The sequence below is a fragment of the Xenopus laevis genome, chromosome 5S (genome assembly GCF_017654675.1).
Source record: "Xenopus laevis strain J_2021 chromosome 5S, Xenopus_laevis_v10.1, whole genome shotgun sequence".
NCBI lineage: Eukaryota > Metazoa > Chordata > Amphibia > Anura > Pipidae > Xenopus > Xenopus laevis.
In genome coordinates this window covers 68,901,702-69,045,880 of record NC_054380.1, presented here as the reverse complement: position 1 = coordinate 69,045,880, position 144,179 = coordinate 68,901,702, and the positions used below count along the sequence as shown (strand labels likewise).

Sequence of the window (144,179 nt, the reverse complement as noted above, 5' to 3'; positions counted from 1 at the left end):
CAAGCCCCTTACATTGATCAACCTATACATGCCCCCACCGTATTCTGGGGCGCTGTTAGATCACATCGCTAGCCAGTTAGCAAAGTTACCCCCCGGCCCTATGTGCATAATAGGGGACTTCAACTCCACAATGGACCCTCAGCTAGACCGTCTTAAGTCTCAAGACGTTGGTCCTACCAAACTTGCTCAATGGGCAAGTGCATTTCAGTTACTCGATGCTTGGAGATGGAAACACCCCGATCTTAAGGAGTATTCATGCCACTCAACTACTTATCAGTCCTTCTCTAGGATCGATTTGGCACTAGTTACTACTGATATACTCCCCCTCATTGATAAAGTTCAATTTCTCCCTAGAATACTCTCTGATCACTCCCCATTCCTTTTATCCTTGAGATGGATATCCCCAACGAACTCTAGGTTATGGAGACTAAGTCCTCTCTGGTTAAATAACAATACGGTCCAAATAGCTAACTCCGAGGGTTATGTCAACTACTGGGAAACCAATGCTGAAACGGCCTCCCAGGAGGTCTTGTGGGACGCCTCCAAGGCAGTGATGCGGGGGGTTCTAGCCAGGGCGATACGACAAGCCCGCAACCAAGTGCAAAATAGTGTTGAGCAAGCGGAAGCTGAGGTCTTGCAGGCAGAGAAAGATCACGTTTCTAACTCTTCACCGGAGTCATATGCACTCTTAGTAGACAAACGCAACGCTCTAGAGCGACAGTACACACTGGTGACAAAGAAAGCTCTCCTATATCAATCACAACGATACTTTGAAATGGGTGACAAAAACGGGAAATTGTTAGCATACTTTGCCAAAACAATGAACCCCTCAACAGCAATACCAGTCATAACGGGAGCGGGTAATGCAACGGTCACAGACCCGAAACTAATAGTAGAAGAGTTTGCTTCATATTACCATGACCTATACGACACAACATTGACCCACTCTAATGATCTTCATACACCCTTCTTAGACAGTATTTCCATCCCGTCCCTCTGCCCGGAAGACAAGACGGTATTGAATCAACCTATAACAATAGAAGAGGTTAGAGATGCTATTGCCTCTCTCCCACCTCACAAAACCCCAGGCACTGACGGCCTCCCTTCGTCTTGGTATAAGTCTCTACAGGAGCAACTAGCTCCCCACTTACTCAACACCCTACAGGCCTCCTTCGTGTCAGGCTCACTACCCCCCTCATTCAGTGAAGCCCTCATTGTAGTGATCCTCAAACCCGGCAAAGACCCCTCGCAGTGCAGTTCGTACCGACCCATTTCCCTTATAAATACGGATGCTAAAATCCTTGCAAAAATCCTTGCTAAGAGACTTCAACGATACATCATAGACCTCACTCATCCAGACCAATCGGGGTTTATGCCAGGTAGATCCACTAACATCAATTTGAGACGATTATATACCAATGTCGAGGTAATGCACGACAAGACGGGTACTAGAGCTGTGGCCTCCCTTGATTCGGCCAAAGCATTTGATTCCATTGAGTGGTCCTATCTTTGGGAAACTTTACGCAGATTTAATTTGGGTGACCAATTCATTCGATGGATTCAATTGCTATACCAACGACCGACGGCTAGGGTGAGGGTCAATGGTCTCATATCTGCCCCATTTCAATTACATCGAGGTACTAGGCAGGGCTGCCCCCTGTCGCCATTTTTATTTGCTTTAGCCATTGAACCCCTGGCTATAGCCATCCGGGAGTCTCCTCAAATCGCTGGCTTAACTCTTGGCCCAATTACGGAAAAAATTTCCCTATATGCAGACGACATGCTAATATATCTTGCCGACACTCAGGACTCCCTCACTGCCCTGCTCACGGTGGTAGGACAATTTGGTGTATTCTCAGGTCTTAAGGTTAACTGGAACAAATCCATCCTTTTTCCAATCGACAAACAGCCTACTCCCCCTCTCCCCCCCGACGCACAGCTTATGTGGGCACAGGAATTTAAGTACTTGGGTCTAAATATACAAGTGGACTTGTCCACCTTCATACAGATCAATCTCGCTCCAATACTTACTAAACTCGAGGCAGACCTCCGACACTGGGCTAACCTCCCTCTTACGCTGTGGGGGAGAATAAATCTTATCAAGATGATTTACCTCCCTAAGATCCTATACCACCTACACAACGCTCCTACACATATCCCTAGCTCGGTGTTTAAAAAGATTAATCATCTTATTCTCCCCTTCATATGGAACCAAAGAGTACCACGACTGGCCTGGGAAAAGTTGACAGCTGATAAAGGAGAGGGAGGTCTAGCCCTGCCCAATTTCCATTTATACTATCTAGCATCCCAGATCTACTACCTACACTGGTGGTTTCACCCGGACCCATACAACCCCAATATGGCTTTGCAAGCCAACATAGCAGGGTCATTAGAAAGTCTCAAGAATCTACCGTATCGCAAACTTACAGATATGGGTAACTTACCTTCCTCCATCACCACACCCCATAGGGCATGGTGTCAAGGGTTGAAACGGCTTAAAAAAAAACCCCTGAGACTAATCTCCTCCCTCCCGCTATGGGGCAATGCCAATCTTCCACATTTTCGAAACCTAGATGACTTTCTCTACTGGCCACGAAGGGGAATCAAATTTCTTGGAGACCTTCTAATAAATAACACATTCCTCTCGTTCCAGGAGCTCCAAATTAAGTGTGCTCAGCTTAGTGTACCCCTGTTTAGAGTGTCCCCCCTCCATTCCACACAGCACAAACTAAATGGCAACTACTTGTACCTGAGTTCTCTCAAGAAGACTGGGAGGAAGCCACAGAGTCAATGTATACCAACTTAATATCCGTGAGGGATAAACTGATTCAATACAAAACATTCCATCAAATATATACCACTCCGTTAAAACTCAAGGCCATGGGTAAAAGAAACGATGACAGCTGCCCTAGATGCGGTGAGATGGCTGCGAACTTTCTCCACATGATCTGGGCATGCCCCATGATAAACGCATATTGGTCCCAAGTGATGGCTGTCCTAGCTAATACCCTAGATTTTCCTCGGGTGAACTCACCCCAAGTGTGTCTACTGGGGATAGTGGAACACTTAATACCCATTGCTCATGTAAGAGCTAGGTTTCGAGCCTTGCTATACTATGCTAAGAAATGTGTTATTATGCATTGGATGGGACCCAACCCTCCCACCAGGGGCTCCTGGATAAAATTAGTGAACAAGGCCATTCCCTTGATTAAGCTTACGCATGAAACTAGAGGTACAGCACGTACATTTGATAAAATATGGAGCCCCTGGTGGGAGTCGGGCCCGGGTCTGCAATCAAGGAATAACTGGAATACGGATTAGGATGCCCCTCAGATGATTCATGTAGACTGCATAGTAGGTTGTTATGCAAAGAGAGAACTAGCATGTACCATGCATGATATTGTAATTGTGATGACACAGTATTGTTTAACACTGTTTAATGTTATGAATGTTTTATGTGTTTAACTGAATAAAGCATTACCTTTAAAAAAAAAAAAAACAACTTTAAATGAATGTTATCCCTGTGGATGTTACATTCAATGTGTACATAAAGCTTTGAGGAATTCCTTCAGTAATATAAAGCCAGTCATCTCTTTGGATACTGAATTCAAGTGTTTTTTGTTTTTAAAAAGTTAATAGCTATGTGTGTTGTATCAATTGAGTCCATCTTTACAGTCAAGGCCACAAGTGTTGCTGTCTCCTTGCCAGATTGGGGGGGGGGGGGGGTAGGGGTCATAGAACAGGCCTTTACTGATTGCAGAATTTGCAGACATATATTTTACACTGGTTGCCTTTATTTAAAGGGGACATATAGAATACATTTTCACAATGCATTAAACCATGTAAAATAAGGTAAAATAGAAGAAATAGTTTTTATTTTAATACCCTTTTGGTAAAAAATATCTGTATTAACTTGAAAATTGTGTTCAGTCCTCCCCTTTTACAAGCTTCCTGTCCAGCAGTCTCCCATATCAGGTTCTAGAGGCGCCAGCCCCTTCTGCCTAAGTTACAGAGCAGCAGCCAATGAGAGAGGAGTGGGCGTGTTTGTGATGTCACACTCAGTCCTTCTCTGCAGACGTCAGATCACTAATTCCTTTCCCTGAATTGCTCCTTTCTGTCCCTCTCAGTCCTGTTTTTTTCCCCTCCCCTCCCTGCACTATTAATTTCCCTGTTTAATTTCTCTCCCTCCCTGCCCTGTTCATTTAACCCCCTCCCTGCACTGTTCATTTCTCTTCCTTTCTGCCCTGTTCATTTAACCCCTCCCTGCAGTGTTTGTTTCTCTCCCTCCATGCCCTGTTCATTTAACCCTCTCTCTGCCTTGTTTGTTGTCTATCCTCCTCCCCCCTCCCTTCAATGCTTGAAAAGCAAACTGCTGTATAAATAAAACATAATCTGCTACTAAAAGTATTTTATTCTTTCTGGGGGCAATGTGTATCAGCAGTTAGTATAAATACAATAGCCATTTTCTACACAGTATTATGTTGTATACAAAAGCAGTCAACATCTTTTGTGTTTTCTTTTGTAACTCCACGCATCTGTTATTATATGTTATACAATCAAGAACATCAGCTGCATTTATTCCCTTGCAAATCCCTGCACCTCCATGCACCTGATCATACAGTATATTGTTTCAGAACAGCTGCATTTATTCCCTTGCAACTCCCTGCACCTGACCATAACTGTTCCACAACAGCTGCATTTTCCCTTGCAACTCTCTGCACCTGATATAAATTCTTCCAAAACAGCTGTATTTATTACCTTGCAACTCCCTGTACCTAAGCATAAATTGTCCCATAAAAGCTGCATATTTACCTTGCAACCCCCTGCACCTGATATAAATTGTTCCTGGACAGCTGTATTTATTCCCTTGCAACTCCCTCACCTGTACATAAAATGTTCCAGACAGCTGCATTTTTCCCTTGCAACTCCCTGTGCCTGACCATAAACTGCTCTACAACAACAGCTGCATTTATTCCCTTGCAACTCCCTGCACCTGATCATTAATAATACAGAACTGCTGCATTTATTCTGTTGCAACTCTCTGCAACTGATCATATATCAATATGCAGGAAAACAAACCTACAGCTGCTGTTCTGGAATATCATAACAGTAAATACTTATGTACACTGTTTGTATAACTTTTATAATGTAATAGAGGTAGAGAGTTACATAGTGTATAACAATATATTATGGACTATAGATTATGTCCAGTTGGGCAGGTACATTTGTGAATAATGTCTATTTGCTGTGGACCACAGGAGCATACTGTTGTACTTTAAATAAAAGAAAATATTGCTATTACATTTTTTACAGTTTGTATTAAACCACATCTATTGCTTAATATTGAGCATTAAGGTATGTTGTTATAAATGTATGATCAGGCAGCAGCATAAGACAGTTATGTGCAGGCTGGGAACAAACGGGACAGATCGTGGGAGGGGTAGGGTTTCCCTGCAGAGTTTAACCTGTCTGTCAGTGCTGTGACCACTTCCTGTGGGAGATTGAAGAGACACTCCTACTCGTCATATTAGCCTAGCTTCTGACCTGTAAAGATCTCTCAGCAGCTCTAATATAATGACAGTTTTTGGAGCTAAAATGCTTTCAAAACATTTTTCTTTCTTCATCATTACATGTTTTAAGGAAGGATGAGTAATATATCAGAATATGAAGGTTATATGAAATGTCTCCTTTAAATAGAGCACAAGACTGCTGATGGAATTGGGTGAAAAGCTTGCAGACCATCTATAAAACTCTTCCATTTACACAGCATAGCTCACCAACATAGTTTGCTCAAACTTAAACACACATGCAAGAGGCCATTCTAATAATAATCATTCCCAATGCTATGTCAGTCATCTTGCTGTTATGAAACATATTAAGATTATCCAATGTTACATTGTAATCAAACATCAGTATAGTGGATTTAGTTCTGACTAGTTGTTCTGAGCTAGTAACAAATATGTTTTTGCCTTTAGGAATAACTGCTTGAAAGGTCCCCGGTGTTTTTTAGGTTGCAGCTGGGCCGAGCGGGGCTGCCAGAATGCATCATCCCTTGATAACATGTAAACATGATCTGAAAGTTAAGCACATTTGGGTTCTTTTCTTTGATACCTAAAATCTCTTGTTTAAAATGTAATGCTCATGGACTTATTTATCAAAATTTGTATAATGTTAGAGTTTTGTTCTACTTCTAAAAAATCGAATGCCTGCTTATTTATTAAAAAAAAAGAATATAAATAATAGAGATAGAAAACAATCCAGCGAAAAAACTCAAATAGCTTAAGTCTAGAAAATCCAATAGTCTAGAATTTGAAAAACTTGCATTGAAAAATGCCTTAGACTTGTGCAATTGATATATAGAACTATTGCATTGTAACTGTGACATTTTTTCTTATTCTTTGCACTGTATTTCTTATTCTTTGCACTGTATTATAAAATTTCAATAAAAATTATAATTTAAAAAATGCCTTAAAATATTAGCTTTAAATGATAACATTTTACATTTCAGCTTTGCAAATTTTTTGTGCTTAGTAAATATTGTAAATATTGTTCAGAGCATTATTTGAATTCATGTATTTTAGCGCAAAAAAATTGAAAATGTTTTTAATTTCGAACATTGATATATCATCCCCTTAGTATTCACTAAAATTCAAACGCATTATTGAAATTATATGTTCTTTGCATAATTTAGCTAATAATGTAACGAAAAAAATAATCGCAGGTTAGCAGTTTTTTTTTTCATTTGCCCATTTGAAATCCTCATTTTGATCTTGACTGCTATTATTAGGTCATCTAATAAACCTTCCAAATATTACCCTGAGAATTACTGGTGATCTAAACCCCAGCTGAATCACGCAAGTCTATTGAAAAACAAACACAAAGTCCAAAGATCTCAGGTGCTGCTTTGGAAAAATGATCAAATACAGGGTAAACATGCAAAAGAATACACAATAGAGAGAGAAGGATAATTTAATTGAATCTTAAGATTCTAAAAAAAGGCAACAAAAAGGAATTATGCCCTTATGTTGCAGACTTGTTCTTGGATTGAAGATACATATTGCTGTTGAGGCTGACTAAAGTTCAAGCCTTCACTTAGTTCTTCTTTACTTTATAGTTATTGCTGATTCATAGAAAGTCAACAGACAAACAAAAACAGCAGTATACAAAAAACATCTGAGACCTTTTCATTATTGCCTGACATGAATTAATTAGTCCTTTCTTGTTTTCCAAAATAGCTGTTGGAACAGCCCTGGGACCAAGCTACAATCTGTATTAATACATGAGTTGATAAAAAAACATCCAGTCCTTCCAATCCTATATGTACCAATCATGTGCATGTACTGTCCCTACCATTGTGACATTTGTGCATTTTTTCAGTAAAAAATATATTTTTTTATTTAAAAGACATCTAGAGGGGTTTTTCAACCTTGACTGACATGCAAAAAAAGAATGACTGTCTACTTATTTACTAAAAGATCTGAATAAAAAATGCTAATTTTCACAAGTATTTTTTTGCAACTTTTTTTGTTGGGATTTCAGAAATCAAATAAATCATGGGAATTTTCTTTTGACTTTTCCAGGATTTATTACACAACAAAACTGTTCCAAAACTGTCAGTTCCTAAAATACTCATGCTAAAATCTGTCTAAATCATGTTACAACTGTAAGATCTTTCGTGAAGTTTTCAGCTGTTTTTGACATTGACTTTTCTGTGAAAAAGTAGCAGCGACAAGTTGAAAACATCTGCAACTTTTGCTATTTGTGCTTTTTAAAATCAAATCTTGTAATAAATGTCATGACATTTGTGGTTTTAGAGAAAGTGAGTTTAGTTGTTGTTTCAAAAACCTCTAAAACCACTAAGATTAGACTGTTGATAACAGAATCGGTTTAGAGTAATTACTTAAATACATGATTTTTAGAGTCAAAATGGAATTAGGGGAAACAAAAAAAATATGTACGTTAGTAAATTGCCCACCTTAGAGGCTTACTAATTAAAGGTCCGATTTTTGTGGTTTTAGAGGTTTTTGAAACCACGACAAAACTCACAAACTCTAAAACCACGATTGTCAGTGAATTTAATAAAAAATGCGAACATAAAAAGTGCAAACAAAAAAAAAGTGCTGAACGATGTGCTAAAAAATATGAATACCTCAAAAACCTCTAAAAACTGGAGATTTTTGGGTAAATCTTAACAGGAAAAAAAAACTGAACACCTAAAAGTCCAAATTAAGCGGTGCAATCAGATCAGTGCCGTTTCCATTAACTTCTATATCACCTTGATAACTTTTACTTGACAAAGCTTTGTCTTAGAGGTTTTCATGGTTTTTATACTTAGGGGGTCTATTTCGTAAATATTAAATTTTTCTGTCAAGTTTTAAAGGGGAAAAACTAATTTTTAGAGGAAAAAATAAACTCAAATTTTTCAAGTTTTATTAAAGTACAATCCAAAAATACTCCAGCTAAAACTTGTCAAAATCATGTAGAGATTAATGGCAGAAGGTCCCTTTAACAGTTGGAACATTTTGTGTTTTCAGGACTCTCAATAGTTTCAGCTTTTTGCCCTTACTGTTTTATTGTATGGCCATGTAATATATTGAACATCCTCCTTATGCACCTCTTCACCAAATGTATACAACAATCACAACTTCATAACTCTAATCTTGCAATCTTTCTAAATGTTTCTTTTTATGTACTCCCTCTAGTTACAAAATGCTCTTCTTGAATGAATACAATTCATTCTAATATATGTTCCATTGCTGCTGTTGAATATGGATATGCATGATGGTTATTGTTATTGGCTGTGCATTCTGTTATCCTGCAGAAATACATGTGGGGATGTGTACAATATTTAACTAGTAGGAGCAAGTGTAAAAACAAACAAAAAAAGTTCTCTCAATAATTTGGGTCTTCTTAAATCACCTTTTGCAGAAAGTACAGAATAACCAGATACATATTGAACCTGTGGTTAAGAAAAAATGGGTATACTTTGTCACAAAAATTCTAAGGTGAATATTGAGATGCTGCCACTTCGCTACATTCACACAGTTTTCAATTCTTACTTTTTAAGTAGTTTACTGTATAATGGCTTAGGCTTATCATAAACAGCATTTGATATTAATGTACTTGTTATAGTACAGAAAGAAAGATATTGTGGACAAATGAGGATAGATACAGTCATATGAAAAAGGTTGGGATAACAGTGGTATATCTTTCATTTCCCAGAAACACCTGAGTACTGGGGTGTTTTCTGAACAAAGATTTTTAATGAAGCAGTATTCAGTTGCATGAAATTAAATCAAATGTGAAAAACTGGCTGTGCACAAATGTGGGTAATTTTGCTAATTGTAATGCATGTAACTGCTCAATACTGATTACTGGCAACATCAAATTGGTTGGATTAGCTCGTTAAGTCTTGAACTTCATAGGCAGGTGTGTCCAATCATGAGAAAAGGTATTTAAGATGTGCTTCTGTTTGACTCTCCTCTGAAGAGTGACAACATAGTATCCTCAAAGCAACTCTCAAAAGATCTGAAAACAAAGATTGTTCAGTATTATGGTTTAGACTTTAGAGGAAGGCTACAAAAAGCTATATCAGAGGTTTAAACTGTTCATTTCAACTGTAAGGAATGAAATCCGGAAATGAAAGGCCACAGGCACAGTTGCTGTAAAACCCAGTTCTGTAGAAGGATCACCGGCACGCAGGAGTTTAGTAAGCAGGGAAAGCCCCGAAACATTGCACTGCATTAATAAAATTGCAAGGGCTTGCCCTGCTAACTAAACTCCTGTGTGCCGAAGACCCTTCTACGTACCTTGGTTGGGTGGTTGCCGATTCCCCTACCACCTAGCACCAGGACACACTGCTTGGGTTTTGTGAGGTGTGCGGTTTCTCCAAATTGGCTTGGTAAAACCGAAGGTCTGACATGCCAAGAAAAATACAGGAGTAGCATATGCGGAGGGTTGTGCGAATGGTTACAGACAACCCAAAGATCACCTCCAAAGACCTGCAAGAACATCTTGCTGCAGATGGTGTATCTGTACATCGTTCTACAATTCAGAGCAATTTGCACAAAGAACATCTGTATGGCAGGGTGATGAGAAAGAAGCCCTTTCTGCACTCACGCCACAAACAGAGTCACTTATGTATACAAAAGCTCATTTAGACAAGGCACAGTCATTTTGGAACAAAGTGCTTTGGGCTGATGAGAAAAAAAATTTAGTTATTTGGTCATAACAAAAATCGCCATGCATTCCAAAAAAAACACCTGCTACCTACTGTTAAATTTGGTGGAGGTTCCATCATGCTGTGGGGCTGTGTGGCTGTGTGGCTAGTTAAAGTTGAGGGTCGGATGAATTCAACCCAATATCAAGAAATTCTTCAGGATAATGTTTAAGCATCAGTCACAAAGTTGAAGTAACGCAGGGGTTGGATGTTCCAACAAGACAATGACCCTAAACACACTTCGAAATCTACAAAGGCATTTATGCAGAGGGAGAAGTACAATATTCTGGAATGGCTGTCACAGTCCCCTGACTTGAATATCATCGAAAATCTATGGGATGATTTGAAGCAGGTTGTCCATGCGCGGCAGCTATTAAATTTAACTGTACTGGCTAAAGGATCCAATAAACTTTATGTCACTGCTGAAATACTACTGTTTCCTTAAGGCATGCATGTTATATATTAAAATGAAGTTGCTACTTTGAAAGCTCAGCCAATGATAAACAAAAAAAAGAATTTTGGAAGAGGGGTTCCCAAACTTTTTCATATGACTGTATATACTGTAAATGTTAATATATCATATATAGACAGAGAAGCATCTTAATTGAATATATAGATACAGTGTTTACAATTATAGCAGTGTGTTTTAAAGAGTGATTTTTTTTATTGGATTAAGGCTCGGGAATTTGGCTATCCACTCCATAGCGTCAATCTTTTTGGTCTGGAACCAAGATGTTGCTCGTTTACTGGTGTGTTTGTGGTTGTTGTCTTGTTGAAACACCCATTTCAAGGGCATTTTCTCTTCGGCATAAGGCAACATGACATCTTCAAGTATTTTTATGTATTGAAATTGCTCCATGATCCATAGTATGTGATTAATAATCCCAAGTATGAGAAATATCCCCATATCATGATGCTTACAACACCATATGTTGTTATATGTTTCCCCTCTTCAATTAACTTTTTAATCATAATATGCTGTTCTTCTGAACAACGTCTGGAACAAGCCATTCTACTCAGATTTTCAGAGAGAAATGCACTATTGCTTCCTTAATTAAGGTCTGTAAATGAAACCTGTTTTTTTCCAGAATGAAGGACCTCACTAACTCCACACAGCTATTATTGGAACAAGCTGTTATTATTTTGAACAAGCTTCAATCAATGATTCATCAGTAGTGTGCATGGCATGACTGTTGGGTCTGTTGGCTTTCTATTACTCTACTACACCTACTAAGAAATTATTTGCCATGTAGAAATATAATTTCTTGTTTGTGTCATAGACACTTTCCAAAATGGTGGCCCCCTGTGACAAGTTGGGAGACCTGGATCATTGCTGCTATTGAGATACTGACACTTTAGGCTGGTGCAATAAGTTTAGTATATAAAATATTTAATTTTTAGCCTTTAAGATGATATCAAGCATAGTGGATTTACAGCTGGTGTAAAAAATAACATCCCCAACTACCTCTTGTCAACAAATATACCAGCATTGGAATGATTGCATCCCTGCTAGTGCACTAACTTGGTGCAGCCATTTAGCTATAAGAAATTCCAAGTGAGAAAGTGAGTGCAATGGCATGGCTACAATGATTCTAAGGCTATGGGCACACAAACTGAAGACTCTGGATGTTGTCAGTCTGTGTATCTTTGCAGGCTGAGAGAAGCAAATTTGCTCATTCCCTTGCTCCATTGATTTGAATCCAATCAGCCTATGTTAGCTTAAACACAGTGGAGCAGAAGCTAAGGTCAGCCAGGAGCTTCCTTTCATGTATTTGGGTAAATAATATTTTCATCCCTGGCCAAAAAGTACACTTTATCTTGTATGAATCAATGGTGAGCCATTACACACTGCTACACAAATATTTTCACAAGTAATTGTGTATATTCCCAATTCACAAGTGTTACTAGAATTTTATATAATTTTGTATGTTTTTTTTTATATCTGTCTTCTTCTACCTCACAAAAAACAATTGCTCTGTGAGATTACAGTTTTGTTGTTATTGTTACTTTTTATTATTTATATTTCTGTTCGGGCCCTCTCCTACTGATCTTCCAGTCTCTCATTTAAATCACTTCCTGGTTGCTAGGGTAAGCTAGACCAAACAACAAGATTGCTGCTGAAATTACACACTGGAAAAAATAGCAAGAAAAATTAAAACCAATTGCAAACAATCTTTATAAACTAAATCTACATGATACTAAAAGTTAGGTAAAAGATTAACCACCGCTTTAAGAAATATACTTTATATTGCCAAAGACATAATAGATACCTCTTCAAAACACCTTTGGGGCAACAAGATTCAATTTGGACTTTTTTGTTGTGTTTAGCCCAAGCATACTCAAACACTAGTTGATACTGTAAGTGACTTTAAAGTACTGCATAACGGAAAGGTAGCACTTTTGTTGATCCTTTATTTTTTTATTGGAGAAGATTAGATTGTAAGCCCCAGTGTGGCACGGACTGATATGACTGATGTTTTTGTGGAATTAGTGGAATATGTTGGTACTACATTAATGAATTAAAATAACAACCAAATGTGTCTCTTCTTAAATAACACATTTCTAAATTTGTTTGTGTGAGCAGATTCATATAAGACCCCTTTTTTTGTTGGGCTTCCTGCAGACAGTGTGTCTGCTCCCCCATTGTTATGACACTGTCTTAATCTAACTTTGTGAACCAAAAGCTTGATAGTGCCAGTCTAATAATATTAGAGAAATACTCCCCAAAAGCTTGTATTTAGGCTCTTTATTGAAGTGGCTGCCATCTTGTTGCCTAGTACATGTGGAAAGGTTTTGTGCATTCAAAAAAATTCTTGACCATTGTGCACAAAGGAGAAATTGAAATATGAATGCATTTTGCAGAATGAAAACTCTTATATGACATTTTCTTTTCATGAAGCATTACCAGCTGAAATTCCAAGTTATGGAAGGTATACCCAATTTAATTACTTTTGTTGATTCCTCCCTGAAGTATTAATCATAGTGTCATTTTGTGCAGTGAAGTAGTGGATTAACCAATGCACATAGGGGGGAATTCACAAAAGTGTCGGTAAAATAAGTAACCCAGAAGTGGCGGTTGACAAAATTGTAAAATGTCGTACGAATGGCAAATTCACAATGGCTGATGTTACCGTCTCTTAATGTCTTGTAACTCTGACAATTTTCTAAAATGTCGTATATCTTTTCATCGTACAAACGACATTTACCAAGACTTTTCAAAAGACAATTTGACTGACATTTTCATTTTGGAGAGCCTAAAGTGTCTGAAAAATTGTTGGTAAAAAAAAATGAGTTTACGAGTAATTCATAAAAATGTCGGGAAAAGTGGCGCCGAAAAAACCACACCCACTTTTAACGACACTAATTCAAAAGTGTCGTACATGTCGGGAAATTGGCTGAGAAATGCTCTGTGAATTTGTCGGATGTTGCTACGACACTTTCTACGACATTTTAAAGACATTTTTTCGTTCCCGACACTTTTGTGAATTCCCCCCATACAGTACTTTGGTCCCCCATTTCATTAGTTATTTAGTATCTGTGCAAGTGCATATATTTTCAAAAACAAGGGTGGTTCTAACTATTTACCTCCAGTCTTATTCATAAACTGGCACTTCCCTGCATGGTAGCATTTGTCTCGTGACCTGGGCATTACTTTCAGTCACAGGTTGATCCTCCCACAACATTTGCTTTTAAAGGCAAGAAATTGCCAAGAGCAAAGTATGAGCTCAATGCTTGTGATTTATATATATGTATACATATAATGATCATTTTACTAGCATTGAATAAACAGCATACAGTTCCACAAGATTCATTAGTGAGTCCGGTTTTATCCCAAAAGCTTGCAGTAACCTAATTTTAAGTAACCTGTTTAAATAAAAACCTTTGTAGTGTCATTATCTCTTATACACATATCACTAACAATTAAATTATTAGTGGTTGTTTTTGCTTTTATGTATAAACAGAGAAAAATACGTTTTCAGAGCTTTTATTACCTCTTGCAATACACATATAAGTTTATAAAAAATAAGTTTTCATAGCTTTTATTACCTCTTGTAATAAACATATTCTTCAACTGAAAATGCAGTGCAATTTAGTTTATTTTAGGACCGGAATAGCAAGTTTGTTGTTTTCCATTTAATCTAATGTAAAGTCTTTTGTAGCCAATAGTTCCCTTGGACTAACATCTTTAAAACCACTTCTTTCTATTGTTTTCACACAGAAAAACATAAAGAAACATTTCTAATTTACATTGTACCATACAATTGCTTTATGGAGCAATAATCTCTAGGTTCATGAACAACTGCTGATGTAACACACTGTTCTAGCACTAAAAATGCAGACGCAGCAAGTTGCAAACTGCCAAAAGAATCAAGTGTTCCATGAATTGTCACAATGTGATAACATCACCTCTGTTGTCATTAGTTTAGTTTTTCAGGGTATTGGATGTTGGTAATGAGCAGTTAGATTTACAAACACTATGTCACATGAAAACAACAGAGGTTGCAAGTAAAGTGATATACATGCCTATTCCTATTACTGCTCTGTCATATGTTTCTCTCGTATGGGAATGTGACCATTGCTGGTGCCATATTTAATGGTGGATGTTGTGGATAAACCTCCATCAGGAGGAACTGTCCTTCTCAATCCCCCCACGGCAATCACTTTAAAGATAGGTGATAACAATGATTTTAAACTCATATGAAGTACAAGCCAAAAAGATAAAGTAGACAACTGAAAAGGATTGCCACCCTAGACTAAGTAAAGAAAGAATCCTGTTAGTATTTAGCTTTTACTAGTGTCTTGTCAGAAAAAATTAATTATGTCTCAACAATAGTCAGTTCATGGTTCAATGATTCTATTTTCATACTAGGTCAGCAAAACAATAGCTGATTATGAAACCATTCTTTTGAGAAGGCCAAGTGCTCTAAACTAGACATCACACTGTACACTGCCAAAGGGGCTCAAACTACTTATCAGCATTACACTCCTTTAACTGGAATAAAATGCATCTTGTTTTCTTTATTATGTGTAGATTATGTATATGCATGTATATATATAATATTTGTTATTTTTCTTGATTATGTATAGGTTATCCATATGAACATCATAGTTTCAGGAGGCGCACTTGTATGTGATTCATCAAAGCAGACTGGGTGAGCGGGAGAAGTGTATTTAGACGCAAGTACCTGGGGGTCAATACAGGCAGCATTTACTATTTTTGTGTAATTGCAGTTTTCACCCAAGTAAATGCATGAATAAAATGAACCCATACACATATTTTACCAAATATAATGTTACCTTATTGCTTTGATACTATCCAAAGATATAAAACATTTTTTCTTTAACAATAAAAAAGATAACGTGTAATTTTTTTTACACATTAAGGGGTCGATTCACTAACTTAGAGTGAAGGATTCGAAGGTAAAAAACTTCGAATTTCGAAGTTTTTTTTGGGCTACTTCGACCATCGAATGGGCTACTTCGACCTTCGACTACGACTACGACTTCGAATCGAAGGATTCATAGTAAAAATCGTTCGACTATTCGACCATTCTATAGTCGAAGTACTGTCTCTTTAAAAAAAACGTCGACCCCCTAGTTCGCCATCTAAAAGCTACCGAAGTCAATGTTAGCCTATGAGTCCCCATAGGCTTGCCTAACTTTTTTTGATCGTTGGATTAAAATCCTTCGAATCGTTCGATTCGAAGGATTTAATCGTTTGATTCGAAGGATTTAATCGTTTGATTCGAAGGATTTAATCATTCGGTCGAAGGAATTATCCTTCGATCGTTCGATCGAACTATCTGCGCTAAATCCTCCGACTTCGATATTCGAAGTCGGAGGATTTTAATTCCTAGTCGAATATCGAGGGTTAATTAACCCTCGATATTCGACCCTTAGTGAATCAGCCCCTGAGTAATGTGTCTGAGGAAGGTGACTTTATGAACCAAAAAAAAAAAAACAGACACACAGCTCTTTAGGGTAGAATATTCAATATTATTATAAAATGTTATTTAAAAGGGGGTCTGAGCACAGCACTGCTCAGTGCTCAATCACATTTTACTCAGTTGTAGGTGGATTTCTAATGATTAAAAGGCAAAGACTACTTTAACATATTATGAAAGGTTAATATATATGGGGACAGGGCTGATTTATAGTCCTGCAACATTAGGGTTGTATTCTTAAAGGAGAAGGAAAGCTCCAGTCCAAGGGGGGTGCCAAATGTAAGGAAATCCCCCAATAAAGAAGGAAGGAAGAGTATTGCTCACTCGCAAGTGCCCTTGGCTGGTGCAATTTTCTGGTAACTGGAGCACTGACCCTGGGTACCAGCTAAGTCAGCAAAGTCAATACAATCCCCCTGCCCCCATCAATTGGAGCTTTCATTCTCCTTTTAAGAAATATTGCTCAATAAAACTTTTCCTAGTTCTCCAGGCCTTGTTACCTCATTAAGATATAATATTCCGCCCACTTGATCTGTGTAAATCTGACCCATGTGCTTTATTCCTTCAACTGGCACTGAACAAGTCTGTCCTTTATCCCCACGCCTGATTACACTGTAATATAATGAAGAGAAAATTACACGTATATAAGATATAACAGCAAGATACCTGACATAGTGCAGGTAGTCGGCATTCTCACTCATGAATTCTCTTGCATCTATTATTACGTTTTTGATCAGTGGAATTATCTTTGCTGAATTTTCTTGCATATGTAATTAGGTTTCATGCCAGCTGGACTACAACTACGAGCATGCCATCATCTTGATAATATGTTAGTATTGCTGCATTTTGTAGTCCAGCAACAACCAAGTAAAGTGTGGTTAAGCTGTTCAGCTATAGGATCTGTTAACTTGAAACCCATTATACAGAAAGCTCCGATCTATTGGAAGGCCACCTCCTTTAGATGCCATGTTAGTTAAATAGTTAAAAATTTTAGAACATATTTCCTTTTTCTCTGAACAGAGAACAGAACAATACTTGATCCCAGTTATGACATATGTAATCTGTATTGGTGGCAGAACAATCCTATTGGGTTTGGTTAATGATCCAAAGTCCCCTTATGTAGAAATCCCCAGTCCCAAAACATTCTGTATAATAGGTCTCATGCCTGTACACTGCAACAGTGTATCGTGTCCCATTAACTTTTACTTTATTTTCTATTTTTTTCTGATACTAAGATTAATATGTTTCATTTCATGCTGCTTATGGTGAATCAGTAAGATTGCAATGCTTCCTGATACATTTACTGCATATATGAATGCATAGTATTTACATTTTTACCATGATGATAACATAGCACAATATTGTGTTCCGTGAGAGTGTTTGCACCTCTCTATAAAAATAACATGTTGTTTCTTTTTTACATTTAGCTATAAACATTTTAGCAGTTTAATATATCACACTTCTAGTAAGACAATTTTTTAAAGATGGCATCTTCATGCACAATTTCATTAACACTGGGATGCTGTCATGCATTGCATGAACATAGTCTGATGCAAAGTGTTTCATATGCAAGGGCAATTATGGTCAGTGCTAAAAATGTTTGAGTCTGAACACTGCATTGAGGTGTCAGGATATTTATATAGACCCTGTGGCCATGTTGTCATTAATGATCAGCTGCCGACAATTAAATGATAATTGCAAATCGAACCACAGTACTTCTATTGTACAAAGAGAATGTACAGCATGAAAAATAATTATTTTGTTTTTCAAAATCGTATGTTTTAAATTAAACCTCTTTACATCTGAAATGTACATTACAATATTAGGTATTAGAATATTAGAAAATAAGAATAATTTTTATTTTATTATGCAGTAAAATAATCTTCCTAAGAACAATACTTCTTTGGTTGTTAGATACACAGCAGGAAAACCTGACCTTAAAAAAATACGAAACAGACCTTCAATATGATTGTGCTTTAATATATTCTAATTGCTCCAATGATTTGTCTGATCAGCCATTGTTATCCCTTTGACAAATAGAAATCTATTAGTGGATAGGCTATTACAGAGAAATCTGTCACTTCCTATAAATACTATTACTTGTAAATGATCAAGCGCATGTATAATACTCTGTTGACTTTCTTTGCATTATGTGAAATAATTTCTGGTTCCTCCTGAAGAAATTGCATGTAGTAGATAATGAGAAAATTATCTGGCCTGTGCTTATTTTCTTGGCACTTGCAGTTTGGTTCAATGTGAGATAGATGAAACATTTGCATCTCCTATCTGCATAATGAGTTCTACACAGAGTGATTGCAACGCATGCAAAAGACAGGGTGGCATGTTTTCAGTTTTAATGGGGACATTCAGAAAACTTCCAATCCTTCTTGACATTTCTTATAGCTAAATAAATGTGGTCTTGGTTGGAGTGTCTATTATGAAAATAAGAAAAGACCAAGTCAATTATATTTCAATGACTGAATAGCCAGGGGTCCTCATTAAAATGATCAGAAAAGGCTTCAATGTTTCTTTCCCATATGTAGTCACTGTATACGTTATAGAATTACATGGATTTTTGGAGAAGTACATACTAATATTTGACTACCCAACATTTTGACACTTTAAAGGGTGTAAGACTCAAGAAGAAGATTGAAGTGGCTACTTAAAGGGTCACGAATTGTAATGATTACAGCAATAGTTAAATCTGTTTCACAGGAAACAGTTACAGTAAGGATTTTACTAAGGCTTAGGCAAAACAAAAATGGGTTCAGTTAAAATGCCTGCGGTAAATCAGATCGCTGACATGACATGTTATTCTTTCTGCTAGGATTCCTAAAAAACATTTTGCAGAATATGGCTAAGACAAATACTATCATATTGTTTCCACTTCTGGATATTCAGATTATATTAGTGCTGATATACACATCAATGTATTTTTAAGGAGTTATGCCATGGGCGGTTAATCTTGGTGCTGATAATCAAATAAATCTGTTCCTATGATTCTTGATTTGAGTTTTGTTTTCACATTCTTTGGTGTTATCATCTTGTTGCTTGCTTTTTTTATGGTTCTTACTAGTAAACTGCTTCCTCCTACAAGTTAACTCAGAACCGCTGTTCTGCTTTAGCTAATTACAAATGGCAGTTTTTCTAGTCAAAGATGACATAATACTAGGCGTCAGATACAGAAATGTAAATACTTCTGATGGTAAAGTTTAGAGGCCTATTTATATTATTATATTAAAATTCAAGCCTGAGTCTTAGGGGTTATTTTCTACTACAAATAAATTAAGAACAATTTTAAAAAAACTCACATTTTTACCAATTTATTTTAAAAAATATAAAAACCCATTTTAATAAAATTGTGGAAAAAAACCCCTGAATTCCTCGAATTTGAGACTTTACAAAGTAAAAAATATTTTAAAAATGCTAATCAAATCAATAGTTTTAATTTCCAATAATCAAATAAATAGTTTTAATTTGGTCAAACTATTACATTCAAGTTTTTAGAGTTTTTTTTTAGCTAATAAATACTTTATTTGAAGTTACAATTAGAGTTTGTTATTTTTAGGGGAAAAAGCTTGAATGCGGATAAATCAGCCCCTTGCACTTGCTATGCTGTACAGTAAATAAAGGTTAAGAATCAGTAACAACAAATATATTTTTTTATACGGTATATACTTATGTACTGTGTATGTATATATGTATATATAATATATATATATATATATATATATATATATATATACACATATATACATACATAGAATATATTATTCTTTCATCATCTCTTCTTGTCTTTTGATGTATCATAAGCATAAACATACATAACTAAACTATACATATATATACTTGTGAAGGATCTTTATGCCCACAGCAAATTCAAAACTATTTTACTACAGATATTTATCTGGAAAACCCTTATCCAGAAACTCCAAATTACAGGAAGGCCATCTCCCATAGACTCCATTCAAATAATTCACTTGCTCCTAACCAATATATAATTAATCCTTATTGGAAGAAACACAACACTATTGGGTTGATCTAATGTTTAAATGATTTTAAGTAGATTTTATGTATGGTGATCCAAATTAGGGAAATATCCCTTATCAGGAAAACCCCAGGTCCCAAGCATTCTGGATAAGATATCCCATAATCGTACTAATTAGGTTCTATATTACTTTTATATTCCAAAACTTATTCCAACACTTAGGGGGTTATTTATTAAAATCCCAAAATATTGGATCGTAGTATTTTCTGAAAACGACTACGACCAAATCCGCACAGATTTTTCCCCCCTTATTTATCAATACATTTTTCATGTAAAAAATACAAATTTTTACAAATTTTCTGCCCAAAAACTCAGATATATTTGAATTTTTGCCCGAAAACCAAGAAATCTTTTAATTATTGCATGAAACCCGATTTAGATCATCAAGATATCTTTTGGACTTCTCCCATTAAATTCTGCATTAACCTGCCAGGTCTGAGTTGGAGTACTTTTTTATTCGGACTTTTAACATACTTGGGGGGTATTTTATAGTAAAAAAAGTGACAAAAATAGTATAAAACTTTTTTTTTTGGCATTCAGACTTTAATAAATAACTCCCTTAAACAAATGTGTAGTTAATGTTATCTGACTGTGAATATAACTAAACCAGTTTGCTCCTGAAATGATTAAAATTCCTATATATGTCTCATAATTCAGATTTTAAACTACTCAAATATTTTAATATACAAATGCTAGTGTGTTAGCAGCCTGTTTTCTGTGGTATGAACACATTTATTAAAAATTATTAACAAATAATATGAATTTTATATTCACCCCCAGAATATCATAGAATTAACTTTTATTTCATGGCTGCAGAATGTAATTTATAATAATGCATTGAAATGTTACTACCTTGCAAATTAATTAATTGTTCTGAAATACACAAATTTGTGGGCAAATAATGTTATTTAATTTGAAAAACGTAGAAAATCTTTATTTTATAATTTTACACCATCAGTCTTTTGTTTGCTGATCCTGTGCAGAATGAATTAGTGTACAGTGACGTGAAGCTAATGTCTGTAGACTTTCCCAGCCACTTAATGGCGCCATAATGAAAATGCAAAGTATTCCTCTGCGTAGATTGATAGATAAGATATATAAAGCAGATAATCATGTAAATCTATATGCAAATACATTGGTAATTATAATAATTGATTTAAAAATAAGTCCTAGCAATCCAATCCAGTAGGAATGACCTAATATCTACTGTGAGCTATTTAAACCAGCCTTTCAACCTGTGTCTTATCACAATAATTGGCCTTTTACTTGATTTGACTAACTGACATCAAGGCCACTAATAATTACCTATGGCAGCTTTATATATTTTGTTTTATATTAGAATATGCCACTAATGAGTTCTTTATATACTACAAAATAAAAGGAGTGGCGAGTGCTGAGATTACCATTTAAATAATTTCCATTGGATTTGTGATCTCATATGTATGATCAAAACACAGACATTTAATTAAATCAAACAAGAGTATATGCACACCAATGTTAAATAAGCTCATTACAACTAGTATTAATTTAGCTGATTTGCTGCAGTATCCCTTTAATCCAATGACATGCTTTCATCTGTATTTAGCGATAAATCCATGACAAAGATTATAGAGCAGAATCAAATATAACAGTGTACAGAAATACAGTATGTCCAGACCCCAGCTGGCAACAGGCGTAGCCTCCACTTTCACTGTATGTAATTTTACTTTATTTTTATTTCTGTTGAGTGTCTTTGTTGTATAAATGAACGTGAAGCCATAGTGAAGAGAGGTCAGGACCTTTTAATAAAGGTGAACATGTGAACATCATTTTATAAGGTAAGTTCCAGTTACATTTTTTGAAACAATAATGGTCTCATAATAATGTTTAATGTTCCATTATTTATGTATATACAGTATGTACAATTTGTGTATGCATGTGTATAGTTACTCAAGAACCAACTCAGATACATACAGTATTGACAGTTTTAGCTAGTTAATACAATCCAGTGTTTGGTAGCCACGGAAAAAAATATTAGTACATGTATGGGATCTAATAAAAGCTTTGAGCTTGAGGTGAAGGAGTGGGGTTCTGGACAAGGGTCACTTATAATGTGAAAGACCATGCTTTCTGGCTTCTTAAAACATTAAACCTTGATTAAATTTCATCAGTTTTTTTTTGCCTAAAACTGGCATAAACTGTTTTAACTTATGGCTAACAGGTGGTAAGTTTTGCAACATTTCTTCTTATTATTTTTGGAATACATATACCTACAATGAACATCTCAGGACAGATTCTATTTTTGTGCATTTTTGTGTAGGAGAAAATATTCACCAGTTATAAATAATAGAACATTAAATGACCATTTCAACAGCAAAAAAATTAGAAAATGCGTTTCCAGATTTAGAAATTAGGCCTGTTTAAGCTGCAATTGCAATTTAGAATGCATGACATATTCTGTGCAGTTTGTCTTACTCAACCCTTCTCTCTTAGGTGCAAAAAAGTATTTCTCATATAAGTACTAACTAATTAATGAATTAACTTTATTATTTAGCACAAAAATGTGCTAAATGAGACAAATGATGCTGTAGTCTGTATATGTTACTGTATAATATATTTATAAGCTTCAAGCTGAAAGACATGCTATAATTTCTACCATTAATGTGAATGCTTTATTGTTTTATTAATACCCTAGTGCACACAGACATTTTGAGATTAAAAAAAAATTGCCTGGTGGGGCGGGGGGTCTTGCTTATTTCAGGTTAAAATTTTGACCCTCACTGAGGGAATTTGCAGAGATACAGATATGGGGCATTTGAAATATTCAGCTTACAGTGTGGTATGATTGTGGCAGTATCATGCTGAGAGTTGTTAAAAGGGACTGAGCATAAAAAAATATGGGCTTTGCTAAATCCAAGAAAATGCTGCGGGGAAACTGATAAAAATACTAAAGCTTGGACATAAGTTAATTTTTCAGCAGGGGAATAAAAACGGCACTGGCTCTAGAACAAAAAGCTAAGGGGTTTATTTATCAAAGTCTGAATTTATCTCAATATTTTCTGCTACAAACGCCGATCAAATCCGCTCAGGTTTTTTACACTTATTTATTATTACGTTTTCCCGAAAATTTGCTTTGCGGGAAAAAAATCTGATTTTCAAATGAACAAACTTTCACTCTAGGATTTGTTATTCAGTAAACTGAAACATTTGGTAAAGGGTCAGTTTTATTCTATTATTTAGTCAAATACAGATATATTTACATATTTGAACATATGATTTAGCCACATCACTGCATTTAATTGTAATGGCACATGCTTTACATTATAATTTCACAAATCTGCAGTCTGAACTGTCAGGCTACTACTTATTTTAATAGCCATTTGTTATCAGGCCTCATTAAAAAAATAGAGAACAAAAGAGAAAACCTAGGAGTAGGATATATAAGTATTAATATCTTAGCATGTATAATATATAACATATAATATTATATATATTATTATACAGGTAATATAATATTATGTATAATAGCACAACCTGGTAATATTTATATTTGTTTTTTTTTTGCTCTAGAATGCCTGCTTTTACACACTCACTGTCTATCTCTATTTTATATTACATAAATATATCATATTTTGCAAGTTATTCTACCTAAACACTTTTTTAATATCTTGAAAGAGCTTAAGCCTGAAAGGACATAATAGTATATATAAAGAATTAATACAAAGACATGTTAACATAAAGTATGTCATTGATATAAAGTTATTGCTGCAGTAACATTGTTTCTGTTTTCTTAATAAACATGTCATATTTCTTTTCTCAGTAACTACAACCTGTATTAATGTATGCAGTGCATAGATCTGGATATTTTCTATTTTTGTTTTCATGTTGAAGGGGGTTAAACCTTAAATGTTTTTTAAAGTGAACCATGCCAACAAAATTTATTAATACTTCATCTCCCAAGATACAATTTGATTTGGACTGTGCCAGCCCTTTTTGGAATATTAGCTGGCGAGCACTAAAGTATAAGGGGCACATTTACATAGGGTCAAATATTGAAGGTTAATTAACCCTCGATATTCGACTGCCAAATGTAAATCCTTCGACTTTGAATATCGAAGTCGAAGGATTTACTGCAAATAGAAGGATTTACTGCAAATAGAAAAATCGTTCGTCCATCGATTGAACGATTTTTCTTCGACCTAAAAATTGCTAGAAAGCCTATGGGGACGTTCCAGGATTCGGCCTTTTTCAGCGGGATTTGTATTCAGGCAAATCCTTATGCCAGGCTGAACCGAATCCGAATTTATATGCAAATTAGGGGCGGGGAGGGAAACCGCGAGACTTTATGTCACAAAACAAGGAAGCAAAAAATGTTGTCCCTTCCCACCCCTAATTTGCATATGCAAATTCGGATTTGGTTCAGTATTCGGCTGAACCCAAAATAGTGTATTCGGTGCATCCCTAATCCAAAGCAGTATGAAATATCAGAATCATTACATATAATCGATATGTGCAGAAAACGGGGGAGAAAGGAGATAAATCCCATGCATCACCTGACCCTCCAGATTTGGCAGAAAAGGATCTTGTGAAGGTATGTCAGAGCCTAGAGTGACATGCAGCTAAATGTATAAAGTCAATTACTTTTTATTTTCTTCTCGGTTCAGAATATGGACCAGGTCCATAATCAACATACAGGTATGGGATCCTTTATCCAGAATCCTGTTATCCAGAAAGCATGGGAAGGCCATCTTCATTTTAATCAAATAATTCAAAATTTGAAATATGATTTCCTTTTTCTCTGTGATAATAAACCAGTAGTAATTAGTGCCAGTTAAGATATAATTAATCCTTATTGGAGGCATAGCAATCCCATTCGGTTTAATTAATTAGAGGTGCAATACAGCTGCTATGGCATCCTCAAAAAAACTGTTTGACCTGTATGCAAACTGTATTGGATCTACAGTCATATGAAAAAGTTTGGGAACCCCTCTCAGCCTCTTAGCCTGTATAATAATTTACTCCACTTTCAACAAAAAGATAATAGTGGTAGCCTTTTATTTCCCAAGAACATCTGCATTCTGGGGTGTTTTCTGAAAAAAGATTTTTAGTGAGGCAGTATTTAGTTGTATGAAATTAAATCAAATGTGAAAAACCGGCTGTGCAAAAATATGGGTACCCTTGTAATTTTCGAACTTCATAGGCAGGTGTGTCCAATCATGAGAAAATTTATTTAAGGTGGCCAATTGCAAGTTGTGCTTCTTTTTGACTCTCCTCTGAAGAGTGACAGCATGGGATCCTCAAAGCAACTCTCAAAAGATCTGGAAATGAAGACTTTTCAGTATCATGGTTTAGGGGAAGGCTACAAAAAGCTATCTCAGAGTTTTAAACTGTCAGTTTCAACTGTAAGGAATGGAATCAGGAAATGAAAGGCCACAGGAACAGTTGCTGTAAAACCCAGGTCTGGCAGAAAAATTGCAGAAGCGACAAGAAGATTTTGCTGTAGATTGTGTATTTGTACATAATTCTACAATTCAGCGCAATACATCAGTATAGCACGGTGATGAGAAGAAAGGCCTTTCTGCACTAACTGAACTGGAGGAATTTTGTATGGACAAATGGTCAAAAATATATCCATTCAGAATCCAGACACTCATCAAAGGCTATAGGAGGTGTCTAGAGGCTGTTACATTTGCAACTAGGCTCAACTAAGTATTGATGTAATATCTCTGTTGGGGTGCCAACATTTATGCACCTGTCTTATTTTTTTATGATGTATATTGCATATTTTCTGTTAATCCAATAAACTTTTGTCACTGCTGAAATACTACTGTTTCCATAAGGCATATTATATATTAAAAGGAAGTTGCTACTTTGAAAGCTCAGCCAATGATAAACCAAACTCCAAAGAATTAAAAGGGGTTCCCAATTTTTTTATATGACTGCACACTCATGCAGGGGTTTATGGGGTAAGTAATAAAAGAGTCTTCAGATTTTTTCTTTACTGTATGTATGGTTGTAAGTTTTTCCTATACCCCAGGAAATGTATAAGCCAGCTAGGCTGGGTCCTTTTTCCAATAGGGGAGGGGGAGTAGTTCCCCAGAGATTATAAAAAGGGATGTTGCCATGTGTTCTACCTCTTTCTATTGCACCCACTCGCTGGAGGAGGTGGTGTGTAGCTTGGAGGGCCTGAGGTGGAGGTATGCGTTAGTATAGGAGCAAGCCAGTGTCAGGTCAGCAACTGTAATAGGTCACCATAGGAGTGACAGATAAGTTCAGGAAAGTTAGTGAGCAGCCAAGGTTCCAACGAGGTTCCAACGAGGAGTTAGTAAAGGGTTAGCACCCTGTGGTGACATTGCTGCCAGGTTAGGGACTCAAGTGTTTAAGCTCAGGGATAGAGAGATTCTTAGAGTGTAAAACCAACTGTGAGGTCGCCTTAAATGGGGATTGCACACCAAAGGCAGAAAAGGCAGCTCAATTCACAAAGCTGACTAACAAGGGATCAGACAGTATCTGTGAGTAATATATTGTATGTAAATTACCTGCTGCCACTACTTGCTTCATGGAGTGTACCACCCGAGCACACATCTTGAATATTGAGTATTGAGAAATATACCAAAAGTTCAATAAATGTTCTGTTGTTTTAAAGAACCACTGTCGCCCAAAGTGTATTTGATCAAGAGTGAATACTGTGTGTGCTTATACCAAGTGGTCATCCCTTCCTCCATACAATAAGTGGGGGCTCCACCTGAAGATAAAGAGTCTAATTATATTGTGCCTACCTGGAGTTGCTGGGAGTTGGACCCCTTGCCCGGGTATTGAAACCAGTGGATAGTAACCCAAGGGAAGGTTTAGGAAGAACCTGACCCATCCACCTGTTCATGTAGATGATGGGTTTTGGTTGCTTTGCATAAGACAGACAGCAAGCAAACAAAGCAAATGGCCTGCTACAAGCTTTAAAGAACACAATGTGCAAAAAAAAAAAAAATATGGCCAATTGCTGCCCTTTTTTGCACTTTGCACATTGTATTCTTAAATGTAAATTACCCCTATCACTTACCTAATTAGCAATCACATTAAAATTAATCTTAATGTATAATAATATGAATAGAGTATGCCATATTTGGATAATGGAGTTTTGTAAAAAAAAAAAAAAAAAAACTTTATGGACTCCATATCTCCTTGGAAGAAGATAAACACATCATTAATCTTGCTTAAGGAAAATACAGTTCTGTAAAAACTGTAAATGTATATGGAAATGACTTACATTTCAAGTTCCTTGTGAGTGTTACAAAACCAGCATGTTAGGTTTAGACTGTATCTTGTTCCCATTTTAGTATAAATAACGTGGTAATCTATGCGGACTATGTGGCAATAACAGATCTGTTACTTACGCACAATTATTATATGAGCTGTTCACCCAGTACTACATGAACCTGGGTTTATGAGGGTGCTTGACAGTGAAACAAGTAGGTCTAGTTTAACATACATCACTAAAACTGTGAACTCTTTCACCCTACCGCTTGTATGATTTCACATTATTTCTGAAATGTCATCATACATCATTATCTCTAATTAGGTAAAACAGCAAATTCTAATTGAATGTCAGAATTCATCTTGGCAAAAGTGTTAATGAAACACTGTAATATTTGAGGAATGACTGTGAAATAAGAAAGGCAGCATTAAAAAGGGTTGGAAAGTGATGTATAGAAATCTATATATTTCTGAAATAATTTTCAATATCATTTTATATACATAAATATAAATATATATACATATATAAATAATTTTATGTACAGTTTCACATCACAATGTATACCTAATTCTGGCTGATAAAAATAAAAAAACATGCTGTAACACTGGCTGGAAGTATATCCAGTGGATAGTGGAACTGAAAACTACAAGTTACAAGGTATATGGAGAGAACACAATATAAAATATGAAATTACCATCCAATTCAATGTCTACTCAATATGTACTGAAAAAAAAGAGGTTTGCACATAATATTAGTCTAATCAGATGTTATAGAGTACTTACTGTGTACTGTCATCTAACTGCCCCCATCTAAGCACTGAAAAAGCCCAATGCATTTATTCTACTGAAACCCTACAAAGCAATGGTGGCATTTGGATTTGAGAATGTAGGATAACACATTGAATTGAAGTTTCCTTACAGGATTAAGTAAACAGATGGTTTTCAAAGATAATAAATGTAAGCTTATGACTGCGGTAGGCAAATCATTAATGGAGACGGACCTTTTAGGTCCTTTTAGATAATAAACTTGGCTGCTGCAAGCAATGCCAGTACAAAACACTGGTAAGACTCCATCTGTAGTATATTATTGAATTAGAAAGAGAAGAGTCCAAAGAATTAAGCTGGTTAAAGGTTATTCATTAGCACATTATCCTGAAACTGCTATATATAGTTATAATAAGATAGTGTGTCTCTATATAGACCTTTGTAGACATTACAAATGTTTAATATTGTATTTATTTGAATTTATTTATGACAAATTAGATCAAAGGCCCCAAATTTGTTACCAACAGTTTAGTAGACCTCAGCTACAGGTAGGGTTGCCACCAGGCCGGTATTTTACCAGGAAAACACCTGCCAGGGCCGGGGCGGTATTATAACGTTTCAGGCAATGTAGTTGCTGGTAAATTTGGAATAGCACATAATGCAGCCCTTGCCCCCCCCTCGATCTGCCCCCTTAAGTGCCTCATCCAGTAAAAACTTACCTGTATCTTACTCTTCATCCTACTTAAAGACTCTCTTGGATGTCTGGTGATGTCATTGCCCTGCCCCTCACCATCATCATCCCACCCCTTTACATCATCATCCTGCCTCCTGGTGTGTTACCACCGCCATTGGCCGGTAAGAATTCTTTAAAAAGTTGGCAACCCTAGCTACAGGTCACTAGTTAAACAACTAATTTAGAGCCTAGTGGATAAAGGAATACAGGTATAGGGCTTGATCTGCAGAATGCTTGGTCCCTAGGGCTTTCTGGATTAGGGGTCTTTCTGTAATTTGGATCAAAATACTTTGTCTTTGCATTAAATAAAACATAAACCCATTAGGATTGTTTTGCCTGCAGTAAAGACTATTATTATATTTTAGGATCAAGCACAAGGTACTTTTTTATTAATAAACAGAAAAAGGAAATTATTTTTAAAAATGTGAGATTGCACCAATCCCCATTGCTCCGGTCCCAATGATGAAAATTTGAGTGAATAAAATTGAGGGGATGGGGTGGCGAACGACATCGGGCCTAGGGGTGCCTGCTATGTAAATCTAGCCCTGGATGGCCGTCCCATAATTTGGAGCTTTCTGGGTAATGGCTTTCCAGATAACGGATCCCACACCTGTATTATGTATAAATAATATTTCATATTTTGGGATACAGTCCAAAAAATTCAGGATTTGTATATTTTTGCATAAAAGCAGTTTATATATACATATATGTTTGTCATTTATGAAGATAAAACCTACATTTTTTTTTAGCCAGGTCCAGTCCATTATTATGAAATGTTATGCTGACAAATTAATTGAGCGTAATTGTCAAAATTGCAGGTCATTAATTTGTTTTCAGATTTTCTCTGTGAAAATCTAAACCTGCAAATGTGCCATAGTCAATTATGTTGCATCTGAAGTGATCTAATTAGGAATGCACAATGAACAATACATAAGAAACAGAGGGGGCGCATGTTTCACCAAATCAGTTTGGACCTGACATGTCTGGTAATATTGATGGTTATGTTTCATATTAAGTAAGTGTTACTAACTAGAAAATATAATTCAATGTTAATTTTTAAAATGTAAACAAAACTAAAGAGAAACATTTCAATTATTAATTGGGTTGTTTATTAGTACTGTTCCTTTATGAACCAAAATCCATGTGTTGCCCGATTAATTACAGAATATTAAGGATCAGACATCCCCGTCTGTCCCTGTTTGGTTTGTTTTATGCACTAAATAAACGATGTCCCTGCTCAAGTCTGCACTATCCTCAGTTGCACACGTTGTGAATTAAAAAGTGTGCTAGTGTGTGCTTCAGTGTACACCATGACGCAAGAGTTTACCTCCTTCAAGGCCTATTAGGATGCTGAACTAAACAGCCTTTGCACAGTTATAAACCTAGCACCAGTTTCTGTCACGTGTGTTTTCTGAAGCCTTGGATTCAGCTTGACTTTAACTCCGATTGAACTCTGCCCTTCCCAACCTTTGCTTGGCATTCAATTATTTGCTCTCCTGCTTCTTCCCCCACTGCTCATCCTCAGACCCTTTTGCGTTCATGATAAGGTTCATGAGTCCTACCCTATCTGCTCTGTGCTTCACATACATTCCTGACACTTTCTGATTTCTACTCCATATGACTCCTTTATGAAGGTAAGTGCAATGTACTGATAAAATCTATTGTTTCAAGTACACTGATCCATCAAGTATAACAAATCCATTAGGTTTTGGTAAGAACTAAAATGCTTTTGGTGACCCTAACACGAAATAACTGTTGTGTGCAAGAGAGTATGGCTTTTACCCTTACTAAGGAGAAACCTTTCAAGCGTTATCACCAGCTATGGTCTCATTTTGTTCACAGTTGGAGGGGTGATTACGTCCTCATCTATACATGCTCTAGGTTTTATAGCCTTTAAAAGCTGAAGGGTCCCAAGGTTCCTTTTTGGACCCTACTTCCTGGAAGGGGGTGGATGGTGCTTAAAGCGGACCTGTCATCTACACATAAAAAGCCGCAGAATGAAAGTCCTTTGCAAATGAAACATGGAACATAATTTTTTTTTTTTTCGTTAAAACAGTCATTCTTGTTATAAAGGTGTTTAAATATCAATGACATATTATTTTCCACGCCTCCCTGCCTGAGGCATAGAGGTGGGGCAGTCAATTACTTTCATTGTCCATTTAGCAATTCCTACATGTCACGGCTCTCCTCACATTCCCCCTTCCCCTTTCTCTCCTCACACTCTGTAATTGTGTAAGGCACTGTGCATGGATATTACGTTCCCCATTCTGGTGCATGCACTAGATTTTGGGGGTATTACACAATTTGTCTTAAGAACAGAGTCCACAAAATGGCAGCTGCTAGCAGTTTAAGTTTATCAGGTTAGGATATTCAGTAATTTAGTCAGGGTAGGTAGCAGAGCAGCTACAAGCTCAGCTGGGGAACAATGATTATTACCCTAGTGTCAGCTGCCAGCATAGGGAATTGGATAGGTTTAGGAATAGGAAAATCCAATGAGAAGCACCATTGTGTGGGGGGGGGGGGGGCTTGTACTGGACTTTTAGTGAGTGTCACACAGATTCACATGGTTGGCTCATACATGTGTCTTATTATGTACATATCATTTTGACATTTACTGGTACCTAGGACTAGCTAAAGCCTTTCTATATCTCTAAAGCTGCCACTTTCCAGATTTGCCTGACTTGACCCTGCTATTCTCTGGATAGTAACATTTGTTGCTTGCCTTTTACCTTCTGCTGTATGGATTCTGAAACCTGTATCCTGTTTTACGATTGCCATAGACGCAGAAATCCGCTCGTTTGGCACTAAACGAGTGGATCTCTCCCCGATATGCCCACATTGAAGTGGGCGATATCGGGCTGATCCAATTGTGGGTCCTAGGGCCCAACGATCGGATCACAATGCACCCAAAATGGGAGGTTGGATAGCGGGACCGCTTACACGCACAGATACGGCCACAATCCGACGGGATTTTTTAACCTGCCTGATCGAGATCTGCCCATATTTAGAAAAACTTCCAAATAGGATAGGGACCTCTCCCATTGACTCATATGAAACCTTGGCAGGTCTGAGATGGTGGATTTTCAGATTCTGACTTTTTCCATCCTTGACTACTAGAATTTTTCGAGTTTTTTTGCATTTGGACTTTAATAAATAACCCCCTTAAACGTTATACATGACTTGACCTTGACTTATTCTTTCTCTAGTCTTGACCTTATTTTCTACAGTATCTCCTGTATGTTGCAAAATGTAGCTGTTCTTTTCAGTAAAGCAGGAACCCTGGGACTGATAACTGGCACCTCATTTTAGTGAAGCAAGATACCCCTACCAACACTGTTCTTCACCAAAGCCCTTTTTGGGTCACTGTAACTTTCTGCTTCAGCAAAAACAGGGGAGCTGAACATAGCAGAGTGATAACCAAGTACACCCAAAGGTCAGGCAAAAGCTTAGTCAAAAACAGGACAAGGTCAGGACAGGCAGTGAGGATCAAGGTTAGGTACAGACATAATGGTCAAAACCCAAATTCTTTAAGCGAATTCAGAAATCTGAGTGTGCAGCATGTGTAAGTTAAAGTATCTATATAAAAATTACCTTTTGACTTGAGTATAACCGTTTTTTTCCTCATATTTCATTTGCAATTTTATAAATAATAACTATTGTTTATTAAAGTGATCTGACGTGCAATCTTACAATTAAGCAAAGTACAAAAGCATAAAATATAACGTATTAGCTCAAGTTTCTGTGCATTCTGTATTTTTAACTTTAACAGTTGTATCATTTTTAGGTGCAGTGTGAAGGTACTGCTGCTAAAAGCTGAATAAAAAATCTGACATCTGTATGGTTTTAAAATGAATGCTGAGAGGTGTTCCTTAAATACAAGGTGAACATGCCATTGTCAATTTAATGTAAAGCCTTATGTTGATGCTTTTTTAAAAGTAGCTAAAACACATTCATATTTCCAAACATTTTTGCTAAGAGTGAAAATAGTCAAGTTTTAATTTATGCTCTCGTTATATCTGTCACCAAATGTGTTGCTTTCTTTCAGATAAGTAATTAGAGCATAAGTAGGGTGGTGTACAGAATGGTTTGAATGAGAATAGGCAGAATAATTCAATACTTATTTACAGTAGTGGAGGCTAGCTCACATGTTCATCTGATGATGATGGTGGTAGCAGGGAACTGCATCCAACTAACAATACACATCCAGCAATAAATGACATTTTATCCTGTTATTCATTAGTTATTCTGTCACACAAATGTCCTACAGATTTGGTCTATTTTCAGTTATTCTAGCCACTTACTTACAGGTATTGTGTGAAGCTGTTATGCACATACGCCAGGCCCTCTGCACTATTGTAGTTGTCAACAAAAGACAATGATTACATTCTACAAAGCTTTAAAAGAGATGTCAGCACAATGGGCAAAGGCAATGAGTGGCATAATCACTTGCTATTAGATATCTGCTACAATAACATGAACAGGGACACATTGCCGTCTTTGAAGTTCATTTTCATTCTAACATCAAATGTGCTGCAAGGTTTATAATTCTCAGTTTTGAAGTGTAAATTTACACCAAACCCAGGTCAACAGATAATTTAACAGATGCTTGGGAAATAATATATTTCTTTTTCTTTGTAATGGGTTATTATAAACTAGGCTGTAAATACTGTAATATTAGTTCTGTCTTGGGCGGGTATTTTACATTAGATGTATATGACAGTGGGCGTGTTGGTTTACTTTCCTGCTTCTGATTTTCCTGTTCATTTTTTGCCACTATACAGTTTGCTCGTTGTTTTTTTCTTTTTGCATGAATAGTTTATTACACCATCCTTCCAAGTTTGCTAAAAAAAATTTAAATTGAAAAAGACATTTTATTACTAGATTTACATGGAATATAAAAGCAGTCCATAGTTACAGGCAAACATTTTCTTGTTTTAAGTAATCTATACAATATGTTGTTAGATTACTCTCGTGCTATTAGAACAATGAAATGGTAAAAGGTCAATTAATGGCTTTGGGTGAATAGACAACTGGACATAAACTGCATTTTCCCCAACTTCTTTATGTTGCCATAGTTTTAACCAAGCAGAAATACAAATATTGCATCCAGTAAAAGCTGCTTGTAACTATAATGGAACAGATTGTCCTTCTATACATAATGCCGCAGTTTATCTCTGGTCACCCCAAGCAATTTAAGATGATCTAAAGTTCTAGATATGAAATTCAGAGATGTGCCATTAGTTCTAGCTTATCTTGTGCAATTTGAACTAGGCATGAATTTATTAGTGAATCATGGTGAAACCCAAAGTACACAGAATAAAGCTGACCATAGACTCAAAGTTCCACTCGTTTGGCGACATTGCCAAACGAGCGGATCTTTTCCTGATATGCCACTGACGGCATGGCTATATCGGGGGTAATCCGAACGTTTGGCCGTATGGTCGAACGATCGGATTATGATACGCCAAGGAGCTCTGACCGGTTGGTTGAGTTAAAATCAAACCTTCCCGATCTATATCGTGGCCAGATATCGATCGGGAAGCCCCCATACATGGGCAGATAAGCTGTCAAATTGGACTAACTGACCGACATCGGCAGCTTTATCTGCCTGTGTATGGCCACCTTAACTGTTTGAGAATTTGCCCGCTACAAAGAGGTACAGGTATGGGACCTGTTATCCAGAATGCTCGGGACCTGGTGTTTTCCGGAAAACGGATCTTTCCGTAATATGGGTCTTCATGCCTTATGTCTACTAGAAATTCACTTAAACATTAAATAAACCCAATAGGCTGGTTTTGCTTCCAATAAGGATTAATTATATCTTAGTTGGGATCAAGTACAAACTACTGTTTTATTATTACAGAGAAAAAGGAAATCATTTTTAATAATTTGGATTATTTGGATATAATGGAGTCTATGCCATTCCGTAATTCGGAGCTTTCTGGATATCGGGTTTCCGGATAAGGGATCCTATACCTGTACCTTGCATAGCAACAGATTTTATATGGTAGTAAGGGCAAATTATTAGGGCAAAGTATCCCTTGCCCATGTTAGATGAATGGCAGGAGTTTTGTGAGAAGAGACTGTTCATTTGAGTTGAGTTCAAAGTTATTTGACAGACTTTTGAAATACTTTTCAGAGAGCTAAAAATCCAAATAAAAAAGTTCATAGATGTTTCACGTGTGGCAAAATTGTTCATATACAGTACCACCCTTTACAGCTGTTTGGTAAAATTCGTTTTTGCAATTGGCAAACATTTTGGCAGTTCTGTTGTAGTATTTTGCCATGGGTTTTGTATCGCTGAATAAAAATGTTTTTTCTCATGTTGTAAAAAACATAAGAAAAAACACTGCACTAGGCCTAAGACTTCAATGAATATGTAATAAGAAAAATGCCCAATGACTTCAGTGCATTTAGAGTAAGAAAAAGCTCCAATTGACTTCAGTGCATTTGGCGTGAAAAAAAAAAACGCTTATTGACTATAAAACAGGAAAAAAAACACTGACACCAATGCATTTGGCAAAATGTCATGAAATGTTGCTATTTTTCAACATTTTCTGCGGTTTCAGAAAATGTTCTGGGAAACAGGGCAGTTGTGCTCATCACTGCTCATGAGCTCCTGATTAATTTTCTGGTATAAGTTTTCCCTAGTTGTACTTGCTGTTGAAAGCACTTCTATTGCCAAGAGTAACAACTAATGATGGGCGAATTTGTTTTACTTTGCCAAAAAATTCACGGAAACTCGGAAAACCGGCTGGAAATTTGCAAAACGCTAAATTTGACACATGCCTATTTTGTCCAATTGCTTTAAAGTCAATAGCCGCATGTTAAATTGTTGCTGGCGTCAAAATTTTCGTGGCAGTTTTGAGTATTCATTGGTTCTACAACTGTAAGCATTTAGAAAGAGAAACAAAGGCTCAATCGGTATTCCAAGAGAAGGAGTCCAATTACAAATATGTGAATTTGCGCTAGGCAGAAATGAGCGCTAGAGCATCTTTGCTTTGAATTGCTTGCATTTCCGAAGTAATGCTAGCGAACAGTTGCCAGCATTGGCACCCACAACGAAAATCCGCATTTTAGTGGATAAGCGTTGTCTGAGAGAATATTCGCCTGTCAAAGTGTAGTGATGGGTGCAAAGCGGTCCCTGACGACTTTTCGACCAGTTAGTGAATCAGGCCCCTAAGAGAGGTCTGAGATCATGACACAAAGGAACCTATGTGTCTGTGCACAGTCACAAAGTGTGGAGTTCTGTACATATGTTGCCTTCATGTTGTTATCGAATGCTTATTGGTGCCATTTTTTGTTGTTTCAACTGTTTTTGGAAGAAAACTGACTTTATTTTCCAACCTGCTTACTTCAGGATGAAATAAAATCCAATATTCTTTAAAAGACTTTTACTATTCTGACACTTACTCTGTGGGAACCTGTCATATAAAATATCTATTTGTTAAATAAGACATATTCACAGAAATCCTAAATAGGCCATTGAATAATTGTCATTACAAATCACTGTTAATCATTTCCCTTTAAATGGATCCAACTAATCCACTGTGTAAATGATTAAAACATTTCCAATTGTTTGCATGTGACTGCAAAATGAATGTACAAAACTCACTTTCAGTAGTGTTTTTACTACTCGGATCGGACAGTGTTAATGCTAGATTTTGCCATGGCAAACAGGCCTATAAAAACTCTTCATTCCTTGTCTTGTTGCCATGCATCATGGAGTTTTTTACAGATCCTATGCAGATTCCATGTGGCTCAGAGGTGTATGCGAGAGTGAGACAAGAAAACAATTTAGAAGAGCAAGGAGAGAACGATTAAGATTTCAGGTTACAAGGGGCGTTGGTTCCACTGCTGCATGACAGTAGAGGATCCACTATGATTTGCTGTAGCATCTCTGTTTGTGACCCCTCCAAGGCTTTCCAAGGTTTTACAGAGAAATGTTGTTACTGGTTGGCTTAGGGAAGGCTGAAGTCATTGATAGATTTTGACTTAATACCCAGTGTCTCATGGATCTCTATGAGCTTATCAAAAATTATATTGATCCTCTGGCACCTACAAATGGGGCAATTCCAGGCTCCACAAAGTTGTTGGCAACCTGTCATGTTCTGGCTTCTGGCTTCTTTCAGTCATCAGTAGATCTTGTCATTGGCATGTGTCAATCCACTTTCTCTCAGTCACTACAAGCTCTGAAAAAAATTATGTCATCTATTTTTAACTTTGCAAAGACTAGACAAGATTGGTTGAAAATGGTTGCAACCGATTGTACCTATGTGGCATTATTGCCCCCTCAGGGTGAGGAGCAAATTTACGAAACATTTTATTCAAGCAATTTTATTACATTTTATTCAATCAACACTCAATCATTGGTGATGCAAATACTGTATGCTCTTGCTGAATGGTTTTGCGGTCTTTCCTGGTAGCACATGCAATTCTTATATTCTTCGCAATTCTTCAGTGTACAGGCATTTTTAACCTGATCATTTGAATGGTGGTTGGCTTGTAGTTAAAGAGATACTGACACCGGAAATTCAACTTTTTTTTACATCTATTATAATATTGGCTTTGCAAGCTACTTCTAACTTTGCCATGCAGTATTTGCATGATGCTTTTACATTACCTGTCTGATCCCCCATGTTCCTGTATCACGGGGCTGCCATATTTGTGCAGCAGGAGTCCGTTAGCTTTAGAAACTGTAACTAACAGGCTGAGATGGGACAGTCAGGTTGGCAAAGTCAGAGTGTAATAGGGTCAGAGAGTCAGGCTTAGGAACTTCAACTAACAATTATATACAAAAAGAAACCTCTCAGCAAAAAATTATCAAGATGACCTATAGGTAACATTTAATGTACATGCATATGCTAAAATTCATTTTTTAGTGTCAGTATCACTTTAAGTATATTAAAGATTTCATATATTTTGCTAAATTATGTTGTCGTAGTAATGTCAAATTTTTTAAAAATGTATTAGATACTAATGTTGTGTAAAGATTGCCAAATAACTGTTAATTTAGAATAACTATTAATGCAAATTAATGCAAAAATGAGACAAAAATGAGACACTGGGTATTAAGTCAAAATCTATCCTTAGAGGCCCATTTATCAAAGTCCGAATTTATCTCAATGTTTTCTGAAAAATACTTTTTTCCCCCTTATTTATCAATACATTTTCCTGAAAATATTCTGTGCAGGAAAAAAAACAGAAAAAATGGTGACTAAAGCGAATCATATTATTTTTTTCAGATTTTCCACCAGATTTTTTTTCAGATTTTTGCCCAAAAACCACAAAATCTTCAAATTTATTACACAAAACCCAGCACAGATCAAGATATCTTCGGGACTTCTCCCATTGACTTTTATGCAACCTTGGCAGTTCTGAGATGCCAGATTTTCTGATTCAGACTTTTTCTATCTTCAGGGTATAATAAATCCCGAAAAAATTTGTTTTTTTCCACAAAAAAATCAGATTTTATGGTAAAAAAAACCTAAATTTTTTCTGTTTTTTGCCATTCAGAGTTTAATAAATAACCCCCTTAGCGTGTACTCGTATTGTTTGTATGATGTTTCAGAGATGTCTTACTAGAAAACACTGATACAAGGCCTGTTTATAAAGGGATAAAATATGAATCTTTGAAAATGTGTTAATTTTGGATCAAATTATTAACTTTTGTTTGTTAAACTAATTAGCTAGTTGCTTTAGAAAAAAAGCTTTTGCTCTTCACTCTATTTGAACCTCCCATAAAAAATTACAATGAAATTGTAGACAGAAGTGAAGATGCCAAAAGAACAATGTAAAATGAAACATTTGTAGAAAGGCTGATATATGTAGAATTTGTAAAACTCACTATTTTTATTTCACCATATATATTGAATATTTTACAGGAGAAGCTGGTTATGGGTGTCGACCCTGGCTGCTTACTCCAATTGCTAATCCAGCCACACCTCCTGTTCTTGCAGATACAGCCAATGTGGGAACCAGGTCTGCCTGCAAGTAATTTGCAGGCACTTTTCTTGTAAGATCATTTAAAATCTTAAAGTTATAAATCTCACCTTTCTGCTAGCGCACCTATGGACGTGCAGATTTTTTAGAATGTAGTTTATCTGACACTGTACACTGTTTATTTTTACAAGCAGGCTCATGTTTTTTAATGATGTTGTTTGGTCCTGTCTATTTTTTGGACAAATGTAATTTGCCTCTTTCATGCTTAAAAACATTTCTTACTGTCCCCACCACCCAAACTAGATTGGTATGTGAGGCTAAACTTTGTTGTTTACTATGACATTATAAAAATCTATATTGTATACCACCATCTCTAATCGCAGACAACAGGATGGTTGCTATAATAAAATGTATCCTAGCAACCAGATGGCTCATTAGGATATTAATAGTGTAACTGTTACAATAAAAGCTATGTTTAATTTAAAAATTTTCATCTACACTGTACAAGTGTGTGAATCTCATTTTACCTTAATGTCAAAAGTTTTAACTTATTTTAAGTCAACTGGAACTCAATGTAACTAACACATGTATCGATCATTTAAGCTAGGATTTAAGTAAATGCCTTTGGATTTATGTATTAGTTAAAACTGCCCTTACTAAATGATGTGACTTATTTGTTATTTGAAATGAAAACTAAACATGATTTTAAAAATCTTTCTTAAAACAAAAAATTGCTGATAACAGGATTCTTGCTGTTATTGCTTGTGTGACAAAAAGGAACATTATGGGACAGATTTATTAAAAAATTAATACACCCAAACTCATATATACTCACATATATTTTCGTAGACTTCAATAAGGAAAACAAACATTTAAAAAATTTGAATGTAAAAATTTGCCATCTAAAAGCAGGCGAGGTCATGTAGAAATCAATGGTAATGGTAATAGTCCTAGGCAAAGCTTAAGTTTTTGGATGATTTGAGAATTTCTATCCGAAAACTTAAACAATTTGAGTTTCCAGGACATAAACCCGATCAATTTGATCGATTTGAGTTTTTTTGGGACATGAACTTGATCAATAGTGTTTTTTCCCAATCGTTTTTCATTCATGCTTTTTTACGTTTGGATTTTTTTATAAATACCGCAACATTTGAATTGCGAGTTTATCCAAGTTAGAAAAACCCTAACACAACTTAAAAATTAGAGTCTTGATAAATATAGTATGATCCTATATGTGCTTTAAAAAACCTGACCATTGGTGTCATGTAAAAAAAGAACTTTGTAACTAATGTTACAGAACCAAAATACAGATATACACTTATATTACATCATGACAATAAGAATTTAGCGCTCACTAGCAGGATCACCCCCATCACCGCTTCTACGTGCTCACAGGTGCGCAAACAAGCGCAGCCGGACGGACTTTCGCAGATCGGACTGGGGTAGGCAGCAGTGAAAGGTACGTGCCTTTTGCCCCTTAAGTTTTGCGCCCTAGGCACTTGCCTACTCTGCCTACCCCTAGTTCCGGCCCTGCCCCCCATCCCTTTTTTGGAATATTTGAAGTGTGACATGCTATAGCACTTTCTTGTCTTAGCCAGTTGCTTAATGCAGGCAATCTTGTTGACACAGTCTCATTGTGTCAAATAATTTATCACAAGTGGTTGCTGTGTTGAGTGTTTTCTACAAGCTTACACATTGATGAAGCAATATCTGCCAATGAACGACTGATGTCAAACATGTGGGAGCAAATTTATTAAATGGAACCTATCACAGCCAAAATCAAACACATTTTAACAATCTGACCAGTACAACCTAAACACGTTTAATCAAACTACATATATAGTTTTTTGAAAAAACTGCAGGTTTTAAAAAATCCCTTACTTTGTCAAATGGGTTCTTTCACAGAGGGAGTCCATACTGAGACTATAACACAGACTATAACATGCAAATTTCAGGAGCATGCTCAGATTGTGGCACTGCCTTGAGTATTCTACCCTGAATGCCTTGTTTTAGTAAACTCCTCCACTAGAAGTATCATGAGATTTCCCCCTGCTGGTGATGTTATTATGCAAATGAAGGGCACACACTAACTTCCAGAAGGTGGCACAGAGGTTTGGCTGATTTGAAAATAGCTTAGAAGGGTTGATAAGTAACCAAGGAATTTCATGTGTGAGATTTCAGAGCTACAGTTGGCTGGGAAGATACAGGTAGGAGGAGCCAGTGAAATCCAAGATGCCTGCCTCAGCTAGAACTGCAGTGGAGATAGGGGAGATCTTGCAGAAGGTATAGTGAGCTTTACATTATACAAACAATTCTAATTGTTTTAAAAATCGGATTTCTTGAACTTTCGCGAAGTGTATTTACTTAGTAAATGATTTTAGTTATGATTGGTGCCCTTTTAAGGTTTGAATGGTAAATCCATAGAATAGAATTTTTGGTCAAAACTCACAAATTTGAGTTGGGAAAAATCCAAACTCGAATTCGAGATTTAGCATACCTCAACCAGCCAAAACCGTTGAAGATCATGAAGGCAAGAAACATTGCTAAAGGGGCATCTGTCATTGACTTTTACATGATTTCTACAGGTTTTAGCCGCAGTATTTTCAATTTTTCAATTTCTAGCAGTTTTGGAGAATTACAGACCTCAAAAAATTTACGTTTTTTCCCCCTCTAAAAACTTGACCAGAAAAAATTGAGGTTTAATAAATAGGCCCCTAAGGGGCACATTTACTTAGGGTTGAATATCGAGGGTTAATTGAGGATTTTAATCCATCGATCAAACGATTTTCCTTTGATCGAAAAAAGCTAGGGAAGCCTATGGGGACCTTCCCCATAGGCTGATATTGATGCTCGGTAGGTTTTAGGTGGCGAAGTAGGTGGTCAAAGTATTTTTTAAAGAGACAGTACTTCGACTATCGAATGGTCGAATAGTCAAATGATTTTTAGTTCGAATCATTTGATTCGAAGTCGAAGTCGAAGGTCGAAGTAGCCAATTCGATGGTTGAAGTAGCCAAAAAATACTTCAAATGTGCCCCTAAGTGTTGGAACATCAGAAAGTTTTGGCGGGGGTGATGGGTTACTTCCAACATATATGTTGGGTTATTGTGGCACTCAAACATTAAACACGACTTTGAAATCATAATTGCATTTTTTGGATTAAATTCGGCAAACAAATAAAAGAAAACGAACACTTGCAGAAAATGAAAGATAGATGATGGGTCAGATTTATTAAGGGTCGAATTGAAAATTCAAATTCGAAATTTCGAATATTTTTTTACGTTCAAAACTCTTAAATTCGAATTGGGAATTATCCAAACTCGATTTGAATTTCTAGATATATCAAACTCTGACGCTTTAAAAATCCAAATTCGACTATTCACCAACTAAAACTTGCCGAGTTCATGAATAAGTCAATGGGAGAGATCCAGGGACCAATTTGGACATGTCTCTAGCCTTCCTGACATTGAAGATTTTTTCAAACAAAAAACTCTAATCCAGTTTAATCAAATTCGATTCAAATTCGAGTTTTCGAATGGGTAAAATTAGTGGGAGTATTAGATATTCAATTTTTTTATTAAATAGGCAGCCAATCGAATTTCAATTATATTCGGATTTAAAGGAGTTAAAAAAAAACCTCACATGAATTTGAAATTCTACCTTTGAAAAATTTGCCTCCCTGTGTTTGTAAGGCTGGCGATGGTCCTTTTTGGCTTGCCTAGAGTACACTATAAGATGATATCATCCATAAAAAGTGAAGTTTTTGTATTTTTTTTTTACAGAATTATGCTAAAATAGTTGTCACATTGGTTGATTGAATGTACATGGTTGTATGTTTTGCAGGGACAACACAGCATTTGGAGCACACAAGCGCCTGCAGCATGGAGTGCAAAGAAGTCCCAAGAATTTTCTAACATCTTTTTATATCATTGCTATGTCTGGGTGTGGTGTTTAACAAATGACCTTTAATTGGTTTGGATCATCCAATTTGTTCATAGAAAATAGTTGTGACCTTTAGAGGGTAACTTGAAGTTATGTTCCGCAAAAAATGTATGAAAGTGATTAACTTCATGTACTGTATGTTGGATTTAATTTATTCTAGACATAGGAAGAATTTCATGTGTTAAAACATGCTGTCATGTGCAAAAAACCCCCCCAGATAGTTAATGCAAAAAACAGTAGGGAGGTATTTACTAAACTCTGAATGCAAAAATCACGAAAAATTCATGATTTATTTTTATAAAATCAGACTTTTAAAAGATTTATATAAAAAAATTTTTTGAAATGTATTAAACCTAGATGATGGAAAAGTCAGAATCAGAAAATCCAGCATCTCAGACCTGTCGAGGTTGCAGGGAGAAGTCCCAATGATTTTTTGATGTGCGCTGGGTTTCGTGCAATATCCCAAAGTTTTCGGGCAAAAATCTGAGTTTTCGGGTGAGAAAAAAAACGTGAAAATTGGATGAAAAACTGAAAAAATCATGAAAATCAGATTTTTTACCGCAAAGCAAATTGTTGGGAAAATTTAATAATAAATAAGTGTAAAAAACCCAAGTGGATTTGATCTGAGTTTGTAGCAGAAAATATTGAGATAAATTCGGACTTTGATAAATATTCCCCTAGGTGAAACCAGAAACGGTGATAACGCAGTTATGCAACTGTACTGTTTTTCAGATTTCCTAAATTCTTTATTTCAATGACTTGAATTCGGAAAGATTGCCTCAGGGGCACTGTGCCAATGATGGGAGTTGAGAAACTAGTTACCAGGTATGGCAAAAATGAGAAACTACTAAATACCAGGGACGTCAAAAACCTTATTGGCCTGGTAACTTTAATACACCAATTTCTGTGTTTCAAACTAGAAATTCGACTCTTCTAGCACAGGGAGCACAATTGCAGCATAATTGACCCCCTATGGCCAATAAGGTGAGGGGTGGGGGGAAGGGGGTGGCCGCAGCGGGGCCAGGATCACCCCTGCTATTACTTTATAGAGGTAAAGACATTTTTACTTTATTGCACATTTATCACATTAAATTGAATCTGGTCCTGAGTGTGAAAATTCATAATTTATTACTTTTTCAGAACCACCTTCATCCCTATGCACACAGTTTTCAGAAATGTCCAGTTCTTTTTCTATGCTATTTTTATGCTATTTCTAGCACATAACAATTAAAGGAGGAACATAATAGAACAGAATGTAATTATAAAGAAAATAATACAATAATAAAAACATTAATAAAAATGTTATTTTAAAGTTATTTGTTTATGCTTTTCTGTGGATTCTGACTCCTGAATAATAACAGAAATCAATTCTATTCAAGGTATATTTACAGTCAAGTGGTATCTGTTACATTGTTTCAGTATTATTATTTACAGGTATATAGCTGCATCATTTCCCTCAACACATTACTGAGTAATGGGATACAAATACAAGACCAAACAGTTTATATACAGACAACAGAAGCATTTCACCAGAATTTGTAACAGTTACAACTGGATATTGTTAGAGACCATGGGGCAGAGCCCTGCTTGCAAGCACTTACATTCTAAAAGGGAGGGGAAGTGATTAGGGTAACCTATATGATTGTAGAGTTCCTGTTGGTTTGGATGGTTAGGATAGTAAGGGTGAATACATAGTAAAAAATGGAAACCAGTTGTAACTGTGTGCATGAGCAAATAGAAAGGGTTTTGGGTATTTGGCCAAGTTACAGAGAGCATAGGTTGAAAGCTTGAATAAAAAGCTAGGTCTTAACTTACTCAACTAGGTGATCGTTTGAAAGTATGGAGGCTCTGAGTCTAAAGGGTGGGGAAGAGCATTCCAGATAATGGGTGCAGCTGGCGATTAGTCCTGAATGCTGGAGTGAGAGTAGGAGATCATTCACAGACCAAAGGATTCATCTGGGGGATGTACTCGGTAACACAAGTCACAGGTTGGAGCTGCTGTCAGTCAAAGAGTTAAAAGTTTGACTGATGTGCCAAGAAATTTGTTTCTGCCAGGACAAATTTAGATATTACATGCAGTTTTGAAAATTATGTATTTAGTGAGTTCAGTGCATTTCTTTTTTTGTTACAGAGTTGTCTTTAAATATATTGTGCACTTTTGTTTGACAATTTTTGTGACTATAGTATATGTATTAAGAAAAAAGAAGTCACTTAAAGAGAAAATCTTCCACAGAGCTTTCTAATGTAATTACATAAGCAATATGTGTCAGCGATACCTGGGCCATTCTGCTAACAGATTTACATTACTATGAATATTGGTTTTCTCTCTGGTCATATATCCAAAGGGTGTACATATTGCTGTTTAAATGTGCAAGTGATACTGTAGGAATATGCTTAAAATCATGGTTCTTATGCTTTCACTAATAAATCCTTACATTACATGGTTAATTGCTTGTAACTCAAATTACAAGGCTCAGTGATACTTCAGGCTGCAGGGCAACAACCATTGCTCAATATTATCTGTACACCTTGTAAAAACTGCATAGCGTTACTGAAATATATGTAACTACAGCTGTTGCACTTTAGTTATTACTGTAACTTTGACATCTTGCTTCCCCCACCCTATGTAACTTGTTTGCTTCTCCTAAATGTAGTACATGTTCTATTTCTGTGATTCTGCAAACTGTGCTGTATGTTTGTCTCTCTCCTTATATGCTGTTACAGGGGGGGGGGGTTACAGGAGGGCGCGCAAAGAGTATAAGATCTCTGGATCCTAAGTGAGGAGCTCCAAGGGCGTGGTAGCTGAAGGGCGGTCAAGGACCCAAACCCAACAGATACTGAAAGCAGTTTCTATCTGTCTGTATCTGTTATAGGCTAGCCATAATGAAAGAACAAAGTAATTCTTTGACTACCAGCAAAGTAGAATTAACTTCACTGGCAGCAACATAGTTATACAGTGCCAGTGACTCAGATTTTACATTTCTGCATTCCATTAAAAAAAATGTAGAAGATGCTTTGATAGGCAGCAAAATAACAATAGTAATTTTTGATTTAGTACATTTATTACATTTCCATATCTTTAAATGGTCATACTTTAAAAACATGTCTCTTTCTCTGTATATATAATTGTTATTTAATGATTTCATTAATTTACAAACATAAAATACATGTTTTCAGTACAAAAAAAACCCCAAATAGGTATGTTATCTTTGTATGTATGTCATATTCAATTAGAACTGGTGTCTTTCAAATTCATGTTAAATATGTGTAACACTTTCAAGAGTGTGTTCATCACAAGTGGCTTTGTCAGGGTCTCTAATTTTCAGGCATCTCTTTCAGCAAGTGTCAAATCCACCTGTTTTTATTTGTATATTCAAAAGGTTTGCCTTGTGATACAGAACATGTGAATTGCCTGTCTATCTCTGTGTGACTAGAATTACAATATTACTGGAGAAACAGTGAACACTTTTTTAAAATACACAAGGAAGCCTAAATAAGAAAAAAAGTTCGCGAACATATTCGCGAACTTGCGTCAAAAATGCGAACGGTTCGCGAACGTCGCAAACCTGATAGACTTCAATGGGAAGGCGAATTTTAAAAGCTAGAAAAGACATTTCTGGCCAGAAAAATGATTTTAAAGTTATTTAAAGGGTGCAACGACCTGGACAGTGCCATGCCAGAGGGGGATCAAGGGCAAAAATGTTTCTAAAAAATCCATTGTTGACACAGCGCTGCGTTTTGTGCTGTAAAGGGCAGAAATCACACTACATTTCTAAACCTGTGTAATAAAATGCTTTAAAACGTCCGGCGTCTACATGCCAATCAAGTCGTGTAAAAGTTACAGCCTGTTCACACGCAAAGACGAAACGCGGTGCTTACTGCAACGCAAAAAGACGCAAAGAGCTTTAATGAATGATACCGTCAAGTGAGCAAATAATAGTTTTTAATTACTAGTTGCTTGTCACCTCCAGGATGTTCGTCCTGTTGGTGGCAATATTTCTGTAGTGGTGTGTTTAGCAGTCACCGTGCTTGTGCGCACGTGCACGGTCAGGCAGAGGTAATTCAATGTACAGTGAAGCGAACCAAAAAACACTGATTCTGCAGTGTGGGCCCAGTTTTGGTCTACTTTATTGATCACCTGCGGTGACCATAAAAGATGCGATTTTGCCACTGTTGCAGAACCCTGAAAAATTAGGCATGTGTACTTTCCTGAAAAATTATGTTTTTTTTGTCGCAGCCACTGAACCAGAAGTCCAGAAACAATATGCCATATAAATGCAAACAATATTAATTTTTTTTTTGTCGCAGCCACTGCAGCACAGAGGCCAGGAAAAATATGCCATATAAATGCTAACAATATAAAATTTTTTGGTCGCAGCCACTGAAGCACAGAGGCCAGGAAAAATATGCCATATAAATGCTGAAAATATTCTGTTTTTTTGGTCACAGCCACTGAAGCACAGAGGCCAGGAAAAATATGCCATATAAATGCTGAAAATATTCTGTTTTTTTTAGTCGCAGCCACTGAAGCACAGAAGCCAGAAAAAATATGCCATATAAATGCTGAAAATATTCATTTATTTTTGTCGCAGCCACTGAAGCACAGAGGCCAGAAAAAATATGCCATATAAATGCTGAAAATATTCAATTTTTTTGGTCGCAGCCACTGAAGCACAGAGGCCAGGAAAAATATGCCATATAAATGCTGAAAATATTCTGTTTTTTTTGGTCGCAGCCACTGAAGCACAGAGGCCAGAAAAAATATGCCATATAAATGCTGAAAATATTCTGTTTTTTTTGGTCGCAGCCACTGAAGCACAGAGGCCAGAAAACCTCAGGATTTACCTGGATTCAAATTAAACCAGTAGGGTTTGCACCCTAGTTTGTAACGGTGGTGGAGGGAGGAGGACGCTAAAGGACAGCTGTATGTGGAGTCATGAGGCGTGCAGAGAAGGACAGCTGCATGGGGAGTCAGAATCAGAAACTCAGAACAAGTCTTCCGGCGTGCAGTAACCCTCCGAGATCCACCCCTCATTCATTTTAATAAAGGTCAGGTAATCCACACTTTTGTGACCTAGGCGAGTTCTCTTCTCAGTTACAATCCCTCCTGCTGCACTGAAGGTCCTTTCTGAGAGGACACTTGAGGCGGGGCAAGACAAGAGGTTCATGGCAAATTGTGACAGCTCTGGCCACAGATCAAGCCTGCGCACCCAGTAGTCCAGGGGTTCATCGCTCCTCAGAGTGTCGATATCTGCAGTTAATGCCAGGTAGTCCGCTACCTGCCGGTCGAGGCGTTCTTTGAGGGTGGATCCCGAAGGGTTCTGCCGCTGCCTTGGGTTGAAAAACATTTGCATGTCTGACGTTACAGAGTGGCCAAAGTGCTTTGTCCTTGCAGGTGCGCTCGTGGCAGGATTACTGGCACCTCTGCCCCTGGAATGTTGATGAGTTCCTGAAGTGACATCACCCTTAAAACAACATGTTTTGCAGGCTGGTTTGTAAATGCAGCATCCTTTCAGACTTGTGGTATGTTGGTAACATTTCTGCCACTTTATGCTTGTACCGAGGGTCTAGTAGAGTCGCGACCCAGTACAGGTCCTTCTCCTTAAGCCTCTTGATACGGGGGTCCTTCAACAGGCATGACAGCATGAAAGACCCCATTCTCACAAGGTTGGATGCAGAGGTATCCATCTCCGCTTCCTCGTTATCAAGGACTGCATCATCCACGGTCTCCTCCCCCCAGCCACGTACAAGACCAGGGGTCCCCAAAAGGTCACCACCAGCCCCCTGGGAAGCCTGCTCCTGTTGGTCCTCCTCCTCCACAAAGCCACCTTCCTCCTCTGACTCCACTTCTGACACCTCTCCCTGCGTTGCAGCAGGTGCCTGGGTTCGTTCTGGTGATTCCGACCAGAAATCGTGCGCTTCCTGCTCCTCGTCACGCTGGTCTACAGCCTCATCTGTCACTCGTCGCACGGCACGCTCCAGGAAGAAAGCAAAGGGTATTAGGTCGCTGATGGTGCCTTCGGTGCGACTGACCATATTTGTAACCTCTTCAAAAGGGCGCATGAGCCTGCAGGCATCGCGCATAAGCACCCAGTAACGGGGGAAAAAAATCCCCAGCTCTGCAGATCCAGTCCTACCACCCAGTTCAAACAGGTATTCGTTGACGGCTCTTTGTTGTTGCAGCAGACGTTCCAACATGAGGAGCGTTGAATTCCAGCGAGTCTGGCTGTCGCAAATCAAACGCCTGACTGGCATGTTGTACCGCTGCTGAATGTCAGCAAGGCGTGCCATGGCTGTATAGGAACGTCTGAAATGGGCCGACACCTTCCTGGACTGCCTGAGAACGTCCTGGAATCCTGGGTACTTTGAGACAAAACGTTGTACTATTAAATTCAGAACATGTGCCATGCAGGGCACATGTGTTAAATTGCCCAGTCTCAGTGCTGCCAACAGATTGCTTCCATTGTCACACACCACTTTTCCGATCTTCAGTTGGTGTGGGGTCAGCCACCGATCGGCCTGTGACTGCAGAGATGACAGGAGTACAGATCCGGTATGGTTTTTGCTTTCCAGGCACGTCATCCCCAAGACAGCATGACAATGGCGTACCTGGCACGTCGAATAGCCTAGGGCGAGCTGGGGGTGCACAGGTGTGGAGGAGGAGGAGGACCCAGCAGCAGAGGACGAAGAAGAGGAAGAAGACGAGGTAGAGAGCGAAGGAGGAGTAGAGGTGGTGGCAGAACCGCGTGCAATCCGTGGCGGTGACACCAACTCCACTGTTGTTGTTGAGCCACACATTTCCTGCTTCCCAGCCATGACCAAGTTCACCCAGTGGGCAGTGTAGGTGACATACCTGCCCTGACCATGCTTGGAGGACCATGCGTCAGTAGTCATATGGACCTTTGGCCCAACACTAAGTGACAGAGATGCGGTGACTTGGCTCTGCACATGGTGGTACAGGTGTGGTATTCCCTTTTTTGAAAAAAAATTGCGGCTGGGTACCTTCCACTGCGGTGTCCCAATTGCTACAAATTTGCGGAAGGCCTCAGAGTCCACCAGCTGGTATGGTAAAAGCTGGCGGGCTAAGAGTGCAGACAAGCCAGCTGTCAGACGCCGGGCAAGGGGGTGACTCGCAGACATTGGCTTCTTACGCTCAAACATGGCCCTCACAGAAACTTGGCTGGGGGCAGATGACTGGGAATGGGAACTGGTGGTCAAGGTGGAAGGCGGAGTGGAGGGTGGTTCAGACGGGTCAAGGACAGCAGAGGTAGAGCAGTAAGATGCTGGACCAGAAGGAGGGTGGCTTTTAGTTTGCCTGTTGCCTTTGAGGTGTTGCTCCCAAAGTGCTTTGTGCTTGCCGTTCATGTGCCTTCGCATAGAAGTTGTACCTATGTGGCTGTTGGGCTTCCCAAGACTCAGTTTCTGACTGCACTCATTGCAAATTACAACGCTTTTGTCAGAGGCACACACATTAAAAAAATCCCACACTGCTGACCTTTTTGAGGCTGGCAATCTGGGGGTAAAAGTAGAAGTCGGCGGCGTTGGCGGCAATGGCGGGTGCGTTGGCCGGCTGACCACAGGTGCCGATACATGTTGTTGCCCTACTGTTCCCTGCGAGCTGTCCTCCCTGCTTCTTCTAAGTCTTATTCTCCTCCTGCCTCTCTGACTCTCCGTCTCTCCATCTGAACTATCCTCCTCTTGCTCTCTTCTACTGGGCACCCACAAAACATCAATCTCCTCATCATCATTCTCCTCAGATGCATCAATTTCTTCTAACAGCTCACAGAAGGAAGCAGCAGCGGGGACCTCCTCGTCATCACTCATTATGTCCATCTCTGTTGTGTTCTCTGCCAGAATTAAATCTGGTGTAACGTCCTCATCTCCTTCATCTTCTTCTGCCAATAATGGTTGCGCATCACTCAGTTCAAGAAACTCATGTGAAAATAACTCCTCTGACTCCAGTGAAGAAGGGGCGCCGGTGGTGGAGGAAGTGTTACGTGGGGTGCCCATAGCAGTGGAGGATGAGGATGTTGTGGTAAAGTTAGAAACGGTAGAGGATGGGGTGTGCTGTGTAAGCCAGTCAACTACCTCTTCAGCATTTTGGGAGTTCAGGGTCATTGCCTTTTTAAAACTGGGGCAATTTCCTAGGGCCACAGGATAGCATAGCAGCACGGCCCCTAGTGCCTCTGCGTGGCGGCCTGCCTTTGCCTGGCATTATTTTTAAAACAAAAACAACAACAACTCAGGTGGTGTTTCTGGAGACGGTATTATTATTGATATTTAGACAGAATGTGAACAAGCTCACACAGCTAGATGGGAGTTGTTTGAAAATGAAGAAGAAGAAGAACACACTGGGCAAACAAGGCCTACAAGGTCAACGTATACACTACAGCAGTGGTGGATACGGAATATATTATTGCTGCTTGAAAAACGTCACTCGGGTGGTGTTTCTAGAGACGGTATTATTATTGATATTTAGACAAAATGTGAACAAGCTCACACAGCTAGATGGGAGTTGTTTGAAAATGAAGAAGAAGAAGAACACACTGGGCAAACAAGGCCTACAAGGTCAACGTATACACTACTACAGCAGTGGATACGGAATATATTATTGCTGCCTGAAAAACGTCACTCGGGTGGTGTTTCTGGAGACGGTATTATTATTGATATTTAGACAGAATGTGAACAAGCTCACAGAGCTAGATGGCAGTGGTTTGAAAATGAAGAACACACTGGGCAAATAATGCCTACAAGGTCAACGTATACACTACAGCAGTGGTGGATACGGAATATATTATTGCTGCTTGAAAAACGTCACTCAGGTGGTGTTTCTGGAGACGGTATTATTATTGATATTTAGACAGAATGTGAAAAAGCTCACACAGCTAAGTGGCAGTGGTTTGAAAATGAAGAACACACTGGGCAAATAATGCCTACAAGGTCAACGTATACACTACAGCAGTGGTGGATACGGAATATATTATTGCTGCTTGAAAAAACGTCACTCAGGTGGTGTTTCTGGAGACGGTATTATTATTGATATTTAGACAGAATGTGAACAAGCTCACACAGCTAAGTGGCAGTGGTTTGAAAATGAAGAACACACTGGGCAAATAATGCCTACAAGGTCAACGTATACACTACAGCAGTGGTGGATACGGAATATATTATTGCTGCTTGAAAAACGTCACTCAGGTGGTGTTTCTGGAGACGGTATTATTATTGATATTTAGACAGAATGTGAAAAAGCTCACACAGCTAAGTGGCAGTGGTTTGAAAATGAAGAACACACTGGGCAAATAATGCCTACAAGGTCAACGTATACACTACAGCAGTGGTGGATACGGAATATATTATTGCTGCTTGAAAAACGTCACTCAGGTGGTGTTTCTGGAGACGGTATTATTATTGATATTTAGACAGAATGTGAAAAAGCTCACACAGCTAAGTGGCAGTGGTTTGAAAATGAAGAACACACTGGGCAAATAATGCCTACAAGGTCAACGTATACACTACTACAGCGGTGGATACGGAATATATTATTGCTGCCTGAAAAAACGTCACTCGGGTGGTGTTTCTGGAGACGGTATTATTATTGATATTTAGACAGAATGTGAACAAGCTCACAGAGCTAGATGGCAGTGGTTTGAAAATGAAGAACACACTGGGCAAATAATGCCTACAAGGTCAACGTATACACTACAGCAGTGGTGGATACGGAATATATTATTGCTGCTTGAAAAACGTCACTCAGGTGGTGTTTCTGGAGACGGTATTATTATTGATATTTAGACAGAATGTGAAAAAGCTCACACAGCTAAGTGGCAGTGGTTTGAAAATGAAGAACACACTGGGCAAATAATGCCTACAAGGTCAACGTATACACTACAGCAGTGGTGGATACGGAATATATTATTGCTGCTTGAAAAACGTCACTCAGGTGGTGTTTCTGGAGACGGTATTATTATTGATATTTAGACAGAATGTGAACAAGCTCACACAGCTTGATGGCCACTGGGCAAATAATGCCTGCAAGTGCACTACTATTGGTGCACTACTATGAAGAACAGCAAACAGCACTGGACACCTTAAAGAACAGTAAGATAAGTAAAATAAAAAAAAAATTATATGTATATTAAAAAAAAAAATATTCTCGGGTTGGTGCTGCTGAACTACTAGGAGCAGCACAGTAGCACACCAGTCCCACTCCCCAACACTGCTAGACTAATAGCACTTGGCTGTTAAAGTAGCAAAGTAAAACAACAAAAAAGAAAATAAAAGCAGTCCTTACAAGGACTATTGGGTTATTACAGCAGTCAGCAGATGAGATCAGAAGAGATCAGTGCCCACAGCAGGCAGCTACATACAGAGCACTGCAGTAGAAGGTAGATTACTAGCCAGCAAAGCTACCCTAAAATGTCCCTCAAATCCCTGCAGACTTCTGTCCCTCCAATACAGAGCAGTATCAAGTAGATTACTAGCCAGCAAACTTACTATCAACTGTCCCTCAAAGAAATCAGTGAAATCAGTAACAGCTCTCTCCCTACACTAGCTCTTGCAAGCACACACAGGCAGAATGAAAAAACGCTGCAGGGCTTCAGTTTATATATGGAAGGGGAGTGGTCCAGGGGGTGTGGGGGTGGTCCAGGAGGGAGAGCTTCCTGATTGGCTGCCATGTATCTGCTGGTCTGGGGTGAGAGGTCAAAAAAAAGCGCCAGGTAAGGCGAACCCAAAATGGCGAACGTCGCGCGACGTTCGCGAACTTGCGGCGGACGCGAACAGCCGATGTTCGCGCGAACAAGTTCGCCGGCGAACAGTCCGCGACATCCCTACTGGTCATACTTAGGGACAGTCTTACATCATTCAAAAATGCAGATCCATGCTTTTTCAAGACACTAGTGTTGACACTCTGTCACTAAGCTGAACAATGCATGATCATGGCATTTCCAATTCTCTGAATGAGGGGGATAGTTGCATTATATCCCACCCTTGAAGCCATAAATGTAAGCTCAGGGTGGTGACCAAGTGCAGACCCATCTAGCCCCTTTTACTGCAGTCAGCAATGTATCCATGGGAAATGGACAGTTCTGTACAATCTATTCTGAAAGGCAAAGAAATGCACTTACGGCACAACCCACCTGTTTTGGTCTGCTTCTCAGTTTACAACTGGTAAACCATTCTTTCCTGGATTGTCCATGACAACCAAAAAAGAGAGGATGAAGCAAACATTTAAATTGCTTTTCCTAAGCCATTAAGATCAGAGCTTGTTTGATCAAGATCGTCCTTGATTTTGTTGAGGACATTGGGGGACAGATTTACTAAGTTTGAGTGAATAGTTAGAATCCATAAATATTCGAATTTTTAAGTATTTTTTTGGGTACTTCGACCATCGAATTGGTCAAATTCGATCGAATCAAATGATTTGAAAAATCGTTCGACCATTCGATAATCGAAGTACTGTCTCTTTAAAAAATCCTTCGACTCACTACTTCACCAAATAAAAGCTACCAAATTGAATGTAGCCTATGGGGACATTGTAGATAGGTTTTGGGCACTTTTTATGATTGAATAAAAATCATTCGATCGATTAAAATCGTTCGAATCGATTCGCTAAAATCCTTGAATTCGATATTTGAATTCAAGGATTTTACTTCGAGGGTCGAATTCAAAGGTTTTTTAACCCTCGAAATTCGACCCTTGATAAATCTGCCCCTGGGTGTTATAGAAATCAACTGAAATGCATACACCAGTTTGAGCTTTTTAAACCAAAACTCAACCCATTCTTTAGATAGCAGTTACAAAAATACTTCAACTGAAGTATGAGTACTGTTGCTATATGTTGTATTTTGTATTGGTGTACTCTAATACTCTAATCCAGGGATCCCCAACCTTTTTAACCCGTGAGCAACATTCAGAAGTAAAAGGAGTTGGGGAGCAACACATGCATGAAAAATGTTCTTGGGGTGCCAAATAAGGGCTGTGATTGGCCATTTGATAGGCCCTATGTGGATTGTCAACCTATATTGAGGTTCTATTTGGCAGTACACCTGGGTTTTATACAACCAAAACTTGCCTTCAAGCTGGTTGGGGATCACTGCTCTAATCTTATAGAAATATCAGTTCAACTGTCTTTTTCTTTGAACTTTGGTCTTTTAATCATTTGTTGAGACAAAGAGAGTTATATGAAATGATAAAAAAACACTTTAGGTAGACTGTAGTTTCGGCAAATCAGATGCAATTGTGCTAAAAAATGTCAAAGTACAGATTTGCATCAAAATGACTAGATAAAAACAAACACATATGTATGTTAATAACATCAAAATGGTCTTTGGAGCAAAATATTATATGCAATATATATTAATTAAACAGTGTTTTGTTTCCAAATATAAATATATATAATTTTTTTAAGTTAGAACTGATTGCCAGAACTCATTCAATCTACAATCAAAATTGTAGATTGTTATGAAAGCCTTAGAATCTGCAACCCTGATTCAACTTCCTTCAGTTGAATTTTAATGCCACCTTGTGGATGCTGTAATGAATTTCTGTGCAGTTGCTCTTGTAAATGCTACTTTTAAACACACTCAGTAGTTGAATTAGATAGCTATATATTTACAATAACATTGTTTCTAATGCATTAAGAATTTAAAAATATTACATTTAAACCAAAATCGATATAATTACATACTAATTCACTTGAGAAGAACCATTATACAGTTCTGTTTCAGAACTGTATCTGCTCTCCTCTGGGTGCTTATACACACATCACAACTAGCATGGCAGCCTTTAAAGGAAAACTATTGTAGGTCTCTATAAAAATATACTGCATGAAACAACTCATATGTAAAACCCTGCTTCATCTAAATAACCCATTTTTATAATAATATACTTTTTAAAGGGGTTGTTCACCTTCCAAACACTTTTTCAATTCAGTTGTTTTTAGATTGTTCCTCAGAAATAAAGACTTTTTTTTAAATTACTTTCTATTATTTATTTTTTACTATTTTTCTAAAATCTAAGTTTAAAGTTGAATGTTCCTGTCTCTGATGTTTCAGTCTGGCAGCTCAGTAATTCAGGTGCAGACTCTAAAATGTTACAATTTTGCAACATTGAGTTGATACATTTCTCAGTAGCATCTCAGGAGTATTAGCAACTATTATATCAATTCTAACAGCTACCTGTAATGAAACCCAGAGATTCTGCTCAGCAGAGACATAGATAAGAAATGTATTAACTAAATGTATCCATTTAGAACAGTTTATAGGGTCGGCGACCCCCCCTCCCAGAGCTGCTTCATAAGGTTAAATATGACACTTTATACTTCAATATTAGAATTTCTCATTGGAAAAAGTCATTATTTCTGGTGATCTATCTGAAAACAACTAGTTGTTTGAAGGTGAACCACCCGTTTAATTAGTATTTGCTATTGGGTAATTATAAATAGAAAATATCAGATTTATCAGGTGAAGAACATTTTTTGTTTTGCATTTGAAAAATTAAAAAAACCCTGTATTTTGCTAATGCTAAACCAAATGTTTCAGCTGAAAGAAGGCTTATGTATTTCTCATTCAAAACTTTCAATATAAATGATTCCCTTATTACAGTAGTTGCATAGAAGGATATCCTTGTCCCTGAAAATACCCAAATCAGTGGTAAGTAAGCCCTCACAGAAATATCAGCAGACTCGTACTCTTAATGGAATGTCTAATGAATGTATAAAACGAAATTATAAAATGACTGGTATTAGTGACAAAATCATATTCAATTGCATACTGGCTATATGGAGTGTACTCATTAGCTAATGTGTGTGATGTCACATACATGCACATGATGATTGAGAGCTCCTTCCTGGTGTGGGTGGCATATCATCCGCGGGTGGCATTTTTTTTAAAAAACAAACAAAGAAAACAATTATTGTTTCCCCCAATTGGAGTGCAGGCTCTATTAAAAAACATTTTTTAAAAAAAAAAAATTCTGAGGGGGGGGGGAGTATTTTTAAACTTAGTGCCTTATATTACATATGGGGGATTTGGGAAAACCTTTCCCAGATTCAGTAACCCACTGCAATCAATCCCCCTTGGTTTTTACTGGTCTAATAAGTCAGAATAATGAAATCACACACCCATCCCTTTGTTGTGGAACAGAAATATGCGAATTGAAATTTTCAAAGGATGTACAAGTTGAAGGTTGCTATCAAACCCTATTACTATATTTATTTTTCCCTATATATTTATTCATATACCATGTTTAAGAATTCCCAGGTTTGCTAAAAAGCAATAATATCGAAATAAAATATTTTCTGAGCACAATTGTACTTTCATAAAATCAGCTGTAGAACTAGAATGTTTTGTGTTTGTGGTGGGGTAATAAGAACATATTCTTTCAGAGATGTAAGTGGCTCAGTCTGTAAAAGTAGCCATTTTGGTGAAGAGTTTCTAGATACAATAATATATGGAGGACTACTATTAATATACTGCATTGTAAAATTCAATAGCAAACAGATAAGGCTGTTTCAATTGGCATCATTCAAGCAGCATAATGCTGCCTATTACTTTAATTTTTTAGTCTTGTAATAGTGAGTTGCAAGAGAGGATTTTCAATAACAATGCAGATGGAAAGCTACCGGGCGCAGAACCAGCTGAACACAAGCTATTCCTCAAGGCACAACTAAGTTGTAATAACAAGATTTTTAATGTCAATATATAGAGATGGGCTCTGGCAGATGTGACCCATTCAATTCCTGTGCATAGCAGACCACTGGAAATTATTGTACATTTCATTCATTTTCGTCCACTTATGCCCCCCCACAATAAAATCTAATTATTACAGCATGGCAGCTGCAAGTATTATTTTATTTATTAAATTCTTATTTAATATTGTAAAGCTTTTTCTGTTTCTGATTATCACTAAAACACATATTCTTCCTGTATGCCCTTTTCATGCTATATACCTTTACTAAGACATTTATGTTATTGAGTTTTTTTCTGTTTTTTAAAATTTTTATTAACTAATCTTTCATCTAATATTCATCTAATCTTTAGCATTGCAGAAAGTATTAGACACGCATTTCAAAAAAACAAAAAACAAACTATGTATAGTGCCTTGGTAAATTACAGGTATGGCATGCGTTATCCGGAATCCCCTTATCCAGAAAGCTCTGAATTATGGAAAGGCCATCTCCAATAGACTCCATTTAATCCAAATAATCCACCTTTTTCTCTGTAATAATAAAACTGTATCTTGTACTTGATCCCAACTAACATAATCAATCCTTATTGGAGGCAAAACCAGCCTATTGGGTGTATTTAATGTTTACATGATTTTCTAGTATACTTAAGGTATGAAGATCCAAATTACAGAAATCCGTTATCCAGAAAACCCCAGGCCTCGAGTATTCTGGATAACAAGTCCCATACCTGTAGTACAGTATTTAATTATGTTATTCCCTCTATTTTGATGTAGTGCCTCTAAATGTTTATGTCATTGGCTACTATCGTTTTTTTCTGTCTGGCCCCTTCAATGTGAAGGACTGTGATTAATGAACAAACCACATATGAGTTAATCAAGCTAAAAATAATTTTCAGCTGTAATTACAGCTTGAAATCTTTTTTAAAGTTTCATGATTTGCCTTCGCCTCTAGGAATTTATACCTAGGCTTCACCAAATGTTTGGACGATTATCTGAATTGTTATTTTAAACACAGAGGAGATCTGTCAATTCCCCATTCCATTAGAACTAGTGTGCCATGTTTACTAACAGGAGATAAATATCTCTGGAGATCGCCATAGATGTTGCACATAGCAACCAATCAGATGTTTGCTTATGTTTTCTAATTTGTAGATGAAGGTTTAAACCGGTTTAAAGATGACGGAGTAACATCTCCAGAGATTCATCTCCAATGTTAGTAAACATGCCCATAACTTTTTTTTATTTTTGTTTCTTTATTTTTTAAGAAAGTATTCATGCCAGTCCCATTCCTTAGACTGCCCTTTATGATGAACTGGGAAAAAATTCAATCCAGGACCACACTGATTTTATAATTTCTAGACTTATGATAAAGGGCTTTCGTTTAAACTCAGTAGTTTAAAAGGAATAATTTTATTTCAACAGGTTAAAAGCAAACATTGTCCTGACGCATTTCGTATTCTTCATCTGGTGAGTACAATTTCCCCGCTTGTTACCCTCACATTTGTTTGAAGAAGTTGCTGACCCAAGAGCAGGATTTACACACACCCGGGTCACTGGGTCTATTTGGTGAGCTTTAGATTCTGCCCGCTCCAGGGTTAACTGCTTGGATTTAAATTATTTAAATGGCAAGGTCTTATTTAAATTAATCTCTAACTCTTGGACGGCTACATAGTATTTGTTTCGAACCTACAGGACTGAGCATAGTTTTATTTTCCTCATCCCAATACCGATCAATCAATACCATGCTGAAAAATATCAAGGAATATTGGGTTTTTCTCAGGATACTTGTAAAGACTTACCCAGTGTCGGACTGGGACACTAGGGGCCCACCCAAAAACCTTAGACATGGGGCCAACCATAAAACCTTAAACCAGGGGCCCACTCTCCGTACTATTATTCTTCCTCTTTTTTCTCTATTCTCCTAGTCTCAATTCTTTATATACTATAATATATTATTCCATCTATATAGCCTCTTTGTTCTCATAGAATAGGGAATGGCCATGAAATATGCCAAAAGTTTAGAAGCATGAGGGCCCACTGACACCTGGGCCCACCTGGAGTTTTCCTGGTATCCCGCTGGGCCATTCCGACACTGGACTTACCCTGGTATTCTAGTGGGCCAGTGGGCACAGCACGCATCTCCTTTATTTATAGGCGCATTGAGCCTGGCGTGATGACGTCAGCACTCAATGGCGCAACATTCAAACCTATTTAAAGGGACTTGGCATTTTATTCATTGCCCGTTATTGGCTCTTCCTTGTGAGTTCCTGGTGCTTTTTCCTGTATTATCCTGATATCTGCTTTCTGTTTTGACCTGTAGGGACCTATAGGATATCCTATCCCTATAGAGTTAATCTCCTACCTTTTGTATGTAGTTCTCTTTTCCCTTGTTATTGGGCCAAGCCCTTGTAACTGGTAAAGTGTAACACCCACACCTATTGGACAAAGAGTGTAATGACACTCCCCTGCCACACTGCTATATAGTGTTGTGCAGGGAGTGTCCTCTTCCTCTTTGGCTCCTGGTGCTGCTGCTAGGTGAATCCCCATTGAGCCTGGGATCACCATAGGCCCCAGTAAGCATTTACCCCAGAGGGACCTGACACCTTTGGTGCTAAGTCGGGGACCAGGTAACCCCGTGAACGAGGACCAGCTAAGATAGTAAGATCTTGTTATAGTCTCTCTAGGAGAGAAAGACAGAGAGGTGTAGCAGAAAGAGCAGCTGTCGCTCCAACGAGGATTGTAGTAGGGAGTAGCTTCCCACAAGGCCTGTTTACCTTTAGAGCAGGGAACTCAGTTGATAGGCATCTAGGTGAGCAAAGGACTACCTGTACCCTACCTGATAGATCCCGATCCCCTCACTGTGCAACGTCGGTTGAACTGGGAATTGATGTACACCTATCTGCAATATCCTTTGGGAGTCGCACCTGTTTGACTGTGAACCTTGTACTGTCCAAAGTGATTCCACCTGCTGTGTCCTCAGTATATTTGTAAGTAAACCTGTGGTCATTTGCCTCTGGCATAATAAATCTGTGCTCCTGTTTTACCTTTTTAAAGAACCTCCTGGCGTCCATTATTCTATATTTGCACTTAAATGCCTGTGATTTGTAGTTCAACTACAGTTTAAAGGGGAAGCTTCCATTTGGCGAAGGCTCTGCCCTGGGTGAAGATTCGCAATGTAACCCATGCTCACTACCTAGCTGGTCACCCTTAACTCCTAATTGGCAGAATAGGCCAAGAAAGCGTTACAGACCCATGCCTGATTGACTATTCTGACTTCTGTGATCCTGACCCCTGCCTGGTAAACCGACTATTCTACACTCTGTAACCTGACCTGTGCCTGTTTGGACAAACTCTTGATTGATCTCCTGGCTTTGACCATTGTCTTTCTGACTCCACTTGAATATATATAGACAGACTGTTATCCACCAAATTTAACATGTCAAATAGCAGCAAGTCTTTTGCCCTGATTCTTTTTTTTTTAATAAAATAAAACCAATACAACAACTACTTACCAGCTTTTGATTATTGTTAGATAACCTCCTATTATTATTTCCTTATCTGCTTTTGGGAACTACAATAATACAGAAATTAATGTTTATGTAACTGAAGGCACTTAAGTCCAAACTGAAGGCACTTATGTCCAAAAGGAAGGACTATTTTTCTTTTAGAACCAGACACATTATTTTTAGAGTGATTTGTGTGGATGGAATATTTCTTGCCATTTGTAGAACCTGATATCTGCGTGATGGTAAATGGTCTGCTATCACTCTGTTTGTAGACTAACATCCTCAGACTTTGACCAAGCTAAAAGCCATTTTGTCTAATCATTGTTCATTTTGAACAAAATTGTACTTTGATATTTAATGAGACATCCAAGCTATGTTTTGACCATTTGAAATCTAAAATATTCTCTGACTAGTATTTTATCATCTTTCTGTCATTTTAAGTATCTTCACTTGGGATGCATCTCTGAATATCTGATTAAGCCCTGCATATTTCTGCCTGTTATATCAAGGTGAATTAATTGTACTGCTAGTGCCAGGTAATATCAACTTGAAACTGGAATATGTTGCATTATCCCTCCTAGGATACAAACTTGTCCATCTGTACTGCTGGTTATTAGTAGAATAACATCACATGTGAAAAACAGGAGTTACAGATGATGAGGGTGATAATGATGAAAATAATAATTTAATTCCTGTGTCTATGGCTTCATTTGCAATCCTTACAGCTAAATACAAATGGAGACAATGATTAGGTTTAAATAATCTACTGATTTTCTGAAGCTAAGAGTACATCCTAAGAATAATGTATGTGGTTCTAAAAGAAAAAAGTCCCTCCTTTTGGATGCAAGTGCCTTCAGTTACATAAACACTCTCTGAACTACCATTGTGGGATTGGAACCAGGGGGGGCTTCTGGGGTATTTGCCTGTGCTTACCTTTCCATAAGCCTTCCTTTACTACATCCCTGTCCTGTCACTGGAATTTGTGAAATTAGCTCCATAAATACAATCCCCCTCCCCATTTGCTGCATGTGTCTTAGGTTTACAGATAAAAGTGTACTTAACTGGAAAGTGTTTATTGGCTAAATATGTCCATTATGTCCTGTACATTGCACTTGTGCCCAAATCATCAGAGCAAGGAGCAAAGCAATTTTGTGAATAAAATCCATTTCTAACCGATTTTGCAATTAATTTTTGCTCCATTTATAAATAAGAAATTATTTTCCAAATTCAATAAAGCAATCTCTGAATCAAAATAGCACAACATTTAAAAAGTTACATTGTAAAAGTCTGTTTAAATGTGATGAGGATATGAAAGGTCCGTCTGTCGTGCACCTGTATTTAGAAAAATAAATGATTTTCCACCTTTCCGCCTCCCCCCTAAAGTGTTGTCCCCCCAACGCAACAATTGTTATTGTTGAAGGATTTTACTTCGACCCTAGGTAAATGTGCCCCCTATATGTAACTAGGGCATTTAGTAACTATAGAGGGCATGTAAGATCTGGGTATTACCAGTATATCAATCTATTATAGATGCTGTAATCCCAATAATTTATATAGCAGATCAGCATACATCTATCAATTTTAACTTGTGAATTTTTCCCTCAATTTTTTTCTATTTTTAAAGGAGTCATTAAATATTATGTTTTAATTGGGTTATTTATGTATTAGTGGAATGTGCGTACCAGACAATTGGCACTTTATACACTATCAGCACTTTAACTATGAATTAACTATTTTTGGTTTTCACAATACTCGATAACGACACTAATTTCTGTCTTTCACAATATGAATTTAATTATTAATTGAAGTAACCAATATTTAATTACACCAAGATGTGATTCCCCTGTTCACACTTTATTCCAGCACAACATCATTCATTTTACACTCAATTTGTTATAGATTGTGCGACATAATAACTCTCTTTAGCAGTTCCTTTCTTCTGTAGTACTTTGTTGGTTTTTTTCATTTATAGAGTTGCCCATGGCAGCAGCTTTCCAAAATGGTTCTGTGGACATCCTGGTGTGAACCATCGACGACCCCAGTCTAGTTACACTGCTGTTCAGGGTAGAGTGATGCAGTGCAGTGTATAAAACAGTATATTATAATTGCTTGTTTAGCTATTGGGGCTTTTCTATACACTTGTTTTGTGCATGTTTTTAACATTTGCTATTCCCAAAACATTTCTTTCTAAATTAACAAGGTGCAATCTGCTCACTGATTCATTATTTCAGAAACTCTAAATATTAGAACAACATTTCACATGCCACTAGTTATAGAGCACCAAATCAAACCCCACTGTAATAAAACAAAGGGAGACCAACAAGAGCACCTTACTGGGGTAATAAGAGCCTTAATGACATTGCAGACAGTCATGGAGGTGTTCTATATGAAGTAGACAGCCAGTATTAATATCAATGCAATCTCCTTTTTTCCCAGAAATTTTCTATTTAGTCTTTGCTTCACATATGGTAATGTTTTTGTTTTCATGTTTTGTTTGATGTACACAAGGTACTTTAGATGACAGTGTCCTAGAACACCAACTGGAAATTAGAACATGAAGTTAAAAAATAAACTATTCCATTGTTTTCTGATTAGACACTTGCCATAGTGTACATATGTATATTGATACACCTAAAAAGTAGTTGAGATGTTGAGTTGAGACCAGAATTTTTATGAGCCAAATGGGACTGCAAAAACCGCATTATTATATTAAATGAATAATTTTTGTAAAAAAGGAATTGCATTATCACACTGTAATACAGTCACATTTTTTTTTAAACAATCTGAAGGTTTTCTTATGCTTTGGATGTTATGTCATTTAGAAATATACTGTAGTATAAAGCACATCACATTATTGGAAGTACAAAATGTGATGGCAGCACTGTGGAGGAATTCAAACGGAATGCTTATTTGTACCAATTATTTTTTTAAATTCTAACTGATGCACCAATTTCATTATTTCATTATTGTTACACTGTTTTTTCAATACTACTCCTCTAATTCTACATCTCCTTCTAGTGAGATTCTATTTGGCTGCTACTTTAAGCTACACCTTTGCCTAGGTAAGTATATTATGATAAGTAAAACCTTATTTAAGGAGGCTAGAGAGGTACCCATTGGCTCCGGCAAGCCACCAAACAAGGGAACAAGGGAAGTTCCAATACATCCTGACACACTTTTATGAGCCTTAGAATTTATTTTAGGTGTCCCTTTGTTATAGAGCACTGTGTTCCTTTTTTTCTGTTCTTGGTCTTTTGACAGAAAGGATCACAGTCTCCCCACTTAGCCTAAATGTTTTCTATCTGGCATTTTTATCTTTATCATTACCTCTTAATGAATGAGTATGCTGCAATAGGAATCTTGCATGTCATGAGATCACCCAGCTTTATGCTTTTTGTTAATGTGACAATCCCTGGAGAAATTCAGCTATTATCATTTCAACAACCTAAACAGCACTTTGTCTTCAAATGTATTTTTGTATATTCTGTTTTTATTGAAATAATTCTACAGTCATAGCATAACATAATGAAGTTGCAAGTATATGACATAAGAGATATTGAGCATTTAAAACGCATTATGAGAATTACACAGATAACAATATCATATTGAAACATACATAATTCTCTAACATAATAAACTATCTATGAGCTTTGCAATAAAAATAAATTTGTTGATTATGCTGTCCCGAGTTACTCTGAATCACATGTTCATAACTTACGGTCTGGAGACCAGGTATGCATGATTTATATGTGTAGTTTAAGATGAGAGACAAATTATACAATTTACCAATGAAAGATACTGTTCAAAAGTGTCAGAGGTGATATATAAAGGAGGCAGAAAAAAAACAAGAAATAAAGAAAAAAGGAAAGGACAAAAATAATAGTAGAAATAATAAGATTAAAGGTGAAGGTAATCGCTCAGCCATTTTAGGCTCTACTTATAGGATAAACTGTTGACCATATTTCCCAGGTATTATTTAACATATTACATATAGTGAGCTCCTAGTCCGAGTACAGTAATTTATATTGATCTGACTCCATAAACACAACCCAAGTTGTGCATGTCTTTATAAATATCTCATGTTTCTCATATACATAACTAAGTATCTCTTCCATTCGCATTGTGTTACCCATTTCTTCAAACCATTCCATTGTTGAGGGGGAAATCGTGGACTTCCAATGTCTAGGTTTTACGGCTCTAGAGGCACTTAGGCAGAATCCTATTAATGACCTTTTATATTTAAACGCATCTCCTGGGAGCATGGATAAAAGACCCATAGAAGGGATTGTAGGTACATCCATTCCTGTTACTATATTAATTATTTTGAATATTTTTTCCCAAAATGGTTTCAGAATATCACAAGACCACCATATATGTATAGGAGTTCCCACTTCTTTTTTACATCTCCAACAGAGGTTAGAAACATTATTAAACATTTTATGTAAAAGCTCAGGGCACCTGTACCACCTGGAAATAATTTTATAGTTTGTTTCCTGCGCTTTACATGCTATGGAGAATTTGTGAGTAAGATAAAAACAAGCATTCCACTGCTCTTCAGAATATTTGGTTTGCCCTTCCGTTTCCCACTTTCTAGTATATTTAGGTAATATCATTATACATCTTTGGGGTCATCTAATTTATACAATAAAGAAATTTCATGCCTAAGAGGCACCGAACGTAAACAAAGATCTTCAAAGGCTGTGGGAGATACATTTTTAATCTGTAGATTAGTGGAGATCCCCATCTAGTGTTGAAGTTGAGCATATTTCAGTTGCGACAGGAATGATTCTGGTGAGGTTTACATACAGCAGGTAGTGATAGTAATTGTTTATCTTTCAATACCTGTTTACAAGTGAAGCTTTCATTAAAGCTTCTGCCTAAAAATTAACCCTTGATCATGCTTGGTGGAAAGTTTGTATTTCCTATTATCGGTGCCATGGGGCCATTTTGGGAAATAAGGTATGGGGTGGATTTAGATATTGATCTGCCTGAGAAAGTGATTCTCAACATATTTTTGGTAAAGTGCCTTTGTCTGGTCTGAGAGTAGGATGTAGCCACCAGAGAGCCTGTAGAGGTCTGTCAATTAATGATTGTTCAATCTGTATCAATTTTTTCTCATTATTATACTGAAACCATTCTGTCACTCTATTCAATACCGAAGCTCTTAAATAGCCCCTTACACTTGGAAGGCCTAGTCCTCCTTTAGTTTTATGTATCCTGAAAAGATTTTTACTTATTCTTGGGTTTTTCTTTGCCCATACAAATTTAGTCATTGAAGAAGCGATTAGGTGGTTGTACCGGAATGGCCAGAAATAGGTATAATAGTGTCGGTAACACATTCATTTTTATTAAACTGATTCAACCAAACCAAGAGAATATCCCGGTATGTTTTAATCATGATGAGTTTCTCATCTTTCGTTGCAACCAGCGTGAAGGCAAAACCCCATTTGTATCTGATTCCATGTTCTTTAAGTAAGTCCAGTACTGGTTTGAGGGTTCTTTGTAGGCGCAGTGTGTATTTAGATAGGTCTTGATAAGACCACACTTTCTCATTTGCAAATTCGATATCTCCTTTATCTCTTGCTTTTAGCATAATCGTCTCCTTTATTTTGTAAAAATGTATTTTGCATATGACATCTCTAGGAATATTAGAAGATGGATCTTTGGGTCTTAATTCCCTATGAACTCTGTCCATTGTATTCTCAGGTTTTTCACCTAAAAGTGCATTGAATTACATTTTGGTTAGAGTTGGACCTAGTTCTGCGTGGGTTATAGACTCTGGGATGCCCTTGATCCTAATGTTGTTTTGCCTTGAACGATTTTCCTGGTCATCAAGGAGGTTCTGTAAATATGAAAATTGGTGTTCGTATTGTGCCAGTCTTTCCCATTTGTGTCAGATTATTGCTGTTTTTGACAGACTTTTCCAATTGTGTATATTTTTCTCCTATTTCTGTTAATTTGTTATATATTGAGGAGATCTCTGACTTTAAGGTGGTTTCTGTATTATGCACCAATATTTCTATGTCTTGGCGCGTAATGACAGTATATGGGCCCTTGCTTTGCATCCAGTGAAGTAGCCATATGCTTATTATGAACATAATCTTGCTTTTGCCCAGACTCATGATTGAAACCTTTATCCCTGGGTGAAGTTAAGTCTACCCTATTTGGTGCTTTAATTTTATCAATAGGTTGAGTGTCTTTATTTGTTAAAGATATCTGATTTTCCGCCATGATTTCTGTTGCACAGATAAGTGGATTAAACGGAGAGGTGGGGGAGGTCATCGCCACTTTCCCATAGTGGAGACTCCATTGTTTGTGCCGTGTGTTACCATTATGGGACAAGGAAGGTATATTTGCCCGTATCTCTCGATCATCCGACTGGTCTTCCATACCCTTTTCTTCTTCCACACTATCCCCGGTATCACAATTGAGATGCTGCGTGTTCCAAGATGGCGCCTGTTCCTTAGACTTGGCCTGCACATCTGAGCAGGAGACAGAGCGCCGCCGAAAAAACTTTGTCAGATGCGATTTTTGCACCAAGTCTTGTTTGTCTGGGCAACCTTTCTTTGTCCTGCCCATTGTGGAAATAACAGATATTGGCCCAATATCAAGATAATTCTGTCTCTGTGCACGGAGCTCCACAGATTAACATCTGCTCCCCACCATGTCCAAACCACGCCCCTATGTCTTCAAATTTATTATGGACCAATATCCACAAGACAAAGCTGCATTATAACATGCTAGATAACAGAATGATAGAGAATACTACAGATGTAGATAAGTATTGATCCTCCTGGGACTTTATAAAAAGCAGTCAGTTTGTCTATGCTAGAAATAGTGTGTATATTTAGCTTTTTGTAATTTATTTTTTCAAGTAAATACAGTATGTCTATGTTTATAATAATCATGTTATGGCACTGTAAATGACAGCACAATTTAACCTTCCCCAGAGAGAGTAGAAAGAATCACTGACAGTTAAGAAGGAAAAAGAAACAAAGAAAAAGATAAAAGGGATGTCTATTGAAGAGAGAATACTTTTATAGTTTTTCAAAACATATGAAAGTGCTCCATCTAGTGGCTATGTAAGTTAATGTTTTTATTGATGGATTTTTACATTTAATCCAGGCATTTGCAGTGATTCCTTGTGTCTCATAACAAAAGAACAAAAAACAGAAAGGACAGACTTCAGGAAAATTAGATATTGGGCTATTAGCATTTAAAAACAAATTCTGAACATTTGTCTATAGTAATTTATCTTTTCCATTTAGAGTAAATAAAGACAGAACCAGGTTTTCTGACCCACAGGGCCCTGTGTTTAGAAGTCCAATAACATATAACAGATAAAAGAGTTTTTAACTGTTGAACTGCACTGTATGGTGGCATCCTATGAAGTCAAATGGCATATCCATCTAGATATGAAATGTATTATCTGCCAACTTCTAGGACAACATAGTTATTTGGGTGGTAATAGCTTGCATTTGCAAAATTTTGTCCAATTACACCCATTTCCTTCTGCTTTTGATCGGTCCCTCCTTTTATTTCATCTCCATGTCTTTCCTTTTGAAATTGTATCTTGTAATTGTAACTTATACAGTATATACATCACGTATCATAAATGAAACAATGTTACACAGACCTACTTGTCAGGAATCAAACGCTAGACTGCTTGCACACCTGTACCTGCACTAAACTTCTGAACCACTGGGAATTCATAGAGTTGGTGCTGGTCAGTTATCCCGATGTCCATTCATTATGTCTCCCTGTACAGTCTCTTCTATGCCGACCTCATTAATCTCATGTGACTTCAATTTGACAAATAAGGGGCTTTATAAGCCTGCCTCTGGCATTAGCAAGTGCTTGATCATTGAAGCCTCATAGGCAAATCCTGCCTGCAATATTCTTGTTCCTTTGATTCCTATGCCTGATTCCTGCTTTTGTTCAGGAGTCTCTGCCTGGTTCAATGTCCTTATTCCTTGTCTAATTTCTTCTGATCTTCTGGTATTGACCTTGGCCTGTTTTCTCCTGCCAGTCATTGACCTCAGCCTGCATAATGGATACTCCCGTTCCACCTGCCTTCCCATGCCCTCTGCCAGTTTTACAAACTTGCTATTGATTGCCGCCTACCTATGACCACTTGCCTGGTATATGGACTTGAGTATTTTATTTCACTTGCACTGTATCTATTGCACATATATTCACCTTTCATCATAGCAACACATTCCCTGCCTTTCATCAAGTTAACTTAAGTTAAAACTGCATTTCTGTCTATGCTAGATTGGTTAGCCCAGTTGCAAGATATTTTCTTATTATTACAGAGAAAAAGCACATAAGTTACAAAATCACAAATTAACTATTGTTTATTTATTGTTTATGTAAATGAGACCCTATTTTTACTTTGGAGTTTTCAGGGTGGGATAATGATGTATTGCCATTGATTAAATAAATGACGGTGTTTAGTTCATATGCTTTGTATTAATAATAGAAAGTTATTGTTGCCTAAAATAGAAATGAAAATATAAGCATATTCTATTGCATATACCAAAATTCCAGGTCTAAAAGCTTTGATGCCAACCAAAAAGCAAGCCGGGATGCAGACAAGCAGAAAAACAGCATATGGCGAAATATAAATTGCTGGGGTATGACTTGCAAATGTCTCCTTAGGAAGGTTCTGACATTATGAAGATTTGACATGGATTTAATTAGTGTTTAGGTAGAATACATAATGAGACAAGGGAATATTTTGAATATGCTGCAAATGTGAAGGCAGCAAGCATGCGATAGCAGGTACAGCGAATAATAATGGTAAATAGAGACCTTTATAGATCAAGTGCCTCATTAAAAATAGATTGGAAAGATAATTCAGGGCATTTCTTTTTCTTAAAAAACATTATAATTGTATTTTTCCCCTTACTATTTTAGATTTGAAAAATAAAGCTCTTGGCAAAAGATTTTGGCAATATGAGTGACACTTACATATCTACTTACATATCTACCTATTTTCAGTGATTCTTGTGGTGTGGGGGTTATTTCAGTGCCGATCCAACTCTCCTAGCCACCATAATAATATACGATGAGCAGGAGGAGTGACTTAGCTATGGTGACTGTCACCACTGTATTGCCAATTCCCCACTGGCTGGCAACTGCAGTTAAAGAAAACCTAGTTCCTAGTTATTAACCATAGTGATAATAAACAGTCACTATTCCCTGATTGCAAAAAGTGCATTGGTGACTGCATTATAAGTAACTGATGTTTTTAGTGCAGTGTCATTTTCATTCTATATTTCCAAACCTCTTATATCCAGCGAAATATTTGGGCAGATATATCAAAGATCGAATTCCGAATTCATGTGAATTTTTTTTTACATTCAAAAATACTCACAACTTGAATGGGAGGTTATTTAAGAAAAAACTCGAACATCTAAAACTCAAACTAATATTCCCGACCCGAAAACTCAAATCAAATTTGAATAGCATTCGACTAAACTCAAAACTAGTTTTTTCTCTAAAAAACACACGAATGTCAGAAAGGCTATTAATATCTTCAAATGGGTCACTGGACCTCTGCCATTGACTTGTACATGAACTTGGCAGGTTTTAGGTGGCAAATAGTAGAATCCGAGTTGTTTCCAGGGTCAAGATATGATTAATCTCGTATTTGAATTTGAGTTTGGATTATTCCCAACTCGAATTTGTGAGTTTTGGCCAAAAATCCAACTTGAAAATTCGAATTTACAATTCGACCTGTATTAAATCTGCCCCATTATGTTCAAATAAATCTATCTTTTGGAACTGCTCATAGTGTATATTTATGTGTGCCCTTTTAAATTCAGCATATGGACAAGATCATGTTCATCTTTCTAAAATCCCAAAGTTCGTGCTCATCAAAAGCCCTTAGCATTGGTAGTTATGTATTTTTGAAGCTTTCTAAACCTGTGCAATTTGCAGAAAAGTTTTCTTTTCTTTTTAACCCCAACCCTGCTTGTCCAAACAAGGTTAGTTTATGTTAAAATTAGGCTAATTTTGTTTCGTTCTTATTGTAACAAATGGTAGAACATTTGCCCATGTGCAGTGACCTATAGCAACCAATGAGATGTTTCTTTCAAAACAGGTGCCCAATAACTGCTACCTGCTGATTGGTTGCTAAAGGTGATAAGAACTGTAACAAACTCTGTGCCAGATTCAATTCGGTGAAAAAAAGTTATCTCATGGTTTATGATGTGAAAAAGTCATGGTCGAGATTCAATTCAATGTGAAAAAAGTTCTCAGAATTTAGTCCCAGTTTTTTCCCATAGACTTCAATATAGTTTTCACTTGATAAACTGTAAAATACATTTTTCTGATTTGAATCTCAAATTTATTCTCGCCAATATTCCCTCTATGATGTGCTCTTATGGGCGTGCACACAAATTTTGAGGCCAGTGCACAAAACAAATTGTGGTCCGCACAAAGAATTTTGCATGAAGATACACAGTTTTGTATCAATTTTGGCCTGTGCACAAAATAAAAAAATGTCGGCATATAAAAGCTGCTGAGTTCATGTAGAAGTCAATGGGAGGTGTCCTGGGCAAAAATATTTTTTTCAATTTGAGTTTTCAGGAGTTTTTGAGCTTGTGAATTCACAAATTCAAGGTATTTAAGTTTTTTTCCATGATTTTATTTAATCAAGTTTCTTATTTTTGAATTTTTGAATAAATTAGAAAAAAACGCAAAAATTGCACAAATTTAAACTTTGTTAAATAGACTTATATATGTTAAATATTGTCAAGGACAGGCAAGTACCTGGTTAAGGTTATGCTTAATAAAGAATCCTCACACACCAAAAAATGAATGTCTGTATCTCCTTATTTGTTTGTGGGCCAGTATTGGATTAAGTCAAAACAACACCTGGATTTCTCCACACAGTCTTTGTGGTATAGCATGAACATTTACACATTTGTAGCTTGAGGTCCATGTCTCTTACCATGTATTTCCACCCCGTCGGTAAACTGTCTCTGAAACAAGTGTTAGCAACACATGAAAAACACACAGAGTGATAGTATATGCGTGGAAAGAAAAGAAATTGCACTTAAGAATAGAGGGAAATGGGGGACATTTGTACATGAGGAGAATGGGGATAGGGGACAGAAAGAGAGAATAACATGGCCCATTGAAATATGGGAAAAGGGAACATGGAACCCATCTAGTATTCCAATGTCAGAATGTTTTATTGCAGACAATTTGTCCCACCAATTCCATGAAAATCCCTAGAAGTGAAAAACCCAATAAGGGCTTTCCATTTTGTCAATCATATTCCTCCATACTAGTCCACAAGTCACATGAGTAATTACATTCCTCTAGGATAACATCATTTACTGATGGAAGGAAATAAAGGAAAATAAAGGAAAGCTCAAGGAATGGCAAGCAGTTCCAAAGAATTGGAGTTGGCAGTGAGTCCATAACAAAACCAAATAGGCGAAGGTCAGCAACAGAAAAGAGGTCTGCAAGAAGTGTATCATTCAAGACCTCTGATTTTGGCATACATCCGGTAAAGGTATGGGTTCAGGGGTGTAATTATAGCAGAAGCAGAGCTTGACAAATCTGCAGATCTTTACTTTTTGGAGGCCCTAAAATTTGGTGTGGTACAGAGTAACATATATTTTATATGTGCTAGCAGTTTTAATGTATTTATGTATAAGTGTGCCAGATGCATGAATACCAGTGCAGTCTTACACTGATAAATGACACTGTAAAGCGACATGAGAAGCCATGAGAACAGTCAGATGCACATCACTTCAGGAACATTTTGGGAACAGCAATGATTAAGTCTCAATATAGATTGCATTTTAGGAAAGGATGTTTTAATTTTTAAATTTGAGTGTAGGAAATGTTATAATACGTTTATCTCTGTAACCAGCAGTGGCCAAAGTGTGCTGACATGGCCACAAGGAGCCTATGCAGAGTCACAGGGATGAATGGTTAAATTAATTTGGAGTAGGGACCTTGAAGGAGACCGACTTGGATACAGGCAGGACCTAACAACAGAAAGTAGCTGAAGATAGGCACTCAGCACAACAAGGCAAGGAAGGGAGAATTTCTATCACTAGGCACCACAAGGGTAATTACAGCCCAAGTCCAATGTTTAGCCAGGTCAAGCAAGCAAGGGTCCATGCAGGAAGTGGACTGCAAGGGAGAACTTTCTATGGGCAAAGTGCTCCGTGGTAAGTGGAACAAACAAAATGGCAGCAAACACTGGCTTTGACAGACTCTGAGGCTTTGAATTTTAAGCCACAAGTACAGGCTGGTGTCACTTCTGGAAACCCTGGTAAATTCCTTCCATCTGGTGGGCATGTTTTTGCTCTTGTGTGTCGCTACATACTTACAAGTTATAATCTCTTACTTCAACACAACCTATGATTCTTCGACAGGTTTTTAGCAATCTTAATAACAGAAATATCATGACGAAAACTAATGTTACCTTTTCCAGGCTGAATTTATGAGACCTAACAAAGATATGACATAAATACTCGACTATACATTGCTAATTAGCTACAGGTTCAATAGATTTTCATTTACCCTTTGAGTCATCTTTAAATGCGTTACTTAGCTACAGTCCTTCAATCACAAAGAATGATCCGTGGGGAAATGATTTATAGAAAAACAGATGATTAATGCATCGCTGACTTTGCCTGAGTTTATTCTATTTAAAGTCCAGTCTGAAAATAGCTGTCTGTTTATCTTCTCAAGCCTGTCTCATTACTGCCAAATAGTGAAGAAATTATAAATAACATGAAAAGGAGCGGAATTGATAATTATGTAGAATGATTTCTCTGAATGAATACATTTCCAATTTGACTCAAATAACCAACTCCAGCATAAGCAAAATCTTGCTTTAAACCTTAACCCCCATATGTAATATAAGGCGATACGTTTGCCATGGAGAAGTAACCCATAGCAACCAATACGATGTTTGCATTTAAATAGGTGACCAGTAAATGCTACCTGCTGATTGGTTGCTATGGGTTACTGCATCTGGCAAACTTCCTGCTTTTTATTACATAAATTAGATGATGAGTAGAGAGTAGGGAATGTGAGGAGTGCAGTGACAAGACATAGAGGATGGGCAGGCAATATATGATTGAAAGCTGAGACTTTTAAGCAAGCTTAAAACAGTTATGGATGTTTTAATAAAAACATTGGGGTTTTATGCTTAATTTGAAAAGGACTTTTATTATGCAGCCTTTTATGTCTGGGTGACATAAAAGGAAAAAAATAAATAGGCAAAAAATAAACTTGGATCCATACAGCCATCCATAATGCCCAGGAACAGATTTTGAATTTTAGTGTTCTTAGCAAATCTGAAATAATTTTAGGATCTGTGTCCCAGTTATCTGTTCCTCTACTCAGTGGGCAATTCACTCTACATACCTACAGATTCATTATCTTGCCTAATTAGCTGGCAAGATATTGCCTTACCAGTATGCTTTTTCTCGTTCATGAGCTGTCTCACAAATTGTTATTTGATTACAGAATTTCTGTTTTTAGATCCCTACATTTTGTTACTAATTCTCTTGCCATTTTCCTGCTATGATAATTAGATTTCTTTCTGGCAGATATATGTAAAATGTTTGCTTTCTTCATGGAGTGAAAATGGAGAAATATGATATTCCCGTTTATTTACTAATCTATACATTTAGTCAGCTAAACTGATGTGTATTGTGCAAGTGAAGACAATGTTGTCTCCAAATATAATAAAGTCTGCACTGAGACATTCACTTTCAACTTAATAAAGTAATATACTCCTTTCTCATATACAGTATTTATTATCCAATTTGTTTATTGTGTTTCATAAAATATGCTGATATATAGATCTTTGGCAACTGTGTGCATGATTGCAATTGCCACATCAAATGCGTGAGGTGAGCCTCGTTCATTCTCCTTGAAAATCCTATGGCATGCTGATAACCAATCACAGTAAAGTATTTTGACATACAGGGTAAATAAGGCAGTTTTAAAAACGAAAATAGATCAATCTCTCTTTAGTTGGCACCTGTATATAATACTGGATGAAATCATCTTTTTTCAGTCATTGTTGAACACATTATCATATAAGTACAGTCTATATAAATCATGTAAATATGACAAAATATTATACATAATAATATAGTAATAGTTTCAGTACTGTGGATGTGGTTATAATATTTGTAAAGATTTTGTAAGAAATTAGTTATCTACTGCTAATTTTCATTTCACAATCTTAAAAGCAAAAGACATTATTACTGCTGTTTGCTGAAAACAAAATTATTTCAACATCTGAATATAGACCATAGTGACTAGGCATAGGCCAAGACCCACTGAGATCTAACAGGTTTTGTCTCCCAGATAAGATGGTTCTAATAGGAAACATATTAACATAAAAATGGATAAGGTCTATCTGAAACATCAGGCACACAGCATTGCCCCTTTTTCTACTGAAATGAACAATAAACTTTATGCAGCACAGAATTTTCTGCTAGAGATAGGCAGAGAAGGGGAGGAATCAAACTATTTTAATATTTATCTATGCAAAATATTACTGTATATTAATTTTATGCCAGACCAGAAACAATTTTTAAAATAGCTATCCTTAATTCAGGCCATTATTAATTATCCACAAACCCATCAATCATTCTTTCACTGTGTTCTACTTGAAGTAGCTCCAAAATGCAGTGCAAGTACTTCACACTGTCTCAAAAGCTTGCATATGAATCGTCTGCAAAAACGTATGTTTTATTAGGCAATAGTTTCCCTCGAAACACAGCAGTCAACTTTGGCAAACCCTCATCTGGCAAGTTTGTCCAAAGGCAGTTCATATACAATTCAGTACGGGCAGTTTCAGTTACTTGGCACCAAACTGGGCTACTCAAAGCACCAAAGGTTACACTTGCATTATTGCACAAACAATTCTCCATTCCTGGACATTTTACTCTTAATTTCACATAACATACACATTGCTATCTACATTCAGTGTCGGACTGGGGAACGGGGGTTGTCATTTTAAGAGCCCACAACCCACACCCCCTTTATGAACGTACGCCCACCCCCATGAGTGCTCCATCGTGTACCTCCTCTCCCTCCCACTGGGCTCGTGGCACTCAGCTGGAGGGGAGGGGACCCACAGACCTGGCTGCAGGTTCAGAGGAAGGCAGGGGTTCTGGGTTGGCAGGGCCCATGAGGGTTGGAGCCCACCAGGTTTTCTCCCTTCCCAGTCTGACCCTGTTTATACTTGTTGCTAACACAGATTTATAAACAGCCTGTTGTGTAATTGACATTAACAAAACAGAAAGTGAAACATTAAAAGCTGGATTTCAAAGTATCAATATAATTGAGCTCCCGTTCTGACATCCTGCTTTTAGCTTTGGTGCAGTCAGAGAGTCTTTTGCGGAAGTTTCCACTAAGAAGAACATAGAGGAAAGGATTGATACCACTGCTGGCATAGCTGAGGCAAATAGAGCAGTAATAGCTGACATAGAAAGTTAGTGATGGCTGAGAAATGTGAAGATTTACAATCTGTATCACATGGTATGGTGCAGAACTGACAATATAAACTCCCACCAAAACAAGTACCATTTTGGTAAGGCGCAGGACTCTCTGTCTCGGAATGCTGTTGTTGTATCTGAAATACAGAAAGAGAAATCTTTAATATGCATGGCTTTCACAACTGCATCTTACCATATTCCAGAGATTAATATATTTATAAAGTCATATCAATTTGGTATAAATGTAAACATTGTAGGGATCATTTACAAATCGCAAGGCTCGGAAAGAGAAACCACAAACCGCATTTTTGCATGTTTGCACCATGATCCACAATTGCCACCACATTGGTAAAGTACTCCCTCAATGCACACAGAGTGATGTAATAAATGGTGTTAAAGGGGAACTAAAGCTTAACTAAAGAAGTAGGCTAAAATTGTTGCACGTTATGTTTTGGGCTTCTGTACCAGCTAGGGTTGCCACTTTTTCTGGAAAAAAAATACTGGTCTTCCTATATATTTAGCTTTTTTTCCTATTAATAACATTGGGATCAGCCATAGTTTTTACTGGCCAGGCCGGTAAAATACCGACCAGGTGGCAACCCTAGCACCAGCCCAAGGCAACCACAGCCCTTTAGCAGTAAGATCTGTGTCTCTAAAGATGCCCTTGTAGCTCCCCATATTGTTTTCTGCTGATTCACTGCACATGCTCTGTGCTGCTGCCACTCACTGAGCTTAGGGACTGACTCAAAATATACAGTACACATAGATTATAAATGTCGCAATATAAATCTGACTATAGTATTTAATACAGATAATTACCACAACGCAGGGCAGAAACCAGTGCAGTTAGCATCAGAATTTAATAATCAGCCCTGTAGCATCATCTTATATTACAGGCTAACCTCATTTTCTGCTTGATAATTTGAGACAACCCCTAAGATTAGCTTCTCAACAGCTACTCAGAGCCCACTGAGCATGCAAGTGTCCCAGACACTTTCAAATATGGTGGCCCCCTGTGACAAGTTTAAAGTCTTGAATCATTGCTGCTATTGAGAAGCTGAAACTTTTGGCTGGTGCAATACGTTTAGCATATAAAATTTATTTTTAGGGTTTAGTTCTCCTTTAAGTTTGTTGTTTTAACCCATAGCAATCAATCAGCAGGCAGAATGTAGTTAGCTGTTTTTTAAGGATTTCAATGTTTTTTACTATTTTGAAAACAACACAGACTATAGACATAAATGTAGAGTTATTTTTGTATTACCCCGACCATTGATTAAAATGTTACATAGAATATTCAACAGCTGTCTAAAATAACCAGTCCAAACATATGAAAGATGATGCTCCAGAGAGAATGCTCCCTACCTGCATTACTTTCAATCACTTTACTATTATCGAACACATTGAGATTACTTGCAGTTTAGGTGTGCTTATATTACTTTAGACTCAAAGATCAGGTAAAAGTGAAATATGTTATAATTATAATAATGGCATTTATACTGATTATTTTTCTATTATCCAAGCCTATAAACGAAGACCTCAGCAACTAACTAATAGTGATGAGTGAAATTTTTCAAAGCGTTTCGCCACAAAAATGACACCCATAGACTCCAATGGGTGAAAAAAATTGTTGCGCGACAAAATAAAAATTTGATGCCTATAGACTTCAGTGCATTTTGGCAAATTGTTGGTGAATTTTGGGCAAAGTGAAATGTGTCAGATTTGCTCATCATTACTAACTATACCTTTATATCCACACTGGTCACCCTCACCTCTCCCTTATAGTTTGTAAGTTCTCGTAACTACACGTGAAAGCGTTCATACATTGAAATGTGGAAATTGGTTTCAATTAGGGATGCACCAAATCCACTATTTTAGGATTCGGCCAAATCCTTCACAAAATATATAACATAATACAGAACCAAATTCAAATCCTAATTTGCATACGCATATTAGGGAAACAATGGGTGAAAAGCACCACATGCACTTAAAAGTTTTTTTACTTCCTTGTTGTGTGATGAAAAGTGGCATGGTTTTTTTTAAATTCTGATTCAGTTTGACTAGGCACCGAATCCTGAAAAATACCAAACCCAAACCAATTCTTGGATTCGGTGCATCCGAATCCAAGATTCAGACCAAGGTTCAGACTGGAGGGGCGTGGAAGAAAGCAACATCTACCTGCAGGAAGGTGAGTCCGGATGACAGGTACAGATGGTTAGGAATAGAACAAATAGGTAAGCATCATAGTGTACAATTGGGGGCTGATTCACTAACTTCGAGTGAAGGAAAACTTTGAATTTCGAAGTTTTTTTTGGGCTTCTTCGACCATCGAATGGACTACTTCGACTACGACTACGACTTCGATTCGAAGTAAAAATCGTTCGACTATTCGACCATTCGATAGTCGAAGTACTGTCTCTTTAAAAAAAACTTCGACCCCCTAGTTCGCCATCTAAAAGCTACCGAAGTCAATGTTAGTCTATGGGGAAGGTCCCCATAGGCTTGGCTAACTTTTTTTGATCGAAGGATATTCCTTCGATCGTTGGATTTAAATCCTTCGAATCGTTCGACAGTGCAGAGCTAGTGAGGGGTCTTGTGGACTTCAGACCAAACCAGAAATTCTAATAAACATTTTCATTATATAATTCATAAATTGTAGGCGTGTTTTTAGTGCAAAGTCACTCCGATTGGAATTGGAACATTAATTGAATTAAAGGAGCCCTCCTTAAAACTATCTTACTGCACCCACTAGCTCTATACTATAAAGTAGGAGTCCCAAACCAAGATCTGAAAGAATTTACCAATACCATGTCAGTGTCTACAATTTTGTGTTTCTCTCTTATGTACTCTGCATGCACGTTTGCCAACAACATGTGAAACAACTAAATCAAAGATAGCCAGCACAAGAAGGGTTAAAATATTCCCATTTCTATGATTAACTATTCCTAAATCAAACCCAATCAGAAAGCAGTTTGGTATGCTCATTATTCTCTCTCTCTCTCTCTTCCAAGCACGAGGAGCATAATGGTGTTTACAGCCCCCAGTCATTTATTTGAACAGCCCTGTTTTGTAGTAGGTATGGCAGCCTTATGAACCAAGCAGAAAATAAGGCTTCTATTGGACATGCTGGTCAGCATTTTAAGAAATAACACTTTTATTAAGGTGACCCAAAAACATATAACATTTTTAAAAAAATTGGAATTTTTTACCGTTTTGTTCACCGACACATTTTTTTTACCTGAAGGTAAAATTCTTTTATTAACTGAAAGTTTTATGATTGTACTCAGTTTCGGTTCAATTTATTATACATAATCCCTTTGGCAAGGTTGGACTGTATCATTATTTACAGCTACTACAAATGCATTTTAAAATTACACAAACAGATACAGTACAATAATGCAGTCTTTGCAGGCAATGATGATCTTTTATCATACAAAGTAGATTGTACTTTGCAAAGTATGATTTGTTGTAAGAGATAAATACAGCTCTCAATCAGACATGCCTATATTAGTGGATAATATGTATTTTTCAGGGATATCAATATTTTTCATGCTATAGTTTACAGCAAACAGATACTTAGAAATGCTACTGGGGAATAGAATAGTGAATGTATTGCAGAGTTAGTCTTTATTTATACAGTAGCTGCCTTCTATAAATCTTTTCTTCATTGGCTTTTTTTAGTTTACCAAATAAATTAGATGAAAAATGTCCCTCTGATCTTCTATATCAGTGACAAATCCTATAAATAAGAATATTTGCTCAGCTTTAATGTTCCATCAGAGAGCTTCGTTCCTTCAGGATGTAAACAGTTTTTAGTCTGAGTTTCAAATAGTTTTTTACATGTGAAATATGTTCATGGTCCACTTTCTTGGGACACTAAGCCATCCACTTTGGACAACTGAAACAAAGTTGTGCCATGCCAAAGCTTTGGTCTGACTGTCCAAGTCAAATGTCATAGTTTGAAAAACCTCCATAATTTCCTTTAGGTATCACCCGCCTATGAAACAATTCCAAATTATTTTCTATCATGTTAGTTGAGCAAAAAAAAATGTACACTACATTTATTATTTACATTTTGTTCCCTTCAGTCTTGGAATTACGCAATCATAGCAAGCAGACAGGTGCCATTTTCTGACACTGGTATTAAGACTAATTGTGTATCACCCCCAAAATCTTATTTATGCACCAGAATAGGGGACCTAATGCCCATGCACAGTATCCTACCAAACTATAGAGTGTTAGGAGGGAGGGGGAATGTGTTGAGGGCAGTGACATGTAGGAAGTGCTGAATAGAAAGTGAAAGTAATTGATTGCTCCACCTCTATGCCTCAGGGCGGCGGGCATAGAGGCTGGGCAGATAATATTTGATTGACAGCTCAGATATTTAAACACCTTTATAACAGGTATGGATGCTTTAATGAAAAAAAGAATTTGGGTTCCATGTTTAATTTGCAAATTACTTTTATTATTTTTTTGTGTAGGTGACAGGTCCACTTTAACTGGTGCATGCTCTTACTTTGGCGCTCACCACCATCTTCCCATTCCCATTCCCATTTGCATGTAAACCTATTCCAATTCAGTCCAAGGACTGAATTAACTACAAGATATTTATTTGCAATGGAAATATCACTATATGTTATTGTGACAATACAATGACACAATATTATTTTGCAAATTTTTCCTATTTACACCATGGGTAGACATGTGCTCTTCATGCTATGCAGGCCAAACTTATTCTATCCTATCTTATCTTATTCCTAGGTGCTTTCTGTTTTCCCCAGTATACATCTAGTACATTTAGAGAGCTGCTGCATTCGGTCTAATTTGATTTCAGACCCACCCTTTTTACCTAGCGTGAATTTCTGGTGTGTCCTTGCTTGAACAGCGCTTGTCCAATCTGTAGCATATGACCCCACCTGTTTCCAACATGAAGATTTGGAGCCTAGTTCAGTAAATCCTTATTCAAATTCTCCTCAGATTGTAATTTGATTGTCCCTTTTGTTTGTGGAAGCTCTTGTAATTTCTGATCAAAGATATCGTGTCAAGTTCGGACTGAAATTTAAAGTAGGCCCTGGCATTTTAAGTACAGCGAGGCTCAAATAGGCTCCGTCTATGGCAGAATCTACAGATTGCAACCGAGAGTCAGGGCTATGAAAATTTCAGGTGTTACTGAGCGTGTCTTGTCTCATTCTCTCTCATGGTCATAACATTAATTGTATTGTTAGGGCGACTGGATTTTAGGGAGGTGGCATGCTGCTCAACCACACCCACATTTTTTCAGAAACACTGGGAATGCACAGGAGATATGATAGTTTTTTAAATTTCCCATGCACCAATACCCATTGCTCTGGTCCCAATGATCAAAATTGGCCCGAATAAAGGGAAGGGGGGGCGACGAATGGCAGTGGGACTATTGGCGCCCGCTATGTAAATTCGGCCCTACTGGCTACTGTGTGTTTCCCCAGGGTGAGGACAGGTCTTGTGTATTTACCTGCTACATGGTAGCGGTTACTACTTTCAAAGGTACCCGGTGTGTTATCCACCCGGTGTGGGACTGTGGCATTGAGAGACTGTGCCAGGGGTTGATAGTCCACACAGGTTCCCCAGTGTAAAAGCTATATTGTGTGATTTGCATTTACAGTTACTAAATACGGTTTACATAAAGTTTATATTTGTTTTAATGCAAACTGTGTGTGTTTTATTTTTCCTAGTGGAAATCCCCTGAGATGTGCTCCTCAATGTTCCCTAGGTGGAGGCACTGCGCTGTAAATCCCAGTTCCCAGTACTTTTTATATGCAAAAGGGATTCAGGGCCCCTGGATTGCCAAGGGTTAATTGCTATTTATAGAGGCTAACCAAATTAGGGTTTTACACATATAAATAAATTGACTTTTTTTTCCTAAACATTTTGCTACAAAGTATTAGGGTGAAGATATTTATATCTTACCGTCCTGCAGATTTGTTTTGATGGTACATCTCCCATGTGTAGCAAAGAATTAAAATATAACATGCTAAAATAAGTGGCAATGGAAAGAAGAATGTTGTGATGGTCAAGTAAAGAGTATACCTGCAAAGGAAACATACAGTAAATTTCACAGAGTTTCATAAGGGAGGGGTTAAAAAACTGATGGGAAGGGTCTCTAAAACACTGAAAAATGAGGGCAGCAAATTCTGGTATTTTTATGTTTTAAAGGAGAAGGAAAGGCTACCAAGGCAGTTTAATGGCAATAGATTTGCCACAACAGAAGATAGAACACTATATTTATTCTGTAGAATGTTTTACCACTCCTGAAAAAACAGCTTTAGAAGCTCTCTTTCTTTACTTAGGATAGCAGCTGCCATATTAGCTTGCTGTGACATAACTTCCTGCCTTAGTCTCTCCCTGCCCGCTCACAGCTCTGGGATCAGATTACAGCAGGGAGGGGAGGAGGTAGAAGGGAAGGGAAGAGGGAGAAGGGAAGCTTGCTCAAGCCAGTGCCCTGGAGGTTTAAGCTGAAAGAAGGAAGTCTGATACAGAAGCCCATGTGTACACAAAAGAAGGGAAGAAATATAATGGGTTTTTTTTTTTAAAGAGAAGAGCATTACTTTGAGGGTTTCCTGCTGTATTTCTATAGAACTTTCTAATAAAGCTTACTTGGTGTTAACCTTTCCTTCTCCTTTAATTTTTTATTCTTAGGCGAAGGAGGACTATATATCCTCTGTAAGGTATGCTAATCTTTTAGAGACTTGTAATCATAAAAATCTGAACAATTATACATTATGGGGCTATTTTATTAATAAATAAGTGTAGGGAAATGTTACTTACCCTTTCCCTAAATGCATAACCCAGTGACTTTAAATCTGGGACAACCAAAATCATGGCTGCTGCTGTAGTGCAGTGAGCCACAGCCTAGCCAATCACCAAGAGGGATTTGATTCTGATCTTGTGACCTCTCTGAAGGAGGTTTCATGGCCAAAACCATCTGAAAGTGAGGCAGATCTTTCCAGGTAGGAGAGAAGGAGAAGATGGACTCTGCATAATATTATTGAGAGCCAGCCTGGAATTCTTCCTTTATACTGTGAGTGTTCCTGCTGATCTGTATCAGTTATAGCTACGGATTTCACCTATAGAATATTACCCATATAGGGATATAGGGAACCCCATAGTCAAAGCACAGGGAGTTCCATTCAGCCATCATAGGAAATGGGACTAGTGCAGCAGGCCTGAGCTATTGCTCAGTAATCCCTGTAGGATAGATAGAACTTCGGCACTTGAGTTGTCAGCATTTACACCAGATCTGGATTGTGGATTACACAGCAGTCTCTGTGATACCAGCATTGGATCTCCTCAAGATTTTTGGAAGCCTTCTCCTACATCAACATTTCAAGCTCCGCATCTGCTCTGTCTCACAGGATTTATTTTTCTTTCATTAACACTGGGCGTTGGTGAGACCTTTTGCTTTACACACCCCGGGTGCATCAAGCTGCTGTTGCAACTCATAACACTTGGTACCAATATATATCTTCACAGACACATAGGGGCACATTTACTTAGCTTGAGTGAAGGATTAGAATGAAAAATACTTTAAATTTCGAAGTTTTTTTTGGCTGATTCGACCTTCGACTTCGAATCGAACGATTCGAACTAAAAATCGTTCGACCATTCGATAGTCGAAGTACTGTCTCTTTAAAAAAAAACTTTGACTACCTACTTTGCCAAAAATTTAATTTATAAAGGCTGGAGTGACTGGATGTCTAACATAATAGCCAGAACACTACTTCCTACTTTGCAGCTCTCTTGGTTTCCACTGATTGGTTACCAGGCACTAACCAATCAGAGACTTGAGGGGGGCACATGGGTCATAAATGTTGGTTTTGAATCTGAGCTGAATGCTAAGGATCAATTGCAAACTCACTAAACAGTTATATCCCATGTGGCCCCTCTCAAAGTGGCTGACTAACTCAGATTTAGAGAGCTGAAAAGCAGGAAGTTGGATTATAGCTGTTATATTAGACATCCAAAATGTATAGATTATATTTTTACCTAACTATATTAGAAACATTTTTTATTTTGCACAGCCTATCTAGTTATCCAGTTTTTATTTTTACACTGAGCTGTTCCTTTAATAAGAAAACAAAGGTTTTAGAATTGTCCCCTGCTTCACAATAAATAGTATAGATTGTACCCCTCTGTTTTCTGCTCTCTGGTAATCTGCACTGTCTTTGTTACAGTATGTTAGACATCTGGTGACTCCAGCCTTTAAAGATTATTTTTGGCTAACTAACTATATTAGAAATATTTTTTACTTTGCACAGCCTATCTATTTACCAATTTTTATTTTTACACTGAACTGTTCCTTTAATAATCAACTACAGACATGGGATCCTTATTTCTTTGTAGAAATAAAACCGTTTATTGTACTTGATCCACACTAAGATATAATTATTCCTTATTGGAAGTGAAACCAGTCTATTGGGTTTATTTAACGGTTACATAATTTTCTAGTAGATTTAAGGTATGAAGATCCAAATGGCAGAAAGATCCATTATCCAGAAATCCTGAGGTCCTGAACATTCTGGATAACAGGTCCCATACATGTAACTGTATACAGTAAAACCTCAAATTTACATACCCTGATTTTAAGATTCCCCTCATTTTACACAGTATTTTTGTGGTCCCATCAATTTCAAATGCACTTTATTGGGTGTTTTCCCCTGATTTCACATCATGGCTCCAAACCATCATTTACTATATATCGCCATCAACTGAATTCAATAGCTTAAAGGAATCTATTTCTACAAGTTTTTCATCAATAATAAAATATATATGTACATTTTGAAACTTACCAGAGAACATCATTCGGTGTTGTTAGATCAAATGCGCAGCTTTCTAATCCATCTTTGAACTGTATAACTTTGGAGTAAACCCATACTGGAAACACCACAACAAAAGAGGCTGCCCAGAGGAAAACATTCACTCGAATAGTCTTTGATATAGTCCTCAAGCTGGTAAGCCGAAAAGGCTGCACAAGGGCCATGTATCTGCAAGAAAGAACACCAACAGTATACAGTGCAGTGAAAATGTCCAAGTGTGATGTGGTTTTAGGGCTCTGTTGTGTATTTTATAAGGCAAATTAGAGATACCATATTAGAGGAGTAAAAAGAGAAAACATTGTATTTTACAAATGGAAAATAGTTTGCGTGGAGCTTCCTTTTTAGCTTCCTTTTTTTTGTGCTGGTGCGTAGTGTATGTAACATCTTACTGATAGTCGTAATGCTTAATTAGAATTTGTTATGCAATAAACTCTCTACTGAATAGTATTACAATTGCTAAATTAGATTTTTTTTTTATTTTTTTGTGAATTTTCATTCTGTTAATTCCAATAATTACATTTCAGACAAAGAAGATGAGGGTAATTACCCACTAGTGTATAACAGATTAAGAAATCTGTATGAATCAGTTCTGGGGTTCTTCATAACCTTGAACCTCATCAATGGCTATTCATCAAAATTCTCCTGAAGACACTTTTGACAGTCAAATCATTACTCCATAATAATGTACTAGAAAATATATCTTATACGTTTCGATGAGATTATATTAGAGCTCAGATAATCCCCCTGCATAATTGATTTCTATTTATCTGTGCAGTGGTAATCTAAGTATCTACCTTCCAAAGACCAGAAGAGGAAAGCAAATAATTGAAAACTATAAAAAAAACGTAAAAAAATTAAGACCAAATGAAAAGTTTGCTAAAAAATCAGCCAATGATCTGAATTCTGTTTCTTTTCTATTATACAGATCTAAGGTTTTTTTTATAGATGGTTTGCATAATAGTAAATAGCGAAGAAGCATGCACTCCATGGGCCAGTCGATGGGCATAGGCCTATGAATAAGTATCCTCGGATACGAAACGCGTAAGGTTTCATTGTTTTAGCTGTTTTTTGAATAAAGACTTTTAATCATATCGACTGGCCCATGGAGTGCGTGCTTCTTCGCTATCTACATTGAATTACTCCCCCAGCTACGGGTTCGGGGAGCTGCACCCGGGCCACCCAACATCTTCGGTGAGTTTCCATATACACAAGATTGCTGTTGATATCCTAAAACGTTTATGCTGTATACTGGTTAAAGCTACACCCTACAACCGGAGACCCAGGGTTTTTACACCCGGGTGAGCCGTTAACTTCATTTATTTATTTATTTATATTTGGGGACTGAGCCGATAATTTTCTTTGCATAATAGTAAGGAGTGCCAAGATATGCTCCATTATGTCAAGCAGACATACTTTTGGAAGACTGGTCTACCTTGGAAATGTTAAAATATTGAAGGAGTTTTGTGTGATTCTATCTATCTATCTATCCATCCATCCATCTATCTATGTAACTATAATCTATCTATAATCTATCTATCTCTATAATTTATCTATTCTAATCTATCATCTATCTCATATAGATTATAAATACTGTTATAAGAATATTTACATTTTTAGTTGGTGTGATTTTGCATAGTACCGATTCATTTACATTCTGTGTACTAGACTTGCCTCTAGTGGTCTGCTCTCATTCAATAACTGTTTTGACTTTGGCTTGAACAGCAGTATGAAAATGTAATAATACCTTTTGTTAGCATTCATTTAAAGCCAATGGCTTGTGCCAATCTAACACTGCACAAAAACAAAAGAATGTAATTAGGTCAGTTGGGAGATACATATTATATTGAATGTTTTATACACTGTGGATACTGCTATGGAAAATCAGTCAAGCAGTAACGTGGGTCTGCATATAATTATCTTATATTTATGTGCAAGACATGTGACTGTTCTAGTTTTGTAGTAATGTGATAATAAAATGGAATTTGTGATAACTCGGTGAAACTGATTCTTCACGGTACTTGATATTGTAAAGATAACATAGCACAAGCCCCTAGTAGATTGAGATATTAGCAAAGGAAACCTAGTTTCTACTTCAACATCTATGAAGGCAGCATAGTATTGATTTTACATATTGTAAAAACAGTTATAGTATTTTCCAAGTTGCTGATGATCAGCTCACTAGAAAAGAAGATACTTGTATACCTATATTACATTATGTTAGAAATGCTATTAAATAAAGCATATAACTGAATATGTGGGTATTATCCAAGGGTTCCATGCTATATGACATTGTGTGTCCTTCAGTACAGGAATTTGACTGTGCTGAAGAATAAGTTTGTTTTTGATAATAAAATGGTTTTGTTATATATAAGTAAATATATATTCAGGGTTTTTTTCTGATCTTTTAAAAAAAAAGTCTGACCAAAGTAGAATCCACAATTTGACTTTATTTATTATTAAAAAATGTGATCTATTCAGATCAGGGGAAAACTTGGTAAAAATCGAGCGAAAACCCAAATCATACTTTTTTTCTGAGGTTTTTCCGGAATTGCATGATTTTTTTCAGCCTTTCTCCTGAAAAGTCAGAATTTTTGGGATTTTTTTCTTTGGGCTTATTCCAGCGCAGACCACCGAAACTTATATACAACCTCTGAGATGGAGGATTTTTGTATTTATACTTTTTGCATCCTCAGGGTATAATATATGGCGAAAAATTCAAGTTTTTTTTCCACTAAAAAATTAAATTTTATAGTAAAAAAACCTCGAATTTTTGGAGTTTTTGGCATTTGGACTTTAATAAATAACCCCCTTAAAGTGATACTGACACTAAAAAAACTACTTGAATAAAAAGCTAAATAGCTCAAAAAACACTACCGTATATACTCGTGTATAAGCCGACCCGTGTATAAGCCGAGGTACCTAATTTACCTAAGAAAACTGGAAAAATGTATTGACTCGTGTATAAGCCTAGGGGCCCCATGTCAGATTTCAAAATGTGAATGTGACCCAGCCGCAACAATTGGGGGACACTGGGCAGGTACCTGTTACTGTCTGTGACTGACTGTGTCGCCGACCGGATTTCATGTTTGCTTCCCTCTGCCACCCCTATTTCATGTTTGCTTCCCTCTGCCACTTCCCCCCCATCTGTCGCTCTCCCCACCCTGGCTGCTCTTCCCTCTGTCCTTCCCTCTGTCACCTCTGCTCTTCCCTCTGTCCTTCCCTCTGTCACCTCTGCTCTTCCCTCTGTCCTTCCCTCTGTCACCTCTGCCCCAGCCGGACTGCCTGTGACTGCCTGTGTCGCCGCCCGGAGCAGGTCCAGGAGCTCCGGGCGGCGCGTCCTTCCCTGCCGGCGTTCGCTTTCAAAATGGCGGCGCCATGGCCGCCACGTGGGTAGCGGCCGGCGCCGCTACCCACGTGGCGGCCATGGGCGCCGCCATTTTGAAAGCGAACGCCGGCAGGGAAGGACGCGCCGCCCGGAGCTCCTGGACCTGCTCCGGGCGGCGACACAGGCAGTCACAGGCAGTCCGGCTGGGGCAGAGGTGACAGAGGGAAGGACAGAGGGAAGAGCAGAGGTATGACCCGCGTATAAGCCGAGTTTGAGTTTTTCAGCACATTTTGGGTGCTGAAAAACTCGGCTTATACGCGAGTATATACGGTAATAATAAAAAATGAAAACCAATTGCAAATTGTCTCAGAACATCACTCTCTACCTCATACTAAAAGTTCATTTAAAGGTGAACAACCCTTTAAAACTATACTTTAAATGATATCCTTATAATACACAAGGGTCTTGAAAATCCTGTAACATATAGCCTTATAAACAGTGCTTAGTGAGGTCAACATTTATAATCTGTACTGTGATGACATTTCTGTCGCATGACTAAAACTTGTGTATTATAATGACTAATGGACCACACGTTGTAAAATATGAGGATAGTATGAGGATAGTACTAATCACTTCGAGTCATCCAACCTTCAGCCTTGTTCATTTATAGGGTGATCTATAATATCGTTCTATTTTACAATAGGGAGTACATTATTCATTATATAAACTGTGTGACAATTTTAGATAAACCATGTTGCCCCTAGACTTCTGGATAACCAAGCACAGTATTATGTTTATCCCCAGGATGCCAAGCAGCACACAAATAGTAAGTGCTCACAAAAGCACCATCTTCCATCCACCCCCACACACAAATATTTGCAACCCTATCAATATATCTGAAGTGCACATTGACTGATAGTTTTTATGTTACAACCTACATAGCATAGTATCAGTGTTTTTTCCCCAGTGCATGCCATTAGCCTACAGGGAAACTCTTTCTAGTGCCAATAAAACCACATATGTACTTTAACCTCGAAGAACTATTAATTGGAAAGGTCACTACTAAAATTTAAAAGGTTGTTAAAAATTACATAGGAGTTTCACAACCTTTATAAAAACATATATTATTTTATATGGGCCCATAACTACTTGTGAATTCTAAAAACCTAATATATTACAGTAAGGGAGTAAATTATACCCTGTATTTATTATTACAGTATTATTATTTATTTATTTATTTATTTATTTATCTCCAACATGCAGCATTCACAGAGATTGTTCATTATTTACTGCTCTATTGGAGCTTTCAATCTAGGTCACTACCACATTCACACACACTATGGTCAATTTCATCAGAAGCCAGTTATCTTGCCTGTATGTTCTTGAAAACTGAAGTACAAGGAAACACAGAAAACATATAAGAGCTCATTTAGTTTTAGGGAAACTTGCGCTATAATCTACTTGCAGACAGTACAATTTTCTCCTTTTCGACTTTTCATGCCCTTTCTTCTTTTTCGTCTCTTGTCTCTTTGAGATTTTTGATTATAAGCCATAAAAAAATGACAGTACATTTCTAAAACAAATTACAGTTTACTTTAGAGTCTATGGGGGTTATGTAATAAAAGGCACTAAGTTTGCCCCGGAGCAGTAACCCATAGCAACCAATCAACAGGAAGAATTTACTGGTCATCTGTTTAAAAGCAAGCATCTTATTGGTTACTTTGGGTTACTGCCCCTGGGCAATCTTAGTGCCTTTTATTACATATGGGAGTAAATGCCTTTACTGACTTACCTGTCCAAACTCATTGCTGTCATAATGGCAGTGCATGCAAACTGATTGCAGGTGTCCAGAGAAGTTATGATAGTACAAAGAGGGCTTCCAAATACCCATTCTCCACCGCGAGCCCACTGATGAATAAGAAATGGCATTCCAATAATATGAACCAAATCTGCTACTGCCAGATTGCAAATGTAGATGTCTGGAATTGTTTTCCTTCTAGACCTATGATTTACAGATATGATTACACAATAATGTCACGATTTTCAATAAATTATGCAGAGTCAAAGAATAACACATACAATCACAGTGATATTTCACTGTGTTGCTTATACACAGTATGGAGATGGCTTGGTAGTTTTACATTTGTTACAGGCAAGTTTCTTGGGGTATTAAGTATTAATAATATTGGACTACATTTCAAATTATAATACTTATATTTGAAGGGCAAATCTGAGCCATTTTGTTGCGCCGAAAATTTTTGAAATGGCAAATAATTTGCCAAATGCATTGAAGTCTGTGGGTGAACATTTTTTTTTTGCCAGGCAACAATTTTTTCACCCATTGGAGTCAGATTTAGAGTTTTTTCTAGTTCGAATAAACTCACAATTTAAAAAACTCAAATGCCAGTTTATTTATTAAAATCAGAATATAAAAACCTCAATTGAATACAATCATGAAAAATACTCAAAAAAATAGAATTTGCTATTTTACAAGCTCAATAAACTTGAAAAACTCACATTTTGTGTGTTTATAAGCTCAAAAATCTCAAATAAAAAAAATCGAACAACGTTCATTGACTTCTACATGAACTTCCAAACTTTTAGATGCTGAAGATTTACATTTGGGTTTTTCAAGTCTTTTTGTGTTTAATGAATACCAAACATTCAGGTTTTTGAAAATTATAATTCGAATATGTAAGAATTTGTGCAAAAAAAAATGTGGCAAAAATTCATATTCGAATGTTTATAAATCAACATTTTTATCGTAGTACAATCCATAAATATAAATAAAGAAATAAAAATAAATATAGCATCCACTAGTATGCTGGATTTCATCATATGTAACAAAACATGGTGATATGCAGCCAGATTCTGCATCAAATCTTGTGCAGCTGCACTTTGCCCTTTAGGTTTGGTTTTCAACATTTCAGCACATTTAGTAATACACCCAAATGAGTCTCATCTTCCCTAGTAATAGATATTGTAGGAAATGTCATAAACATAGTTTTCAGTGAGTGGGTGTTGCTTTATGTACAATACCTTATTATGGTGATAAGAACAAGGATATTCCCAACTAATCCAGTTGAACAGATAATTCCAATGAAAGAAGGGAGAATAACAGTTTCTGCAGTGTCTGTTATATGATAATCATCTATGATGCTCCATGATTTATTAAACAGGTCACATGTACCATTTGGCCAAGCAACCTGGACTTCATTCATTGCTGTGTAAGACTTTTCCATTATTCTGCAACATAAAACGTATTAACTTATATATAAATACTGAAAAAATTAATTATTCTTTAGAGATAAACTATACCCCCAAAATGAATATTTAACCAACAGATATTTAAATTGTATTAAGTGGACTATTAAAGAATTGTGCCAAACTGGGATTTATAGATATAGGTAAATATTGCCTTTTTGCAATTTTTCCCTTTAGTCACCATTTTCTGATGTTCTGTGTGCTGCCACAGATCACATGACCAGAAATAATGTACCTCTAACTGTAATAGGAAGAAGTGTTAGAGTAAAATAATTTAATTTGTATGATCCCAGTGGGCAGCCCTTATTTCTTAAAATAGCAATTTTATATTTAAGATTACCCAATGGCAAGTACTTCTTATAAAGTTTTTATGAAAATGATTTTGATGAAGCAGTATTATATATGAGCTGTTTTATGTTATACATTTTTACAGAGATCTACATTGTTCCGGGGTATAGTTTTCCTTTAATTGAAACACATAATTGTAAACATATTTACAATGGTGTACCTTTAATAGAATATATTAAAGTGACATTAAGGGGGGTTATTTATCAAAGGTTTTTACTACTAAATTTGGATGTCCTCACAACTTGAATGGGAGGTTATTTATGAAAGAACTTCCAAATATTGTAATCTTATTCGAATCGAGTTTTCTTCTGAAAAAAAACTTGAATGTGAAGAAGGAAATTAACATCTTCAAATGGTTCAACGGACCTCTGCCATTGACTTCTACATGAACTCGACAAGTTTGAGGTGGCGAAGTATCAAATTAGAATTATTTCCAGTGTCAAAGTGTGATAAATCTCATTCAAATTCAAAATCGATTTGGTTAAATTCGAAATTGTGAGTTTTGACTAAAAACAAAATTCAAAAATTCGAACCTTAGTAAATCTGCCCCGTTCTTGTTCTACACTAATTCATAGGGGGTTATTTACTAAGGGCCGAATACCCGAAATTCCCGAAATCTGAAAAATTTGTGATTTTTTAAGCGTATTATATAAAAAAAAATCACAAATTTTTCAGATTTCGGGAATAATAAATTTTTCGGAATTTATTAAACCCCGAGAGCTAAAAAGCCAGAATATAAAAACACGGCATCTCAAACCTGTCGAGGTTGCATAAAAGTAAATGGGGGTTATTTATCAAGGTCCGAATTTATCTCAATATTGTCTGCTACAAACTCCGATCTAACCCGCTCTGGATTTTAACGCTTATTTATTATTACATTTTCCCGAAAATTACCTTTGCGGGAAAAACTCAGATTTTAATTTTTTGTGAATTTTCCCAGAAAACATTGGGAAATTGCCCGAAAACCCCAGACACAACCAAAAATCAATGGGACTGTTCCCATTGACTTTTATGCAACCTCGACAGGTTTGAGATGCCGTGTTTTTATATTTGGGCTTTTTAGCCCTCAGGGTTAAATAAATTCTGAAAAAATTGTGATTTTTTTTTCAAGCCTATTATAATCACTAATTTTTCAGGTTTTGGGGAATTTCGGATGTTCAGAGCTTAGTAAATAACCCCCAATGGGAACAGTCCCATTGAAATTTGGTTGTGTCAGGGGTTTCAGACAATTTCACTATTTTCACTACTAGATCGGAGTTTTTAGCAACCGATATTGAGATAAATTTGGACCTTGCTAAATAACCCCCTTAGTGTACATGAAATAAAAATGTTTCTTAATTTGTTCGTATATAAAAAATAAAAATATTTTCAAGCAGAAAGAGAAGAGAAAATAATGGACGTATTTATTCTTTGCCACAGTATGAAAAACCAACAAAAGACAACGAGCTAAGTTCGGTACAAAGTTAAATGTAAAAATTGATTAATAAAAAACACAGCAGAAACATAAATATCCTTTGTACCTTTGTAATTCACAAAGGAAAGGAAAATACAACATAAGGAGGAACTTACACCAAATAGATGTCTCATAGAATCCCTGAAGGATCACAGAGCAAATCTTTCCCAGAGTCCCTTCGTAAAGGTAAGTTAACGTTGCTCAATGGTAGATAGGTGATTCAACTGCTGTATATCACTGAGATCCAGCAGCATCCACTAGCTACTATTATAGTTCATATTTATACCCTACACCATAATTGACAGTTATGCTTGCTGGTTCTTGGCGCATCATTTGAATAAGTACAGTTTTACAATCCACATATATTGACAATCCCTTTAATAATATCTGATCAATTGTCATTTAATGTGAATGATGTGTTACTATCTTTAGTTTCTATGAATTTCTATGAAGTGACTGAAATTCTGTGAAGTGCAAGGATGACACAATCCCCTGTAACTCTTTATCATGGGCAATGTATTATTTTTTTCTATGGTACTGTTGTTTACAATAATATTTCAGAATGCTGTACTGAGGGAATGTTTACGAATGACACAATTTAGCACACCATATACCACAACCTTACTTCTGAATTATCACTATGGATACACCAAATCCAGGATTCGGTTTGGCCAGGATTCGGCCTTTTTGAGCAGGATTCGGCCGAATCCTTGTGCCTGGCCGAACCGAATCCGAATCTTAATTTGCATATGTAAATTAGGGGCAAGTAGGGAAATCACGGGACTTCTCGTCACAAAAGAAGATTTTTTTCCACTTTTTCCTTTTCTGCCCCTAATTTGAATAAGCAAATTAGGATTCGGTATTCGGCCGAATCTTTCACCAAGGATTCAGGGATTCGCCCGAATCCAAAATAGTGGATTCGATGCATCTCTAATTTTCACAAACAAATATAAGTTTACAACCAAGAGTCCCCTTCAAATAAAAACTTCTTAATTAAAACAAAAGTGCAAGAGCCTTGGCAGATTTGCAAAAAGCACTTTGTGCGCATGTATAACGTGCTTTTGCTGAGGGGCTGCAGATATAGAAACTGGATGGCACAAAAGTGGATGATGCCTGTGTGACTCTCGTCAGTCAGGAATACAGAGCTTCTGAATGAATTCAAAATTAAAACCCTCAGCAACTCATTTAGACTGAAATTGCACAGATTGCACCCTTTTTTGTGCAATCAGTAAATAGGACCAATAGCTAATATCCCACATACCTAATTGCTTTGAGGGATATTCCCTTCTAAAATTGTATGGCAAAAATTCACTAGTTTATGAGTATTTATGTATTTATGTCAGCAATATTTGGGACATTATGCTCTCAGAATTAGCATAATTACAGTTTTGTGTGGGATATTGCAAAAATTACATATTGCTGTGAATTCTGATTACATAAGGAGATAATTTGCTCTATATTAAATATGCCCCCTACTCAACCCATCTTCCAAAAGCTCTCTCAAAATACATCTGTCCCCAGAGTGCATTTAATGGCATTTTATAACAGTCATCAATTATGATGTTAGTTGCTAATAAACTGTAGAACACTGAAAGGGCATGTAAACAGAAAAATCACAATTTCACAATAAAAGAAAATATAATAAGCAGCTTTTCAGTGTACATTCATTACACATTTGCAATGATTTAAAAGTTATTTATAAACGTAACTGCCATTGAAAGCAGCATTCCTTTAACCCGTAGCCCTCTACACATGGCTCTTTGTTAACAAGGTTGAAAAAAGTCAAATCTCCTCAGTAAACACAGGTCTGTTAATTAGCTCTGGCTTCTGTTACATTGTTTCAGAGGTCAGAGCCACCACAGCAGACGAGTGCTGCTTTCAACAGAAATTACATTTACAACTAAATGCAAACACACTGAAAACAAGTCATTTTAGGTTGATAAGCTCCTTTAAGTGTTTTACAGATTATCGGCATAATTTCAATATTTCTTCTTTTATGCCTTTACTAATTATTTTCTAAAAATAACTCCGAAGGAATATTGGACAACCACGTTCTCTTGCTATAATCAACACAAATCATATAGTTGTAATTAACAGTTCAAGGTATTACATGCATTTTCATTGCTTCTGCATTCACAGGTAAAATGTTTGCAACTGAAAGATAAGCCAGAGTTTACAATTGTACTTTACAATTCAAAACCACTGGTTGCTGCATTTGGTATTTCAATATCAGTTGTTGTTTCTGCCAACAAGTGAATTTTACAACAGACTCAGGATCAGAGAAAATAGGAGTCAGAAGAAAGTGTAGGAGGAAGAGAATGGTGCAAACAACGATGAACCATTTTCTTAAATTTAGTTCCTGCTTAATGAACATTATTATATTTAACCTTTAACGCTTCTAAGGAAAAACAGTGGTAATTACCTTATTATAATTTATTTTTATTGAACATAATCCTATGATGGCATATTTGGAATAATTAGAGAAAAGTACTGAAAAGTATTGAACCATTATTTTATTTTATTCAAGGTGATACTGTCATTATCATTATGGTGCAGTTTTTATTTCTAAATTATACTGTTTACACTGCAAATATTTCACCATATAAAATTGTATTCTGAACCAAGAAGTATATATTTTTTTATTTGTAATATTGGTGTGTAGGCAGCCATCTCAGGTCATTTTGCTAGATCCTGTGCTTTCAAAAAAGTCAGCACTTCATGATAGAATGGCTTTCAGGCAGGCTATTGTTCCTCCTACTCAATGTAACTGGAGGAGTCACAGTGGGACTTTGGTTTTTACTGCTGAGTGCTATTCTCATATCTACCAGGGAGCTGTTAAATTTTGTCATGGAGCTGTTATCTTAGTAGTGATGGGCAAATCTGACCTGTTTTGCTTCGCCAAAAATACACAAAACTGAGAAAATTTGCCAAAATACATTGAAATCTATGTGAGTCAAGTTTTTTTGATGCGTCAATTTTTTTCACCTATTGGTGTCTAGGGGTGTCATTTTTGCGGGCGAAACTGTGGTTACCTTCCCTTTGTTCTATTGTTAGGCTGCTGGGGGGTAAGGGAGGGGGATGATATCACCCCACCTTGCAGTGCAGCAGTAAAGAGTGACTGAGTTTATCAGAGCACATGTCACATGACTGTGGGCACCTGGAAAACTGACAATATGTCTGGTCCCACATCAGATTTAAAAATTAAATGTAAAAAATAGAAATCAGAAAAAAATAGAAAAACAGATTTCAGTGCAGAATTCTGCTGGAGCGCCACTATTAACTGATGTTTCCCACAGTTCTAGAATTGTTGCAATTCTGACAGATGTGTGTGTCTGATTCTTTTTGCATGTGCAATTACTCAGCCAGGATAAATAGGAAAGGGCACAGGGAAAGTAACAAACAATGTGTTTATCCACCGACTTATGAATTGATAATATTAGAGGACATTTTTATCCATGAAGGTCATGACTGGAACAATATGATGACATCAAATGTAGATCAAATGTAGAGTTGTTCCAAAGAAAAAATAGATTGAGAGAGGGGGGGAAATAGAGTCCTTAAGGACTTGTTCAGATGAGAGGTTTCCCCTGCGCTCCCCTGTGTTCAATTTTAAAGCATACAGTCGCAAGGGAGCGCAGGAAGGAACAAAACATATTAATTTAAAAGGGCCCATATTTACATACTTATGCTTCTGTAATGGATAAGGATCAGATTAATTGTTGTGATAATATGATAAAATGCATAAATCATTCTCAGCACCGGAAAACAGCTTAAGAAGGGATTGTTTACAAGAATGCACTTAACCAGGCCCCTTAAGAAAATTTAGTACGGAAATGGATTTGTGTTTGAGCAATAAAATATATAAAAACATATAAATCAAACGAGGTAGGAACCAAACGCCCATGACAGGAGGTGAGTTTAAAAATATATATATAATATAAATGTATTTATAATAGTGCTACATGGATATACAGGACTGTCCAATAAAGAAGCTGTCCCACTGCACCTCCAGTTCTCTATAGAAGTTGATGCAATTGTGGCAAGTGCATCAAAATGAATGCAGTTGCGTTTGCACTTCTACATGAATTAGACACAACTGTGCTGCATCTATTGAAACAAGCCAACGTGGAAACCCTGGTTTGGAGGTTTGCAATAGGCACAGCAGCACATGATTTGCAACAGGAGGCTGGAGGATGGTATTGATTATATTGAAGTGTAAGCATCTCTGATACATATACATTTAATGCATTGGTTTTTATGTAAAATTGATTTTGGCTAAATTTGTGGGCCTACTAATGTGCTTGCAGTCATAAGGTTTTTGAACTATTTTGGGGAAGGAATTTTAATACTAATTACTGTGGTCTAGTAATTGGTTCAGACCACCATTATTCATGGTTCAAGGCTACAGATAAATAAAAACATTCATACAGTAACCCTGATGTAGTTATACATACACATTTAGGGGCTGATTTATCAAAGTTCGAGGTGAATTTTCGAATGAAAAAAATTTGAATTTCAAGCTAATTCTTGTGTACTTCGACTAGGGAATAGTCCAAATTCGATTCGAATTTGAAAAAAATTCGAAAGTTCGAATATCGAAATTTATCATGTACTGTCTCTAAAATTAGACTTCGACCATTCGCCATCTAAAACCTGCCGAATTGCTGTTTTCACCTATGGGGGACCTCCTAGAACCTATTTGGAGTCAATTGGTGGACTTTGAAAAATCAAAGTTTTTTTTTTGGGAAAAACGTTGAATCGAATTTCTATTGAATGCGCTATTCCTTCGATTCGAATTCGGGCAAATATGGACCTATTCGATTGAAATCTGACCTATTCGACCAAAAAAATACTTAATTTCGGTTGGTCTTTTTGAATTTGAATTTCGAAGTTTTTTCAATTCGAAATTCGACCCTTGATAAATATGACCCTTAATACACCTCCATTAAAATCTAACTTTGCCTCTATTTTATATATAATATAAAAATTCTGAATTTATTCAGTATAAAAAAGTTTCAATTATTATTATTATACTGAGAGAGTCAGGAGAGCTGTGACCTTATGTGCTTCTTATAATAAGTGCAGCTTCTTATTATAAGTGCTAGGAATGTCATTCTCTTAAAATGACTGAAAATAAAACAGAACAGAAGGCGGTAAACATACACAATTAAAACATAGGAAAACCATGGGGCAGATTTTACAAACTTCACTTGTATTTGTATGGGAAAGGGATTGCAGAACCTGTGAGTGAGTTTCTGAACTTTGAAGAGAAGTCTCATTTGATGATTGTGTGTCAGTAGTTGCTGAATCATTCAGAAATGCTCATATTATACCTCAAATAAAACCAGATTTGTATTATGGGTACAAACTTTTATTGATGAATCTGGCACATGTTCCACCAGTGCAATAATGCTGGGTAAAATGCTGCATTAAAACATAGCTAACATCAGTAGGATAACAACCTTCTATAGTTAAGCATCCTTTGTATCCTAATGGCAACAAGCATTTTTACCAGTTAAATGTCACCTCAAGATATTTGAGATACATATAATTATATATTTCAATGTATACTGAAAGCACATATAAAGTATAATAGTATACAGCACATAATAATTATTTTAACCTGTCATGCTGAATATTGGTTTGGTCCCTTGAGAACTCAAGTACATAGTAAGCCCTCGTGGGTTTGAATTCACAAATCCCCTACTTTGTAAATTTGATGTAGTAAGTTGTGACATTTCAAGCTCAGGATTGTTTTTATGAATATGATATAAATATTTAACATTTTGCATAGCTGCATGTGGAAGTCCATCTGCTTTCAAATGGGAATCTTTATTCAAACAAATGGCATCAGGATCCACACTGATTTACATATGAAAAAAGCTGATTGTGAATATAATTTACATGCTCCATATCCCTTTATATCAGCTTCTTTATTCTGCTATTTCATCTTCAACCCTGTTGACTCTTTTCAAAAACCTATTTCCCTCTAGGATATTATTCTCATTTCAAAAAGCTACTTCAGTACATTTCAATGTATGGAACTGTACCTTCTGTTTTTGCTTATGAATTTATGTCTGTGTAATTACTTATTTAAGATTTACAGTCCCTATGAGGAAATGTTTAGCTCCAGCCTAATTAAAAAATGTTAAATTACTGGCTTTAAATAAACCTTACAATGATACAGTATGTTCTCAGTAGTAACTATTCCTGGTTCTGGGAAATTTCTTTGTATATTATAAACTATGTTTTACAATGCTCTTTCTTACTTGACTTTTCAGTGTAACGATAATGTATTTAAATTGAATGCATTTGCAATACAGAGCAATGTTGGTTAAAGCTTGAAATGCATCCAGCAACTCTATTACTGTACTATTTTTCAATTTAAAAAAAGGCATACAGGTATGTGACCTGTTATCCAGAATGCTAGGGAACTGGGGATTTCTGGATAAGGAGTCTTTGCATAATTTGGATCTTCAAACCTTAAATCTACTATAAATAATTTAGAAATTAATTAAACCCTACAGGATTGCTTTGCTTCCAATAATGATTAATTATATATCAGTTAGGATAAAGTACAAGGTACACTCAGAACTGAGAACTGAGAACAGCTCATTTAGGCAGTCCTCACTTCAACAGCCTGTAGCTCCATCATAATTATTCAGTCATTGAGCCCTCAGCTTGATATCGCCCACCTCAAGGTGGTTATAGCAGTGACAATCTGCTTTTTTGGCCTCAACAAACAAGCTCTCATGGCATCATGTAGTATAAGTAGAAGATAAACCATGGGACATAAACTGCGAATTATGGTTCTTTTATTTTTCAGATGCAGTTGCTATTGCTTATGTTTTAGTTTGTAAGCTTATTGAGTAGGTCCTGTTTCCCTTTTGTATTGGTTGTATTTTTATGGGTAATTTCTGTGTTCGATTTATACACCCTGCTATTGTAAGGCACTGCAAAATATTTTGGCGGTTTATAAATACTAGGTAGTAATAATAATAATATGCGTTGTTTATAAGTTTGTCCGTATTGATTAGATAAGGGAAAGACATTTGTAGACTAAAGGTAGAGCGAAGAGGAAGAGTCTCTGCTTTGGGGGAAATACATCTACCTCTGCAAAATGTAACCTAAATTTGACTTAGTTTTTGCTGAATATAATTGCTAGCAAACTAAAAATATTTCTGTTTGCTAAATGAAAGAGTTCCATGTATATTCTAACAAGTGAACAAATCTTAAAAACGTTGTTTTGGCTGAAATTGAGTTCTGCAACTTATTTGGTATGCTGGTCAGATTCTGTACAGTCGAGTAACTGTTAAATAGATTTCATGCTGAGAGGGAAGCATATTTCCTCTGAGAGCTGTGCCCTACTTTTCTATTTTAAGATGTTTTGAAATAAATAAAAATCTATTTTTAATTCAACCTTTAATTATATAATTAGAAAAAAAACAGTGCAGGGTTGTCAAGCTGTATCTTTTTCCAGAAGATAATTTTAAATTGAATTCTGTGTTATCATGGATGAGATATTTGTATTCAAGAGAGAGTGATACAATGAAATCATTATTAATCTCTCCGTAGCTGATGGAATGAAAGCTATTTTCCGGTGGGGATGAATTATTCTCTAAAAAGGCTTATTAATAGTTAAAGCAATGTCACTGGATAACTTCATTTATTTCATAGGGTGATTGTTAGAGGCCAATTGGATATGAATGCTGTAAATACTAAATTGGTCTAGCAAGAAGTTTCTTTCTTCATTTTAATCAAGAGGTGCTAATTCAGAAAAAGTATCCAGGATTCACTAAAAAGTTATGTTTTGCCATTATGTAAAATTAAAAGTGTATGCCTATAAATAAATCTGTACTTCTACTCTAGTAACAATCTATCTGTGTGACTAGAGAGCGCATTTGATCATTTTTACATGATTATTCTGCAGGGACATTACAGATTGGGCAATCAGCAAAAAAATAAGTGTCTTTTTGACAGTCAAAATTATTTTGAATTTGTAGAACACAGGGTAGCTATTTTATGAGAATACATTGGTGTGGGCTCTGGTGAAGTTTGAAATTATTCCAGCACAGCTGTTTGAAGGACAGTAGAATGGCTGTTTTCCTGGAGACCTGTAATTGAACCGGGGACCTGATGTTCTTGTGCTGTCTGCATGACCACTGTTCTATGTAAGCAGACAAATAAGGCCTTGGTTCACTCATATGGCTATGCTTTATAGCTACAAGCAAGTATGGCTTGTTTCACCGATTGCAAATCTGACCACAGATGATCTTTATAAGCCATCGGTCTGGCTATAAAACCCCCTACTCTGCCCTCCCAAGGTAGATCTATTTCTTGATAGTTCCTGGGTGTGATTTGCAGTCGTGTAATTGCAAAGGAAGCAAAGGAAGCAGGGGGGCCCAGCAGGTATAGGGGCCCCATGAGGGCCTAATTCATATACAATTTCAATAAATATTGGTAAAACTGGTCAACCTCTAGACATTTTGGGGGCCTGAAAATTAATTTGCTGTGGGTCCCATTAATATCTAGTTACGTTACTGGTGATTTGTGTCTGATTATCTGTTCCTGACCCTTGGCTGTTTTTGATCTTTGCTATATCGATGCCAGAACCGACACTTGCCTGTTTGACCACTCTTCTAAATCCTGACTTTGTACCGTGTTACCAATTTGTTTGTGAAGATTCTCATTCATCCAGGTCATGGTATATCTAGAGAAATAAGTCAAATCAACTGGACTTGCTGTGTTTTTTCCTTGAAGACATTTCACCAGTCATCCAACTGGCTTTCTCAATTCAGAATAACTTGTAAATCTTCCTTCGAGAATATATATCCTCTGGAATGTTGCTACATCAACATAATCTGTATCATCCACATATCGGAACCAATGACTGGGAGGGATTCCTTTGAAGCTATCCAGGACCTTCCTTTCCACTTCCACCATGTACAGGTTTACCAGAATGGGTGAAACTAGCGACCCCATGGCGCAGCCATGCTTCTGCCTTTAGAACTTATTCTTGTACTTGAAATATGTGGCGAAATGATCAGCTACCAAACCAGGGGATTTATTATAGCTGAAAGTCTAGATGTCCTTTGTGAACATACATTATGCAACCATACATTTAGCCAGATTAGACTAATCGCTAGTGTAAAAATTAGTGCACGTCAAAATAACTTTGACGACCATTGACTTTGATGAACTGAGTCGAGTGCATAAAAATTGTTATAAAAAAATTATTATTGATGCTCATTGACTTAAATTTTTTTTCGCTGTTTTGCAGATTGTTTTCGGAGTTTAACTAGTTTTTGGCAAAGCAAAATGTGACAGATTCGCACATCACTACTGACCATCTCTGAATGATGCCATATTTTTGCATGTCGCCTGCCCCTCATCAGTATATAGTTGGCAAATGGAGGCAGCATTTTCCATTTTGAAGTGCAGAGGTGTTGTAGCAATTTTTAAGGTGCAAGGAAGGGTCCAAAATGCAACTTTATGGATTGCAACTGTTTTATGCACTTTTCACCCTGCACTCTTAATAAATGATCCCTATAAAGAGTGGTTAGCCATCACAAAGTCTTAGAAAGAGTAGATGTATAATTTAGCATTCATATATTAATATCTACATTTGTTTCATTTGTTTTATTTCCTGTGAGGTTGGTGAGTAAATAAGTGTTCCCATCAATTCATAATGGGGCAATGTAACTTACATTTTTACCTATGCCAAACATGACTTTTCAAAAGGTGTCTAATGCAGTATAAACAATTTTATGAAATATATGTCTGACAACATTTTGAAACAACATTTTTATAGAACACTGGAAGAATGTGGAAAAAAGAAAGAAAAAAATGTTTCTTTCCAAAGGGATTTCAACACCATTAGGCAAGCAAACATTTTTGTTGCCTTAAAGGAAAACTATACTCCCAAAATGAATACTTAAGCCCTTTTACATCTCTTGCCTTGAACCACCATTTCGTGATGGTCTGTGTGCTGCCTCAGAGATCACCTGACCAGAAATAATGCAACTCTAACTGTAACAGGAAGAAGTGTGGAAGCAAAAGACACAAATCTGTCTGTTAATTGGCTCATGTGACCTAACAAGTATGCACATACTACAAAAAAAAAATTACATTATTATGAAACTGGTTTATTTACATGAAGCAGGGTTTTACATATAAGCTGTTTTATGCAATATCTTTTTATAGAGACCTACATTGTTTGGTGGGTATAGTTTTCCTTTAAGGAAATGTCTTAGTAAGTATTAGGAAAATAGGCAAAAAAGGTCACTCTATAAAACATTTAAATGTAGTCTTTACCTATAATGTGCTGTAAGGGTAACTATAGTAAATTAGCTTTTTTTTTGTTTGGCTGCTATTTTTTCCCACTCAAACAACACCTGCTTTAATTTTAAGACAATAATTTCAATACCCCTGAACTGCCAAAATATAAACATTCCCAATATGTTAGGTACAGGTTTAGGATCTGTTATCAGGAAACACGTTATCCAAAAAGTGATGAATTACAGGAATGTCATCACCCATATACTTCATATTAAAAGGGACCTGTCACCCTAAGAAATAATTCCATATTCTATTCTATTTTGTTTGTCAAGCAAAATAAACTCTACTTACACTTTATTTAATTCTTGTTTCCTTCAGTCTTGGAATTCACAGTCACAGCAAGCAGACAGGAGCCATTTTGTGGACACTGTAATTAAAGGAACAGTAACACCGAAAACTGCAAGTGAATCAAAGTAATCAAAATATAACACACTGTTGCTCTGCACTGGTAAAACTGGTGTATTTGCTTCATAAAAACAACTATATTTTATATAAACAAGCTGCTGTGTAGCCATGGTAGCGGCCATTCAAGCTGGAAAAAGTAGAAAGGACACAGGTTACTTAGCAGACAACAGATAAAACACCACTGTATTGGACAGGGCTTAATTGTTATCTACTATGTCACCTGTGCCTTTTTCCTTTTTTTTTAAGGTACAAAACCTACATCAGACCCCTGCAGAAGTTAAAACAATACCCTGAACAGACTTGTTGGCCAATAGACAAAAGAGTAAGAAGGAAATAAAAAAAACATCTTTGTAAGTAAATATTGTACAGTTAGTAGGGAAATGGAACAAGTAATCAAACGGTATTGGCCCATAATGCAAGATGACAATACGTATGGTCACTTGTATACCGATAAACCCATATTCAGTTACAAACGGGGGAGTACACTTAAGGACTATTGCCAAAGTGAATATAAACCAAAACGGTACACAGATGATCCTTGGTAATCCAAAACATGGCACTGTTCCCTGTCTAAACTGTGTATGTTGTTCCAGTGTGATAAAAGGTTATACAGTTAACCACCCAACTAAGGGTATCAAATTAAACTGAAACATTTTTCCACTTGTGACACTAAATGTGTAATATATGTGCATAAATGCCCGTGTGGTAAGGTATATGTAGGACAGATGGTGAGGACGGTTAAAAGTAGAATAAAGGAGCATAAAGAAAACATACGTAAATTTAAAGGACATACTCCTACCGATGCGCCGGTATCAAGACACTTCTCGGAACTTAAACATAACCCGTCCCAACTACGGTGGTTAGTTTTAGAAACTGTCATTAAACTGTCACGAGGTGGTAATATAACGAAACTACTTCTACAAAAGAAAGCCAGGTGGATAAAACGGTTAAGCTGTCTAGCCACATATGGTCTAAATGACGCATGGAGTGTTAAATGTTTTCTGTAAAAAGAATACCCAGCCTTTAACCTTACTTTTGTTTCCCTCCACAGATATAGATGAATCTGCCCTAGAAAACAACTTTGGGTTTTGTAAGATAAATATCTTAGTTTAGTATATTGTATACAATGGGCAGTAGTAAATGGTATGTACATTATCCTATATATGCTATATGTGCACTCCTTTTCAGGACTACACCCTTTGGAGGGCCCTTGTGTGGGCAGTTCTGGGTACTTAAGTGTTGGGTGGGCATAGCGTCTAAATAAACCCTGAGAAATATCCCCTTTTTTCTAGACAATGAACAGTTAACTCCGCCTATGGACTTTGCATTGATCAATGGACTCTATGCGAGGGGAGGGGTTGAGCTTGAGATATTTGTATTTGATTGTGCATGTGCTTTGTACACTTAAAAAGGGCTTGTGGACCGAAACATGTACTGGCACATTATAATAAATTTAATTGCAGCAAAGACCTGCTTCTTGAGGCTTCCTAAGTCTTCCTTCACCATTTTTTGGCTTATAACTTTAAGGAATTTTGTGTGACGACAGGAACACTTGGTGAAGTCAGCCCAAGATTTTTTCCAGCCAAAACTGGAACACTGGATATCCCTGTTTTGTGCACACAGCTTTTACCAGTGTATGCTAACAGTATATTATAAGTTAATTACTGCAATGGGCGAAATTTTTCACCAAGTTTTGTCTGAAAAATGACAGCTATAGACAATAATGGGTAAAAAAAAATGAGTCATGTGTCAAAAATTTGTTGCAAATCAAAAAAATTTGAATCAGAATGCAGCTTCATTCAGTCTGAATACTATTCTGCATATAAATACTAACATTATAATGTGGTTTATAGATTAGCTTTCTACTTGGTGCATTTTCTCTCCATGTGGATAGAAGATGATGCACTCTCATTCGCTGCTTTGTGTATCTGCAAAAGTATGCATTTTCTTTGCCAGTTATTAGTGATGGGCGAATCTGTGGCGTTTCACTTCGCAGAAAAATTTGCGAATTTACCACAAAATTTACGGAATGGCGAAAAATTCGCAAAAAGCAGCGAAGTCAATGGGCATCAAAATCCATGCCTGGCGTATTTATTTGCTCATCACTACCAGTAAGCACTCCTTTGTCTGTCTACAGACCAACACTGTGGCTGTCAGCATAAAGATATGAAGAAGCAAATGGAAGCACATAAGCTTCTTTTCACCTGCGTAGAGAGAAGCCAAGGCACAGCCCCTTGTGCCTTTAGCACAATTATGTCTGTCTTCATTACAATCTTATATTACAGAGTAAATTCTTTAATAATAGAAAAAATGTATACATATTTACTTTAAATTAAAAACATAAAACTATTTACTTACACTGATCACTTTTCTTTTAATATTCCCCAGACTAAATCGTATGTATCTCATCAGACTTTTCCAGGCCAAACCAACACCTGCAATCACTTTCCAATTTAAAGAGCAATCTTCCTGTTTTAATTACCGTCTGAAATAGAACCTAAGAAGTGATAGAAGCAGAATACAAATAGTAATTCTCCATGTGTGACACATACACATTGTAATGTGTGCATACTGTAACTTTGGAACATCTGACCTTGTTCCATCTGAGGGGCAGATTCCCTAAACGGCGAAGTGACACTAGCAAAAATTCTCCAGCATAACGTCATTTCGGTACTTAGCCAATTTGCTAATGGATAATCACTTCGCTAGCGAAGGAGATAGACGCTATTGTTGCTGCGCACTCTAACGCCAGATGAATTTTTGCTCTGGTGAATGGACGTAACTCCGCAAATTCACTAAGATGCAGATTTTACTGAACGGTTACCTCTTGTGCCAGACTTGCATTCGCCACCTCAGACCAGACGAAGTGCAATGGAGTGGATAGGACTTACTCAATTTTTTGTTGAAAAATTTTCTAAGTCCCAAAAAACGCTGGTGTCTTTTCCTTTTTTCTGAGTGATAGGCTGCAAAAGACTGTAATTTTTTTTTTGGGTAACCGGGTTCCCCCCTACATTTCCTAACATATGGCACATAAACTATACACTGGGCTCATGTGTAGGGCATTATAACAACTCTATTTTATTTTATTAAGGTTCCCTGGGCTTGTGTAATGTAATGTATTTGCTGCAACATATACTTCCATTCAACTTTCACTTCCCGCCCTATGCAAATTAGCCAAGGCTAGCGCAACTTTGCTTTGCTTGCCAAAGTAACGCTATCGCAACTTCAACAGTGTTCAGCATTAGCGTTATCCTAGCAAATTTACACCTGCTGAAGCGTTGCGAAGTGGGCGAAGCAATAGCTAGTGAATTTGCGCCACTTAGGGAATTGGCCCCTGAGTGTTTTGTACTGGAAAAATATACTTGGTTTACAAGTAACATAAATATCCAGAAAGACACATACAATTGTTTTTAGAGCAGACATGATAACAATAAATAAAAAACAGGAGTATACGCAGTGTATAATGGTAGCAGAGCTTTTAGAAGTCCTAAAATCCTATGGTTGGTAAGAATCCATTGCATTGATAAAGGCAGTGTCTGGTGAATCCCCAAAAGATAGGGTGGATCTCTTGGATCACCTTTAAGTTAAATAGTTTAGGTTGGAAAGGGATCCCCTGAACAAGATACTAGAAAGATGGACAACCCAATACAGTATATTCATGACTTCATTCTTCAGTGGACACCAGAGCAGAGACCCAAGAGATAATAGTAGAATAAATTCTTATAAAAAATAGTTCACTTAGTTCCAAAAAAAAGAATACATTACTTTTTAGCTTTGTGTTAGCAGTAAATTATACCCAGGAACCATTGCATCCAACACACAACCTTCAGAATTATTGAGGCATGGATGTGTTTAAAGAATTTTCTATTCTAGGAGCAGCTAAATAAGGGTCTCTGGACATCAACTACTATCAATGGTGTAACAATTGTTCAGCTAGAAAGCTAGACCATCCTACAATACAAAACTGCTTGGTAGGACAGGCAATATTAAGATAAATTTCAAGTAAATAACCAGTAGGACCATTAATCAAGTCTAATTTTCTGCAACATAGCTGAAGATAAAAAGGAAGTAGAAAAGAACACAAGCACAATTGACTATGTTCACTTATGCTGCTAGAAAAATTACTCTTCCTTTTATAAAATGTATGTAAACATTTTTCAAAGTGATCTAATTGATTCTATATTACACATTTTTTCCGGTATAATTAAAATTCTTTTTTTTCCCAGCAATTTCTTATCTAGCAGAAACAGCATTTAAAGCCTTAGGTAATGAAAACAGGTACAGTACACTGTACTAGAGAAAGGAAGGTGAATGAGCAGATGCGACACTATTGCAGTTTAACTATACATCTTTTAGTAAAAGCTATATATAAATTAACAAAACATACCAGTCTCCTTTCTTAGGCCGTAAAGAACCCATTAATTTGAAGTCTCCGGTATTGAAAATACATCTGGTATTTTACTTTTTTATGGTAAAACTGTCAAATTTGACAAGGGAATTATCCAAGCTTGATTCGAGTTTTTAAAAAAATTAAAATGTGATTTTCCAGATTTATCATACTTTGTCCCTTTAAGAATCGAATTTGACTATTCGCAACCTAAAACCTGCCAAATTCATGTATAAATCAAAGTGAGAGGTCCAGTGACCAATTTGGACATGTTTGTAGCCTTCCAGACATTTAAATTTTTTCGGAAAAGTTCGATTTGATTCCACATATGTTTATGGTACAGGTATGGGATCTGTTATACTGAAACCCGTTATCCAGAAAGCTCCGAATTACGCAAAGGCCATCTCCCATAGACTCAATTTTATCCAAATAATCCAAATTTAAAAGAAATTATTTATTTTTTCTCTGTAATAATAAAACAGTACCTTGTACTTGATCCAAACTAAGATATAATTCATCCTTATTTCAAGCAAAACCAGCTTATTGGGTTTATTTAATGTTTAAATTATTTTCTAGTGGACTTAAGATATGCAGATCCAAATTATGGAAATATCCATTATCCGGAATACCCCAGGTCCCGAGAATTATGGATAATAGATGCCATTCCTATATATGGAGGTTCATTAACACTAACCTGTATTATTTTACCTTCTGGTTTAATCAGGTGACAAAGTACAGACAAACTGTAATGCAACATTTCCCACTTTTCTCCCAAAGCATTCAAAATAATGTAATGCAGATCATATGCTTCTATAGTCAGCAGTCTGGAATTATTTTGCTGCAGAATACTTATTCCTGGTACACTGCTATCATGTTCTTTCCTTCACTCAGTTAATATTTAAATTTAAGCAGTTCTCTGTTTTATGTTATTTTATGGGTTTTTTTGGAACCTTTTGCATTTTGTCGGCTTGGATCTTGTTGTTCAGGATTTCAAGCCTTTACTTAAATATGGATTATTTGATTTTATCGGTTGCTGCTATAAAGATAATCCCCCTGAAACAACAGTATCCCTACTCATAGCAGCTCTTTCATATGCCTTTACTCTTCAGTGGTTGTCCATATAGTACCCTAATTCAAGCTAAACTGAAAGAGGGGATTCTGCAATTTTCCTAATTATCATCTATTAGGTCCTACTTTCATATGAGAGGCAATTCTGAAAAGCTTACCAATTTCCATCATCCTGGATCTAATTTGCTGGTTTTTGGGATCTAAACACCAAAGTGGTCCTCTATGAACTTTTACAATTTTCTATTTTTAATGTTTTGGGTTTTTTTTAGATCTTCTGAGACCTCTAATGAAAGGCTTTCAGTTCAGCATTTCTATTTGTAGTTCAGAATGTGTGTGGCACTAGGGGGTAATGTAATGAAAACTTAATGTTTGCTCACATTTAGTAACATAGCTTATTTTTAAACAGCAGACCAGTAAATTCTAAGGGTTACTAGGATATTGAAGATTTACACCTGCACTTCTTTTTTCATTCTTCAATGGTGCTTCCAGTTCCCTGGATGTTTGGCTAACTATGACCTCCTAACCACATAAGTAAGTAATGGTAACAGCAAGGGCTATATTAGGTCCGCTGCCGCCATAGGCATCAGACCTAAACACGCCCGTTACGTCGTGCACGTGACGTCACTTCCGCGAACTGGCCCCCCTACCCCTCACCCCCCAGCTTCATCATCGGATTTCTTTTGGAAATCCAGGGTGATGGGTGGGAGGATTTTAAAAAAAAAAACTTAAAAAATAGGCACCCTGAGGACTGATCCCAAAACAGTGCCACCCTAGGCACAGGCCCTTGGTTGCTTTAATATAAATATGCCCCTGGTAACAGCACTAATGCAGAAATCCTGGCTCCTTGACTGACTTCTGCATTCAATTCAACATTTTGGGGCAGATTTACCAAGCGTCGAAGTGAAAATTTGAATTTCGAGGTAATTTTAGTGTAGTTTGACTAGGGAATAGCCTAAATTCGAATAAAAAAAATCTGAATATCAAAATTTATCATGTACTGTCGCTTTAAAAATTCGACTTCAACTATTCGCCGTCTAAAACCTGCTGAATTGCTAAAACCTGCTGAATTTAGCCTATGGGGGACCTCTTACAACCTATTTGGAGTCATTTGGTGGACTTTTTTTTTGGATCTGAATCGAACAATTGAATACATTCACCCGAAGTCAAAATATTTTTTTTAATAGACTTCGGTTGGTCTTTTAGTTTATTAGAATTTCGAGGTGATGGGAGTTTAAAAAACTCCCATCACCTCGAAAATTCGACCCTTGCTAAATCTGCCCCTTTGTGTGGGAGTGGGCCACCCTCCATTAGTCAGGAATACTACCTTAGGGTTGCTCACTCTTAAGCTAAATACCTAGCATTGGCAGTATACATATGCAAATATCTAATAAATCACTACAAAAAGAACAATAATGTGGATAGAAAAAGTAGGACTCCAAGTAAGTTCATGTCAATTCAGTTTTTTTTGGTTTAGATCCCATTTAAAACAAATTACCAGTCCAGTGAAAAGTCCTTTGTATACACAAATACTGTACATCTCAACCCTGCCACTGTCTTTCTTAAGGTTTGAGAACTCATTATAGAGAAACTCAGCAGATTGGTAAGGTGTATTGACTGTTAATAATTAAGTTAGAAAAACTCTTAGTTTAAAAATATGTTTAGCTCAAATCTAGTCTCCGAAATAATGCTGAAAAAGGGTATATTGCCCTTTTAAAAGACAGAGAAATCTTAAATAACGGACTAGTGCCAATGTGTTAGGTATCCCACTATGAAACCTAACTGAAATTATAATTTGTGTATCTAAGATAACGGCATGATAAGTGACATAATGAAGGTAATTTGCATTTATCTGGCATCTTTAATTACTTTTTTGGTCAGTAGAATTCTCATTGGTGAAATATTTTCTATGTGTAATTATTTCTTTTTACCATCTTTCACATTAGACTAGGGTCTTCTTGCGGAACCTATTACAACTGAGGATCATGTTTTTTTTCTGCTGTTGAATGAGATTGTGTAAAAAAAAAACCCTCAAATATTAAAATGAAAACATGTTGTCACCTAAAACCTGTCAAACTTCTATACAAGGAGGTGTATTTCAATTTAAGTAATTTGTTTTCCAGATTTGTAGAAATGAATGAAACAGCAATTTTCATTACAGTTTATATTTATCAAGGAAGTTTTTTGCAATTGAGTTTTAAAAAAACATGAATTTGAAAATATAAAAATCTGTCTCCCAATGACAGCGCACACTACCAACCTGTTCTAAGCTACTTTTCTAGTTGGTATTCAGTTTTTGCTTTCTGTGTGTTTTTATTAGCCTTCTTGTCCTGTTTCTTTTGAAACTACAAATGACTGTCAGGGTCCCCAGCAACTAAAAACAAATTGGCTTTGAAGCTTCACTTTCTTATTTTGAATTCATGTTTCTTTTCAGGCCTTATGCTATTGTACTTCTATGTTAATTTCAAATCTGGTATCTAGGATAGGTGTCCCTTTGCATTCAGATATCAGTTTAGACTTCAACCCTTTTGAAGTGTTTTTTCCAGTGTTTCTCTTGTGCTTTTTTCTTAGCTGAATATTTTCATGGCAATTTTGTTTTCTATGGCTTTGTGAACAAAATGTACATGTCAAAATGTGGAATTTCCCAGTGAGTCCATGCCTTCCGAAAAATTCACTCATCAATTTTTATGTATATAATGTGCTTACATGCATGCTACAGTTAATATTTGTGAAGGATAGCATTGTAAAAAGATATAGATTGTGAGTGGAGAGGGGCAAAGTGTGGTGGTATAACATGTATATATTGACTGCAATGCAAAGGTCTCATAGCTTGGTTTTTTCTTGGTTTTTGTACTGCCTACTTCCTAATGGACTGATGACATTAATGGGAATTTGCATTGATTAATATAGTTATTGTTAAGCATTGCTATCAGTAATAATAGTATACTAAATATATATTGTGCAACAATGCTTAATAAAGCACTAGGCAACTAATCAGAAGGTGTCCTCTAGTTTCAGAGCTGCAAATCCTAATATAGCAATGAAAAGGCATTTTATTTTATATATACTTTATAATATATAAATACAATATGTATAATATTTATGTGTGTGTGTGAGTGTATATAACAGATACAGTATATAATACACAAAAACCATGAATATCTTGTAAATTATATCCTCATAAATGGTGAGTTCTGATGTAATTTCTGTCATGATTTGCTGAAACTTGTATTATAATAAATAAAGTACTCCCTGTTGCAAAATATGAGCATATTAGAAGTTACCTCGGAGTTCGGCTTTGTGTTTTTATATGGTCATGAAACTCCTCGGTAACTTATAATATCCTTATAATTTACAAGAGGTGGTACTTTATAACAAGAATGGGTTAAACGTGCATGGGTTAACGTGCAAATGACCAAAAACTAAATCTAACAATTTGTAAAAAAAAAATAGCAATTTACCAATAAATGGTTCTTTAATTTGGACCCTTACAGTGCAATGCTAGAAAAAGATATTTATATAGTTGCATCAGGTACACAAACCCCAGATAAACTCAGATATATTTTGGTTTTCATGGCAAAACTAGTCTATACTATAGACTTCCTTGAGATATCTGTTTGCTTAAATGTAGTCTAGAGGAAGAAGAATGAAATGTATGCCTACCATACACTGTATATATATTTAACTATAAGGCAGCAAATGTTATTGAAGCATCAAGTACCAAGTTGGAACTTATTCCAAAGTAAATAATGTGGTTTGTAATGTGTACATGCTGTAGATTTGTATTGCATGGCGCTAGCTAGTACTAAGAGCTAGCTAGCACTAATAGCTATACAAAAACATGAAATCAATATTAAAAAATCTTGGCCATTATAATATTCTTTTTTTTTTTATTCAGTTCAGCTGTTCAACAATACAGCATGTTTCCCTGTTGTGGGTGGGCCCACTGTTTGTATGTAATTTGAGGGGTATAGTTTTCTTATGGGCTTTTTCCCAATTGAAAACCGCTGCCGTCAAGGTCACAGTTCAATGCCCTAGTATAGCATTTCCTTTGTGCATTTCTGAGTGCTTTATAATTCGAGTATCATTGATTCCTGGACTTCTGACGAATATCAAAAAATTTGTGGTTCTCCTATATTTCTTAAAAGCTCGAAAAATTTGTGAAAAAAAATTTGAAAACCTCTAATGCCAAACTTCACCAAGTAAAAATTGCCGAGGTCCTGTAGAAATCAATGGGAGCTGCACCAGCGTGACATCATTTCTGTACTTCGCCGATTTACTAAAGGACGCAGGTATTACTTCGCTAGCGAAAGAGACTGACGCTCATTCTCACTCAATTGCCAGACGAAGTTGCGCTCTGGCAAAGGGAGGTAATTGCGCAAATTCACTAAGATGCGCATTTTACTGAATGTTACTTCTTGCACCAGACTTGCCTTCGCCACCTCAGACCAGGCAAAGTGCAATAGAGTAAGTCCCAAAAAACGCTGGGGTCTATTCCTTTTTTCTGCAAAAAATTTTAAATTTTTTTTGGGGTAACCAGCTTCCCCCCCTACATTTCCTAACATAGGGCACATAAACTATACACTGGGCTCATGTGTAGGGCAATATAACACCTCTATTTTATTTTAATAAGCTTCCTTGGGCTTGTGTAATGTATTTGCTGCAACATATATGTCCATTCAACTTTTACTTCCCGCCGTATGCAAATTAGCCAATGCTAGCGCAACTTCACTCTGCTTGCTGAATTAACGCTAGTGCAACTATGCATGTTAGTGAATTTGCGCTGCCTGAGCAAAATTTCGCCTGGGCCGGCCCAGATCAGCTTCTTAATGCCAGAGGCCTCCCTTTGTCAGGAGGTTGTAGTAAAAAAAAATGCGCACAAACCCGGTGCCACGCCCATACGCACAAACGCGGCGTGGTGCATAATAAAATAAGAAATGTCCTGAAACACACTTAATGCATTATTAGTTTAGTGTCACTTGTATCAAGTAATGTAGTTGTGCTTGCTTCAAGCTTTATGTGTATCTGATACACCAGTTGACTATAAAAGACTTGAGAATGTAATAGCTGAATATCTGTTTGGATGATACAGAGATTAATAAACAACTGACAAAAAGAACAAATGTTTATAAGACTAAAAGAAAACCTAACTCTTCTTATAACACTTGATGGGAGTGCCAACAATCTGGATAAAATGGATAAAATGTTAAATATTAAACAGTTTGAATTTCTCCATCCTTCAAGCCCCAGTGGGATAACACTAGTATTGTGTTACGTTACTGAAGCTGTCTTGAGAAAGAAATATTTAGCACTATATATCAAGTAGAATTCAGCATCTTCAAGTAAATGGAATTCATGGTTACAATGTAAACTAAATGCTCAACCTGCTATTATATGTCTTTAAATGTAATGTCTTCTTCATCAGCCTATCAATATCTGCTTTTAATTTCCTGAAACCACTGCTCACTGATACGTGATAGCAGTCTACTGTCGTGACTAATATCATAACATTGAACATGATCAAAATAAATTGCAATGATAATAGAAATGGAAATGGTTGTATGCTATGCACAATATGAAAGCACATGATAAAACATATGAAAAATTAAAAGAAGAAATCACTATAATTATTCTCTTACCTTGCTGTGGGAGGGTAAATCTGCTATTTAGACCTTACATTCCAAATGTAGATAAGAAAATAATCATAACTATAGATAAAAATCATCAAAAAGCTGAAGTTACAGCCCGCTGCAGTTTATGTCTATATAGCTACAGAGAAGAAAGACACGTAAAGGAGGCTTCAGCTCTTTTCAGCACCACGTCGCTGTCCGTTTAGAAGGCAGATTGTTGCTCAGAGCAGGAGAGCAGTTGACTTCTGCTGCTAGTCCGTCTTCTGTCAGCTTTGCACAAAACACAAGCTACAGGCATTCTCTCAGTGCAGGAAAAAAAGGTTGGCTGGAACTGTCAGGAAATGCTGATGGTTTCTGAATGGAAACTATTGGATCGTGTTATTTCTAGTCTTTGTTGAGTGCTTTGCAGCTGCTTCCTCTTGATACATTCTTGCATTATTGCAAGCATGCACACTGATATAATGTGTAGCAGACACTTTTCTTTTTCAAGCCAAAATTTTTAACTGTTAAATGCCATCTGTTAATCTGCTAGGATTTAGCCATGTTTTGCCCCGATTTTTTAAACTAAAATGCACTATCATGCATGAAAATGAAATATATGCTTAAGAAATTTGTATATACTCTATATACCTTTCCACAGTCCCCAAACAGGACTAAAAACTGACAGTAGGAGACAGATTTACTTACCTCGACCATCTGTGGAGAACATGATAGAGCAGGTGATTGTGTTGATTAGAAGTGCCAAATATGTACCCATCCTTCCTAGTTTAATTGACATCTAAGTGAGCATGGTGGTATAATGATGCAACCCTATTTATAAAGGTTCATGCCTTGTGGATGCCCTAACTATTTCTTTTTCCACAAAAAGGTTACAAAAAGTTTAGGTTACTTTCATATATGGGGGATGTGCCTAACAAATTTGCACCCACTAGTGATGGGCGTATTTGGGGCGTTTTGGTTCGCCAAAAAATTTGTGAATTTCCTGCGAAATTCGCGAAAGGGTGAAAAATTCCTTTTGAATTTTTGTGAATTAGTGAATTTTTGCTGGCGAATTCGTGCCTGCCAAATAAATTGGCCCATCAATAGCACCCACCCTTTCCAGTTGAGTTGAGTTGTATTGTATTGCAGGTGGTCAGTGTGGTATAAATATTTGCCAGAGATGCAACCCTATTATTCATAAAAGTTTATATAGGTTGTGGATATACTAACTAGTTCCACTAATTTATAAAAAAAAAATAATAATAACAAAGACTTTTGTCTTGGTCTGCTTACTAATTTAGATTTTAGGTTACTGTCATACATGTTTAATTGATGATTAAAGAATCAGGTCTAAAAATAATTCCCCCTGTGCAACTAAAGAAAAAAATGCATAAAAGAAAATGATCTTTCCCTTTTGACTTGAGCTTGCTCATGTGGGCTTATTTATAGAAAGTGCATAAAGAATATCAGTACTGAATATATTTTTTTTAGACAGGAAGCCAGGTCACTAAAAACATTTCATAGTACCCCTTGGGCTCACAGTTTATTGTAACCCTTCATTTACTGTACCTTGTTCCATTGTGAAGTTATGTATTTTTGGGATTTGAGGTCCCTGTGTTTTCCAGATAATCTGTGCACCATTCATTGTAGATGCAAAAGTTTCAGAATTCTTAACTTTACAATGTAACACTCTGGGGGAAGGGTTGCATTACACTGTGAGCATAACACTTAAAGGAGATAGGGGCATATTTTCCATTTAAAGTGACTGGGTGGATTTTACATTTTTTTTCCTGCTTAGAGGGGGCAGTAAAAAATTTAAGACTGGAGCTAGGAGTCTTAATTCCATAGTACAGAGGGTAGTTAATGTCAGCGAGAAATAGAATTTTATTTTGTATTTTTGTTCTGTTGTAAAATGAGTTTTTCTCATGTGCTGATGCTACAGGTTTTACTAAAGACAGGAAGACACAGATATGTTGTAACACTATGATAATTAGACGGTGGCATGTTTTTGGGAATTTGTCCTTTAGCTTTGTAAGAAGCTTTTACCATGCATGAGCTATTTGATACTTGTATTATTACAAATCTAAAATAAAGCTGTGGTGGTTATTTTGCAGAATAAACCCAGAGGGAATGCAAATGGGAAACTTTTAGATCGGGTTTTGTTTAGGTATTTATTGGCATCATATTCCCAAAGCTTGTGTCTACTCTTCATCTAAAACTGAGCTGATGCATAGTCCCAGTGTTCCAAGTAATGTATAAACTTGGTTTAGTGGCACAGTATACCTTTGTAAGAGACTCAGATGATTAGAGGTAAGGTCAATTGAACTTTCATTTGTAAGTTAAATCAGGGAGTAATGATAAAGGCGATGAAGAGCAGGATCAAGAAAGTATAACATTTAAAAAGAGAAATGCAAGAAGTAAAAACAGATCATGTATAAATAGGCTTAGGCTCCAAAACAACTGGGTCTACAGTAGATGAACTACAAGGTTAAGGGCTGGAAAGACCCTCTGCTGGTAAAAGAGACCATTTATTTATTATTTATTATGTTGTGTAAAATAAGGCAAGGCATCGCCTTGTAAAAAAAACCCAGTGGCATACTTACCAAGCTTTCCAGCGATTTTCAGCAACCACTTACATATGAAAACTAATCTAACTGTAAACAGCAACTTGAAAATTCTATGGTAAAATATGTCATTCATCTATCATGGCTTTTTACACTAGTTTTCTTAGAGCAACTTTTGCTGAAACTTACTTGCTGCATAAATTTTCCCCATTGACTGCAATTGATTATGAGAGGTCTGAAGCGCTGTAGAATAACTGCATCAAATCTAAAAACATTGATAAATGAATTCACGGTTTATTTTACACCACTTTTTTGGCAATATTCCTTTTATACAGCATGATAAATAGGTTCCTTAGGCCAGTTGAAGTAGTAAGGTGGGATGCTTTTGCAGTAGAAAGGGAATATTAGAGGTGAGAATTTAGAGGGAGGGAATTTGTATTTTAATATAAAGGCAGGGTTGGACTGGCCTGCTGGGAAACCAGGAAAAATCCCAGTGGGCCCTAGCACCAGTAGGCCCTCTTTGCCTCCTGTGCTGCTACTATAATGCCGTTTATTTTTTTATTGTAATCACTATATAATGAAAAACAAAGGGTGCATACAGACCTTAGTTTAGGGTTTGGAACAGTCATTTAAAAAAAATGCCAAGAAATGCCATATAAACAATGCTGGTACATCACTGATCTTTCTTCTGGAGTTTAGATATTACGTGTATGGATGTTAGGAGCTGTCTTCCAGGCAAACAATGGTTAAAGTGCCATTTGGTCTGGCAGCCAATCCTATTACAGAAGAGGCTTTTTATAGCTCGTGATCACCTGACCTCTCTGCCTAAGGTACAGGCAGGGCCGCCATCAGGGGGGCACTGGGGGTACAGCTGTACCGGGCCCGGGCCTGAAGGGGGGCCCGGCTCGGCTGTGTTACACTTTTCAAATTAGCCGGGCCCCCCTTAACAGCGCCGAAGGTCACGGTGCAGCTGAAGATTCAAAGCCGCTAAGACCTGCTGCTGCTCACGCTGCTGAATTGTCACTCACTAAGCTCCGTGCGTGCGGCAAGTACACTCCCCTGCTCTTCCGGTACTGCTGCTGCTGACAGGCTGATGTGGGCGTGGAGAGAAGGAGGGAGGGGGAAAGGAGCAGAAGCGTTTAACCCTGCAACTCCAGACTGAGCAAGAGTCAGGTATTATAACATTGGCACTGGAAGCCTCTCTTTCCAGCCTGTATTTGTGTAATTATTTTAGCACCAGCCTAGTGTTGCTGCCATTCTATCCTGTTGTACTTATTATTTGGCAGATCTTTCTAGTGATCATGTTGCTTGCTTATTCTATCAGTTAAAAAAAAGTTTAATTTTTCTAATAGAACCATAAGCAGCATTACTAAAGAAATAAAAAGCCTAGCTTGATGGTTAGTTAAAGGGGTTGTTCACCTTTACATTATCTGTTAGTATGATGCAGAGAGGGATATTCTGAGACAATTTGTAATTGGGTTTTTATTTTTTATTTTTTTTTGAGTTACTTAGCTTTTTATTCAGCAGCTCTCCAGTTTGCCATTTCTGTAATCTGGTTGCCAGGGTCTAAATTCCCTTAGCAACCATGCACTGATTTAAATAAGAGACTGGAATATGAATAAGGGAGGACCTGAATAGAAAGATGATGTTTTGAGCGCTGGTGTCTGTGTGGACTTTTTAATGTGGTGTGGGGTTGGTGGGTTCTGGGGTGGGCGGGGCCAGGGGGCCCAGAAAATTTTGCTGTACGGGGCCCCGTGATTTCTGATGGCGGCCCTGGGTACAGGTTTTGGTGTAAGGGGAGTAGGTTGTTTCAGTCGGCATTCTGTGAATTGGGAAATTCTGTTAATTTGGAAGAATCAATAGAATAGAATCCTTGCGATTCCCTGCTTTGGTTTCAGTGAGTTGCTGTTATTTGAGTTGTTATTTTAGCTACTTTGTTTCAAGAGGCCAGTGGAAACTTGTTAGGACAGGTTTATGACTTGGTGCAAATCTGTAGTAGCTAGTCGGGTCTTGTAACTTCACTCCCTGCCACCAGGTCCACCCAGGCTTAAAGTTGGAACCTTTTTTTCCATAACAATGAATTACTTGCATCCCAGAAATAATACAGACTCGACATGAGTCGTTTAAAGCAATATTTTCAATGAAATATTTTTAGTTTGCTAGTCATTTCATCTTTTTGTTTAAGCAGCAAATAAAGTGTAGGTGGGTGTAATTACAATTTATGTTATTGCATTGGGGCAAGGCTTACCATCCTTCATCAAAGTATGCAGAATTAGCACAGAGTGAAAAAAAGAATAACATTCTGACTTTACATTCATTGACTTTACATTCGTTGACTTTACATACATTGACTTTACATTTTACTTAATGGAAAAATAGTTCTAATTCTAATACACACGTGTGTGCCTCTATTTAAAGATTTGTCTTTACATCTTTACAAATCAAATGGAAAAATGTTAATAATCTTATGACCTCAGTACATCACAAATTTTATTCATAGTCAGCGAGACTGATGTCTTCTTCTAAAGAGTTTAAAAAAATAAAATATGGACGTATTGACACCTTGTGCTGACAGTTCATTGTATTACAGCTATAATGAAATTTTCAATATTGATCTTTCTGTAAGGCTCAGCTGAGGCTTGAACCAGGACCTCCTGGTTGTTGGCTGCTTACCTTAAAGAAACAGTAACACCAAAAAATTTAATAGTTTTAAAGAAATGACAATGTAATGTGCTGTTGCCTTGCACTGGTAAAACTGGTGTGCTTGCTTTAGAAAGACTACTATAGTTTATATAAACAAGCTTTTGTGTAGGCATGGGGCAACCATATAAGCTGGAAAAAAGGAGAAAAGGCACTGGTTACACAGCAGAAAATAGATAAGATCTGTAGTATACAATGAGATTCTTCAGAACTTATCTGTTATCTACTGTGTATCCTGTGCTTGAATGGCTGCCCCCATGTCTACACAGCAGCTTGTTTATATCAACTATAACAGGGTTTTTGAAGCGAATACACCAGTTTTACCAGTACAGAGCAACACTACATTATATTGTCATTCTTTTAAAACACTTTCTGGTCTACCCTATATAAGTATAGCCATCCTGATTTCCTGTGTCTGAGCATTGGTCTATGCGTCTGAGCACTGTGACATGTCCCTGGCTCTTCCCTTCTCTGGCTCCTTTCTCCACCTTGTCTTGTTTCTGACCTGTTCCCTGCACCTAGCACTAGTTCTCACTCCTGCTCCAGTCTTGCTCCTGTTCCTGCTCTTGTCATCCTAGCCTTGGTCTCTCTCCTTTCCCTGCTCAGTCCAGCCCTGTTTCTGATTTCTACCTCTTTACCAGCACCAACCTGCTCCAGTTCTCCACCCGGTCTGTTCTAGTCCTGTTCTCTTCACCCACTCCTGAATTTTTGCTCTTATCACCCAGTTCCTGTTTATGCATATTATCTTATGTGTACAATCCCTTACACTTTCGTCCCCCCTATTTTATAAGCTATTTCAGAATCCACCTAACCAATATCAGATCTAGTTGTCATGAAAGGATGAAGAATTACTTTAGTATAAATGGAGAAAATAAATTTATCCCACAACAATAAAAAGGCACCCATAGACTCCAATGGGTGTAAAAAATTGCTGTGTGTCAAAAAAACTGTATTGCCCATAGACTTCAATGAATTTGTCAAATTTTTTGCCGTTTCCTGAATTTCCGATGAAGCGGGTTAGATGCTCCCTCCCTATTTTACACCATTTAATAAATAACTCCTATGTTTTTTCCTATTATTCTTGTCTGAACTCATTGTCCCCCATTCTAATTATATAGAATTCAGTTCCACTTTCATCCTGACACCATGCCCCTGGCTTTGATGCCACTGCACTCTATTAGAAGTTTGACATACTAAATGTAAAACCCACAGCGTTTGAAAGAGTCAGTCTCCAGATTTTATGCAACAATCCATGTTTATCAACTCCAAGAGTATCTTGAGTATTGTAGCTCAAATATTTCAAAGACCATATAGTACTTCTTAAATCACTTCCACTTAAATGGCAAATCAAGTATTTATTAAGCTAAAAAATTCAAATGTAAAACTTCAGCATCTAAAAGGCCATGTAGAATTTATGGAGAGCTACAAAAGCAATATTTAAATTATTTATTCAATATGAGTTTTTATAATTTTTCTTATGAGCTTGTATTCTCACAAATTTGTATTAAAAGCCCTAAACTGAGCAGGTTTTAGATAGACTACTGTATATGTGCTCTGATATGAGTCAGATATGACTGATTTTTTGAAGATAATTGTTTCTAACCTCTAACCATGTATTTTCGTTTCTAGTGTGTTCATTATATGATTTGTGAGCCTGAAACCTTTCAGTGATTATTTGCCTCCTACACTATACATTGACTTTTCATTTTGCCAGCCATTTTAAGCCACCCAGCTAACAGTAGAATTATAAAACCACATGAATTTTTTTTCTGCTCGCAGAAGCCAATTTTTACAACATTGTTGGACAATTTACAGTCACTGAAAGGTTTAATGTTTTTTTGCCACCTTAGAGTCCTGTGGGCTTAATATGATTACAGAGCTCCCTGGTAATTTGTAATTTCATCATTATGCACAGAATGGGGTAAATGTGTGGCTTATTTATTAATCTATACCATTATACCATGAAGTTTCATACATCAGATTGATTGTGTGGAACTGAAGGTTTTAAACTTCTGTGTGACTTTACCTACTTTTCACGATTTTATTCCTTTCATATTTGTCAGTGTTATTCTACTGTATTTTATAATACCCAAAATCTTATTTTCTTAGCATTAGCTATGTGAAAATTACAACATTCCAGGTTAGCTATAATTAGTGAAAGCCGATACACGCAGGGATTGATACATAAAATAAGATCCTTAATAGTGGCTGAATATTTTTTCATTTATTTTTTATTTTTTCAATTTATTTTCAATATATTTTTTCTGTCAATTAACTAATTTTATAGACAGGTACAGGATCCATTCTCTAGAAACCCATTATCTGGAAAGCTCCGATTTACATACATCACATCTCCCATAGACTCCTTTTTATTCAAATAATCCAAATTTTTTTAATGATTTCCTTTTTCTCTGTAATAATAAAACAGTACCTTGTACTTGATCCAAACTGAGATATATGTAATTAATTCTTATGGTGAGCAAAACTTTAAAAAATTTTTTTTAGTAGATTTAAGATATTAAGATGCATATTATGGAAAACCCTAGGTCCCAAGCATTCTGGATAACAAGTTCCAAATATTAGGAGACTTTGGTGGGTTTATACCATGGAAAAATTAAGTTTACAGTGTTTATATTGCTCCCCCAACAAAGTACTAATTAATTAAATGAAGTTGCCTAAATGGCTGTTTATGATGCAGGATGCACATATGAATCATGTTGTAGGGTGTGTAATGTGGATTCATATAAGGATACTCTATGTGTGATAACCTCAATATGTAGCTAAAGAAGTTGTTGTAAAAAGGTTAGATCTGCTTTATTAGGGCATAATAACAAGCCTGTCACATTCTGTGTCTGATTGGTGACTTCTAAAGCCCTGATCGCCAAACCACCTAAGCAACATGTTGCTCATTAACCCCTTGGATGTTGCTTCCAGTGGTCTCAAAGTAGGTGTTTTTAATTCCTGGCCTGACAAATTTTGGTTGCATAAAAACCAGGTGTACTGCCTAATAGAGTTTCATGTACTTTGTCTGTCCACATAGGGGCTACAAATAGACAATCTCGGTCCATAATTGTCATTCCCAGGAACTTCTTGCATGCTTCTGTTGCTCCCCAACTCTTTTTACATCTGAGTGTGGCTCATGGGTAAAAAATATTGAGGACCCATGATCTAAAGAAATGCCCCTGTACATTTGCTGTTAAAGAGGATGTGAGTGTGACCCATATAAGCATGCCACACAACTACCGATCAACATGCACTGAAAACCATGTATATGCATCGTACATGCATTGAAAAACAAGACTGGACCCATCTACCCATCCGTATAGTAACCATATGAAAGCAAATTGAATTGAATTGCATGAAAATAAAAAGAGAAAGTATGGGAACAAATCTAAATAATACTTATAAAGAATAAAGAACAAAACCAAATAATTTGGTGGTGACCATATAAAAACAAAAACATACATATTGAATATTAGAGAGCTATTTCATGCTAAGACATTATATAATAAGACCAACATAACAAAGGGAGTCTTGTACTTAGAGAACTGAGATATAATCCTGAATACCAGGCACCATTGCAAAAGTTTGCACACTTTAGCATAATAATATAATAAACAAGGGTGAAGAATACTGGATACAGGTTGTTATAGGCAGAAGTGTAAGAAGAAGTGTAGAGGCATATTGATAGGGGGTTTAAGGAGGATTATGAGAAAGTGATATGTAGGTATCTTTTCGAGCCTGATAATTTTCTAGCCAACAGGGATTATGAAAAATAGCAGGTGACATCAAAGTCATTGTTCCAAGCCCAATAGTTTTCTGGTCTGAAGAAAGAAGATCCGTGAAGTTTCCAAGCAGAGAAACTCTCTGATACCTCTCTGCCTATGCCTGTTACCACCATTTTATAATGTCCCCTCCATGCACTTAAGTGTTTGGCAATATTTCAACTTTTTTTTAATATGAAGAAATGTTCACTGATCCTCTTCTTGAGAGGATGTCATGTTTGGCCAACATACTGTATATGACAGGAAATGCATTCTGATAAATACACCACAAAGGAAGTGTTGCAGTTTTAATTCTTCTGATTTTTTTTATATTGAAGGCTGACTTGTATAATGAAAAATAATTGCCATACCCTTTTCTGTAGTTATGTGTATGGTATTGTTGTGAGTCTGACTTTTTCTTTCCCCTACTCTTGGTGTGTGAACCTGTATAATCTAGAGCTTTGGCAAAGGTATTGTTTATAAGGACTTTAGGGTAAAAAGGCTAAAAATCTTTGTTTGAGACTGTAAGGTTAAGCAGTGAATTCATGTGTCTGTACATACCTGTAATCTGCATAGTCTCATGAATTACCTCATTGTTATACCTCTGATAAAGCGCTTTGGATTGCAGGAGGTAACGTGTAATAATGAATTGCCAGAATTGTGTTTTTTGCAAATTCTGCCATTTTTTTATACTGAGTGAGGTCCAGAAAATTAATTTTTAAATGTGTATATTTTAGGCCTTAATCATTACTGTTGGCATAATTCACAAATTTGTGAAATTCATTTACATGGCCCTCCTCTGATAACGCATCCAAAGACGTAGAAATGCATTCGATGGGAGGAGCTCAAGAACCATGGAGCACTGAGGTACGTCTATCCTTTTGGTACGGTTCATTTATTTGAATTTTGGATAAATTAATGGTTGTTTTGTGTACTAAATAAACATTTCATGTATAATAATGCCTACTAATTGTATTACTAAATTGTTTATTCAGGGTCTAGAGCAGTATTCACATGTGTATCAGGTGGCTTACTCCTAAGTACTTGTTATAATTGAGGACATGTGATTTGTAGAAGAGGTGCCTACTTTTGGACATATATATCAGCAAAGAATCAGGTGCACAAGTCACTCTCATAAAGGAAATTACATATTCCAATGCAGACTTGAAATTTTAGCCCAATTGCATCTAATTTTGTTTTGTTCAAAGTGAGACCGCTCAGCAAATTCTCACTGCCTTTTGCACACTGCGTTTGCAGTAAGTCAATGGCCTTTATAGTTTACATATGTGGATATGTTGAAAGACAAACTACACATTTTCCTGTAAAATGGATCCCAAAGGAGAGGGTCTAGCCCCCAAAACACTCACTGCTGATTTTCTCTACTTTTAGAGCATAATATACAGCGGCTATGCTAAAATGAAATATTAGGATAAGATCTGTGGAGCTATTCTTTTGAGAAATGTAAGTATGTATGCTGAAAAATATGAAGGGTTTCACATATGAAGGGTTTCATGTATAAAATAAAAATGTTTTCCATTTACAATTTTTGATTACTTCAATACTACTTTTAAGTGTATGTTTCTGATGATTTTTTTTTCACAGCCATTGTTTGAAAAAGAATCAGTAAACAAATTGTTTTCATTTTACAATAATTAGTGTGTAACCATGTTTCCATGGATAAAGGTTGACACACTCAAATTAAAATATTTCTTTCAGTTTACTTGCCAGACACACTTCTAATCCCATGGAAACTGTATCCTTGGAAAAAGTCCTCTAGGAAGAGCAATTCTTATGTGCTGAAAAACTGCATGGCTGATGCTCTGAGGTTAGGTCCCCTTTAACAATGCAAATCCAATCTGTACAAACAAAATATGATGTTAAACTTTCATCTGTGACTTTCCAGACATTCAGTGATATGTACAAGATCTTCTAATCAGACACAGTCAGAAAAGTATTTTAACAGAATATCAGTCATATGCTAATAGCAATAATCACAAATTGTGAAAAGTTCTGTGCATTCTGTGCTCTGTGCTTGAGTTACAAAATCTGTTTAGCAAAAATATTCCTTAAAGAGATTTTGCAAATTGTGGATTTACATTTTCAAAATTACCACTGACATTATATTCACACAGTTTGAATACTCAGCGGCTGTGTGCTCAAGCAAACACCAATCTAGTTTGCAAGCCATTTGTACACAATTCACATTTCAACTTGATTCATAAAAGAAACCACTGCAATAAGGCTCGATATTTAGGCATTTAGGGAAAAACATACACAAAACAACCATATGCGCAAACTTTATAAATGGCCCAGATTGAGTCTTTGTCCCATTGTGCTTGCATTCTATTTTTGTTACCAAATTCCACAAGAGGCTAACACAGATGTCAACACCAGTAACTGAATCCATCTAACTGCCCTCAGGCATTATTTCAGCAATATTCACCACTGTTTATAAAGAAAGTGTAATACAGTACAACCTCGTACATTGACTGATTTTTACCTACAGCTGCAGTTGATGGTGAGCAAACAAGACTTGGTATCTACCATACGTATACAGTGTACATTAGGTGACTGACACATGGGGCATTTTGTGGCTCTTTTAAGACTTTAATGAAACCCAGCATACTAGTTCCTAGTACCAAAAAATACTTGGCAATTTTCATAGGTTTGCCAGAATGGGCATTTGTCTCTCTTCATGCAGGAATCAATTTCAGATTTTGATTGTGACAATTAAATACAATACAATGATGAGGGCTTAAGTTCAGCTTGTGAGATTATAGTTGCATTTAAAAGATGAATTTGATTAAGTGACACGGTTGTCTCCTACCTCTGTCCATTATAACTTGTTAATTGTACTAACTGATCCTCCAGTTGCCAATTTCCTCTGTTTTGAATATGTGTTTATATTGTCAGTTTCAGGCAAAAGAATTATGATCAGCGATTCAAATATAAATGTGACTTATATCACTAATGTCCCTGATTTAGCTTCAATGGTAAGGAAATGCACAGGACGGAAATAGGTGCACTGGGCTACAGAACAGTCCACACACGTTCCACGTTATCAGGGTTTGAAATATTATTGGCTTGTTATGGGTGACTTGGTGGAAAGTTAGGTAAGTGTTTTTTCAGTATTGGTGTTTATTGTATTGGTTTTTAACACATAATCAGTAGAACAAGCATTTTCAGTTGGTCTACTAGGGGAAAGGACAGACATCCCAACTTTTTATTTATATTATTATACAGTATATTAAAACATTATTATATTGTAAATAGAATGAACCCAGACTTTGTAAGCACCATTAGGGGTCAAATACGACTGCAAGTGAAATGAGCAAGTGCAGTTTTGAGCTCCAATGTTATGTTTTTCCCCCCACAATTCAGTGTGATTTACCATGATTTGGGAAATGTTGTTTGACACAGTTGCTGCCGATATGTGAACGTTGATGCTAATCAGATGCAATTGTGTTCAAAATGTTAGCCTGGCTGACAGCACTTCCGTGCCACTTTTGCAAAACATACGATTATTATATTTAGCACTCAGACAGAATTCAAGAAAAATTCTATAAACTGAAAATCAATCCGGACTGCTTATAAATGTTGTTCTACAACAGCCTACTGATTGCAGTGTGTGGTTCTGGTCCATACTGCCATAAACCCTGCTCTTAAAGGGATCCTGTCATTGGAAAACATGTTTTTTCAAAATGCATCAGTTAATCGTGCTACTCCAGCAGAATTCTGCACTGAAATCCATTTCTCAAAAGAGCAAACAGATTTTTTTATATTCAATTTTGAAATCTGACATGGGGCTAGACATTTTGTCAATTTCCCAGCTGCCCCTGGTCATGTGACTTGTGCCTGCACTTTAGGAGAGAAATGCTTTCTGGCAGGCTGCTGTGTTTCCTTCTCAATGTAACTGAAGGAGTCTCAGCGGGACATGGGTTTTTACTATTAAGTGTTGTTCTTAGATTTACCAGGCAGTTGTTATCTTGTGTTGGGAGCTGCTATTTGGTTACCTTCCCATTGTTCTGTTGTTAGGCTGCTGGGGGGAAAGGGAGGGGGTGATATCACTCCAACTTGCAGTACAGCAGTAAAGAGTGATTGACGTTTATCAGAGCACAAGTCACATGACTTGGGGCAGCTGGGAAATTGACAATATATCTATCCCCATGTCAGATTTCAAAATTGAATATAAAAAAATCTGTTATGCAGAATTCTGCTGGAGCAGCACTATTAACTGATTAATTTTGAAAAAAAAATTCCCCCATGACAGTATCCCTTTAAATTTTCAACCTCTTAATCAAGGACACAATTGTAAAAAAGATCAAGCTCACTTACTGGACTGACTCTGTGACTCAGATGCTTTTCCCCCGAGTACCCGAGTATGTCACTAAAGGAGACACAATCAATGCATACTCAAGTGTGGCAGCCCACACCGAGAGACTTCAAGGATTCAGCATTCATATTTAAAAGATATACATCTTTATTAGTGCATCTGATAAAACAGCATCTGAGGTCTGATGTGTTTTGTGTCTTCACAGAGACCTCCATATCCATTATTGCACAGAAAAATTATACCCTAAAACAGTCCAAATGGATATATAGATTTTTTAACAGGTCGAATGTAAACTGTATTTGTACACCTGACTTGATGAATTTAAATGGTATTTAACTCGTATGTCCTAATGAATATTTTCATTTTAGGGTATAAATCCTCTTTGTAATAATGGATATTGAGGACATGAAACGCGTCAGATCTCAGACACTGTTTTATCAGATGGGTATCGTTTAAATATGAGTGCTGAATGAAGTGATTCTTGAAGTCTCTGGGTGTGTGGCAGTGATGAGTGTTGAGTGACTTTAAAATCACATGTGAAAAACTCTACCACCATATAATGTTTTTTTTTTTTTTTTTCAAAGATTCAGATGTGAAAAAGTTGCCACAAATGCTCATGATCAATGAAACAGCATTGTGAATAGGCCAAAATAGACATCTGGTGCATATGAGGATGAACAGACGGACTGACACTGGAAACTAACAACATTCCTTCTAAGGGTCAGGCTAAGTCCAGTTGATAGTTAATACTATATATTTTGAGTTGGTTCCTAAGCTCAGTAAATGACAGCAGCACAGAACATGTGCAGTGAATCAGCAGAAAAGAAGATGGGGAGCTACTGGGGCATCTTTGGAGACACATATCATTATTGTTTAAGGGCTGTGGTTGCCTTGGGCTGGTAAAGATGCCCAAAACATAATGTACAACATTTCTAGCCTACTTCTTTAGTTAGGCTTTAGTTCTCCTTTAAGGTATGTATAGAATGGGTAATTCTAAGCAACTTCAATTTTTTTATAGGTTCATAGTTATTTGCCTTCTTCTTCTGACTTTTTCCAGCTTTCAAATGGGGGTCACTGGCTAAAAACAAATGCAAGTCTACAAATGTATTGTTATTTCTCATTTTTATTGCTCGCCTTTCTATTCAGGCCCTCTCCTATTCATATTCCATTAAATCAAATATTCAAATCAGTGCATGGGTGCTAGGGTATTTTGCACCCTAGCTACAAGATTGTTTAAAATGCAAATTGAAGAGCTGCTGAATAAAAAGCGAAATAACTCAAAAACTTAAATGATAAAAAATTAAAACCAATTGCAAATCGTCTCAGAATATCACTCTCTACATCATACTAAAAGTTATCTCAAAGGTGAACAACCCCTTAAGGCCTCTGTAAATAGTATTAAGTCTGTAAATTTATTGAGCGGGGAACATCTTATTCCTAAAACCAGGATGTAACTCTGGATACAAGAAAGTGTGGTTGTGGAACAGGCACTAAAAAGAAACAATTGCAGACATTCCACAGGTCCTCTATATTTCTACCACTGGAATAGAGATAAGGAAACTGAGATTTTATATATTGTAAATGGGGTTGTCATGCCTTGCACATAACTAATATCAACACACTCGGGGGTCTGTGCATGCTGTGTAAAAAAAATGGTGACCAAATACACCAAACACCACCAGGCATTGTGGTGTTTTACATAGTTATTTCCAAAAAGACTTCTGTTGGAACTTGCTTGCCTCTTTTTCTCATTGATTTTAACAGATTAAGTGAGGTAAGAGGTGATATAAAATAACAGCATTTTATACAGCTTCTTGCACTATTTTTTCTAGTGTTTTACATAGCATGATAAATAGGCCCCTCACTGTATATATTTGTATTAGTTGCTTTCAAGATTTTAAAACAATATTGTATTTAAAACAAATAATGAGGCACAGCCATTATGAATGTTTTCCTAACAGGTTGATATCTTTCTTGTTTATCATTATTTTTCTGACTCAGAAGAAACTTTTGAACATGTTTTTAAGAAGATACAGCAGCTGTGCCCATGCATGCTTTGAGCATTCGCACAGCACCCTGTTTATTGTCATCAGTGCTGCTCAGCAGCATTCCTTAGTCCATGATGCTTTTTATATACTAGATTAATAATTACTAATTATTCAAATGAAATTTGAGGCAGATTTATTAAAGATCAAATTGTTTTTTTTCCTGATTGTTAGATTAAAGGGAAATTATAGCTCCCACACAATGTAATTCTCTCTAAAAATATACTGCATTAAACAGCTCATATGTAAAACCCTGCTTCACGTAAATAAACCATTTTCATAATAATATACGTTTTAAGTAGTATGTGCCATTGGGTAATCATAAATAGAAAATTTCCATTTTAAAAAATAAGGGCCACCCCCTGGGATCTTACGATTCACGGTGCACACAAACAAACCATACATGTTAGGTCACATGGGCCAATTAACAGACACAGTCAGTCTTTTGCTCCCACACTTCTTCCTGTTACAGTTACAGCTGTAGTTTTCTGTTCAGGTGATCTCTGAGGCAGCACACAGTCCATCATGAAATTGTGGTTCAAGGCAAGAGATGTAAAAGGGCAATATTTACATAACAGTTTGGTCAAATTATTAATTATGCCACTTAATTTGATATAAACTATCTATTACTTAAGTATTCATTTTGGGCGTATAGTTTTCATTTAACCATTCTGACCATTTCTGACTTTATTCCAGCATGTCAATTAAATTGCTAAATAGAAAAAGTCTGTTATTTTTGTTGCCCTGCGCTGGTAAAACTGATCTGTTTGCTTCAGAAACACTACTATAGTTCATATAAACAAGCTGCTGTGGAGCAATGCCGGAAATTGAAAAATAGCTATATGGCACAGGTTAACTAATGGATAAAAGATAATCATTAGTCAGACAGAGCTTATTTGCTGGGTTTCGATGCATGCGCTGCCTCTGACATCATTGCGCTTGGTGCGAAATTCAGGACAAGCTAAGATTTCAAAATATGCTAGAATTCCACTTATGTAACAAGATATAGGCTTTTAAATGTATTTTAAAAATTATATTTTTTTAATATAAACACAAATATCCGAAACATAATTTGTTTTATGCATGTAAATACAACTAAATAGGACAATGCCATGTACCAAATATGTAAAGTTTTATGGAGATTTCTGATTTTTATAGGTAAATAACTCCCAGAAATGCACTACCACATTTCCAAAGCACCACTCCAGAAATCTCCATGCTTCATACTTCAAGATGAACATTCCAGTAGGTTTACCCTAGAAACCAACCATACAGCCAAATTATGACAAATCCAAAATAGGTAAATGTGTCTTTCTATTTCTAAATACCAAATTGCAATGCTTTGCTAAGTTTATATACAAGATTTTTGAAACTTTTGAAAAAAATCAGTTCACAACATATTATTAGGTAACCAGATAAAACCTCCTAAATATGAATTCCAAGGGTCTACTGATCAGTTTGATGTGTGTAGGTTTACCTAAGTATGTTGCATATAGCAGCCCCAAAATAAAAAAATCCTATCTGTTATTTGAGGAGGGTCCCCGGGAGTGTTGGAGGTTCCCGGTGTCAGAGTTACTGAAGCATTATGGCAGAAAGGAGCAGACTAAGCAACAGGAGGGCAATCTAATCATGTCTGCTGCTTGAAGGTCAGTTTTGTGACGTTTGCATCACAATTGAGGTCTCTACGTGCCAGATACTTTATAAATCATATGCATACCTGACATGATATTTAACATATTTTTATCATGGTAGCTAATGATATATGGGAGATCAAATCCTGTAAACTGGAAACTTTAAGTTGATTTTTCAAAAATGTTTAACATTTTTATGAAACAATAATTTTAGGAAAGTATTGCCGTTTGGAGTAGATAGACATATTTACCCATTTACCCCAAATTTCTTGCATGTACCTTCGAAAAATATATGGTTTCATGGGTAAACCTACAGATTTTTTGGCCTTAGAAAAAATCCTTTATGCTAATTTCTGTGGTGGTACTTTGACATTGTGGTCATGTACTGGGATTGCAGGGAATTTTTGACCCATAAAAGTCAGGAAACACAAGGATTTCTAAATCAATTTTATTTTCTCACATAAAATACATTTGTGATATACATTCTTATATTCTGCAAATTAGTTTTTTTTGGTATTTAGACTTATATTTTGTTACAGAAGTGGAATTAAACAAACATTCAGACTTAAAAATAGGGTTGTCACCTTTTCTGGGGCCGAAAAATGGGCAGGGTGGATGATGTTGGAGGCTGGCAGGGGCATGACCGGTGACATCCTGGCGTGACTGGTGATGTCGGGGCAGGACTGGTGACATGGCTAATCGCCATGTCATTATTTTAAATGTCCTGTCCGGATTTCCTCCAAATATGGGCTGTCAGGGTGAAATCCGGACAGGTGGCAACCCTACTTGAAAAGCCCAGGTAATCCTGAAACGCACAATGTATAATTTTTCTAGTTAAACTAAAATATAGAGGTTTAGTAAGGGGCGATTCATCAAGGGTCGAATATCGAGGGTTAATTAACCCTCGATATTCGACTAGGAACTAAAATCCTTCGACTTCGAATATCGAAGTCGAAGGATTTAGCGCAAATGCTACGATCGAACGATCGAAGGATTATTCCTTCGATCGAATGATTAAATCCTTCGAATCGAACGATTCGAAGGATTTAAATCCAATGATCGAAGGAATATCCTTCGATCAAAAAAACTTAGGCAAGCCTATGGGGACCTTCCCCATAGGCTAACATTGACTTCGGTAGCTTTTAGCTTTTTTTTTAATGGTCGAATAGTCGAACGATTTTTAGTTCGAATCCTTCGATTCGAAGTCGTAGTCGAAGGTCGAAGTAGCCCATTCGATGGTCGAAGTAGCCCAAAAACACTTCGAAATTTGAAGTTTTTTTACTTCGAATCCTTCACTCGAGCTTGATGAATCGGCCCCTAAGAGTTAAGAGCTAAGAGCTATCTGAAGACAAATTTTGAAACCTGTTGTTATGCTTTAGTAGCCAGGGATGAGTAGAGTATAACAGTGCTTTATTAGCAGGCTCATGCAGCCATTACACAACAGTAAGAAACTCTAACACCACAAGCTGTATAGAAAGTATGTGCAGTATAAGTCTTGAACACAGTGACATCTACAGGCAATTTGTATAAACACCACACCTGTCTGTTTAAAAGTGGAGATACCGATTTGTGAATATGATGGAAAATGTATCTTTGCTTTAATTTTGTTTTAATATCACCACATTTCTGAATTCCCCCTATTCTGTTTTACCCTGACATAAGAATTCTTCCAACAGTCATGATATTGCAGCTCTTGACACTAAAGCACAGGTGGCTCAGTTAGAGGCTTAATCATTCTATTTGGTCTAAGAGATTTTACAAAGGCTTCCCCATTAGCCAAACAGCTTTTGGTAAACAGGAAGGCCACAAAGTCAGAGAGAAAATGTGCTTTCATTTAAAATAAAAGGTGATCATTATTTATTCTGAAAATGTTTTTTTAAGGCCTCAAGCACACGAACAGATTCGGGGAGATTTAGTTGCCTGGCGACTAATCGGCTCTTCTGTGGGGCAACAATCTTCCTGAACTGCCTTTGCCGTGCCTACCGCCTGATATAATGACAAAAGGCTAGCGCCAATGCACTCGCGATGCTTTGATTTCCGAAGTCGCTCGAAGTTTCCTCGTGAGGCAACTTCGGATATCGAATAGTGGCCTATTTACAAAAATTTGAATTTCTATTTTTTTCACGAATTGAATTTTTTCTCTAAAAATTCATTTTTTTAAAAACATTTCTAAAACACTATAAATTTAAAATTGATTTAGGAAGTTATTTATAAAAATCCAAAATTTTCTCACTATTTTATAGAAACTCCAACTAAATCCGCATTGGACTGTCCCCACTATTTATGAATACATTTTCACAAACATTTCTTGTATGGGAAAAGACAATAAAATTGTGAAAAAATCCAAATTGTATGATTTTTTCAGATTTGACACTTGAAAACTCTGATTTTTTTACGGATCATTTCCCAAAACCTGCAACTTTTGCGGATTTGAAGGCCAAAACCAGGAAATATTCAGATTATTGAACGACACTCAGTGCAGATCAGGATATCTTCATATCAGGATATCAAAATATAAACAGGACATCTGCCATTGACTTCTACATGAACTCGACAGGTCTGAATTCTTTTTTATTCAGACTTTTAACACCATCAAGGTTTAATAAATCTCAAAAAACTTGTGTTTTTTGCCTTGAAAAGTCTGACCAGAAAAAATCGGACTTTTATTAATAACCCCCTTAGGGTAAGAACCATGAAAAACTCTAATGCAGATATTTGCCAAGTAAAAGCAGTTAAGGTCCTATAACAATCAATGGGGGCTGCAATGATCTTATTGGAGGTTCTCTGATTTTAGTAATTGTCAGAAAAACTCAAATTTTTAAAGGTTTTCGTATTTATCAATACATTGTTCAGTTCTAATAAATTACATGGTGTTTGTGGTTTTAGAGAAAATGTGTTTATTCATGGTGTCTAAAAAGATCTAAAAAGGATGTCCTATAAAAACACCCTACAAAGATCGATGTCATTATCTATGGGGTTTCCAAATAATTCTGATATCAGGGGGGACTTTTTTTTTTTTTTTTTTTATATTCTTTATTTTTGTGAAGTAAAAGAGTTGTCCATATCACAGATTTTCATCATTGTCTTTACATTTTAGTTCAAATCATACATATATAAACCATCTTTCGTCTTGACTTTTACTGTATTTTTGTATACATTACATACATAAGATTTGTCAACAGAAACCCGTAGACAAAAAAAAGAAAAAGAAAGAGTAAGAAGAGAAAAGGAGAGAAAAGGAGAGAGAAAAAAGAGAAAAAAAAAAAAAAAAAAAAAAGTGATATTATGACACGTAGCCACTACATTTTATCCGTTGTATCCCGATAGTATTTTCTCATATTCTTTTGACTCCTTATTTATCATCCATAGCGCCCATGTTTCCGTATATTTCTCTTGACTCCTATTGGCATGTGCTATTATTTCTTCAATTTTCCTCGTAGACTCCACTTCCAATACCCATTCCCTCGCCAGAGGGGGTTGTTCAGATTTCCATCTCCTGGGGATCACTGCTCGGGCCGCTTGTACTGCATGTCTCATGAAGCTTTTCTTTATTTTTCTTATAGATCCTGGTAGAATCGACAAAAGCCACACCTCAGGTGTATCCGGTAAGTCTATCTTAATTACTTGTGATATGTATGTCTTAATTTGTTCCCAGTAGTTTCTGATGTTAGGGCATGTCCACCATATATGTAGCATAGTTCCTTTATTTTTTTTACATCTCCAACATAGGTCTGAGCTAGTTGGAAACATTTTTTTCAGTTTTGTTGGGTACATGTACCATCTTGAAAGAATTTTATAATTTGTTTCCTGGAGCTTAGATGCTATGCTCATTTTATGAGCTAAGGCAAATGTTTTCTGCCATTCACTGTCTGTGAAAGTTCTTCCTAGTTCTTTCTCCCATTGTATAGTAAATCCAGGGCTGTCTTTATATTTCAGCTCATTTAGTATCTTAACTCCTTTCGATATATTATGTTCTGGTGGTGCCTTCTTATGTATCAAGTTTTCGAAGGATGTGGTATTATGCAGATTGATCTTGTTCTTCAACTCTTTTTCGTACCAGTGTGTCAGTTGCATATACTGGTATCTGTGTTGTGGTTTTTGTTCTTCCAGGGCTATAAGTTCATTGAGGGGTTTTAATCCTCTATCATCTATTATTTCTACTGCTCTTGTACATCTCCCTTCTGTTTGTATGAGGAATCCTCCTATAACGTTGCCTGGTGGAAATCTGGGGTTCCCAGTTATTGGTATCGATAAGCCATCGTAGTATATTAAGTCCTTGTACTGTCTTGTCATTTGGTCCCATTGTTTTAGAAGGTTTCGGGCTATTATTGAATGTTTATCTATATTTTGTCGACTTGCTTTTGGTATCCATGGGAGGCCTGCCATAGTCGTCTTAGTAATTAATTGTTCAATTTCAACCCAATCCTTGGTGTCTTTTTGGTGCTGCCAGTCTAGAATCCTAGACATTGTTATTGCTTGTGAGTAAATTCTTAAGTCTGGCAGTCCCAGCCCTCCTCTTTCTTTAGGCCTATTTAGTGTTTTCACTGAGAGCCTATTGGTCTTAGTCCCTCCCAAAAATTTAGCGAACATTCTCTGAGTTTCCTTAAAAAATGAGCCCGGGATCCTACATGGTAGAGTTTGCATCAGGTAGAGAAATCTAGGGAGAACGTTCATCTTAACTATTCCTATCTTTCCGAACCAAGAGAACTTGATTTTACTCCAGTCTTCTAGTTCTTTTTTTATCTGATGTAGAAGGGTATTATAGTTCAAGATATATGCCTCTTCCAGCTTTTTTGGAACTTTGACTCCCAAATATTTGATATATGATTGTACCCACTTGAATGGAAAATTGGTTTTTAACTCTCTTAGAGTGGATGCTTGTACTATTAACGGCATTGCTTCTGATTTAGACGTATTTATTTTGAAATTACTGTATTCTCCGAATCGTTGTATTTCTCCCATTACTTCTGGTAATGAGGATTTTGGTTGGGTTATATACAGTAATAGATCATCTGCATAACATGCCGTCTTGAATTGCCTTTTAGCCAGAAAAAATCCTTTTATATTGGGGTTTTCCCTTATTGCTCTAGAAAGATGTTCCATTGTTAGTACGTATAGTAATGGTGAGAGGGGACATCCTTGTCTAGTCCCATTGCTTATTTGGAATGGGTCAGTTAGTGTTCCATTTATCTTTATTCTGGCTGTTGGATTTGTATACAAAAACATTATCCTTGCTAAGGCCGTCTCTCCTAGGCCTATTTGCCTCAAGGTAGATTCTAGGAAGGCCCATGAAACTCTATCGAAAGCCTTTTCGGCGTCTGTAGATATTATCAAAGCCTCTTCTTTTCTAGATAGCATTTGTTCTATTAATGTAAACGTCTTTAATACATTGTCTCTCCCCTCTCTTCCATGTATAAACCCCACTTGGTCCTTGTGTATTAACCTCGGAAGTATAACTTGGAGTCTCTGGGCTAGCATTTTAGCATATATTTTTATATCTTCATTGAGTAACGATATGGGTCTATAACTTGCGCATTGTGCCGGATCTTTGCCGGGTTTAGGGATAACTGCTATATGCGCTTCAAGTAGTGCTTTTGAAGGTCTGGATCTCTTCTCAATTTCGTTGAAAGCTTGAAGCATGTTTGATCTCAGATTCAATAAGCTCTTGTAGAACACCATTGTGAAGCCGTCCGGGCCTGGACTTTTACCCGTCTGTGATTGTTTAATTGTCTGATCTAATTCTTCTTTTGTGAATGGTTGTTCTAATTTTGTTATCTCTTCTCTCATCAGTTGTGGTAGACCCGTCTCCTTCACGTATTCATTCAGTTTTGCTGTCTTGTGTTCCCTTTCTTTCACTTTCAAATTATATAGCGAAGTGTAGTAATTGTGGAACGTCTTTCCTATTTCTGTTGTAGTGTGGCTTAATTCCCCCGTCCTATTTTTTATCATGGGAATATATGCTAATGCTTGTTTACCCTTTAATGCTCTGGCTAATAGTTTCCCACTTTTGTTGCCATGTTCATAGAATTGTTTCTTACATATTAATGTTTGATATTGATATTTTTTTTCCAGTTCATCTTTTAGTTGTTGCCTCAGTCTTGTTAATCTTCCATATTCTTCTTTATCTCTTGAAATTTTATGTTGTTGCTCCGCATCGTTTATGTCATTTAATATCTTCTCTATTTTGTTAGTTTTTTCCTTTTTAATTCTTGCCCCATGTTTGATCAGAGTCCCTCGCAGTACACACTTTAATGTTTCCCATTTAGTTAATTCTGATGTCGGATCATTTTCGTGAGTACATTGAAAGTCTTGAATCGTCTTTTCTAAATCTTTTAAGCAAAGTGGGTCCTTAAGTAGTGATTCATTTAATCTCCATGAACCCTGTTGTTTCTTTGTCTTGTCTTCTTCCAAAGTTATATAAATTGGAGCATGATCTGATATAGTTATATTCCCAATCTCTGATCTTGTTGTTTGTTCTAGCATGTGATGTGATATCAGTAAATAATCAATTCTGCTATATGTGTTGTGGATGTGTGAGAAAAACGTGAAATCTTTATCTCTAGGATGTTGTATCCTCCATACATCCACTAATTTTTCCAAGTGTAATTTCTTTTTTAATGTCTTATGTGCTTGTAGAGATATTGAAGTTTTGCCTGTTGTTGTATCTATTTTGGGGTCCAGTGTTATATTCAGGTCTCCTCCTACAATGACTGGGCCTTCTGCCCATCCTGTTAGCTTATTCAGAACAGCTGTTATGAATGGAATCTGTTTTATATTCGGGCTATAGAGATTTACCACTGTATATTGTTTACCTTGAATGTTTAACTTTATTATTATGTATCTGCCTTGGGGGTCAATCCTTTTATCTGTAATTTTATGTACGAGTTTCCTGTGTATAGTTATCGCTACTCCTTTCGATTTCCCTAATGGGTTGTCGCTTAATACCCATGTCGTATAATATTTACTTTTTATTATTGGTCTATGCGAAGTTTTAAAATGGGTTTCTTGAATCAAAGCAATATCTATATGTTTTGCTTGCATCTCCTGTAAAATTTGGGACCGCTTTTGTGGATTGTTTAGGCCTTTGACGTTATACGAACATATTTTTATTGTCATTTTTTTTTTTCCCAGAACTTCTTTTCATTATGATACTTCTGTCCTTCTTCTGAATTAAGGCGTGGCTACGTGTCAAGAAAAAACCTTGTAGGTTTGATATAAAGTGCATCAGATCATAAAAAGAAACCAAAAAAGAAGAAAAAGAAAAGAAAAAAAAAAGAAGAGAAAAAAAAAATAACATGGAAGGAAAGAACATCCAAAAGACATCGACATTTATACATATACATGAGACCCTGGCTAATCCAGGATTTCCATCAACAAACTCCATTTTCTATTCCCTTTGCAGCACTTCTTTTTACTGCTCCCTACTCTGGGGCCTCTTTCACTACTACTTCCTTTGGACTATCTGAGGGAGAAACATGTCTCCCTTCCCAATATATACGAGAAATTTTTATTTTCTTTATTACGCATAAAAAGACTTATTCTTTCCAAAAAGGGGTAAAGAAAAACTAAATGCTTATGTATGCCTATAGGAAGGAACATAGAAAGGGAGGGAGAGGGGAGAGAGAGAGAAAAGAAAAAAAAAAAAAAAAAACCCCAGAACAGGGGGGGAAGGAAAACAGCAAAGGGGAAAGTCTCTGTCATGGCCTATTCTATTATTTATATCCAGATAAATGCTTACCCACCCCTTATATCCTGCTTGAATATATATCCTTTATATTAGAAAAGGAGAGAAAAAAAATAAAGAAGAAGGGAAGAAAAAAAAAAAAGGAAAAAAAAAAAAAAAAAAAGAAAAAAAAAAAAAGGGGGGGGGGGAAAGAAGTTTTGTGTAAAAGTGAATTAGGATTGTCTTAGTGAGATTTTACATATGAAAGTCTTCTTTCTATTCTCCCAAACCGTGAAGGATAAGGGATTATCAGGTGATTAGTTGTGGTTCTAAATGTTATATGGTGAGCGTTGTGATAAGCTAACTTTCAATAAAAGATTGATCTTATAAAGAAGGAAAGGAGAGAAATGTGGTTAGACTAACATTCAATAAAGGATTAACCTTGTAAAAGGAAAGAAAAAAGGGAAGAGTGATTAATTAGTGATGTGTATTCTCACAGGTTTTTTTATATAACCTGTTTTCCTATAAAATTCAGTGTGTGAATTATATCATAGTGCCCATTAACATAATGTGATTTAAGGGGAGAAGGAAAAGAAGGATAAAAAAGAAGAAAAAAAAAAAAAAAAAAAAAAAGAGAAAAGGGGGGAAGGCTTACGACCCTTTCCATTGTGCTATGAAAACAAAGTAATTTCCATATATGTCTGGGGGAGAACCCTAGTGTATTCAATATCACATACATTGAGAATCCTTAAATATCTAACAAATATCTGTTGGTATTCCATTTCGTTTATGCTTATAAATACATCCAGTGACCCCATTTTATTTCAAATTTGTTTTAGTTAAAGGGGGGGTGCTTGCAACTGTTTCCTATATCATTAAATATCCGTTGATGTTCCAATTCATTTGTGAATTTGAATACTTCCAGCAACCTCTCTTTATATCAAGTTTGCTTTGTTTAGTTTATACCATTCAAAGGGACAAACAATGATAAAAAAAAAAAAAAAAAAAAGGGGGGAAGATATAGGGGTGGCTTGCAACTGTTATCAGTATCCAACTAGGGCGAGATAGTTTCCAGATGTATCTGGTGGTGGGGGTCATATTATTACCATTATCGCATTCATTCAATATCATTTGGTATCTCAATCCGTTTACAATTTTAACTACGTCCAATGACCCCGTTTTGTTATAGGTTTACTTTAATTAGCTTATAACACACGAAAGAAGAAGAGAAAAAAAAAAAAAAAAAAAAAAAGGGGGGGGGAAAGAAATGCTTACAGCTATTTCAAATATCCTACCAGGACAAAGTGGTCTCCAGATGTATCTAGAGGAGGCCATAGTGTAACATTCACTAAGTATCGTTAAATATCTATTGATATCCCATTTCACTTATACATTTAAGTATGTCCAATGGTCCCGTTTTATTTCAAGTTTACTTTGATTAGCTCATAGCAGGGAAAAAAAAAAAAAAAAAAAAACCCCTCCCTCATCCTAACTAACCAAATAAGTAAATAGATATATAAAAGTGTTCCCTTATTACATAAACATATGTTTAATCGGCCTACATTGCTTTATAAGTAACTTTATGTTTTGATCTCATTATAGACCAAGCATATATTTACAAAATGATCATATTATATTAGCTCTCTATCACAATACGTTACTTAAATTTTAACCCATTACTTTCCTTTGTTTTACGCAATATATCACAGTAATAGAGGCCTACATATTATTAGTATCTTCTCATTTCTCTACGAGTATTAAATTATTTTTTCTCTGTGTCTTCACCCAATTGCCAGTGCTCAAGTCTATCAAGTCTGCTCCTCCATAAACCATCTGCCTCCATTCTTTTAAATCAGCCACCGGTATGCCCAGTCCATGGCAAAAAGAGTCTACCCCATCAGGGTCTGCCAGTGTGTAAAGTTGCCCATTGTGGTAGACTGAAAGAGAAAATGGATAATTCCATCTATACCTGATGCTGCGTTCTGCCAGAATTGCTGTCAGTGGTCTTAGTAATCTGCGTTGCTGCAGAGTTGTCCACGCCAGGTCCTGAAAGATCTCTATCTTTTTGCCTTGATATGTGCAGTTGTTGGTGCTCCGAGCCTTATTCATTATAGCCTCCTTCACTTTAAAATTGCAGATACAGCATACAACATCCCTAGGCCCGTCTGCTCTTGGATTCTTGCCTGCTGTTCTGTGGGCCCTCTCAAGCTCTATCTTCTCTTCTGTCGGTTGCTGCAGCAAAGCGTTAAAGATCTCCATTATTACACTTTCAAGGTCCTCATTAGGGATCGCCTCACTGAGACCTCTTATCCTCACATTGTGCCGCCTTCCGCGGTTCTCTAGGTCTTCCAGTTTACGCTTTAGCAGGTATATCTCTTTATGGTGCTCATTGGTACGGGATACGTTCCTATTGACCGCCTGGCGGTTTTCCGTTACCTGGGCCTCCAGCTCCTCTAATTGGGCGCCCAAACCTCGCAGCGCTTCTTTTATCTCCTCCATATCTTCTTTCTGGGCTCTCCGCATTTCATCCACCATCTCTCGGATATCGCTCTTGGTGGGCAGCCCGTCGAGCGCTTCCTGTAGCGAGCGATAAGTTCCGTCTTCCTTATCTTCTGTGCGGCTTGGGCTAGCGTTGCATTCCGTTGCCTCCGCCATCTTGCCTCCACACGAGGCTCTCGGGCGCTCCATTCTATCAAAGTATTTGGAGACTGGTAAGGCCTTAGTAGTTTGCGGTGGTGTTGCTGTAATCTGCTGGGGCTTTTTTTTCTCCGTTTTCCCCATATCAAAATATCAGGTTTTCGCTCACGTAGTAACACAGGGAAGCTCAGGGGTATCTACGGTTAAATTTGGCGCAGTTAGGTTTAGCGAGCTAGCTCAGGGAAGGGAGCTCTCCCACACACGTCCTCCTACTTCGACATCCGGTCACGCCCCCTCAACCAGGGGGGACTTTTTTTTAACAAGTGTAGCTTTAACAGATTTTTATTTTTTTTAGATAAATTGTTTTCTTTCTTTCAACCTGGCCTTTAGACCTTTACCCATTTTTTCCAGGTGATGAAATAAACAGTTTTCTTTTTTGGTGGAGTGCAAAGCCCAGGGCCGGACTGGGAGAAAAAAGCAGCCCTGGCAAAAAAAATTAAAGCAGCCCACTTCAGGTATTGGATTGGTTATCTGGAAACCCATTTTTCAGAAAACTCCAAATTAGGAAAGGCCGTCTCCCATAGACTCCATTATATGCAAACAATCCAAATGTTTAAAATTGATTTCATTTTCTCTGTAATAATAAAACAGTAGTTTTAGCCAAACTAATACATAATAAGTCTTTATTGGGAGCAAATTTTTTTTTAATCCGTTCCTTGGAGACAATTATACAGGGGAATATTAGATAAAAACCTGTCAACAGATGCCCAAAGCCTGCCATGTCCTGCATAGAAAACTGGCCAGATATGGGATGACTGTGACGTAGTTGTTCAGCTTAAATATATTGCAATATATGGACAAAAAATCCCTGTTTTGTTTAAAGGATAAGGCATTTTTAGTAGCTTAAGGCACAAAATGTTTCAATGTCCTTAATATATTGATAATGGGCTGAGTGCAGAGGACTCTTGCATAGAAAACTACACATAGATAGCTAGAATCTCAGCTGTCATAAAGCAGGGCAAGACTGCTGTGAATAATTAAACTGTGCAGTGATAGTATCAGTATGATGACATAACACAGTTATGACAAGTATCCCAAATGGGATAACTAAATCTGCATTAAAATGTATCCAAACAGGATTTTCATAAAGATCTATTTAACACACCATAATATTACTATAACTATTTACAGCAGCATGATCTTGGGCTATTCCATGTGGGATCGTGCTGAGAAGCTAGATTTATGCTGGCAGATTAGAACAGATTGCAAAATTAAACTCCAAACTTTTTTAAC

At 36.7% G+C, this 144,179-nt stretch overlaps 1 protein-coding gene across 1 annotated transcript; it reads right to left on the bottom strand.

Annotated features, from left to right (window-relative positions):
- Positions 1-74,023: 74,023 nt before the first annotated feature.
- On the bottom strand, positions 74,024-119,551 carry mchr2.S (melanin concentrating hormone receptor 2 S homeolog). The gene is made up of 8 exons (XM_018265417.2): positions 115,580-119,551; positions 106,847-106,985; positions 104,375-104,450; positions 91,720-91,926; positions 90,473-90,682; positions 85,329-85,523; positions 82,450-82,569; positions 74,024-76,643 (listed from the first exon to the last, which is right to left on the bottom strand). Exons 4-8 carry the CDS (start codon positions 91,920-91,922, stop codon positions 76,322-76,324), a joined length of 1,050 nt encoding a protein of 349 aa, XP_018120906.2. The 5' UTR covers positions 91,923-91,926; positions 104,375-104,450; positions 106,847-106,985; positions 115,580-119,551; the 3' UTR covers positions 74,024-76,321.
- Positions 119,552-144,179: the final 24,628 nt, after the last annotated feature.

Bases quoted from the DNA above. Each gene is read 5' to 3' on its own strand.
- mchr2.S (XM_018265417.2), bottom strand. From the start codon at position 91,922: ATGGAAAAGTCTTACACAGCAATGAATGAAGTCCAGGTTGCTTGGCCA. The intron at 85,524-90,472 runs GTAAGTCAGTAA...TCTTTCTTGCAG, and splicing joins ACAGCAATGAGTTTGGACAG to ATACATGGCCCTTGTGCAGC. The intron at 82,570-85,328 runs GTAAGTTTCAAA...TTTCCTTTGCAG, and splicing joins ACACCGAATGATGTTCTCTG to GTATACTCTTTACTTGACCA.